The following is a 144,179-nucleotide window of genomic DNA, read 5'->3' on the forward strand; positions in this document are numbered from 1 at the left end:
TTGCTTGAAGAATTTTGCTAGTGAGATTGATCTTGAAGTTTGCTCCACACAACAGAAACCACAGGAATGAAATTAGAAATGCCTTTGATAAGGCCTAGTGCATCTCCTTGTAAGGCATTTCCAGAAAACCCTGTTAACTTAGCATCATAAGATATTTTAGTTAATGCATCATATATGTCACCTAACTAACAGCACAATGGCATATCCCTCAACTGTCCCAGTAAAACTGGAGTATCCCTTTTTTCACATGAGAGCATCGCACCCATTTTGGGTGCCACAATCTTATGCTGTGATCTCGCCTTGAAGAAAGTGATTTTGGGGGGCCACAACCACATGTAGCACCCCAAAACGTGGTTTTGAGCACCGTGCTCTCCTGAAAACATGTCTTTCGGGACCACAATCTTGTGCCGGTAACGTGAGTCAGCCCCAGAAAACACACTTTCTGGATTTCCGCTTTGTCATGTTGGAGGGTATGCAATGATTTTAAGACATCAACTTTGTTATGTATGTAGGAGCTATCATTGCCCAGCACCTCTGGTTTCACTCAGTGGTTTCACTGTCATATTAATTCTGTATGTCTTTTCCAAGATGGTGAGTACGTTTCTCATTTTCCCTTATTCTTCAAAGGTGTTCATTCATAGCTAAATATTTTACAAGTAGTTAGTTCTAACATTTGCTGCCAATATTTCTCTTCTAGTTTAGTAAGGTGCATGTTTCCTTCATCAGTTGTCTTCTTTTTAAATCCAAGATCTTTCCACTTTTGAAAATTTTCCAGATGTTCACTACTTCTCTCATGTCTTTCTAAACTAGCAGATATGCTTTTCCAATCACTTGTTCCTTTAACACAAAAATATGATGATATTACAGTAATGCATAAAGGAACAGCTTGCAACAAAAACAGAACACTGAGGGTTCATTCACACTTCCTCTTTTCCCTCTGCTTTTTGCTGTGGAAAATTGATCTTTAGCGTTCAGTTGAAGCAAACAACAATTCGGGTTTTCCCCAGATTGCCATTTGTTCTGATCTTTCACTAAAGAGTGTATTTTTCCTTGGAAAGAGGGGGGCGAAGGGCAAAGAGCTTGGACCTGTGCCTAGAAAGCATGGGCCAGGTGGAAAACTGTGTTTCCAGCCTGTGTTTTCTAGGTGCAAGTGGAAGTGCAGATGATCCCACTGGTGGTTAATTATTTCTTTGCTGGCAACTTTCCATGCATAATGATAGGTGCATAATTTTCTTTGATGGTTACTTTGGGGAAATTCAAAATTGTTGAATTTATTCCACCAAAATTTGCTGCACATGATCATCATAGGTGTTCACAAAATTAGACCGTGTACTAGGATAAAGTTCAAGTGAGAATTTGTAGACACTGTGGCATTTTCAGATTCATTTGGTTTCCTGATCCCGAAGAACTGCATTTGGTTTGTCTTTTCTGTCCTGCAAACTATTCCATAGACTGTGGGTTAGCAGAAAAATGGACTGGTCACCTGCATGCTGCCCAAGGGAAGTTGGACCCATTATTGTTCTATGCAGTCTGGCAACTTTTAGTCCTATATATACACAGGGACGACAAAACTTGAAGACCACTGCAACTGCATGAAAATCTTTGTAGAGGCTTATAGTCGATTTGCTATGGTATATGTCTGAAGGCTCCTTTGGAACTCACTGGAGCTGTTTTCAGTATTGATGTAATAACTGTTAAGTTGTATTTAGTTAAATTTGTTTGTTGATTTCTCAATTTTTTTTATAAAGCATTTATTAAATAAAACAAAGTGTTCAGCAAGCATATATGATAGCTGATGCCCAAATGACAGTGTGGTAGGGCAACAGCAAGCACCAAGGTGAGCTGATCACATGTGCCCCGACTTCCCTCACCCACAAACTGTTATCTCACAAGCAAGCGAATAAAATTTACATTCATTATTCATGGAGCGGTGGTAGATCTGCCTTGCACTTACTAGTTTTGCTGTCTTTTGAATTTGTACTACTCTTATAATCTTGTTGCCCTTAAAATTTTGTGAACCTACAGGAAACTTGGTGGCTTTCATTTCATGTTGGGGGATTCATTTTTTGAAGATTTTTTCTTTGGCTGCAATAGCAGGTACCAAGGATCAGTACTCCCAGTGTTCCCATGGGTGGCGGGGTGGGGGGGACAACAGTCACATACAGGAAATAAAATTCTAGGTAGGAGGGAGAATTCCATTTACATCGCAACAAGAAAGCAAGTGTTAATTCATACAGAGGGATTTCAAAGATGGAGACGTACACACTCAAGTCTAGAAAAGCACTGAACTTTCAGGTGGAGGGAAGAGAGTATAAACTCAATGGCAGAGTTCATGCTCTGAATGCAGAAGAGGGCCTAAGTGAAATCCCAGTATTTTCAGTCTAAAGGAGAGCTGCTGCCAGTCAGAGTGGACAGTACTGGGTTGGATAGATAACATAAGAGGCATATGTTCAGCAAACATGACCCTGTTGCCCAAGTGCAAATAGACTCTGGGATCATGCACCCAAACAGGTGCTGAATGCACACTTCACTGACCCAGGCTAGCAGCTGGGTCTGCTCCAGGGTAACCTAAGAGCCCTTGTGGTGTAGTGGTTAGAGAGTTGTACTGCAACTTAAGAGGACAGAGTTCAAATTCCCACTCAGCCATGATGCTGGGCCAGTCATCGTCTGTCAGCCAAACCTACCTCACAGAGAAGTTTTGAGGATAAAACAGGCAGGGGGAGAGCCATGTAAACCACTTTGAAGTCTCTGAAGTCCGCTTGTTCTGCTGCTTTCCCTGGGGGAAAACCTGCTGTCTATGTTTGCTCTCATTCATCATTAAGCAGAGGTGTTTTCCACCAGAGAAAGTGGTGGGACAAATGAATAACCACTTGGACTCTTGCCTAGAAAGCATGGAACAAGCAGAAAACCCATGCTTTCTAGGCATGGGACAAACAAAAGTGTGGACAACCCCTCATTCTGCTGGGCTCACAGTGGAAACAGGGAAGCAATGATGCAGGAAGAAAGGTGCCTGCCTGCTGGGCATCCTGATTTGAGACCACCCCAGCCCTCAGCCCATGCTTTTTTGGGGGGGGGGGGTTTACACATATCACTAAACATTTTGTGAATCTTCATACTTTTGTCAATTTACTGTATTTATCTTTCCCCATTAGAACTATAAAATGGTGATTTTCTTGAATCAAAATGAGAGCACCCCTAAACATTTTTTTTTAGGGGAAAAAACACCACCTTCAGCACATTGCAGTTCTTCTGGTAATACCCAGGCATGAAGGTTTCATGTCCCTGTAAGAAATGTTTGCCTTACCCAGAACTGGAGCTGTTAGAGGTGCCACAGCTGTGGCAACACCTACACTTTGGAACTCCCTACCTTTTAATATCAGGTGGGCGCCTTCACTGTACTCTTTTTGGTGCCTGCTAAAAAGATTCTTGTTTAGAAAAGCCTGCCCAGATGACGCTTAGAAAGTTCATGTGAGTTTTAATCTGTTCTTAGACTATTGTTATTTGAACTTTTCAAATATCTTAAATTATTGTTCTTGGGTGCGTTTTTTTGACATCTGTTTTGTAAACCGCTTTGAGGGGTCTTTTTCTTTATACTCAAGTGGTGTATAAATTTTGTGAAGTAAATAAATTATTGTAAGAAATACACAGCCCTGGGAAGGAGAAGACCAATTTCCTTTGCCACCAGCTGGGTTTCCCACCCTGAAAAGAAATAATACTAAATTCTACAGTTTTGTGTTTTTTAAAAGAAGAAAATATGATTGCGTGAATGAGGAATTGAGGAAATAAAAGCTCAGTTCTGCTTCTGGGAGGGAAATTAATGAGTCAAAAATAAGCAATGGAGTGTTTTGCAAAGCAATGTCTTGAAGTTATATCAGGCACCTGGTGTGGTCCTGTCATGATGGGATTTAGGATTTCTTTTTCATGACGAATAAGAGGAAAAATAGGCAACAACCGGGTGGGGGTTGAGAGAGGAGGGTAAGTTGAAGGCCAGATGTTCTTTGAAAACTGCATGACACGAAGTAATCATTTGACAAGAATGCAAAGGGCAGATCGATCAGTGTGGGAAATGGTTGTGCCCTCCCTTGCCTATGCAGACTCAAAATTCCCTGTTTGGGTAAGTGGCACGTCTGCATGATAGGCATAGTGAAATAAACCAAAAAACAGACCTGCAGAATCTGGGGGGAAATGAATGCAAGTTTTGAGGCCTCTCCTTAAAGACACATGTTCTTTCTAAGTAGCTGTTTCATTGGAACTCTAGCTAAAGGCTTAGTACAAATAGGCTCTAAGTTGTTCATATGCTCAGGCAACTTTAAGGATCTCCCTTTTCTATTTCAGTGTGTCTCTGCTCTGTTTCTGTTTGACTTAAGAATCAGGCCAAAGGCCAACCTAGTCTGGCATCCTGTTCTCATAGATGCTCCACTGAGAAACCTGCAAGCAGAACCTGAGCACAAAAGCCCTCTTTCAACTAGTGATTCCAAGCAATTGGTATTTAGATGCATACTTTCTCTTGACATTAGAGGTAGTATATGGTTATTGTGGCAAGTAGCCATTGATAGACATCTGACAAGACTTATATGCTTCCACTTTTGCCTTATTTGTTTTAATTTATTTCATGCATTTATATCCCACCATCTTCTCCAAGGAACATATCTTCTCAAGGTGACATATGTAGCTTCCCCTCCTCATTTAATCCCCACAACCCTGTAAGGTAGGTTAGGTTGAGAGGCAGTGACTGGTCTCCAATGCCAGTGAGCTTCAAGGCAGAGCAAGGATTCAAGCCTTAGACCCCCATTGAACACAAAGAGACTTCTGAGTAGACATGTACTATAATGTACTGTCCAACTTTTGGAGACCCAAAACTGGGATGTGTGTCTTCTAGGACATGCTCCTGGGTGAATCACATGATCCACACCTTGCTCTCGCCCTGAAAAAGTGCTTTTTTGAGCTGAGATCTTGTGCTGCGAAATCGCAGCCCCCCCAAAAAAGCGTGGTTTTTTCGGGCTGAGAGTCCAGTGTGAGAGTGTACAAGATCATGGCACCCCAAATGGCTGCCATAATTTTGCGTGAAATAACAGAATGACATGTGTTGTTTTCTGGGGCACTTGGCTGGTGTGCTATAAGATAACTGTATACAGTGGTACCTTGGGTTACATACGCTTCAGGTTACAGACTCCGCTAACCCAGAAATAGTGCTTCAGGTTAAGAACTTTGCTTCAGGATGAGAACAGAAATCGGGCTCCGGCGGCGCGGCAGCAGTAGGAGGCCCCATTAGCTAAAGTGGTGCTTCAGGTTAAGAACAGTTTCAGGTTAAGTACGGACCTCCGGAACGAATTAAGTACTTAACCCGAGGTACCACTGTAATTAATTCTAATATGAGTGCCTAGCTGAAGGCTCTGCATAGCAAAAGACATTCCTAAGCTTGTTTGCAGTTTTCCCTTTTGGGAAGGTGTCAGGGGCTCAGGAGCGGAGGCACAGGAGAGGGAGGAAATGGAGAGCGAGGGGGAGGAATCCGAGGGGAGCGTAGGCGGTGACAGTGATCAGAGGGATTCCATGAGCCTCTCCAGCGAATCGGAAGATTCACAGAAGGGAGCGCCGATGGCCAGGGCAAGGGGGGTGCCAAGGGGGAAACCCCAGAAGGAAGGGGCCAGCGGGGACTCCCAGAGCAGCAGTTGGAAATCAGGACCAGCTTCCCCACCAGAGCGCAGTGGGGGGGGGAGGAGTCCCAGGCATCGGGACCAGTGTTTTCACCACCAGCGAGAGGAGATGAGTCAGGATTGACCACGCCTCCATCGGAGAGCGAGGAAACGGTCAAGAGGAAAGTTACCGGCTGGGCGCGCGCGCCAAGTTCAAATGTACAGGCGAGCGGCACAGCAGGTAGCCCGGATAGGGAGCCAGGTCCTAAAGCCCGCCGGAAGGAGGGGCAAGACTCAGGGGGGTCAGCGTCAGAAGAGTCCAGAAAGGAGGAAACCCCAGGGGGCAGAAGGACCCAGAGGAGGAAAGAACAACGGAAGAGGTGGAGTAAGGCTAGAGTCTTAAACTGGTGTCTAGGAGGCGGAGACTCAGATGGAGCTTCGCCGGTCTAGGTTCTAAGACGTAGAGTTGCACGCTGCGGTTTGGAAATGGAAACTAATCTTCAATAAAGACTTTTATACGTTATTACTGACTAGCGTTGGTCCTCTGTGAGCTGGGACCTGGAGGCAACTCTGACAGAAGGGTTTTTATTTTTTATTTTAAAAAAATTAACACTTAACATACACTTATTGTGTAGTAGTATTCTAGGGAATGGGACGCAGGTGGCGCTGTGGGTTAAAGCCTCAGCGCCTAGGACTTGCCGATCGAAAGGTCGGCGGTTCGAATCCCTGCGGCGGGGTGCGCTCCCGCTGCTCGGTCCCAGCGCCTGCCAACCTAGCAGTTCGAAAGCACCTCTGGGTGCAAGTAGATAAATAGGGACCGCTTACCAGCGGGAAGGTAAACGGCGTTTCCGTGTGCGGCTCTGGCTCGCCAGATGCAGCTTTGTCACGCTGGCCACGTGACCCGGAAGTGTCTCCGGACAGCGCTGGCCCCTGGCCTCTTGAGTGAGATGGGCGCACAACCCCAGAGTCTGTCAAGACTGGCCCGTACGGGCAGGGGTACCTTTACCTTTACCTATTCTAGGGAATACCTGGTCTCAGATGAACCCACCGGAAAAAAGTTTCCGGATGCTAGGGAAAAAGGAAGCGCAAACCACAGAGATTCCAATGGCCATTAGAAAATGAGTCTGAAGCAGGAAAAGTGCACTAACGGGGAGGGGAAAACAGCAGCTATTTAGGACCCCAGGGATTTCTATTGCCTGGTGTCTAAACAACTCACTTATTAATTGTGGCTCTGAGTTCACTCACTAGCTAAAGATATTGGCAGTCAGGAGCAGTCAGCCTGGCATGTTTCAGAAATCACTTAGAAGGACACCTGCACATTTTGCCTCATAACTTTCTTTCTAGAAACTTCTTACTTTCCCTCTTTTTTAGAATCTGGGGCTCCCGTTTAGGGGTGCATCTCTGTGGACACAGCATTAGAGCCCCGCCCCCGAACTAGGGACTGTAAATTACTAGAATTCCACAGTTTCTTGAAGGCCAAACCATGAAATCATATTGGGTGTACACACATACCTGTCAACTGCCCTGGAAAAACAGGGACATTCTGTTTTTGCCCCAGTGAGAGCATGGCAGCCATTTTGGGTACCTTGCTATCTCATAAGATCTCCCCTGAAAAAAGCATTTTTTTCAAGTCTGTGATCTCACATGGCAAACAAAAATGCATGTTTTGGGGGGGATTGCTGTGTCCAAAAAAGCCCCCTTTTAGGCCCACTATCTCATGCAGGTTCCATTGACTCATGTGGGATTTTGGATCCAGAAGACAGTGTCCTAGATTTGGTCCGCAGCATGTTGGAGGGTGTGTATACAGTGTCACCCACCAAGTGGAAACAGTACTGGGGTCTCAGCAAACTTCCTGATTTTGCTGTCTATTAATTTATAGCTGGTGAGATGTGCTTGACCAGTGGCTCGAAAGTGACATATGCTTTCATTTCATATGGGCCATTTTGGTAGGTTAGAAAATGACTCAAATCACCACCTTCCCCCCTGAAAATCACCCTGAAGTGGAGAAGCAGCTCTAAGCCCTCTTACTTCCCCTTGTGGGCTGTTAGCTTCATATTGTTGTTTATGAGTGAAGCAGCTGGTGTTTCCCCATCAGACTTACTATCATTTTCCCTCGATAAGACTTAAAAAACATTACAGCTTTATTCCATGGATCTTGGGTATTCAATTACAAGCATGCATCATTAAACATTCCTCTGTTGAGAAGGTCGATGTTTTGGCAGGAAGGGGTGTTGATGTCTTTATGGACGGAAAAAATGGTTTTGTATTATATCAGTTACCTCACAAGATGCGATATTGGGATTTGGGGATGTGATCTTTTGGAAAATGTATTACAGGAGCCAGTTTCTCTCTTGCTAGTCTCGTGGAAGAGATGCTGAACGCAGATCATGTGCCAGGGAGGTGAAAATAAACTGAGGAATATCCTTTCTACATTAATCTATATTCACCATGAGTGTGTATCGGAGAGAGACACAAAGCTGAATATTAGAAAGAGTGTCTGTGTGACACTAGTGGCTAAACTAGGGATTATTTATTCATTTAGATCATTTGTACCCTACTCTTCAGCCAAAAAGCTTCCCAGAGTGGCTCACTTACAATCAATTAAAACAAGACAGTCCCTGTCTGCAGGCTTACAACCTTTTTTTTTAAAGAGACTCACAAGGGAAAGGTGACAGGGAGGGAAGAGGAAAAAATAAAATTCAGACCCACAGAATGCCCAGCTAGCACAGCTGAGGGCCAGGAGATGCCTGGTTTAGCTGGTCTCTCAGTAAACCCGCCAAGAACGAGCCTCCTGCTTCCTGTTTCTGCCACTGAGGCAGCCTGAGGGAACGGCTGCCCCCCAGGTGCCAGCTGAGGTGAGAGGAGGTCCGATGGCGCTCATCTGCCACAACAGAGCCAATGGAGGGAGCCCTGCTTCCCAGCTCTCCCACTGAAGCAGTTTGATGGAATGACTGTTCCTAGGTGGCAACTAAAGGTGTACACCTTTCCTCACTCCTCTTTTTATCTTTGCAACAAACCCTCAAGGGTTGTTTCTCATTCTAAGCATCCAGGCTGAGAGACAGTGACTGGCCAAGGTCAGCCAGTGAGCTAATGTGGCCAAGTGGAGATTTGAACCCAAGCCCCTAGTCCTTTACTCTCAGCATTACACCATACTGGCTCTTAGCTTAATTAACCTCACAGGGTTGTCTAGATGTCTGGGTAGACTTGTCTTATTTATTTATTTATTTTTAGCAGGCACTGAAAATAGTACAGTCATACCTTGGGTTACAGACGCTTCAGGTTGCGTTTTTTCAGGTTACAGATGCGCTGAAAACCGGAAGTACCAGAACAGGTTACTTCTAGGTTTTGGCGGTCGCCAGAAACACTGAATCGCAACCGACGTGTGTGCAGACGCGGTGTTGCAGGTTGCGAACACTGTGGGTGCAAACATGTTTCCTGCATGGATCACGTTTGCAACCCAAGCGTTCACTGTACAGTGAAGGCGCCTGCCTGCTGTCAATAGACAAGGAGTGCCACAATGTAGGTGCTGTCATGCTAAAGGATTAATTTCTTACAGATGCAGAATGGGTATTATGTAGTTCCAGTTCCAGTGAGTCAAGTGAGTATTTGTGGGGTAAGGTGACACAAACATTTGTGGACTAGAGTACATAGAATTAGGCGCACATGCTAACCAGGGCAGCAAAATAATGTTCAAAGGCTAGCATCTCAAAGGGTCCAGAGCCTCAGTCTTTTCTCTGGACGACATGCAGTATTCCCACCTCACATAAGAAGAATCCACAAAAGTTTGTCCTTAAGAGGTTTTCTAGGAGGATTTAAGGTGCTACTAGATTCATTGTTGTTTTCAAGGCGTAATGCATTGTAAAATAAATACATCTTCCAGGAGGATTGACCGCCCCCCTCCCCAAGTAAATATGTGAAAGAACATGCACCAAGTGAATCAAGCAAGAACAGTCGGGTCAACTGGATACGTGGGTGGTGCTGTGGTCGAAACCACTGAGCCTTTTGGGCTTGCTGATCAGAAAGTCGGTGGTTCAAATCCCCGCAACGGGGTGAGCTCCCATTGCTCGGTCCCTGCTCCTGCCAACCTAGCAGTTCGAAAGCACGTCAAAGTGCAAGTAGATAAATAGGTACCGCTCCAGTGAGAAGGTAAACGGCATTTTCATGCGCTGCTCTGGTTTCACCAGAAGCGGCTTAGTCATGCTGGCCAGCTGTATGCCGGCTCCCTCGACCAATAAAGCGAGATGAGCACTGCAACCCCAGAGTTGGCCACGACTGGACCTAATGGTCAGGGGTCCCTTTACCTTTACTACCACTACTACTACTACCACCCATCCTTCACCCTAAGATCCTAGAATGGGTTACAACATGAAAAGTTTTAAACAACCTGGAATCATAAAAATAAGGTGTCACTGGCTTTCTATATTGCTGTCTGTATATATTCTTCATTTCTTTGGATTTTCTTTTTCTGTGCATCTTGTGTTCAGATCCTTCTTGCAGGGTTCTCACAGGGAGATCTGTTTGGCCACTGTGATATCAGGATGCTGGGCTCTGTTACCCCAAATGGCTCTTTTTATGCTCTTATGTTCCGATTTATATAGAGCAATACGCAACTGTAGCTGCTCATCAGCTGCTCATCTGTGCAACAAACTTCCGTTTGTGCAAATGGGGCTTCCCCTTCCTCCCTCTCAGCAGCCCCTGCAGTCCTCCCCCCCCCACCAAAAAAACAACAACACTGCTTCAGGGGGTTGAAGACCATCTTGAACAGATTGGTGGGTTGAGGGAAAGGGGCTGGAGCAGGAGTGGAAGGGCAAGTCCTGTCTCATCCTGTCTCATCAGTTACACTGTTTCACAAACAATCTCAACAAAACTTTACAAAAACGAACTGCAGAGTATTTTTAAAGCCTTGTTCTGCTAATGGTTTGACTCTCTTCAGAAGGGACCTTTGGGATCAGCATTTCTCCTCACACATTTTAGCTGCTTGTTAACCTTAATTTCTTTCTCTCTCTCTTTCTGAGAATTGTTTTCTCTAAGCACCTAGTTTAAGGGGGTTGTTTGCATTAAGAAACCCTTTGCCGTCATCCTGAAGGAATGTATCAAATCTGGTGTCAATAAGCTTAATTGGTGTGAAAGCCTAATTAGGTTTTGGGGCACTGATGTGGATTTTGCCCCCTGCTGAGACTAAGATGAAAAATCAAGGGAGGAGGAAGAGAATCAGAAAAGGTGCAGAAGAAAGAAAGAATGAAAGAAAAGAAAAGAAAAGAAAAGAAAAGAAAAGAAAAGAAAAGAAAAGAAAAGAAAAGAAAAGAAAAGAAAAGAAAAGTTAACAGGAAAATCTTTTCTAGATAGATTGGCTTTCGGCTCTGGTTAGTTTCAAATATGTGAAACTAAAGAGGGCATGGAGGTGAGTTCTGTAACCTCTGATAGCAAAAGTACATCCTTAATATAAATTAACACTAGCAGCAAAGTTCACTCACACACTCCAAAAGGTTTTAGACCGTGTGAAGAGTAAGAATTACCACCAACTCACTCACTGAGCCTTATGCCATTCTCATGCTTAGTGGAGGGGGGGGGGTCATTTCTCCAGTTAGCCAGCGGAGGCAGCAACATTTCTCCCCCCCCCCCCCACCATTGCTTTGTCTTATTGAACACCTCCAGTAAAACCCGACAATCGTCAGGTCACTTATACACAGCCTACAATCCACAGGTTTGCTTGAATACATTCTTTCTGCGACACGGGGACATTCTGAATTCGTCACCAGGCTAAAACTCTTGTCTACTTAGTCTTAGAGAGACACAACAATAATCTGCTTTGGCTAAATACGGAGGGGTTGTAGCCCCACTCTAAATAATTCCAGTTCGACCCCCACCCACCCGTCCTCCCCTTCAGCATCACCTGGTTTCCAGAGCTTTCACTGGGCATTCCCCAAATCTGTCCAAGCTTTCGTCTTCATGCAACAAATAATCAGATTTGCAAAACCAATTAGGGCCAAGTGGGGCAGAGACTTTTACTGCTAGTGGCAGCTGTGGCGACAGACACAGGGCTTTTGTTTTTTACTCTCCCCCTTTTGCCATTGACAGTGGCAGCAAAAGAACTACAGTTGTACCTCAGGTTAAGTACTTAATTCGTTCCGGAGGTCCGTTCTTAACCTGAAACTGTTCTTAACCTGAAGCACCACTTTAGCTAATGCGGCCTCGCGCTGCTGGAGCCTGATTTCTGTTCTTATCCTGAAGCAAAGTTCTTAACCTGAAGCACTATTTCTGGGTTAGCGGAGTCTGTAACCTGAAACGCATGTAACCCAAGGTACCACTGTATTCCCTTTGGCTGCCTTGTGATGACCCCCTATTCCCAAGTGTTCATCTCATTCTGGGGGGAACCATGGCTGCCAGTGGAAGGGACTTCCCCCCTATAGTACCCCCTCCCCACAAACAGGCAGCAGCTGTGAAATGGCAAAAATGAACTACAAATGTTGCTACCACCAATAAGCCCTCTTGAACCTTTTGAGAAATGTTGCCCACTTCTCCCCAAAATTGCTGAAATCCCCTCCTCTGCTGGAACTATTTGCTGGCTCCTGAGTGCAGCAATGGACTGAGGAGGGAGGGGTGTTTTATCTCAGCCCAATGCAAAGTCAAATGCGAGTCAGAATGAGCCAGAGGGATCATGAAGAAAAGGAGCAGAGTTGGGAAAATCATCTCATCCATATTTGCAAGGATCTGAAAACCATATTGTGCATTGCCTGTAAAGTTCCATTCAAGGTTTCCCCAAAGTTCTTTCTCCCAAAGCAAATTCAAATGGGGTGAGAGGAGGGAGGACACTTGTGCAATTTATTCAAGATTATGTTATCCTGTGGGGTGGAGTGGGGAATAAGTTTCCCTCTTGCAATGTTTCCCTCTTTCCTTCCCCCTTTCATGGCCCCACTTCCAGAAAGCAGGCCACAGCAGGGCAAGATGAAATGAAAACTTCATGAAAGATCATATTGTGGTGCTACCTGGGGGTGGGGGAGGCAACCCCCTGCCTCCTTAAAATGCTTCTCAGGGGCTGCGGCAAGAGCTCCAGCACAGAGTGCTCAAATTACATATAATCTTCCCAGCTGTGAAAGGACAATTAGTGCCAAACCCTCAAGGGGGCTTTCAGCTCCCAACAGGTGCCTCTCCCATTGTGCTCAGATTTAACATCCACCTGCCAAAGGCACAGGAAGGGAATGTTTCACCTCCTGCCACCATCCTCCACCAAAGCAACGTCTGTTACAAGGTGGGCGCTGTCAGAGCAGCCCCTTTCCCTGCTTTGATTATTTCCCGGCATGATAAACAACACAGCCTCACATCTTGGCTTGCCTGGTTTCTGGTCAATTAACTTTAGCTATAACTGGAGCATTCATTCTATGGGATCAGGGTGTGTGGGTGTGGGTAGATAGGAAGGAAATGCACTGTATCTGTTGTCTCATGCTTCAAATGGGCCCATCTTTATAGTTCACGCATGTCAAGCAATTCAGGAGTACTGTATTATGTGCTGTAGAAAGAAGGGTTTGTAACTGTACCTTTTCTCCACAGGGGCAGACCTGTCCAATATATTTTGGCACCTGAAGTGGGAAACCCATTCTACTACACACCAGTGTGTTTGGAGTACTGTGTACTGCCTCACCTCAAAAACGATACAGTAGAGTTGGAAAAGGTTCAGAAAAGGACAACCCAAATAATCCAGAGGATGGAGTGACTCCCCTGTGAGGAAAGGTTGTAGCACATGGGACTTTTTAGTCCAGAAAAAAGGCAATTAAGACTTGTGTCACATGAAATGGGTCCCCCAAGATTGTAAGACTAAATGAGGGCATTTCCAGACTGTCACTATCTTCAGGTGGGATTTGTTTACAAAAGCATATGCATTGTCTCTTTCTTCAGGTTGCATTTTCTACAGATTGGTTACATTTGTCATGAGACATTGGTGTTATATGCAGTACAATGGTACCTTGGGTTAAGAACTTAATTCATTCTGGAGGTCCGTTCTTAACCTGAAACTGTTCTTAACCTGAGGTACCACTTTAGCTAATGGGGCCTCCCACAGCCACTGCACGATTTCTGTTCTCATCCTGAAGCAAAGTTCTTAACCCGAGGTACTATTTCTGGGTTAGCGGAGTCTGTAACCTGAAGCATATGTAATGTGAAGCGTATGTAACCGAGGTACCACTGTTGAGGGTTGGGAAGAAAAGAGAGAGAGGGGATGGGGTGGTAAAGCTTATGTTTTTTTACTTAGTGTATATGTGGGGGTTTTCAGTCAGCGTTACTTGGGTAGGTTCTCTTCCTGTTCACTTGTTATGTTTCCTTGGTGGTGAGAGGGGTTGGGGTGGCCTAAGGTGTTGTTGATTGTCTTTGGTTGGCTGCAGTGGGGATTTGTTTGTTCATGTGTGAGGGAGGAGTTGTTGGATTAAAGTAGCTATATTGAATCACATGCTGTTGATGGTTCATGCTGGTGGACCCTAGAAGTTCAGCGTGGCCATGGCGCTCGCCATCTTGCCTCACTGGAAGTCCCCCAAAAGATCAGAGTTTTGCAGTGGACTGGGAAGTGTGGGACGACACTTACTTTGATGCAACACCCTAACCTCTCCAAAAACGAATGGGAATGGGTGCTCACTAAATAGCCAATATGGTCAAATCTCCCTGCAAACAAATCAGAATGAATGCTCAATAAACAGTCACCTGGAAATGCCCTTAGTCACTTGATGCGCTGAGGTGGCTGTTGCTTTATTCTTAATGATTGTTAGGTGGGTGTGATTTTTGACAGGACTTTGGGATGCAAAGTGGGGCAGGTAAACCTCTGTTTTTCTGCCATGGTCTGACCAAAATTGGGCCCCCTAGTATGCTATTAGTCACAGAAGCTAAGCTCCCACTGGTGCTTCAGGAGCATGTTTTGTTACTGTGTTGAACAATCAAGCTGTCTTTGACTTAGGGCTTCCCAAACTCCTGAGCCTTAAATTCTTGAATGGATCCCAGGGGTCATGTGCCTCTTGGAACAGCAGACAGAGCTAAGGGCAGTTGGTGACTGCAGAATGAAGATTGTAAGCCTCTCTCAGCTGGTTTCCAGTGTGGGATACTCACCCATTTCCCCAGATGTTTAAGGAATCAATGCATTGTGCCTGTATTGCTCAGTGAGAGTGCATCACTCCATGCAAGGCATTTTAGGGTGGAATTGCCATATTTTGTTCGCTTGCTTCTTACAGAGCATATGATGCCCTCAGCCAACTGTGGTCATCCTGTATTTTTCTGTGGTTCTTCTGTCTTTTCTCAAGGCACAGAAAGTCCAGCTTTCTTTAGAAGAGCGGAAGAGCAGTGCAGTCTCCACGGATGTAGAGTCCTCTGCTGTTAGCCTTCCTCCCCCCCCCCCCTTAAAGGGCGGGATCTGGGCAGTAAGGTATTAATTTGGAAAGTTAACCTATCATTGCCCACCACAAAGCTGTCATCAAAACTGACTCACTGAGTCTCATGAAGATGCTGTACTAGTGTCCCGCAGGTAGGCTGCTCTTATTTATTTAATTTATAATCCACCTTTTTTCTCCAAGTTCCTCAAGGTGGTGTAAATTATTCTTCCCCTTTCCTTAGTTAATCCCCACAACAAGCCTGTGAGGTATGTTAGGCTGAGAGGCATTGACGGTCCCAAGGGGCTCCATGGCCAAGTGGTGATTAGAACCCTGGTCTTCTAGGTCCTAGTCCAATACTCTAACAAACAACCAGAAGGTTGTGACTAGGAAATTCTGGTGGGCTCAGTTTCTGGGCAATTCTGTATTATCACACAGAGATTTGTGAGTTTTTAAGCCATGCACTTTCCAGCATGGTTTGGTGAGTCTTAAAATGAAAATAAGAACTATTTTGGACACTATTATTACCTTGGCGTGAAAGTAAAATTATTCTAGAAAGGAATTTCTGTTCAGAAGAGAAGAAATAATAACTTTGCTAAGGTTTAAGAACAACTGCTGTTGCTGCTTCAGCTATCTAGTTTTTCTGTTGTTGTTGGCACCAACTTTCCCTCCTGTTTTCTGTAATTCCAGTCAGTTAAGACTCATTCGTTCGTTCCCTGCAGATTGTGAAGCCGCATTATTGATGGCTTTCAGTTCTCGAATGGCATAGACACCTCTATCAACTGGCCTGTTTTCAAGCAGATTGAGCTTTGCAGCTGGAAATTAGCATATGTAAATGCATAAATGATAACACAGCATTTGCACCTTTGCACCGGTGGGAAGCCGTTAAGATCCAGCTCTCTTGTGATTTCAGTGAAGCCAACTAACTGTAGAGATGATTCAATCTAGCAAACTCACTCCATGATAAAATGAGAAACAGGATCAACTGGGGCAGAGGAGATGTGAGGATTTTGCTGGACATATCCTCCCAGCAGCCCTGGCCAACAAGGCCAGTGGTCAGAGTGACCGAGGGAGATGCATTCCAGCAACATCTGGAACGCCACAGGTCCAGACATCCTTATCCTGAAAGCCTCCACGGACTTGCCTCCTTATCTCTCCACTCATATCCCGAAGCATCCCTTCCTGTGATCTTTGTTCATCTAGTTCCACCCCCCGCCAAAAGTATGAGGAGCCCTGCTCTTGCCAAATATTTCTCTGCATTTGCTGTCCTGCTTCCTCTGCCTTCCAGAAGCCTGCTGCAAGACCAGCTCTCATCCTTCCTTCAAGTCCTTCCTCAAAACCCACTTTTTTTCTATGAAGCCTTTGGGAAGATCATCTAGTCCAGGCTCCATATCCTGCTTGCTGCAGGGGAGTGGAAAGACCTTTCTTTATGGCAAGGACTGCATTCCCTTCTTGGTGGTAGTGGGGAATCTGTCAGAGACAGCATGTCGGCAGAGGCAGATTTTAGGGAGCAAAGACTGGGTCTCCTGCAATGGGCACCAGGCCAAGAGAGCACCAAAGAGGGTGCTGCAACAGTGACGAACAATAGAAGGCAAAGGGTGGGGCACAGAGTTTAGGCATTGTATAGGGTGCAGCCGAAAGTCCATCACTGATGCCGGTGGAGGTACTCAGCCTTTACTGTCTCTGGCCACATCCATAGGTAAAGGTAAAGGGACCCCGGACCATTAGGTCCAGTCGTAACCGACTCTGGGGTTGCGGCACTCATCTCGCTTTATTGACCGAGGGAGCCGGCATACAACTTCCGGGTCATGTGGCTGGCATGACTAAGCCACTTCTGGCGAACCAGAGCAGCACACGGAAACGCCGTTTACCTTCCCGCTGGAGCAGTACCTATTTATCTACTTGCACTTTGACCTGCTTTCGAACTGCTAGGTTGGCAGGAGCAGGGACTGAGCAATGGGAGCTCACCCCATCACGGGGATTCGAACCACCAACCTTCCGATTGGCAAGTCCTAGGCTCTGTGGTTTAACCCACAGTGCCACCCACATCCCACAGGCCACATCCATACCATATGTTTAAAGCACTGTGATATCACTTTAAATAGTCATGGCTCCCCCCAAAAGAATCCTGGGAGCAGTAGTTTGTTAAGGGTACCAAGATTTATTAGGAGACCCTCATTACCCTTCCAGAGCTACAGTTCTCAGAGTGGTTTAAAAACCAATCCCTCTTCACAGGAAACTCTGGGAACTGTCGCTCTGGGATAGGAGGTTCCTGAAAATTCTCAGCACCCATAACCAACTGCTGCTCCCAGGATTCTTGGGTATTTGGACCAGCCGCCCTGCTGTAAGTAAGTTGAAGAACATATAGCTCATGATGGATGGGTCAGTCAGTAGAACATGAGACTCTTAATCTCAGGGTCATGGGTTCAAGCACCACGTTGGGCAAAAGATTCCTGCATTGCAGGGGGTTGGACTAGATGACCCCCATGGTACCTTCCAACTCTACAGTCCCATGATTCTATGATATAGTTGTGACAATGGCATATACTTCCCTTGATTACTCCTCCTGCCTCCACTTCCCTCTGGAGTTCCCTCTGTGTCTTATGTCTAGATTCTTAAAGCAACTTCCTTTTAGCTGTGCCTTGTTGCCTGAGAGGTCGAGCCAAAGTGCCTGACATCATTTGTAATATCAGTGACATTGATGACTGACAGGTGGGTAGACCTGCCTGCCCATCAAATTTGGCCTGCTAGGAAGATCTTGATAAGGAACTGACTCAGTGGAATCAGAAAGGTTCCCTATCCTGATTGAGATGCAACACCTTGTGGCAGGGAGCTGTCAAACCTGTTCATGTGCAACAGGTGGCGCTATGTAATCATGGTTTTTTTTCAGGTGGAACTCTCCTGAACTCAGCTCGGCACCTCTCAGGTGGGTGCCATTGCCATTCTAAGAGAACAAGGGAGGCATTCATGGTAAGTTCTGGCACCTCTCGTTCTAGAAAAATAGCAGTGTATATTATAAAATTCATGAAATGCTAACAACAGCAACAACAATCAGTTAGTTTTTCAGAAATAAATTTTTTATTTGTAAGTATCGTAATAGCAACTGAAGGAGGATAAAGTGGAAATGCTGATTTAATACAGTGGTACCTTGGGTTACATACGCTTCAGGTTACATATGCTTCATGTTACAGACTCCGCTAACCTAGAAATATTACCTCGGGTTAAGAACTTTCAGGTTGAGAACAGAAATCGTGCTCCGGCGGTGCAGCGGCAGCGGGAGGCCCCATGAGCTAAAGTGGTGCTTCAGGTTAAGAACAGTTTCAGGTTATGAACTGACCTCCGGAACGAATTAAGTTCTTAATCTGAGGTACCACTGTATACCTTTTCTTCCCACTCACAAATATGACAAACTAAATCAGTATGTAGTGAGCCTTTTCTTTACTTTTTTAGTAAAAGTGGAATATGGAATAATGACTGAGTGTTTTAATGTAACTTTATATTTAACTATGATCTTTCAACAACATTGTTAAACGAAGTGGAAAAAAGTTAAGGTTTAAAATAGGTATGGAAACCAATACCAAATCCATAATATCACTATATCAGCTTTATACATGTCAATCAATGGGGGAAAGCTGAACAACAAAATTACGGGGGGGGGGGGGGGGAGTAAATGCCTCCTCGCCTGACCCCCCCCGCTAATTAGCAGCTATATGTAAGGGCTCCATCTAGTGGTAGTTTTTATTGTTACAACTCCATTTTCAAACATAGCCCTATTTTCTGCCTAAACCAGAAAGTCCCTATTGAGGTGACATCCCCACACATTCAGCCAAGCACCTTAACACATCATGTCTAGGCATGTTTTCTGGCTGCGGGCATACAACTATTCAGACTTTTGGCTGACCATATGGAAGTTAGGAGGAGGGATAGCAACCGTGACCTCATCTCCACCCTTCATGGGACGTAAGGAAATGGCTGTGGTATTAGCAATGGTTTTTTGAACCAAAACCCAGCAACAGGCTACAAATTTACGTGGGAGAATGGCTGGGGAAGGAGGTTGTTTAGCCCTTCAGTCCATTTCAGTCCAAGGAGGTTGTTTCCCCCTTCAGTCCATTTTTCCTGCTCAAAATCACCCCTCCCATTTGCTTTTCTCCCACAGGGAAAAAGGTACTGGTAGGAAACACTAGAACTTATGGGTATCCAATGAAGTTGGACTTTGGAAGCTTCTGAGCAGATAAAAGGAAGGACTTCTTTTCACAAAGTGCATAGGTAAACTATGGAATTCACTGCCACAGGACGGCTTCAAAGAAAGAAGTGGACACATTCATAGAGAATAAGGTAGTAACCATGATAACTATGCTGTGTCACCATGGTCAGCGGCAGCAATGCTTCTGAATACAGTGGTACCTCAGGTCACATACGCTTCAGGTTACATACGCTTCAGGTTACAGACTCCGCTAACCCAGAAATATTACCTCGGGTTAAGAACTTTGCTTCAGGATGAGAACGCAAATCGTGCGGTCGGTGGCGGTGCAGCAGCAGCAGGAGGCCCCATTAGCTAAAGTGGTGCTTCAGTTTCAGGTTAAGAACAGGCCTCCAGAACGAATTAAGTTCTTTACCTGAGGTATCACTGTAATACCATTTACTGGCAACCTCTGGAAGAGAGAATACAGTGGTACCTCGGGTTACAGACGTTTCAGGTTACAGACTCCGCTAACCCAGAAATAGTACCTGGCTTAAGAACTTTACCTCAGGATAAGAACAGAAATCGTGCTCCGGCGGTGCAGCAGCAGCAGGAGGCCCCATTAGTGCCTCCTGAGTGGTACCTCAGGTTAAGAACAGTTTCAGGTTAAGAACGGACCTCCAGAACGAATTAAGTTCGTAACCTGAGGTATCACTGTATGCTCTTGTGCTCTGGTCCTGCTTGTGAGTTTCCCACAGGCATCTGTTTGGCCACTGTGAGAACAGGATGCTGGACTAGATGGGTCACTGGCCTGATCCAGCAGGCTCTTTTATATTCTTACTAGTAATAATTCTAGTAAAGAATAAATGCCATAGACTTGTTCTCTGTTTTAAAACTCTGTATGTGAGAGTGAGTGAGAGAAACAGGCAGAGAGAGAGAGAGAGGGAGGGAGGGGGGGAGCATAGAAATCTATTGCACATGGTGATAGTTCCAACACACAAGTTCTTGGACTTGAGTGGGTGACCTTTGAGAGGCATGTGCTGGCTGGGCGGCCACTGCTAAGATTAGGTTTCTCATCTGTCAGAGCAGGCCTGGCCTCTTCGAAGGAAAGGAGCGTTTGTGTGTGACTTGCTGTAGCGTCGGAGGCGCAATTCCAAAAATCACACATCCAGTTATGAGACACTTTGGCTTTCAGGCCTGCCATGTAATGCTATTTCATAATCCTCCCTGGCCTGACTTGAACCAATGATGAGAGCAGGGGGAGCTGAGATGGCTTTGGTGAACTGGGTTGTCAGTCACCACCAGGCCTTCTCAGCGGACACCACCTTCTTTGCTGCTGTGCTGCGTCTTCTTCACACGAGCAGAGGCTGCTGATGGAGTGGCACACCCAGTAAATCTGGGTCTGCACCTGAGCAGTCTGTGAATTCAGCTCTGTACCAGAAATCCAGACTCCTTCAATGATTAGTATCTTGGCATTGCTCTGTTGTGTGATGAGTCCCAAGAGCAGGAATGGGGGAAAGAGGATGGAATGGAACGATATGGGGTTGTTGAGAAAAGGGAACAGAGGTTGGAGGTGGTAGGCACTCCCCTTTTCCAGAATTTGGCAGCTCTGGATGGGGAGGAAGGAATCCTACCTCTCCCATCCCCTCCAAAGGAGAAAAAAAAATCAGTGGCCTCCAGGGAAGGTATTGACTGGGAATGGAAGAACCAGAGTCAGAAGAAGGCACAGCCATGATTAGATACCACTTCCACCACTGGGAACAGACCCATCCTCCCAGATGCAGTGTGCATGCACACACACCACATTCCTGCAAGTCACAAGAGTCTCACAAGTAAGCTCACCACACCTTTAAAAACTTGGCAAGTGGGTGGCAACCCATTGGGACAGCTCCATTGCTTCCATGCATCCTGATCTCGACTTCTTTAAGCTCAGGGTGCTGTATCTAGCTTGGCTAGTTTATCCTTTCTCATCATTCACTTTGTGTGGACACATCAGCAAGAGGTAGAATCTTAATGGCAGTCTGGTGGGATATGAAATGGGATCAGATTGACAAGGACCATTACTCAGATATTTCATCCACCTCAAAATCAGCTGTTTTGTTTCAGGTATATTTTGGGGGCAGTATGAAACAAAGGATAGAGAATTGGAATGGCTACCATTTCCCCCCCCTAAGAAAGCCATTTTTGGGGGGGGGGGTTAATTTTAAAAAAGTGCTTTTTTACATTCAAAATGGTTGCTTCCATCCAAAACTGAATTTTCTGAGGGCTGCGATTGTATTAAACAGTGATCGAATAGCTACAGGAGATATGCACATTTTCACAGAAGGGGTGGGTTCTTCCTTTCGGGTATCATTTTCTTTGAGTGGCAAAGTGTTAAAAACACCTTCAAACAAAAGGCAGTGACTGAGCAGGCTTGTTGAAAACATATAGTCACAAGAGTTCCATGCAACCATTTTTCCAAACCTGAACCACTAAACGCTGTGTAGGCTTGTTTTTTCTTTCGTTATCATAAGAATGTCTTGAAAAACAAAATAGAAACCAAAGATGCCTTATTTGAGCATCCTGTCTAATTTAACACAGGGATGATAAGAGAAAAATGGGAGGAAAGATGACATGGGCTAAACGGGGGGTGGAAAATCTACATTTGTTTCAACTCCACTCATTTATGTCAGCTTACCCCAACCTCCTGAACCTATGTTCTCCAAATTCCAATACAGGACAGATAAAAGATAGTACAATGCATAGTTAAACTATGAAACTTGCTCCCACAGGAAGCAGTGATGGCCATCAACCTGGATAGCTTTAAAAGAAGATTTGACAAATTCATGGAGAATAAGGCTATCACTGACTACTAGTTATGATGGCTATGCTCAGTTGGAGGTATTAAATGTTTTGAAATCCAGTTGCTAGAAGCCACAGGAAAGCAGAGTGCTCGAATCCTGCTTCCGGCTTTCCCACAGGCATCTGGTTGGCCACTGGGCTAAATGGACCATTGATCCAGCAGGCTCTTCTTAAATGTTTTGAACTGCAGCTCAGCCCTCCTCAGTGCTGTCAATGGTCAGAAGGCTGATAGGAATTATTGTCCAAAATATTTGGAGACTTCCCAGGTCAGGAGGAATAGTTTGCAGGGGTTCTGGGAGGTGGCTCTGAGCACAAAGTGTAAAGGGTGGAGTCATTTCAAGAAGACATTTGGTCAGGCGAGGGTGATTAAAATGGAGGGACAAAGATCACATGCAGCTGTAGGGTCAATTTGGGTCACATATTGGATCTACCTTTCCAAACCAACATGCAGAATGAAATGTAGCTATCTTTCAAAGTTCTCATCTCTCCAAATTTTGCGATGCAGCTCTCCAGAGGAAAGAAAGCATACAAACAGAAGCACACTGGAAAAGCCCTGGAGTTGGAGGAGACCAAAAGCCCATCTAGGTCAGCATCCTGTTCTCAAAGAGGCTGATCAGGTGCTCATGGGTAGCCACTCAAAATACATGAAAATGCATCATTAAGAGAAATTGTAAATATATATTAGAAGAAATTGCATTAAAAATGAGTATACTAGGAGGTGTGCGCACAAAAATGGTGATGAATTCTTTTTTTTAAAAAAAAGGACTGGAGAAATGAGGAACAGAGAGAGACCAAAATGAATAGATTCATCTATCCTTATATGCAGGGATGTATGAATGGAGAGAAAAGCAGGGGCAAAACCATAAGGGGGTTTAAAGACCAGGACAGGGAGCTGAGTATGTCATAGCATCATAGAATTGTAGAGTTGTAAGGGACCCTGAGGATCACCTAGTCCAACGCAGGAATATGCAGTTCTTCCATATGTCATGTTATAGCAATACTATTTTAAAAATGATTCCTGTGTGTGGAATAAAAATCAAGCCTTCCCATTGTGATTAAGGTAAAAGTCTGTTCAAGACTCTGTTTATTAAGACAAGGCAGTTGTGTTGGAAAAGACCCCCCTGTAATCATCCATACTCTCTTCTGAGGTGATTGATAAGGTGCAATACTTGCATCAGGGGTGCCAATTTCAATAAAATAAAATATTGTGGGGGCCCAGGTAAGCCCCACTCCACATAACTGATCACATGAAGTAGGGCACACACACCATTTGAATGGGGATGCCAATCAACATTGTGGGGGCCCAGCCCCCTCTAATCTTTTATTGTGGGGGCTGAAGTCCCCATGGCCTCTAAGAGTTGGCTTCTATGGCTTGCATACGGAGCTTAACAGCTTTTATATGGATGACAAGTTGTCACAACTTGGTTGATAACAGACCCCATGAAACTAGCTTTGCAGAAAAAGGAATAGCTGCTCAAAACCTCAAACGTTCCATAATACCTTCACCCTTTCCCCTACCTTCATGATGACTTCCTCTCTCCCTCTCTTTCCACTCTTAAGAGAGATAGATGCCCTTCAGATAGAAACAGGTTCAGACCTTTTATAGTCCAAGGCCCTTGCAGACCCCAGGCCCATACATCCTGCTTTGATTTGTGAAAGATATCCCTTCATTTATTCTGTGTTTCTGATATAACCTTCTATGGAAAGCAGAACCTACTCCTGTAGGTTCCTTCTTCAATACACCTTCCCACACTTCATTCCTCATCCCCTCTGCTTTGACTAAGAGAAACAAGGTGTGTGCAGCCTGGAGACTGCTTTGCACATGACAGACTCGACCAGAAGACGCACCTCTTACACCATGACCACTTTGTGTAATGCAGTCTTAAAACCTCTGTCAGCTTGTATAAAACATTTCAGCATCCTGCACATTCTCCACAGATACACAATGTGACAGAAATCGGGTCCTCCCTTAAAGAGGGCACATACAGTGGTGCCCCGCAAGACGAACGCCTCGCAAGACGAAAAACCCGCTAGATGAAAGGGTTTTCCGTTTTGGAGGCACTTCGCAAAATGAATTTCCCTATGGGCTTGCTTCGCAAGAAGAAAGCCCATAGGGAAATCTCCAGGGACCTCTTTTAAATGCTAGCGGTGGGGAGCAAAGCCTTCCCGCCCCCTCCGGCCTTCAGAAGAGGTCCAGGAAGGCCGGCAGGGGCCGAAAGGCTTTGCTCCCCACTGCCAGCATTTTAAAAGCAGTCCGGGATAGCAGGGAAGCGCAGGGATAGAGCGGGAAGTCTCCGCTGTCCCGGGGGCTTTTAAAATGCTGGGGGACGGCAGCGAATCATTCGCTGCCGCCCGCCAGCATTTTAAGATCGCTCCGGGACAGCGGAGAAGTCTCCGCTGTCCCGGGAAGGCAGGTGGGGGGGGAAGCAAAGACTTTCGCCCCCCGCCGGCCTTCAGAAGAGGTCGGGAGACAGACTGTCCCCGGACCTGGTCTGAAGGCGGTTTCTATAGGAACGCATTAATTGATTTTTAATGCATTCCTATGGGAAGCCGTGCTTCGCAAGACGAAAAACTCGTAAGACGAAAAGACTTGCGGAACGAATTAATTTCGTCTTGCGAGGCACCACTGTATTGCGGTGAGAACTGGAAACCGACACCCTGTGCTGTGGGTGGGTATGATTGGTCAGCCACAACACCCGATTGGTAGGTCCCTCGTAGCTGAGTGCAAGCTGGCCAATGGGACGCAGTCCAGACAGTTTGAGGGACCTATTTATGCCCATGCACATGACCCAGAGCTTCCTCTTTCAGCGCATGCATTCGGAACACCTGCCCACCTCTCCCTACATTTAGGGCTTTGTGCTTGACCTTGCTATGCCATCGTGTGTTGTTGGGACAGGGGCATGGCAGGAATTTCCCCCACTTGGCTGATTGGCTGTTGCCATTTGGGTTTTGCCTGCCGCGTAGCAAATCGTCACAACTTGTAAGGTTGTGGATAGGCTCTGGTTCTGGTGATAGGAATGGGAGAACGCTCGCGCCATCCCTTAAAGGAATCCAAGGACTCGATGGTTTGGTCAGTCCCTGAGAGGGGGTTGTGCCTGGGACATTTGGGTGGCGGAGATAGCCTGTTCCTGGCTTTCCGCTTATCCAGGTGTTCACCCTTGGCTGACCTATTCTGGAACCCTGGGTCAGCACTACCTGCATGGCAGGGAGCTAGTCAAACCAGAGCCTATGCAACCAATCACTTTCTGTAATCAATAACGTTGTGGCCTAAATTCTGCCAAAAACCAAAAATTTTGAGTCAAGTGTGAATTTATTTAGGGGGGCAGGTTTCTGGGTCTGAACACGCAAATACCTCTGTGTGGGCCAAGGGCACTTTTTAGTGTAAAACACCACTGCATCCCAGTTCTTTGATGCGTATCCCCTGAAGATTGAGTGGGAAAGTGCATCCTTTGCATCCAGAAAGCTAAAAGCTCAATCAACCAGCATATTGAGGCAGTCGTGGGAGTAGCAATGCAGTAGCAAATTCAGAATTTCTCTCCATGATACTCTCAGCCACGCCCTCTCACAACTACACCCTCTTCCAAGATTATACAACCTTCTACTATCATATAATAATATAATTATACAATATTATTATACAATAATGCATTGCACTTGAGAGAGGCCCACCACCAGGCCTGTCTGCCACTGGCCAATTTGCAGGCATGCTTGGATCTATGCAGTGCTTTTTTTCTTTAAAAAATGTTTAGGGGTACTCTCGTTTTGACTCAAGAAAAACCAAATTGGTAAAAATAAATAGTGAATGGACCAAAGTACAAAGATTCACAAAATGTTTAGTGGTATGCGTACCCCTGTGTACCCCCCCACCCCCAGAAAAAAACGCACTGGATTTGTGTCTCCAGTCAGCAAGGCAAGCATCTACGCATCCCCACTGGCCGGGCAGTTCCTGCACCTGGAAAACCACACTTGGGAGGTGGCAGTGCCGGCCTGCAATGCCAGCCCCCTCCAAGTGTCCCTATTTTGCAGAGATGTCCCTGATTTAGAGAAGCCGGCCCAGTTTCTGATTTGATCCTGGAAAGTCGCACTTTTCCTTAGGATGTCCCTAATTTCATTGGAGAAATGTTGGAGGGTATGGAGTTACCATACCTGAGCTGTCTGTAGGCAATCATGTATAAGGAAGACTTTTTAAACGTTATATTATATTTTTATATATGTTGGAAGCTGCCCAGAGTGGCTGGGGAAACCCAGTGTGGTGTATAAACAATAAATTTACAGGTATCATTATAGAACAGGATATCCCTATTTTCATCAGAGAAGTGTTGGAGGGTATGCAATGCAGCTGCACCAGGATGGTAAGTGAACTTATCACATTTTTGCATTTTGGCACAACAAAGGCAGGACCAAAACAAACAAACAAACAAACAAACAAACAAACAAACACGGAGAATGAAATGTTTCAGATTTTCAGCAGGAAGTTATGGGACAGTCACCGATTAGAAGCACAGAAGTGTGACTGCCCTGAAACCTTTGCAGGCACAAACAGTATTGAAGCAGGATGACATATAACCACCATGATAGCATCATGAAAACAATTATGAATACCCAGTAAAATGGATGTGTTGAAGGTCCCCTAGTTACTGCATTCCAGGCATTTGGTCTTAGGTGTAAAGTATTCACCCCACCCCAGTTTCTAACGCTTTGTGCTGTCTCCCTGTGTAGAATGGCGTCCTGCCCCCTGCCCCCAAGATGAGTACGGTTTGCTTTGGCTGGTTGGTGAGAGGCTATCTGTGGAAAGCTACGGAGTGTAGCCAGTGGTCTATATTTGTCCTGAATCAATATTGCTGTGCAAGTAGGAATCCAGGATCAACAGGAATTCATGGAAAGTTTTGCTCTATCCCTTGCAGCTTACAGCTTGGTGCTCTCCAGAAAACACTTTTGTCTTTCTAATCTGCGGGTCCAGAATAAAGCAAAGTGGTGAAAAAGAAAAGACAAGAAAAAGAGGGAAAGTCTGAAATCATATGAGTATTTTTGGGAATGGAATTATTTCCTTGGCCCTGATGGTAATCTTTATTGAATGTTTTCCCATTTCTAGTCAAACCTAGGTGAAAGCCAGGACACAGCTGCTACCAAATGGCTCCAAAAATGTTGTGGATGATTTTCGAGCATAAAACTCTAAAGGTAGCAAGCAGTGCGGAGGCGCATACTACACTGAAGAGCAGAGACCAGCCAAATTTTTTTTTGCGCTCTCTTTCACAAAGACTGCCACCCATCCATAAATGTTGATAATTAGGACGCTTTGTCCATAAACACTTGCTATGTTAAGAGGAGACTGTTCACATTTCCTCATATCCCAAGCAACAAGACAACATTTCATGAATTTGAGATGATGCATTTGCCACTTTTTGGGACGCGGGTGGCGCTGTGGGTTAAACCACAGAGCCTAGGACTTGCCAATCAGAAGGTCGGTGATTCGAATCCCCGCAACGGGGTGTGCTCCCGTTGCTCGGTCCCTGCTCCTGCCAACCTAGCAGTTTGAAAGCACGTCAAAGTGCAAGTAGATAAATAGGTACTGCTCCGGCGGAAAAGTAAACAGCGTTTCCGTGCGCTGCTCTGGTTCACCAGAAGCAGCTTAGTCATGCTGGCCACATGACCCGGAAGCTGTACGCCAGCTCCCTCCGCCAATAAAGCGAGATAAGTGCCGCAACCTCAGAGTCCATCACGACTGGACCTAATGGTCAGGGGTCCCTTTACCTATTATTTGCCACTTTAGGAGTGTGAACATAGTGACCCGTTTTCCATAATAGATCCCCAATGCCTTAACCCAGGAAGAATATGTGAAAGCACCAAATTGGTTAAGGTTAAGGAATTGGAGGATGGGACAAATTCACTGAGGTTAAGGATATCAATGACTACTAACTCTGCCTCCACTGTTTGAGGTCGTAATGCTTTTGAATAGCAGTTCCTGGAAACCACAGGAAGGGAGAGGACTCTTGCGCTCGGGTCCTACTTCAGGGTTTTCCAGACCTAGTTGGGCTGTTGGCCTGATCCAGCCATGCTCTTCCATCCCCCAATTCTAACCAGTATATCAGAGACTATGAATTCAACAGAAGCACTCTTGTTGTAGGGCATTATAATAACTCAGTCAGTAGAGCATGAGACTCTTGATTTCAGGATTATGGGTTTGAGGCCCACATTGGGCAAAAGATTCCTGCATTGCAGTGGGTTGGACTAGATGACCCTCATGGTTTCTCCCAACTCTACAGTTCTATGATTCAATGAAATACAGTTCTTGTTTAAACTTGAAACATCATTTCTGACAGAAAATGTGCCTGTAAAAGTTTCAAGCTTTATTCCTCATTGCATTTTTGTTAATAAAAATACTCCCCCCCCCCCATTGTCCCTCATCATTAATCTACACTTAGTCCAGGGAATAAGTTGTCATAGGAACCCAGGTGCCACGAGTCCTTGCTGCGGATCTGACGTATAAAGAATCCTTGAAATCTCAGGTGTCGCAGGCAGGAAAAGAGCAAGGTTAAAAAACACCAGATTGCATCTTGTTGCTCAGCACCCAATTTAGAATCAACTGTAGAGCTGGAAGGCACCTCAAGGCCATCTATTCCAACCTGCACCCCCCCCCCCCCGCGCAATGCAGGAGTCACCACTAAAATTACTGATTCTATCACAGAAGGAATAGCTGGTTCCCATTGAAATCAAAAGCACAAGCCCATTGACTGCATGCTTTCTCCCATAAGACCCACAACTGGCAACCAACTCTTTGGATGGGGCTCTCCTCCAGGTTTCTTTTTTTGGTAAAGTTCTTTTATTTCATTTTATAATGTATATGAAACTGAGAGAACCATTATAATAACAGATGAAAATTAAAAAGATGAAAAACAAAACTATAAAACAGGCACTTGCAATGAGTACAGTGGCACCTCAGGTTACGTACGCTTCAGGTTACAGACTCCTCTAACCCAGAAATAGTGCTTCAGGTTAAGAACTTTGCTTCAGGATGAGAACAGAAATCGTGCTCCAGCAGTGCGGCAGCAGCGGGAGGCCCCATTAGCTAAAGTGGTGCTTCAGGTTAAGAACCGTTTCAGGTTAAGTACGGACCTCTGGAACGAATTAAGTACTTAACCTGAGGTACCACTGTACAGTTGACCTGCATTAAAACCACTCCATGTTTCATTAAAAATGAAACAAGATTTAATTTTGACTGACTGCTGTTGCTTTCCTCTTGCTGCATATTTTAGTACAGTGGTACCTCAGGTTAAGAACTTAATTCGTTCTGGACGTCTGTCCTTAACCTGAAACTGTTCTTAACCTGAGGTACCACTTTAGCTAATGGGGCCTCCCGCTGCTGCTGCGCCGCTGGAGCACGATTTCTGTTCTCATCCTGAAGCACAGTTCTTAACCCGAGGTACTATTTCTGGGTTAGCGGAGTCTGTAACCTGAAGCGTATGTAACCTGAGGTGTATGCAACCCGAGGTACCACTCTATTCTTAATCATTTCTATTATATTTTTTATTTCTTATTATTGCTTGGATTTTATTGTAGTTGTTTTTTAAATTAAATCTGGAAAGCTACTTTGTGAACACATTGTGTGGAAGGGCTGAGAAAAATTACCGTATTTTTCGCCCTATAAGACGCACTTTTTCCCCTCCAAATATGAAGGGGAAATGTGTGTGCGTCCTATGGGGCGAATGCAGGCTTTCCCTGAAGCCTGGAGAGCGAGGGGGGGTCGGTGCGCACCGACCCCTATCGCTCTCCAGGCTTCAGGAAGCTATCCACTAGCCGTGGGAGACCCAGCTCTCCGAAGGCTAGCGGAGACCTTGCCGGCACGCAGAAGCTTGGGGCGCGCTGAGCTCCGCACGCCCCAAGCTTCGGGATTAGCGCAGCGCTCCGCTAGCCCTGGGAGAGCCCCACGGCTCTCCCACAGCTAGCAGAGACCTTGCCGGCACCCAGAAGCTTGGGGCGCGCTGAGCTCCGCTCGCCCCAAGCTTTGGGATTAGCGTAGCACTCCGCTAGCCCTTGGAGAGCCGCGTGGCTCTCCCACGGCTAGCGGAGACCTTGCTGGCACCCGGAAGCTTGGGGAGAGCGGAGCTCAGCGCGCCCCAAGCTTCGGGATTAGCGCAGTGCTCCGCTAGCCGTGGGAGAGCCGCGCGGCTCTCCCACAGCTAGCGGAGACCTTGCCGGTACCCAGAAGCTTGGGGCGCGCTGAGCTCCGCTCTCCCCAAGCTTCGAGATTAGCGCAGTGCTCCGCTAGCCGTGGGAGAGCCGCACGGCTCTCCCACAGCTAGCGGAGACCTTGCCGGTACCCAGAAGCTTGGGGCGCGCTGAGCTCCGCTCGCCCCAAGCTTCGGGATTAGCGCAGTGCTCCGCTAGCCCTGGGAGAGCCGCGCAGCTCTCCCAGGGCTAGCGGAGACCTTGCCAGCACCCAGAAGCTTGGGGCGCACTGAACTCCGCTCTCCCCAAGCTTCGGGATTAGCGCAGCGCTCCGCTAGCCCTGGGAGAGCCGCGCAGCTCTCCCAGGGCTAGCGGAGACCTTGCCAGCACCCAGAAGCTTGGGGCGCGCTGAACTCCGCTCTCCCCAAGCTTTGGGATTAGCGCAGCGCTCCGCTAGCCGTGGGAGAGCCGCGCGGCTCTGCCACAGCTAGCGGAGACCTTGCCGGCACCCAGAAGCTTGGGGCGCGCTGAACTCCGCTCTCCCCAAGCTTCGGGATTAGCGCAGCGCTCCGCTAGCCGTGGGAGAGCCGCGCAGCTCTCCCACAGCTAGCGGAGACCTTGCCGGCACCCAGAAGCTTGGGGCGCGCTGAGCTCCGCTCGCCCCAAGCTTCGGGATTAGCGCAGCACTCCACTAGCCCTGGGAGAGCCGCGTGGCTCTCCCACAGCTAGCGGAGACCTTGCCGGCACCCAGAAGCTTGGGGCGCGCTGAGCTCCGCTCGCCCCAAGCTTCGGGATTAGCGCAGCGCTCCGCTAGCCCTGGGAAAGCCGCGCAGCTCTCCCACGGCTAGCGGAGACCTTGCCGGCACCCAGAAGCTTTGGGCGCACTGAGCTCAGCACGCCCCAAGCTTCGGGATTAGCACAGCGCACCTGGGGGGAAAATAAAAGTTTTTTCCTTTATTTCCCCCCCAAAAAACTAGGTGCGTCCTATGGGCCGGTGCGTCCTATGGGGCGAAAAATACGGTAATGTCTATCTCTCTATCATCTATCCATCTTTTCATCAGAAAAGATGACAAAATGCGGCAGCATTTAAGATTAAGGTGAAAAGGGGGCTGCGGAAAAACATTATTGTTTAATATGAAAGACTGGTGGAAATTATTGGAGATAACATTGATACATTTGATTAGAGAAAAACTATTGTTGAAATATATTAATAATAATAATAAGAGAACCTCTTTTGAATTATTTGTGTAAAAAGGAAAATGAATTAATCTGAGTCATTTAGGTTGGATGATTGGGAAAATATTGCCAAACAGAAAGTAGATCAGTTGCTTATCATTCCAGAGTGAATATTTTGAATAATTTCTTTTCTGTAACAGCCAGACGAAAAATCAGAAGTCCTTTCTATTTTTCCTCATTTCCTCGCTTTTCTCTCTTTTAGTTTTCCTTTGCTGTTTTCTCTTTATGTTTTCGTTTTTATTTCGATTAGTTATTTTTAATTTTTTTTGTATTATGAGAAAGTTATATGAAAATCTTATTTTGTAAAAAAGAAGTTACCGTATTTTTTGTCCCATAGGACGCTCCGTCCCATAGGACGCACCTACTTTTTTTGGGGGGGGGAAATAAAGGAATTCCCCCCTTTATTCCCCCCCCCAAAACCAGGTCGGGGAACAGTGGGATGGCGGTGCTGCACCTCCCCGCTGTCCCCCGAGCTTGTGGGGCTGGCCGATGTCTGCCCGGCGTGAGGGGCGCTTTTCTTCAGGGCGCCCCGCGCATCGGGCGGCAGGCTGCTATCCGCAGCATGGGAAGACCTGCGGGAACTCCCGCAGGGCTCCCCATGCTGCGGATGTCTGCCCGGCGCCATGGGCGCTCTGCTTCAGGGCGCCCCACGCGCCCCCGGTGCGCAAGGCTTGCGGACACCTGCGCGAAGCATGGGGCGTCCTCCGAAGGGCGCCCTGTGCTCCGCGCTGCAGGCTGCCGCCCGCAAGCCATGCGCGCCCGGGGGGGAGATCCCCCAGGTGCGCAAGGCTTGCCGACACCTGCGCTAAGCATGTGAAATCCTCCGGAGGGCGCCCCGTGCTCCGCGCTGCCGCCCGCAAGCCGTGCGCTCCCGGGGGGGGGGGATCCCACGGCTTGCCAACACCTGCGCTTCCAACAGAATATTAAAATTCAATAGTCTATTAAACATTAAAAACTTCCCTGAACAGGGCTGCCTTAAGATGTCTTTTGAATGTCAGGTAGTTGTTTTTCTCTTTGACATCTGGTGGGAGGGTGTTCCACAGGGCGGGTGCTACTACTGAGAAGGCTCTCTGCCTGGTTCCCTGTAACTTGGCTTCTCACAGCGAGGGAACAGCCAGAAGGCCCTCAGCACTGGGCCTCAGTGTACGGGCAGAGCCCAGGGGTCTGAACACTCACCCCCCCACACTTTCTGAACACAGCCCAGGAGGAAGGAGCGGAACCATTGTATAACAGTGGCCCCAGCTCCCAGCCCCTCTAGATGGTACAGAAGGATGTTATGGTCGATGGTGTGAAAAGCTGCTGAGAGATCGAGCAAAACTAGGAAACAGCATCTCCTCCCACTCTCTGGAAACCATTTGGATCCATTAAGTGGCAGGGGTGAACCATCCAAATTAGTCCCACCTCCCTGCAGTGGGGAAGGGTCACGGAGAAGTCCAGTTGCACCAGGAAGTGATCTAGCCATGGCACTTCTTTAGTTTCGCTTTTCTTAGTCTCAGATCTCCAACATCCATAGAGATGAACACCAGGTCCAAGGCATGTCTGTGGTTATGAGTTGGGCCAGACTTATTCAAGGACAGTCCCATGGAGGCCATGTTTTCCATGAAGTCCAAGTGGCCCCTTGTAAGGTCACGTTGGCATGGATGTTAAAATCCCCTAGGACAACCAAACTAGGATGTTCTCCAGGAGAACATGCGCCACGACCTGAAGCAGCTCGGGCAGGGAATCCGTGGTGTAGCGGGCCCCACCCGGGGCCAGGTGGTGAGTGGCAGGAACGGGGCACTCAGGCAGGAGAGTCCTCCGCCTCCGTAGCAGCAGCGGTGGCAACCGTCCTTATGAGGCCTGTCAGGCCCCACCCTGGGCCAGGTGGTGAGTGGCAGGAATGGGGGCACTCAGGCACTCAAATAGGGGAGTTCTGGGCAGCAGCAGCAGCAGCGGTGGCAACCGTCCTTATGAGGCCTTTCAGCCCCCCTTGGCTCAGGTGGTGAGTGGCAGGAACGGGAGCACTCAGGCACTCAGGCAGGGGAGTCCTCCTGGGCAGCAACAGCAGCAGCGGCAGCAACCTCTGAATGCAATGCTGAGCTGCTTTGCAGGACAAGCCCCTGTTCAGATGTGAGTGTTGTCAACTCTGCACTCCCCCCATAATCCAGGTAGCGATTATGTGTTAACAAACCATTTTCTCAAAGGCACAAAAGTTTTGATTTCCAACAGAAATAGGGCCTTGGGTAAGCACCTGGGATGCCAACTTGAATAAAATATTGTGGGTGCCCAGGAAAGCCCCTCTCCGCATAATAAATCACATGCTGCAGTGCACACACACCACTTGAATGGTAATGCCCATCAACCCTGGGGGAGGCCCGGCCCCCTCAAATATTTTATTATGGGGCACAAAGCCCCCACGACCCCTAGGAGTTGGCTCCTGTGCCTGGAACCCTTTGAAATCTTCCTACTGCTTGCTAGAGATTGAGGTAGCAGGTGTGACCCTTTTAATGATGTTAATAAGCATATGCCAGTATGTCTAATGGGGCTGTGTCCCAAGTGTTTTAAGTAGCCATCAATGCCACTACATCAGCAGCAGAAAAGGAAAGTGTAATGGACAGACCATTGGGTCATCCTCCTGGAGACCCTTAGCACATCATGGCAGGGAGGAGAAATGGCCAATAAGGAAAAAGTGATGATGATAAAAGGAGAATTTGGCGTTTTAAGTGGCAGATAAGGCCTGGCCAGGGAAGTAGCTAATGATGCTTAGGAGATTGTCAGGCAGGATATACTGATTTAATTTGCTTAGGTGGAGGAAAAGGACCTAGAAAGGGGCTAGAGGTATTTCACAGGCAGAGTGGGCAGCCATACAAGGAAGAAACAGGTTCAATAGAAGCAGTTCTATTGTGGGGAATTATAGGTAAAGTTCACGTTTAAACTTGAAGCAGCATTACTGACAAAATAAACTGAATGTTTTTGGCATATGTCTGTCTTGGGAGACAATGGAGGAGTGTACCTTTGGGGTTGAAGTCAAAACATTAGAGACTTTCAGCACCTACTGTGACTGTAGAGACTGATATAGAAGAGATGTTTTGTTGCAGCTGGGGCAGATGAAGGCATCCAGTTATGCTACTGCAGAAGCACCATGGCATTTTTCGCTCTCTGCTCCTCCCAGCGGTCATTCCTTCTCTGGTCAATGCTGTGGATACAGGACCTAACTGCCTGTTCTCTAGGCACTGTTCCCAGCCTTCATGTCACATTTGCAGACATCTTTGTAATGCAGACTTGGTCTGCCTATGGGCCTGGTGCCTGAAGTCAGCTCCCTGTAGAGCAGGGGTAGGCAAACCTAAGACCCAGGGGCTAGATGCGGCCCAATCGCCTTCTAAATCCAGCCCACCGATGGTCTGGGAATCAGCACGTTTTTACATGAGTAGAATGTGTCCTTTTATTTAAAATGCATCTCTGGGTTATTTGTGGGGCCTGCCTGGTGTTTTTACATGAGTAGAATGTGTGCTTTTATTTAAAATGCATCTCTGGGTTATTTGTGGGTCATAGGAATTCATTCCTTTTCTCCCCAAAATATAGTCCGGCCCACCAAGTGGTCTGAGGGACGGTGGACCGGCCCAGGCTGCAAAGGTTGCTGACCCCTGCTGTAGAGCATATCCTTAGGGATCCTGCCATCTTCCATTTTGTGGACATGACCATAGACATTGCTGAGGCAGGGTGTGAACATGCTGGCAATGTGGGCTTGGGAGGGTGCATCTTTGCTTGAGACTCTGTCCTGCCATGTGATGCCCAAAATCTTCCTGATGCAGTGCATGTAGAAGGCATTGAAGTATTGTGCCTTTAACATTGAAACCTCTAAGCTTTATCCTCCATTGCTTTAAAAACACATTAGCCTTTCCACTAACCTTCAGCTTTAATCTATCCCTAGTACATGGAATAAGTTGTCATAGGAACCCCTAAGTCAAAAGTCCTTGCTGCAGAGCTACATTATACTCTATGTCACATGAAAAATCCTTGGCGTCTCAGGTATCATAGGCAGGAAGTCACCAAGGTTAAAAAACACCTTTCTCGATCACATCCCGTTCCCCCCTTCACTAAGTGAGTTTGTCACTGTGGAAGCAGTATATATGGGTCTGGGATCTGCAAGGACCTGGCCTGTAAATGGCTTGAGCCTGTTCAGAATTTATATTCCTAGGGCCATGTCTCCCTGGAACAAAAGTTAGCATGTTGGAGGCTTTTGACCACCAATACTGCTTTTCCTGTGCCCCCCCCCCTTGCAAATCTACTTGTTGTGGTTTCATATTAACCAGGTTTTGACAACTTTGTCATCCCTATAAACACTGTTAAGCTCCATATGTTGGTAGAATAACTTATCGATTAGTTCCCAAGAAAGACATGGCGTTCTTTTCAAACGCAATTGTCTTGTCTTCATAAACGGAGTCTTGAAGGACTGACATTTGCCCTAATCACAGCATGAAGGCTTGGTTTTCTTTTGTGGCCACAGAAAGAATGCTTGGTTTCCCACCAAAATGAAAGCACAAATCTTTGCTGTGCCCTGAACTCCCATTAACTCCATGCCTTCTGCCACAGGCCTTCCAAGAGACAACCAGCTGTTTGGATGCGGCCTTCTTCCTCCAGGTTTCATTAAAGACAAACCTACTTTTAATCTAAACTGTCTGCTGTTGGTATTTTCTTCCTGTTTGCATATTTTGGCACTTTTAATAGTTTTAAAATGCCTCATTTTATTTTATTTATGTAGATAGTGCTATTCATCAGAAAAGATGACAAAATCGAGCAACATGGAAGTAAATAAGGTGAAAAGGGGGTTGCAGGACTTTTTCCTAGCATGAGGAGTGGCGCTGCCTTTCCAGGGGGTGCAGCTACCATGGGGGCTATGCCCAGAAGCCAAAGGCACAAATAGCTTTTCTTGGATTTTCAGTTGTATAGAGAACAAATAAGAGATATACAGTAAAGTCAGCATAAAGCACTGATCCTCCCCTGGAGCAAAACAGGAGAGCAGGAACATTAGCACCATATATAAGAGAACCACACATCTAAGAGAGGCAAGGTACAGGAATAAAAGCTGGACCTTGACAGAAGACAGGGAGAAAATCATGCAGATCAAATTACCAGTTTCCAACAAATGTTCCTGTCTGCAAATGCATTAGACATGGGCTGCCTCTGAAGACAGTTTGGAAACTTCATCTGGTGCAGAATTCAGTGGCCAGGTTGCCTATTAATGTAAGACAGTTTGAGCACATAACTTAAATCCTGATCTGACTTCATTGGCAGCCAATTAATTTCCAGGCCTAGTTCAAAGTGCTGGTTTTGACCTATAAAGACCAACATGGCTCAGGACTGCAATACCTCAAAGATTGCCTTTGCCCATACAGTATGTACTTACCTGCACCCCGCAATCATCCTTCTTCGTGTGCCTCCTCCACAAGAGGTCTGAAGGGTGGCAACATGAGAACAGGCCTTTTCTGCAGCAGCTGCCCATTTGTGGAGTGCTCTCCCCAATTGGGGCTGCTTGCCTGGTGCCTTCATTACATATATTTGGGTGTCAGGCAAACACTTTCCTCCGTAACTGGCCTTTGGTCTTTAACTATCTATGATCTTTTAGAAGTGAGTGTTTTTGATGTATTTCTTTTTCTTTTTGGTTTTAATGTATCTATAGTGGGGGGGGGGGTTGTCTGTCTGTCTGTTTAGCTTTACGTCACTTTGATTTTCCCTGGGCAAAAGAAGGCAATTAACAAATTCAATTAATCATCATCATCCCCATCTCCCACCATTACATACAAAAATATTATGACTGCTATTTACCCTGCAGCAAACCTAGGATATGGGTAATCTTTTCTAAAATCGCAGCGTTCCAATTGTTCTTACAGTGTGCTTGCAAGGAATAGACTGTACTAAAGTTTGCAATGCTATACTACTGTTTGCATAGAAGCAATCAGTAAAGAAAGTCAAAAGTTCCTTAGAATGTAAATCCTTGTTTGAGCCATTAAACAGGGATAATATGGACAATTATGGGGAGTGAGCAATAGGCACAAGTGCCTACAGGTGCAACTTTCTCTCTCACACAGACATACATCTCCTCACTGTCCTTCACATAGGCAGGCAAGCAGCACGATCACAGTTCACATTAAAGCAAGATAAAAGGCGTTGATGTGGTGGCCATGGAGCAAGGGTCGTGGTGGTGAGAGGCCAGGCCTCAGGAGCAGGAATGTGGTGTGAGGGTTCGGTGGAGAGGCCTAGAGATCTGCATTCCAATCCCAGGCCTGAAGTCTCTCACTCCTCTTTGTGTGTCATGTGGAAGCTTTGGAGAACACTTTTGTGTTACCATCCTGTAACGTGTTCCACATAAATGACTCAGGCCACATTCCCACAATACATTTAAAGCAGTATCAAACTAATTTAAACGAACTGAGCTGAATTCTTTTAAGGCTGCTGAGAGCTGTGCAGAGGCCTCCTATTCCCCTCACTGAGCTGCAATTTCTAGAGTTTCCTGTGACAGTTTAAACCACTCTGGGAACCGTTGCTCTGTGAGGGAATTAGGGATCTCCACACAGCTCTTAGCACCCTTGACAAACTGTAGTTCCCAGAATTCTTTTGAGGGAAGCCATGACTGTTTAAAGTAGCATACCCTCCAACATTCATCAGAGGAAAACAGGGACATTTTCATATGAGGAATGTTGGAGGGTATGCTACTTTAAACAGTCATTGCTTCCCTCAAAAGATTTCTGGGAGCTACAGTTTGTCAAGGGAAACAGGGACATTTTCATATGAGGAATGTTGGAGGGTATGCCCTCCACAGGCATCTCTGGGTGGGCTTGAAACACCAACCTTCTGGTTAACAGCCAGACACAATGACCTATGGCAGCACAGTGGATCATCTAGTCCAACCCTGTGCAATGCGGAAATTAACTTTAAAATCCCAGTGAGCTTCATGGCTAAATGGGGACTAGAACCCTGGTATGGTCTGACACTCTAGCCACTATACCGCACTGGTGTTAAAAAGCTTCATAGGGTTGCCAGCTTTTCTTTTCCTAGGAAAAGCTGTCACTGCCTTGGATACCCAATAGTCAGAAATTCATCTGATAAAACGTTTTTCTTAGCAAGCTTGATCCTTGCAAGCTTTATTCATGTTCCTGAGTTATACTGGCTGTCTGTTTTTTTAAGCCTGTTTGAAATATTTGGAACAAATAATTGATTTAAAAACACACACAACCCAACTCCTATATTTGTAGCAAGATTAACGTATGGTGCAATATGGCCTTGCAGTCACATTGCCGTAAATTTCAATACAGTGGTACCTCGGGTTAAGTACTTAATTCGTTCCGGAGGTCTGTTCTTAACCTGAAACAGTTCTTAACCTGAAGCACCACTTTAGCTAATGGGGCCTCCCGCTGCCGCTGCGCCGCTGGAGCACAATTTCTGTTCTCATCCTGAAGCAAAGTTCTTAACCTGAGATATTTCTGAGTTAGCAGAGTCTGTAACCTGAAGCATATGTAGCCTGAAGTGTATGTAACCTGAAGTGTATGTATGTACACTGATTTCAGCAGTGAAACTCCAAGCACATGAGCTCACATCTTTTAATGACCCATTTAAAAGGTGACAGTACAATGAATTCTGAATATTGTAATGTTTTGAGAGATGTTCCTTGAGAACAAAAACATTTACATTTCTCTTTTTTATTTTCATTTTTTAAAAATATATACATTTATTGATACTTATACAAAGATACTCAAAAGTTCATACCCTGTACAATGTATATTTTTATAATGCACCCCAATAAAAGAGGTGTTTCTAAAATCTAACCTAAAAACGAACGAAAGAGGAGGGAATGAAAAAGGAAAAAGCAGAAAGGGAGGAAGGAAGGAAAAGAAAACGAGAGAGAGAGAAAGTGGGGGGGGGAGGGAGAAAATGAAAAAATAATTTTTAAAACCTCCTGGTTCTCTGTCTTGCAGCTAAATGTAGTATTCACTCATTAACATCCAGCTATTCTATTATTCTAAGCTGTTTTTTAAATCTTCAAATCCAGATATTACAAGTTCATTTTCTCTTTCATGCAAAAAGTTCTTAAGAAGTTTCTAATCCTTCTTTAATGTCAGTAATGAATTTTCTCTAAACATGTTAACTTTGCCATCTTAGCTAAGTCCAATAATTTTATCGACCATTCCTCCATTGTACAGTCATACCTTGGGTTAAAGTTGCTTCAGGTTGAGCGTTTTCGGGTTGAGCTTCCGGGTTTCGCTGCATGCGTAGACGCTCAAAATGATGTCATGCGCATGTGCGGAAGCAGCAAATCACGACCAGCGCATGCGCAGACGCGGGTTACGTTCGCTTCAGGATGTGTGGAAGAGGTACCACTGTAGATATTTCTCAGTGTCATCCACTCCTTTCATCCACATTAAACAACAGGCTGTAAAATACAGTTTTAGATTTGATACACCCAATCCTCCCCTCTTTTGCATATTGCAACACTTTAACAAGTGTTTTTTCCCCCTTGCCATAAAAACATGTACGAGTCTTTTGGCCATTGTTTGAATGCTATGTCATTAGTTATAACAGGTATTGTTTGGAACTGAAACATAATTCTAGGCAATATATACATCTTTATCACAGAAATTCCACCCACTAAATAAAATTTAAATTTTTCCCACCTTAGCATGTCTTTTTAAATTTCTGTCCATGCCTTAAGATAATTATTTTGAAAAAACATAAACATACAATTCATATTTGTCATAGAGATACCTAAATACAGTGGTACCTCTGGTTACGTACTTAATTTGGTCCAGAGGTCCGTTCTCAACCTGAAACTGTTCTTAACCTGAAGCACCACTTTAGATAATGGGGCCTCCGGCTGCCGCCTCGCTGCCGCCACACAATTTCTGTTCTCATCCTGAAGGAAAGTTCTTAACCTGAGGTACTATTTCTGGGTTATCGGTGTCTGTAACCTGAAGCGTATGTAACCTGAAGCGTATGTAACACGAGGTACCACTGTACACTACTTTCTTTTCAGTTTGAAATACAGTTTTCTCTGTTAAGGCCTTTTGATCTTCTGTTGTCATATTCTTTTGAAAATGTCATTTTCATCTTCTGATAATTACCCTTAAAACCCTCTAGCATGCCAAATAAATTTAATTTATTCATAAGAGTCTCCACCCCCTGTAAAGGAATATCATGAAATCATCATCAAACTTTATTACAGTCGCAGACCATAAGATAAAAACATGTGAATAAAATAAAGCACATAAGACTTAAAGGAGAAAGGGATAAAAGCTAATAGTTAAAAGTGATTATAACTCGCATAAATTTAAAACAGATAGCAACAAAAGACAAGCAGTTAAAAGTGACTGTAAGGAAGGGAACGTGAAGCAGCACAGGTCTTGCATTATGGGTCTTCAGTTTAGGCATGGTTTGTGCCACAAACCATCCTTCAACAGATGCCCCTCATGGCACTGCAAAATCTAGCAACTGAGAATGTGACACCTTGGAGTAGTAGGGAGATACAGACTTGTTCTGTACGTGCTGGGAATTTGTGTAGTATAGGCAGGATGAACCTAGCTTGTGTGTCTGTACAGTATTGACAGTGAAAAAGTGCATGTTCAATTGTTTCCCGTTGCCCAGAGCCACATGGGCATTTCCTCTCCTCATACAGTGTCTTCCTAAAATGGCCTTCTGGATAGCTGAAGGGAGGACCTGGCAATGGGCCATAGTGAAAGCCCTTCACTGTTTTGGAATATATGGCATTTGGGAGATGAGGTATCTCCTGGATTCACTAATTAGGATTTTCAGGGACCTGGCTAAATCTGCTTGGCGTTCTGTCTCTTCCACGCACTGTTTAATTATTCTTTTAGTTTGTTCATAGCCCATGTCAAGTAGAATTTGTGGGGTGAGGCCTAGAGTTGTTATGTTTATCACTGCCTGTTGCCATGTCGTTTGGAAATCATCCTTAATAGTTAGGGGAGCAAGGCCATGTGGGAAGGAGGATAGTCTCAGCCAGTAATTAAGTGCGGTAAGCCACACTCTGGCCTCAATTCTTGTGAATCCGGTTTCAAGGTAGCATTGGAGATGTGTTTAGGCACTTGTAGGGCTGATCTCAAAAATTTAGATTCTACCAGTCCTAGTGGTGCACAATTGGTGGAGGAGCCTAGGTGGGCACCATTCCCTGATGAGATCATCAGGGAATGCCTGTAACTTATAATCTTCCTCTTTTATCTTTATCCTCTTAATTCTCTAAGCAAAACTTCCAAAACCAAGATGAAAAGCAATGGGGACAATGGACACCCTTGCCTGGTCCCCTTCTATATCCCACAGGGTTTTGTTAGTTCTCCATTAACAATTATATGAGCTGTCTGTGGTTATTTTATCCTTTTAAAAATATTATACCCAAAATTCATTTCTTGTGAAACTCTCAAGAAAAATACCCAGTTCATATTTGTCAAAACCTTTTTTCTGCATCAAGAGAAATCAGTGCAGCACGCTTCTCATTGTCACAGTTCAAATATTCCGAGATATTTAACACATTTCTGACATTGTCACTTAACTGTTTTTTTTAGGTAACAATCCACTGTGGCCATAATGAATAAAGTATTGTAGAATTTTTTTAAATCTTTCTGACAAAACCATTGTAAATACCTTATAGTCGTTATTCAAAAATGAGATCAGATGGCATTTTTTTTTTTACTAAGGTAAAATATTGGCCCTCTTTAGGTATAAGAGTAATGTTGGCCTCCTTCCAGTTATCTGATATCTTACTGCTCTGCAGAATATTATTCATTGTTCATTGTAAGGGTTATGAATGTTCATCTTTCAAAATATGCGGGGTGGGGGGGAGAGATAGTAAGCAGTTGCTAAATAAATGCTTACATTTCTGGCATTGGGAAGATGTGGTTTCTTGTTTACAAGGATATGCATACTTTGAACTGAATATTCTAAAAAAATTTTCTTTGGCTCTGCCAATTAAAATACAGAAGCAGTTTGCTCATTCTCACTATCTTAGTTTGATCTTTGTGCACTCACTGTAAAATTAATGTGAATATTTTCATCCACCAGCTGTTGAAGGCAATGGGAGCTTGAGTAACAGTGGTGGTCTTCACTGGATTTGAAGAGAGCATTTGGACAGTTCTTGCTTCTTATCAAGATGAGAGGGAAGGACCCATTAAGTGTTTCCTGCTTTTCTGCATGCACCTTATAACATCCCCCCCCCAACAGAGGTTATTGATTCCTGCCCCCAGCCCACCTTTCCTATGCATGACCAGCAGGTCACATATTCTTATTGGTTATTTGCTCCCAGTCTAGGACCCCTTCCTAGTTACTATTCCCCCAAACAGCAATGAGTTGGCAGCTACTAACTGTGAGGACAATGGAACACAGCTGTAAGAGTGACACATCTTGAAGAAGAAAATCTTTTTGTGGGGTACCCTTATGAAAGGTTTAGAATCAATGTGCTGCATCAAAATAGATCTTAAGCTCTGTGGAACAATTTCACTTCCCATTTTATACTAGGCATCCTTTGGATGTGTTAGGTCAAAACATGACAACTGGAGATCTGAGTAGGTTATACTGTTTCAGTCTGGCCCACTTTGGAATTGGTTTGACAAGCAGTTCAGAATTTGATTCCAAAATACTTAATTGGAAGCAAGCTCTACAAAGAGCCTTGCTGGATCAGTCAAAAGATGCAACCAGTCCACTTCCAAAATGGGCCAGAAGATTCCTCTGGAAAACTCATCAGCAGGCCTTGAAGGCCATATCACTTTTTTGCTGTTGCTGCCCAGCGACTGATATAAAGCGACAGTTTCTTATCCTAGGAGTTCCATATAGCTATCATGTCTAGGAATATAGGAAGCTGCCTTATACTGAGCTAGACCTTTGCTCCCTCTAACTCAGTATTGTCTACACTGACTGGCAGCAGCTTTCCAGAGTTTCAAGCAGGGGACATTCAGTACCCTACCAGGAGATGCTGGAGACTGAACCTGAATACACAGTAGTGCTCTAACACTGAGCTTTGGCCCTTCCCATTAATGTTCTAAGCCTCTTTTAAAACCACCTAAGTTAGTGGCTATCATGAATGTTGAGATATCATTAGTAGCCTAAAATTAATGCATCAAATCTAGAGAAGGCAGAATTATGTGCATAGGAAGATTAGAAATGGTTGATAATTTCCCCCTGTATATGGATGAAATTGGGATTTCTTTCTTTGTTAAATTTATATCCTGCATGCCCTCCAAAGGAGATCAGGGTAACAAGCACATCAATAATAATAATAATAATAATAATAATAATAATAATAATAATAATAAACCTATTAAAAACAGTTTTAAAGCATCCTAAAAGTTAGGTTGAGAGTATGATAAAGCAAACATAAATACAGATTATGAAACAATGCATATATGTAAACTATACCATACAAATTTTGCTGCCATGTTATTCTGGCACACGAGACAGAAAATCTCACAAGTTCCATTCCTCTCCTCTGGTTGAAATAAATACAACAGTAACTGAAGGCTCGCCCACATTTCAGCTTGCACTGTGCCTGCTTAACCCATGCTTCCTAGGCACTGGTCTGAGTGGTTTCCTCCTTGTGTAGCTCCTTCCCAATGGAAAACCCACTATTTCAAGATAAATTGGGCACTCTGGGGAAAACACAGATTTCTGTTTGCTCCGATTGAGCGTTCAAGGGTGGTTTTTCCTGGGAAAGCAGCGGGGCATTAATTTCACTCCAGGGACGTGTGATAAAGCTGTGGAGTTTTAGCTCATAAATTTGGTAAACAGGAAATCTTTCGCAACTTGCATCACTGGTTGGATCCCATAAAGACTAATGGGCAGTTTAGATTTTTCTCTTTCTCAAGGTGTGCTTTGAAGATAAAGGTGATAGGGAGATCATTAGGTTCCAGCCAGTGGGCAAAAGTGCAGCAAAACCCAAAACAGAAGGAAAGGCTGGTGGGGGGCTTGGTTACTCAGTATTGCCTATTTTGGTTTATTATATAAAACAAGAGACAATTGTGTCTTTGTAGCTACATCTGAGATCTATCTCCATTTGTCAGCTTGACAATGGTTGTATGCCTGTGTTTTTAAATGTGGCCTGAACGGTACCAATTCTACCCAATAGAAAGTTTGAGGCAAATCAGAGGAGTCTTTGAGGAGACAGAAATGATCTCACCTTCTGAGCATTTCCCTCTTCTTGCATTGAATGTTTTCTGGCCTGTCATATCTTCTAAATGGTTTAGCCTAAAAATGTCAGATTTGTTCTAATCTGTTAGGCTTGGCAAGGGCCGGCGTCTTTTGACTAATATGTGTGGGTGAGAGAGCAGCCATGTGGAAAGGTGTGTGGGCCTGTAGGGTGCATGTGTGTGTGGGGCTACTATTTGATTCATTGCACTATCAAAGCCATCTCTAGTTGCAGTCAAGGGTGGCAGCAGCTGGGTGTATTTATTTGTTTTTTAAACACCTTTATTAGGACCGACCAAAGTGTTACAAAGTTGTGAGCAAGCTTCTGAGGTCCCAAAACTCTTCATCAGGCTGGATGCTGAGTAAGGCCACATTCATATCATACATTTAAAGCACTCTGATACCACTTTAAACTGTCATGGCTCTCCTCAAAGAATGCTGGGAAATGTAGTTTGTTAAGGGTACTAAGAGTCCTGTGTTCCCCTCACAGAGCTACAGAGTGGTTTAGCAAACTGTAGCGCTGAAGGAGGAAAACAGCTCTCCTAGTAAACTCTCATTTCCCAGAATCGTTTGGGGGAAGCCATGGCTGTTGAAAGTTAAAGTAGGAGTCTCAAAGCGGCTAACATTTTCTTTTCCCTTCCTCCCCCACAACAAACACTCTGTGAGGTGAGTGGGGCTGAGAGACTTCAAAGAAGTGTGACTAGCCCAAGGTCACCCAGCAGCTGTCAGTTATCAATTTTTATTTTATTTTTTAAAGTGCAATATGCCAACCTTTTGGAGATACAACACTATGTCTCTTCCCATATTGTTCAGTGTCCAGCCTCATCAAGAGTTCTGGAGTACAGTGGTGCCTCAGGTTAAGAACTTAATTTGTTCTGGAGGTCCGTTCTTAACCTGAAACTTTTCTTAACCTGAGGTACCACTTTAGCTAATGGGGCCTCCTGCTGCCACCACACAATTTCTGTTCTCATCCTGAAGCAAAGTTCTTAACATTTTTCTTAACATCCTGAAGCAAAGAGCTCAACATTTTTCAGAGGATCTAGGAATCTTAGTAAACAACAAGCTGAACATGTCATCTGGCTCCTACTTGGTTCACACACATGCACTGCATTTTTCAATAGTGTCCCATGAGTGAACATAATAATAATAATATTTTAAAAATTATATCCTATCCATCTTGCTGGGTTTCCCCAGCCACTCTGGGCGGCTTATAACATACAGTCGTACCTTGGATCCCGAATGCCTTGGTACTTAGACGTTTTCGCTCCCTAACGCCGCAAACCTGGAAGTGAGTGTTCTGGTTTGCGAATGTTCTTTGGAACCCGAACGTCCGATGGGACTTCTGCAGCTTCCAATTGGCTGTAGGAGCTTCCTGCAGCCAATCGGAAGCCGCGCTTTGGTTTCCGAACATTTTGGAAGTCGAACAGACTTCCAGAACGGATTCCATTCAACTTCCAAGCTACGACTGTATATAAAAATACAACAAAGCATCAAACATTAAAAAACAAAATATCCTATATGAGCAACAAACAAACCAATAAATCAATAGAAACCAACAACAACAATAACGATAATAAACAGTTTACAGTTACAGTGGTACCTCAGGTTACATACGCTTCAGGTTACATACGCTTCAGGTTACAGACTCTGCTAACCCAGAAATAGAGCTTCAGGTTAAGAACAGAAATCGTGCTCCAGCAGCGCAGCAGCAGCAGGAGGCCCCATTAGCTAAAGTGGTGCTTCAGGTTAAGAACAGTTTCAGGTTAAGTACGGACCTCCAGAACAAATTAAGTACTTAACCCGAGGTACCACTGTATACACAAATTAAAATAACTGCCAACCCCAACTAAACATTTAACCAACATCAACCCGACAAAAACAAAACAGAGGAACCAAAATTAGTACCATTTAAAGCATTTCAAAACATTTTAACCAGTTGCCCAAACCCAGGAGTGCATGCATGAGAAAGTAATGTTGGGGATTTCTAGATTGAGTAACAAATGGCGTGACTTCAAGCTTGGATGATGTTGCGTCCTGATGGCACATGCTCTGGCAATCCTCTGATACATACTTGGTGCATATATCGTATCTTTCCGCTACTATAATATGCACTTCTGATGTTATTTCCTTATTCTTTGAGAACATTACAAGTAGAGGCATAACATATCAATGCCAGTTAATGCTGCAAAGGGGGCAGAAGGAGTTAGAACAGATGGCCTTTGGATTACTTCTCAGTTGTTGCTGCCCGTTATTAAATAATAACATGTATTTTACTTAAAAGAAATCAAATCCTTGGAGAGGGGAGAATTAAATCCTGACAACCAACCCCCATTCTGCTTTTTGCATGAAAAATGCTGGCAACTGGTCCAGACGTGGGTTTTTACTTTCTAAAGCAGTCGGTCCACTGAGCTAGTGCAGAGTGCACGGTAACCTCTCTGCAAGTGCGAGACATTGAGCTCATTGACTTTCCCCCCTCTTCTCTCTGTGGAATACATCAAGTCAGTTCTCATTATTCAGTACTGTTATTTCTCATTTTTGTGGTGAAGATCATTGGGAAGAGAACATCCTGTTTTCAGATGCCTAACATCCCCTGGTTTGGGGAGCTGGGGAGAGAGGGCAAATGTTCTTCCTCCTCCTTCGTATTTCTACTTCTATAAAGCTCTTTTGGACTGGGGGTCTGGCAGGCAGAATATTTCCCAGCTTCATACACGTATTTGATTTGGCAGGGATAGTCCCAGTGGAATTGCGTATTGTATTAGAAGCAGTCCCCTTCCCCCCTCCCAGAAATTAAAACAACAACATGTGATTTATTAATCTTGGTATTTTATTTAGCAGATAAATGCTGGTATGACTTCTCTCTCCATGATTTATAGCATTTGGATCCTGCTTGCTTGTTGCTGAAATCAAAATTAATATGACTGAATGATAAATCAAATTTGGGATCACGTGGGTTCTAGAGAAGACTTCATCTCAGTGGCCCTTCCATAGAATGTGGATCTAAAACATTATTTTAATGTACCGTATTTTTCGCCCCATAGGACGCACCGGCCCATAGGACGCACCTAGTTTTTTGGGGGGGAAATAAAGGAAAAAACTTTTATTTCCCCCCCAGGTGCGCTGTGCTAATCCCGAAGCTTGGGGCGTGCTGAGCTCAGTGCGCCCCAAGCTTCTGGGTGCCGGCAAGGCCTCCGCTAGCCGTGGGAGAGCTGCGCGGCTTTCCCAGGGCTAGCGGAGCGCTGTGCTAATCCCGAAGCATGGGGCGAGCGGAGCTCAGCGCGCCCCAAGCTTCTGGGTGCCGGCAAGGTCTCCGCTAGCCGTGGGAGAGCCGCGCGGCTCTCCCACGGCTAGCGGAGCGCTGCGCTAATCCCGAAGTTTGGGGAGAGCAGAGTTCAGTGCGCCCCAAGCTTCTGGGTGCCGGCAAGGTCTCCGCTAGCCGTGGGAGAGCTGTGCGGCTCTCCAAGGGCTAGCGGAGTACTACGCTAATCCCAAAGCTTGGGGCGAGCGGAGCTCAGCGCGCCCCAAGCTTCTGGGTGCCGGCAAGGTCTCTGCTAGCTGTGGGAGAGCCGTGGGGCTCTCCCAGGGCTAGCGGAGCGCTGCGCTAATCCCGAAGCTTGGGGCGTGCGGAGCTCAGCGCGCCCCAAGCTTCTGGGTGCTGGCAAGGTCTCCGCTAGCCCTGGGAGAGCTGCGCGGCTCTCCCAGGGCTAGCGGAGTGCTGCGCTAATCCCGAAACTTGGGGCGAGTGGAGCTCAGCGCGCCCCAAGCTTCTGGGTGCCGGCAAGGTCTCTGCTAGCTGTGGGAGAGCCGTGGGGCTCTCCCAGGGCTAGCGGAGGGCTGCGCTAATCCCGAAGCTTGGGGCGTGCGGAGCTCAGCGCGCCCCAAGCTTCTGCGTGCCGGCAAGGTCTCCGCTAGCCTTCGGAGAGCTGGGTCTCCCATGGCTAGTGGATAGCTTCCTGAAGCCTGGAGAGCGAGAGGGGTCGGTGCGCACCGACCCCCCTCGCTCTCCAGGCTTCAGGGAAAGCCTGCATTCGCCCCATAGGACGCACACACATTTCCCCTTCATTTTTGGAGGGGGAAAAGTGCGTCTTATAGGGCGAAAAATACGGTAGTTACTTATTGGTTAGGGCTAAACCTAGAGACATGAGTACGTTTCCACCTTAGTGGCCAATAACAAATTGCTGGTGATGGTGTAGTTGCTGATAGAGAGGAATCAGTGCCAGAGCAAAAGGGTTAATCCCCCTCCCCTATGCTATAAACCTGATCCAAACTGGGGGGCTCTAAAGCTGCTTTTTGAAAAAGGAAAATATGTCATAATTTCCTCAATCACTTTTAGTTAGGCCCAAACCTGAGACCCCTGGAGATCATGCCTTGCTTCCTATGGACACTTCTGAGTCAATTCTGTTTTCTAGCTCTTTCTGTTTTTAAGAGGTCTGATTCTCATATCTTGACTTGATTTTTTGATAAATTTCATGTTTAAATTTTATTAATTTTACTTTTGCACTTATTTTTACGTTATAGCTTCCAAGTTTGCTTGCGTCTACATTTTAACAAGTGCTCAAAATCAACATTATGACTTTTTAAAAACAACAACAACAACGTCCTGAGACCTCTCAGGGGATCTGCTAAGCCAGGGTATCATTTCATAACATTGCTGGGTAAATGGTGAAGAAAGTTCAGCCTTAATAATCACCCTCCGTGTCAATGTGCTATGCTTGTTATGAAGGAATGTGGCACTCCTATAACCATCTCACCTACCATGAAGCAATAGTCCTTGGCCATGACTGAGGAAGAAGAGACCATTGCTTAGGCATGAGGGGCATTAACTGGCCCCAAGTCACCTGGTGAGCTTAATGGGGATTTTCACTGTGGTCTCTGAAGTCCTGGTGTGGCATTCTAACCACTACCCCACACTAGCAGGAGAAGTAGGCAGAAAGCAGGCGGTGGGGCAATCCAAGGATGAAGCTGGAAGTCCTTGGGAACTGAAGAGAATCGCAAGGGAGAAGTGGGGGCAGGGCTGCTAACTTGAATAAAATACTGTGGGGGTGGACAATCAATCATAAGACATGGTGCATGCACACCATTTGAATGACAATGTTCATCAACTGCGGGGGCTCAAATTTTATTTTTTTGAGGGAGGCAGAAGGGACCTCAGCCCCTAGATGTTGATTTCTATGAGTGTGGGTCAGAGTTGACCTGAGGGTCAAGCTACTAGTCAGGATCAGAGCTAGTTTGCATGCCAGGAACAAGAGAGGAAAACTGTCATTGACCTGACAACATCCTTAGCCATCTTCAGGCCTCTTGTGCAATTTCCTACAGGGATGCACAGTGGCAAAGCATTTGCTCTGCATGCAGAAGGTATCTGGTACAGTCCCTGGCATCTTGATGTAGGGCTAGGAGGGAATGCTGCTTGAAACCCTGAAAAGTTGCTCCCAGGCAGTCTAGGCAACACTGGGCCAATGGCCTGATCTGATCCAATAAAAGGCAGCTCCCTATGCATGGGGAAGGCCTGTAGCTCAGCTGCATAGAATCTTCTTTGCATGCAAACACTCCCAAGTTCAATTCTTGGCACCTGACCCCTGCCTGAAATCCTGAAGATTTATTGCCACCCATTGAAGACAATACTGGGCTAGATGGACCAATGGCCTGACTCTACAAGGCAGTCTGCTATATTCCTGCAAAAACTGACCAATGGGATCAGAGGCAAGATTCTCCTAAGAACAACCCTCCACCACAACTCTGTACAGCACTGTAGGCCCATTCAGGCCCACCCCCGTGTCCTCACAAATGCCCGTTATACATCTCATGAACCACCTCTGTGTGAAGCAGAGAAGACTCACAGGAGGCTTCTACTCACATTTGCTTGAATGCTAGTGAAATGTCTTCCACTGCTTTGTCAGGGCTCCTGATCATGTGCAGAATTCTACTCAGATTTAAGCAAACCTACAGGCATTTCCCACTCAACCTGTGGGTGGTTGGGGCCTGAGCATACAGGGCAGTGTGATTTGGGACATGGTTGCCTGCTTGTGTGCATACCCTTGCTCTCCATCCATGCGTACCGGGGCTGGCCCACTCATTTTGGCACCTGAGATCACCCACAAAATGGTACCCCCTCCCCACCAGGGAAGAAGGGGTGAGTGAAGATCTATATGAGGAGTAAGGGGGGGAGAGAATAAAGATCTAGATCGGCATTTGCTACCCCTGTGGGTCCTGCTACCTGAGGTGGTTGATTCACCTTGCCTTATGAGTGGGCCAGCCCTGACGGATACATAGTTCATGCATTCAGGCTCAAACGCCTGAACATGCTTTGTGTTCCAGGCTTTTCTTAGAAGGCAGAAGCACCAAAATCATGTGGCCAGGCAGCTCGAGACCCCACTGGGGCCTGACATTCACCAGCCAAGATCCTGCTCTTGACAGAGCAAGTGATGCTGTGGTATCTTTCAGTGCACTTTCCTGTTCTAGGGCAGATCTGCAGCCTTTTCTTAAAATAACATTTGCTTTTTTAGCAATGGGAGGCTGTGATTCAGACAATTTCAGCCATCAGGCAGACAGCCTATCATGCAATCCTGTTTGCGTGTATTGACTGCCTTTGGCTCAGGATAAAGCAAAGTGAAGGTTGAAGGTCAAAAACTGCTGACCAGCATTTGATCCACCCTCTCACGTGGATTCCCCTGCTCTGCCCCTTGCCCCAAAAGCTGAAAACTACATTCCTACTTTTAGACAATTTTTTGGCAGCTTTCTTATGCATAATATACATTGCTAAGCAAATGACTGAACTCCATAGATGACCTGGTTTGCTTACGAGTTGGAGGAAAGTCTGTCGTGTCAATCTGGATATGCACAAAGTGAACGCCAAGACCTTTGGCATGCTGTAAGTATGTGTTGATTGTGAATAGGCTTTTCCAGCCAGAAAGAAAAAAGAAAGAAAGATTCTGAAGGCCTTTCTCTAAGATTTTCCATAAGGTCACCTTGCAAATCATTCGAAGTCACAAATCATTGTTCTTTATTTTCAAACTGAACTATGAGCAGGGGAGGAAACTGGCAAAGTCCACTTGCATCTCTCTTAATGAGAAAAAACACACACTGCAGGATCAGGACAGCTTCACACAGAAGCATAGAATTGTAGAGTTGAAAGGAACACCAAGGGTCATCTAGTCCAACCCTTTGCAATGCAGGAATCACAGCTCTGACAGACGAGCATCCAATTTCTGTTTAAAAACATCCAATGAAGGAGAGTCCACCACCTTCCAAGGGAGACCATTCCACTGTTAAACAGCTGTTACTGTAAGAAAGTTCTTCCTAATGTTTAATCAGAAGCTCCTTTTTTGGAATTTGAATCCATTGGTTTGGATAGTTGCTGTGATCCTATGACTATTGCCATAGGCACTGCTGGTATAATATACACACTGCCCATTTGTGTGGTTATAGTGAAGGATATACAGTGGTACCTTGGGTTACATACGCTTTGGGTTACATACGCATCAGGTTACAGACTCCACTAACCCAGAAATAGTACCTCGGGTTAAGAACTTTGCTTCAGGATGAGAACAAAAATCGTGCAGCGGTGGTACAGCAGCAGCAGGAGGCCCCATTAGCTAAAGTGGTGCTTCAGGTTAAGAACAGTTTCAGGTTAAGAACAGATCTCCAGGAAGAATTAAGTTCTTAGCCCGAGGTACCACTGTACTGCACTAGCAATGCCACCAATGGTCTGGTTCAGAAACAAACAATACCAGTGGTTAGCACTAGCTAGCATTTGTGGCCTTAATCATGGTTACAACCTGTAAGTGGCAAATTCAGAAGTGCAGGGTCCTTTCATGATTGTCACAGCCATGCCTCCTCAAGCCTTCTAAGATTATTCATAGAATAATAGAATTGTAGAACTTGAAGGGACCCTGAGAGTCACCACCCCTGAATGCAAGAATGCTGTCCACAGCCATCCCTGGGTGGGCTTGAACCACCAACCTTTTGGTTGACAGCCAGACACACTGACCCATTGTGTCACCTGAGATCTGTATTCAACCTTCTAAGTTAACTCAATAATCTTGTAATATAATAATAATAATAATAATAATAATAATAATAATAATAGGTGCATTGCAATGAGTAGTTCAGATCTCCATGTGTTGCTTTTCAGCTAGAGCTACTATTCTCTGTGCAAATACAGTGGACGCTCGGGTTGCGAACGTGATCTGTGTGGGAAGCATGTTTGCAACCCGCAGCACCACGTGTGCGCACATGCGGGTCGTGATTTGGCGCCTCTGCACATGCACAAAGCTTGATGTAGCGCTTCTGCACATGCACAAGCGCCGAAACCCAGAAGTAACCAACTCTGGTACTTCCGGGTTTGGAACGGTGTGCAACCCAAAATCGCACAACCTGAAGCATCTGTAACCCGAGGTATGACTGTACATGGGCAAACAATTTGGAGTGCTGCAGTATCTTGCACAGCATACTCCTGAAATAGAAGCACCTTGTGTTTTCAGTGTCCCAAGGTGCTTAGCTTTGGAGCACACAAAACAACAACTTCCCAGCGCTCTTTCCATGTGCCTTCTCTAAAGGGACATTAGGAGCCAATCCTCCATGGTGGTGCCTTACTTCATTTTGCTCTGATTGGCCCCCATCAGCACCAAGGCTGAGAAGACTTATCAGTGGCTAAAACTTCCTTGATGACTGGGCAGTTCAAGGATTTTGGAAACATGGACCTTGCTGCAGAAATAGTAGTGGACCTTCAACCCTGGGGAACCCAAACCAGTACAACTCTACTAAGATCACAAAGTGAAACCACGATTTAAGATGCTAAGTGCTGTGTTAAGGGAACAGCCTTTGCAATCAGAGAGGTGGGAGAGGTGGTGACCTGAGTCATCTGATCTCTCTCTTTCCCTCTTTCTTGAGAGAATTGGAATCATAATCCTTTGGCCATTGTGTGGACATTTCCCCACGTGGCATACCACATGTTGCTTCAGGTGTGTAGTAAGTGTAGCTGCATTCACCATCTCCTTCATCACACAAAAGGGGCAGCACTCTTAACTGGCAAAGGTGTTAATCCAGGCATAGGCAAACTTGGCCCTCCAGATGTTTTGGGACTACAATTCCCATCATCCCTGACCACTGGTCCTGTTAGCTAGGGATCATGGGAGTTGTAGTCCCAAAACATATGGAGGGCCGAGTTTGCCTATGCCTGTGCCTGTGCTAACTGCATGGCTAGAACTGATGATGGGACTAAGGAAACCAACTGTCCATACAACAACATCTTCCTCTCTGTTGGGAATGCTTGTCTTCATCTGTAATCCTTTCAAAGAACATGAGTCACTTCCTTTCATGGTGAGATGCTCAAACTGTGTGGCAGCAGGGCATCCTCAGCTGCTCCTGGAAGTGCTGTGATTTCTGCATTGCAGGAGTTAGACTAGATGACCCTTGTGGTCCCTTCCAACTCAACAGTTCTATGATTCTATGAATAATGACTCCTGTCAGCCACCAACTACTGCCTGCTATCTCTCTGAATGACTCACAGTTCTCTCCTCACTGCCTAACCTGGTGGGGCAGGATAAATTATGTCACATATATTCATGGAGTGGAATGTATTCCTTTGATCAATCCCAATGCAGTGATCAGGGGTGCCAACTTGAATAAAATATTTGGGGTGCCCAGGTAAGGTTCGCTTCATATAATTGAGTACATGATGTTGTGCATGCACACTATTTGAATGGCAATCCCCTTAAGGGGTGTGTGTGTCATGCTTAAATATTTTATTGGGAGGGCCAAAGACCCCTTGGCCCCTAAGAGTTGGCTCCTATGGCAGTGATATGGCAGAATGAGTTGCCCTCAGAGGAGTGTGTTTGATGTACAGTGGTGCCCCGCAAGACGAATGCCTCGCTAAACGAAAAACCCGCAAGACGAAAGGGTTTTCCGATTTTTTAGCGGCTTCGCAAGACGAATTTCCCTATGGGCTTGCTTCGCAAGACGAAAGCCCATAGGGAAATCTCCGGGGACAGTGGGGAAGCGCAGCACGCCTTCTCCTCTGTTCCCGGACCTGTCCTAAGGCTTGCGGTGGGAGGTCCGGGAACAGAGGGGAAGGTGCGCAGCGCTTCTCCTCTGTTCCCGGGGCTTGCGGTGGGAGGAGGGTTTTTCCTCCCCACCGCCACATTCAGAACAGCATTCTGAATGTTGGCGGTGGGGTGGAAAGCCCTCCTCCCACCGCAAGCCTTCAGGACAGGTCCAGGAACAGAGGGGAAGGTGCGCAGCCTGCTGCCCCGCGCGAGGGGCGCTCTTAAGCAGAGCGCCCCTTGCGCGGGGCCGACATTCGCCGCTTGGAGAGCCCTGCGGGGAAGTCCTGCAGGGTTCCCCAAGCTGCGAATGTCTGCGCCGCGCGAGGGGCGCTCTTCTTAAGAGCGCCCCTCGCGCGGGGCAGCAGGCTGCTATCCGCAGCTTGGAGAGCCCTGCGGGGAAGTCCTGCAGGGTTCCCCAAGCTGCGAATGTCTGCGCCGCGCGAGGGGCGCTCTGCTTAAGAGCGCCCCTCGCGCGGGGCAGCAGGCTGCTATCCGCAGCTTGGAGAGCCCTGCAGGGAAGTCCTGCAGGGCTCCCCAAGCTGCGAATGTCTGCCCCTCACGCGGGGCAGCAGGCTGCTATCCGCAGCTTGGAGAGCCCTCTGGACCTCTTCTGAAGGCGGGTGGGGGGCAAAAGTCTTTGTCCCCCCTGCCTGCCTTCCCGGGGGATTTTAAAATGCTGGCGGGCGGCAGCGCTGCCGCCCGCCAGCATTTTAAGATCGCCCCGGACAGCGGAGAAGTCTCCGCTGTCCCGGGAAGGGGGGGGGAAGCAAAGACTTTCGCCCCCCCACGTCGGCCTTCAGAAGAGGTCGGGGGACAGACTGTCCCCAAACCTGGTCTGAAGGCGGTTTCCATAGGAACGCATTGATTGATTTTCAATGCATTCCTATGGGAAACCGTGCTTCGCAAGACGAAAAACTCGCAAGACGAAAAGACTTGCGGAACGAATTAATTTCGTCTTGCGAGGCACCACTGTATCTTGGTTTGAGTCACTGCTCTGATCAGGTCTCCATTTAATTTTGAGAAAGAACCTAGAACAGTAATTCATACAAAGACATTGGGGGGGAGGCATCCCATAAGAATAAGCCATTCCTACTCTTTCCCTTTCTAAAAGTGAATCTTTTTTGCAGGGCAACATTGGAACATGCCTCCTGTTTTAACCCAGACATCTGTTGAGCTCCTCAGGGTGAGAAAAATACTCAAAATAGTCTCCCATGATGTCAAATAGTTTCTTTAATAACATGAGGGCATTTACAGCTTTTCATAGTCTACATTATTAGGGTGTTCCCTTTATTTCCCTTTTACAAATATATTTGACCATAAATGTGCATTTATTGAAAAGAGGCACTTGACATCACCTGCAGCTTTGAAGTTTATTTGTTTTTGTAACTTTAATTTTTTTTCCTTGCCATGATGAACAAGATCTCCCACCTGCCCCTGCCCTTTGATCACCCAACTTTTTTTTTCACTGGCAGAGCATGGGACTCTAGATTTGAATACTGAGCCATTCTGCATTAAGGAACAGAAGACCCAATCCACTGAAGAATTCTCTTCCATAAGTTCCACTAAAATTAAAAGGAGCCCCCAGAAGATCAATTGTTCACTTCTTTTCCAGCACCGTCCAAAAAGAAACAATAAGGCAAAGTGGAAAGTTATTATTTTTACAAGGTTAGCTTTTCTGCCCTTTGGAAAGTCCCGTTTATCCACCCTCCCACGCTCAACCTTGGTACTCAGGTGATGCAGCATCTAAGCTACCCAATGCCTCCGGTGTTGCCAGCTGTTGGATATCTGGTTCTAAGAGATGTTGACTCTGTCATTAAGGGAGGTGGTTGCTGAACCAATCAGACAAGCTTCTTTGCAAAACAGCGACCTTGGCTGGTGGATTAAATGTCCTCAGCAGCATCTCAAAAATATTAGCTAGGTTGCTACAATTAGGCAATGGTAACTTCAAGGCCACTGGGTGGGCCTTTCCTCCATCCCTTTTCTAGCTGCTGGATAGGAGAGCAAACGCCAGTGCGTGTGTGAGAGAGAGAGAGATAGAGAGATAGAGAGAGCTGAGCTGGAAGCAAACCAAAGACAGAGACATACTTGCTTTATGCTCAGTCCAAAACTAAAGGAGAAGCAGGATCTTTAGGGCTGTTAATGTTGTGAGCTGTTCTAGCCTATGCTCATGTTGTTTATATGTGTAAATAAAACCATATAGCCTAAAGACACCACGTTCTCTGCCGACCATCATTCCAAGGAAACTGAACTCCGGACAAGTGCCTGGAACCCCTGGACTCTCTCACTGCTGGGAGATTGGGCTGGTGTGCAGCACTGGTGTTTTTCCTGCCGGAACAACTGTGAGTGAGTTGTGCCTGAGTCGAAATGGAGGGAGAAATAGCAACACTCCAGGATGAAATGAAGTTGCTATTCCAGCAGCAGCAGCAGCAAATGGAAGACCAGCAACAAATGCTGAGGCAACTTAAAAGCAGTCTTGAAGAGAAAATGGATGCCTCTTATCAGGGTATCAAAGACTTCATGAATAAACAGCTGCAAGAGGTGAAAAGTGACCTAGAAGCCCAGGCACAGGACTCCAAGGAGAGAATTGAGGAAGTAGATTACAAACTGAACAACCTGGACTATAAGGTGTTTAAGGCAATATCCAAAACCCAAAATGCTTTGGCTGACTTGGAAGTAGCCAACAGATATGAAAATGAAGATATTTATAAAGGATTACGGGCACTGGAAATGAAACTGCAAATTGTGAAGGAAGAGTGCCAACCCACCCGTGGAGCAAGTGACTTGGTGAGAAACCAGCAACCAGCAAGTGTGCGCAAGAAGACCCCCCCTAAGGGGCAGGCAGGTGTAGCTGATGAATTCAAGAAGCTCTCTCTGTATGATGGCAAGACTCCCTTGGAAGCTTATCTTTCAGAGTTTGAAACAATCTCCCAAGTAAATGGCTGGGATGAAAAACAAAGGGGGAAATTCCTAGCAGCCAGTCTTAGTGGGTCAGCTCAGGAAATCTTGCAGCATCTCCCATCAGAGAAAAGGCAGAGCTATCCTGATCTGGTGAAAGCCTTAAGTCGGCGATTTAGACCAGAGCACCGTGCTGAGCTAGCCAGGGCCCATTTCAGGAGTAACAGGAAGAAGAAACTAGTGATCCCTCCAGACTTTGCTGAGGACTTGAAGAATCTTGCAGAAATAGCATATCAGGAGGGCAAAAAGGAAATAGAGGATGCACTATCAAAGGAAGGGCAGAGTGATATGGAGGGCAGCGGGAATGTCAAGGTGCCGCGCCCAAAGAAACTGCAGAAAGCCATAGAATTCACCAAAGAGATAGAAGCATTTCTTGCTGAGAACAGAAAAGGTAGAGGAGAAGCTTTCTTGGAGGAATACTTCAGGGGTAAGTACACATCCTTTTCTATTGCAAATGGGAATGTGGGACAGCCTGACTGTGCAGCTAATGTTTTAGATTGGTTAGAGGAGTTCCTAAACTTGGTTGAAAAACCTGGGTAATTGGCAATGGCAAAGCGTTGAGGGATAATGTGCCATTGAGGTGCTGGCACTGTAACAAAATTGGCCGCAAAAAGAGAACTGCTATCTTGCCAAGGGAAGTCATGCGAGAGGTTCACAAGTGCCAAAAGATGATGAATGAACCGGTGTTGGAAAATGGGGTGCCAGCAAGCCGAACGGGCAAAGCTTGGAGGGAATAAGGGAAGTCTCGCAGTGTGTGCCAAAATCTGGGTAATTAGACTGTAATAATAGTAGCCTGGCAATTAGCTGTGAGGTTGGTGGTGTGAAATGCACAGAGATATTTCATATGGAATCAAGCATCACTGTTCTTTAATCTGACATGCCGGGCTTATTCAGAAAGGAAATGGCTCTTGTAAGTAGGGCTGCCTGGTCTCAGATAGAGACCACCAGTAGTAATATTAGTATATTAGTTATATAATATTATTATATTAGTATATAATATTAATAGTAATATTAATTAATATAAACAAATTAATACTATTAATTTAATTTCTTACCTTTCCACCCACCATAAAGTCCCAGGGTGTGTTACTACAACTTAAAAATTTCAATATTAAAAACACTTTAAAACGAATTGCAGTCACATGTATAGGGCAGCTCCTATATAGATGTAGATATGATGTTATCAATCAATTATAAAACTATTACAGACAACAGCAGCATTTCAGCAAATCTGCAGACTCTGAATAGCCTACATTTCATTCACCAAATGCCTGGGAGAAGAGAGAGGCTAGAATCATATCAAATTTGGGGCATTCTGCATTTCTGGTGGAGAGAATCCCACAATCAAGATGTCATTATAGAAATGGCCTGATTCCAAGCCAACACCCAGCATGCTGGATCTGCAAATGCTACTTGATCACATAGCGGCATTTCCAGAGAAATCCATCTGGCCAAGTTTTCAAAGAACCAAACAGGCGACAGAGTTTCTTAGCCTCTGAAAGAGACTTTTACTTTTAATGAAATTTTGTTTGTTTGTTTGTTTCTGAAGGGATAGAAGAGGAAGATGAAGACGAATACGAAGACGAAGACGAATATGAAGACGAATACGAAGACGAATACGAATACGAATATGAAGAGGAAGAGGAAGAGGAAGAGGAAGGAGAAGAAAAGCCAGATCCATACCTCCCCCCCTTCTCCACTGACAAGAAAGATCCACCAAAAGAGGAGGAGCTGGGGGCCTGTGCCAAGCCTTAGTTTGTTTCTCTTAGATGCTTTAATAATTTGCAATACAGTATAAATGTTTGTCAACACTTCTGCTTATCCGGTGCTTTCTATTCACTGGTCCAAGAGGTTTTCCTTTTGCCCTGCTATTTCCACTGAGAAAACCAACTGTTTAACACTGAATTGGAACAAATGCCAGACCCCAGAAAACCTAAAAGATGTTTGTTCCGATTTAGTGGTTTTCCTGGGGGAAATGGTGGGATAAACAGAAGAAAACATGGGACAAGTGGAAGTGTGGATGAGCCTTGAGTGGGGGGGTGGGGGTGCTGCACATTGGAAATGAAATTTCCGCTCTGCTGTTTCAACTGATGACGTTGAATTTTGTCATTTGCTTTCTTTATTTTATTTTATTTTTATTATCTGTCTTGTGGTGGTTGTTGCATATTGAGGCCCCGTAACCAGCCTGTTCCCTAAGGTATGATTGCAATATTTCAAAAAGTGAAAATCCAGACACAAAAGTTGCTGAGCTTCTTTTTAGTTCCCGGACATTTCAGCAATTTCCACCTGGATTCCCTCGCACTTGAGCCGGAACCTGCACTTAGTGCAGAATGCTGCAACATGATTGCTGACAGGAGTCCCTGTCAACACAACAAGGAGGGTGGTGATAAAATAGCGAAATGCAGTGTAACCATTATACAGTTAGAAATCTAAACAACCATGAAAATAACAGGAGTGATCTTTTTCTTAATGAACATAAAAGGTAAAGGTAAAGGTACCCCTGCCCGTACGGGCCAGTCTTGACAGACTCTGGGGTTGTGCGCCCATCTCACTTAAGAGGCCGAGGGCCAGCGCTGTCCGGAGACACTTCCGGGTCACGTGGCCAGCGTGACATCGCTGCTCTGGCGAGCCAGAGCCGCACACGGAAACGCCGTTTACCTTCCCGCTGGTAAGCGGTCCCTATTTATCTACTTGCACCCAGAGGTGCTTTCAAACTGCTAGGTTGGCAGGCGCTGGGACCGAGCAGCGGGAGCGCACCCCGCCGCAGGGATTCGAACCGCCGACCTTTCGATCGGCAAGTCCTAGGCGCTGAGGCTTTAACCCACAGCGCCACCTGTGTCCCTCTTAATGAACATACATATATTTGAATCTTGATAGAAGAAGAATCCACCCATAAATCAACAGTTGGTAAACATTCGGACATAGTTCCAGTATCACATTTCCTCCCCCAGGGGGGCTTAATCACTGAGCTAACAAAATTAAATAAAACAAGATTCCAGTCAACATCTATTTCCATATAAGGTAAATATAATGTGAAGAGAACGCATACATGCAACAATACCTTGTGTAGTAAAATGTAGGCAGTGAGCAATTATTTGTTTAGAACAAGGGTAAATCTATAAAGGTAAAAAATGACAAAATAACTCATCTATATGCCTTGTTAGCATATAACACTCAGTGCTCAGAGATCTGCACTGGTTGCCAATCTGCTACAGTGCCAAGATACACACATACAGGTTTCTATGCTGCCCTTCCACAGTTTAAAACCATGCTCAAGGCAGCTTACTACTTGAAAAAAATGCATAATTAAAAGTATAACAAAACTAGTCATAAACAATAAAAAATACACAACCAAATTGAAACAATTTCCACATAAAGAATAACATCTAAAATAAAATACAAAAAACATAAATAACAGCATTAACAACCCCCTGCTAAATAATACCTGAGTGCAAGAGTCTGTTCAGTAGCCTCAGGTTCTGCATACTCCCAGACAACGTGGGAAAAGGCTTGCAAAGCAGGGAGCAGGTCTACTAGGACTCATAGCCATGCTGGTTCAAGGTGTTACTATTAGTATACAAAGCCCTTAACAATCATTTAGTAACTCAGCACCTTTGGAACTTGATACCCAGCAGGCTCAGTTGTTGTATTCTTTTTGACACCTGCTAAAAACATCCTTGTTTAGACAAGCCTATGTAAATGCTTAGAAATGCTGGTGTGAATTCATTTTAGTATTGTAACTTTTTATTGTGTGTTTCTTGTGTGTGTTTCTTGTGAGTGTTTCTTGTGTGTGTTTGTTAATTGTGTGTGTGTGTTTATTGTGTGTTTAGTGTGTGTGTGTATTTATTGTGTGTTTTAATGTGTTGTAATTTCCCCTCGATTCTATTGCTTTGTCTTTTTATAAGCTGCTTTGAAATTTTTGCAGTAAGTAGTGTATTGAGTTTTATGAAATAAATGTATCAAATAAACCATCTCCTAGGGGCAGAGCCGGGAAGCAGGACTCACTCCATCAGCTCCTCTCTGACAGGCCAGCTCCATCAGACCTCCTCTCCCCTAAACTGCCACCTGGGGGCAGCCTTTCCATCAGGCTGCCTCAGTGGGAGAGATAGAAAGCAGGAGGCTCGCTCTGTCAGCTTCGTTGGAGGTAGGTTTAAGGGAGTGCGGCCAGTTTGGTTGCACTGGGCGTGGAGCCAAGGGGGTGCCACAATTATGTTGTAGAATGGAAGGCAAGAGATGGAAGGGGCACCAAATTTTGGTGTCACACAGGGCACCGCTGAAATTTGAGACCTCAGGGTCTGCCACTGCTGGAGGCCCATCTGTACCCGGGACCTCTTGGCACTCAGCTGTGCCAGATGGGCATTGTAGGAACAACTGTTTAGAAATCAGTGCTTGGATTTGATTATGATGTTTCTCTTACTTCCCTGTCACTTTTCTCTTGTGTGTCATGTTTTATTTTAGATTGTAAACCTGTGGGTATTAAGTATCATGTTTTGATTGTATGTAAGCTGCTTTTAGAACCGCTTTGGATCCAAATAAATAAAACAAAACAAGTTTTGGTCTGCCATTTTGCCTTTTTTTTGGCAACACTGTTTCTCCTAGTATATTATTTTCACTAACATATGCACTTTACACATGCTTTGCCCCATTAAATGCATTTTTGCACATATGACTTTGCTGAAAAACTGCATCGCAAAATTCAGGGAAGTGCAAATTTCAAAGAATGGTTGTGTTTGGGTTTTTTTGTCTTGTTTCAGCAAGTGTAAAATAAGTAGGTTGTCCTTAAATTATGAACCGAATCCGATTTCTCCCCTATCCCTAGGAATGCGCGTGGATTGCTTAATTCCCCTCACTCACATCCCTCTCTTGATGTAAAAATGACTCCTTTCACCCCCCCACCCACCCCACCTCATGAGTGAATAACGCAGGCATGTGAACATATACTGTATACAGCCTCTGCCAAGTCATCTTTGATCACCACAGCGCAGTCAGAATCTATTGCAAAGTCATAACGAGGATCATGGGACACGACTGGCCCAGTGGACCAGAGGCTTTTCTGGCACATTTCAAGGCTAGGCCACACATTCCATGTGTCAGTGCTGGGGAGGGGAGAGTGAATGCTGCTGAAAAGGGGTTGACCCCCAGACAGTGTCAGTGGTTAACAACATACCATATTGAATTCTGAATTCTTATGCTTTTCCTGTCTGCATAACTAGGCAGTTTTTCAATATGTAAGGAGGGATTTTTTAAAAAAAGATTTCCCTGAAGTATGGATTCCCATAACAAGGCTGCAATTTCTTCCCGTTTGGCAAACTTGCACCTGTTTTGCCTTTGGCAGTAAAGACAGGGTAATGAGGTAGACTAATGATGCAAGCTCTGGTTCAAAACCATCTCTCAGTAGGATGCCTTTCCTGTGTTTGTGCTCCCCCTTCAACCACCCTTCCCCCTGCATACCCACCTTGGGCGAGGAGCTGGGTTGCTGCACTGACCCTTTTTTTGGGGGGGGGTGAACATTCAGAGTTCTTATTTGCGGCACAGTGTCCTTTATGTAATGTCTCAATATGACATAATCCAAAATAAATTAGATGGTGAAATATCATCATCATTCATGTATCGATGAGGGATTCCCACCCCTTAAGTATCTAAAACACATCACATAAATCTCGTTTCCCTTGCCCTGTTGTAACGTAGTTTGGTGAACAAGAGACCACATGAAAATAAGTTTATAAAATTATGCATGACAAGGAGAAAGTGTACAGTGGTACCTCGGGTTACATATGCTTCAGGTTACATACGCTTCAGGTTACAGACTCCGCTAACCCAGAAATATTATCTCGGGTTAAGAACTTTGCTTCAGGATGAGAACAGAAATTGTGCTCCGGCGGTGCAGTGGCAGCAGGAGGCCCCATTAGCTAAAGTGGTGCTTCAGGTTAAGAACAGTTTCAGGTTAAGAACAGACCGGAATGAATTAAGTACTTAACCCGAGGTACCACTGTATAGAGAAAAGTCCGCCTTCTCCCCCTTCTCTCATAGCACCTCAGCTTATGGACATCCAATGAAGATCAGTGTTGGAAGATTCAGGACAGGCAAAATGAAGCACTTATTCATTCAGTCCATGGTTAAACTATGGAACTCCCTCCCACAGGAGGCAGTGATGGCCACCAGCTTTGCTGGCTTTCAATGAGGATTGGACAAATTCATGAAGGAAGAGAAGGCTAAAAATGCATATCATAAAATAGAAATTGATATGCTGAACATTTCCAAGTGGATGCCAGCAAGGTTAAATAGAGGTGTCAAGAAAGCTATAGAAGGCAAGAAGCCTTAAAAAAATAAAAATGCAAGCCTTGCTCTATGAAGCTAAAAAAAACAAAAGTAGGTTTAATATAAAGCAAGCCAAAGGGGGGGGGGGGGATTTGGCAGACAAATTACCAAAGGAATAAAAACAACAAACCAACATTTCTGTATACAGTGGTACCTCAGGTTAAGAACTTAATTCATTCTGGAGGTCCATTCTTAACCTGAAACTGTTCTTAACCTGAAGCACCACTTTAGCTAATGGGGCCTCCTCCTCCTGCTGCTGCGCCACTGGAGCACAATTTCTGTTCTCATCCTGAAGCAAAGTTCTTAACCCGAGGTACTATTTTGTGAATCTTTGTACTTTTGGTGATTTTATTGAGTCAAAATGAGAGTACCCCTAAACAGTTTTTTTAAGGAAAAAAAGCACTGATTGTGTGTAAGCCTTTCTACAGAGCAGGATACAAATGCTCTAAATAAACAAGTAAATTAAAAAATGCAGTATAGGCTCTCTGCCACTGTAAACCATGACAACTAAATGGAACCTCAATATTCAGGGGCAGTATACCTTTGGCTATCCAGTTTCTAGGGGCATTGAATGTTGGAGGGTCACCTTTTTCTGTGTCCAGCTTTTAGGCTTCCTATTGGAAAGAAGAAAATGCTGGGCTGACTGAGCCTTTAGTCTGATTAAGCAGGACCGTCCTTATGGGCTGGGCTATGTGATACGGTATTATGGGCTATGGTGTTTCATCTTCAAAACAAAGTATATTCATAATGAATATCAACAGCAATGCTTACCTGTTTCAACCTTTTCATTTTCCAAATTTGTAACTGTTTTGTATCTGGAGGCCCTAAGGTAAAGATTACCTTAACTCTTTATTCTACTTAAAAACAAACCCTAAACTTAAATGTGGTATTACTTTAACAAGAAAAAAAGTGGTTTATGAAAATCAGGAGCTTAACTTAACTAGATGGGGACTGTTTTACCGCAGGGAGACATACGGGTTTCATTTCCCTCATATTTACAGCAGTAATATTAAGTTATAGGGTGGCACAAACTCACGCAACGCCCAAAGGCAGCAGGACTTTTGAGCTGGTCTCTACAGCGAGAGAAATTCACACACTGAAACTCACAGTGGCATAAAATTTTTAATACATTTGATTCATTTCTTTTTTTAAAAAAAAAAAGGGGGGAAAGACTGTAATCAGTAGAGTCTTGAAGCAATTAAAGCTTCTATGTTTCAAACATATAGCTGTTTAGGAAAAAAAACCCAGTTCAGACACTAGGCTCTGTGGAGGCTGGTGTGTACACACACAGCATGTGTCATGATGCTGGGTAATTATGTGCACTTTATTCTCTCCACCCACCTGGTCACTCTCTGTTCCAAAAGATATGGGGAAATTGCACATACAAGGCGAATCACACAGTCTTTCATGTGTGTGATTGTCTAGCTCCATGTCAACTCTCAGCTGGGGGAGTCCTAGACAGAGGAGGACCCAGGCAGTGGTGTAGAGTGGGTTGTCAGCACCCGGGGCAAGGCAAGTAATTTGCACCCCCTAACCCGTGGATTTGTGCCCCCTAACCCTAACCCCCAGATGTTGTGCCCGGTGCGGCCGGCCCTCCCTGCACCCCCCACGCTACGCCACTGGACCCAGGGCAAGGCTGGTCCAAGACATTTCACTGCTAGAGGCAAAGGACAAAATGATACAAACATGTCCCCATTCCATATATAATTGTGTATCCCACTTCAATCCTAGCAGCCGGGCACTGCCTTCCACTGAGGGAAAGTGGCAGGGTAGTTATAAAGAAAGAGAGCAAGGTACATGACACACATCTTTCTTCTTCAACAGGAGAATTTGGTTGGGGATCTCAGGAGAAAGAACTAAGGGGCACCACCACTTTCCAGCAAAGAGGCAGATGAAAGCCATGTGGCTGAACTGGAGCAACCAGCTCACACCTCCTCACATGCTGAATTCACAGGTAGACTGGGAGTGGGGGGTGGCGGTGGCGGGACAAAGACTATTTCCTCCCAAGGTAAGGGGAAGTGACCTAGCTATGTGAACTCATACTCAGAGTTGCATAGTGATTTCATGCTCTTTATTCAGCTCATAGTGGTGGTGAGGAAGAATGAAAGTCCCCTCAAAGTATCTGCTTATATACATTATTTACACAATGGGCTGCACGTGATTGGCTAATTCCGGAATTCTCCTGTAGGCCAATCAGGTTGTGGATTCACTTCTATCTGCAGCATGATTGGGTGGTTCCTGCTGACCAATCATACTGCTGCATTGTTCTAGGACCAATCAGACTGCTGCAGTTTGGATCCTATTCAACTCAGTACATAACACTATGCCGGGCAGGACACCTTACTCTACAGTATTAACCCCTTCGTGCATTAATTAGACTTAAGTATAGAACTGTAGAGTTGGAAGGAACCCCAAGGGTCATCAAGTCCAACCCCCTGAAATGCAATTCTATTACTCTAAGTATGTTGGTTATATTAGGCCGGTTATCCTACACTTTGCACATGTCACAATAAACTGGGTCTGGAAATGGGGGAAGGGGCAGCCTATCTCATTGCAGCTTCGCATATTGCCAGCAGGGGTTCTGGAGCAGACAAAAAGCTCAGCAGTGCTACATGAGAAGCCTTTCTCCATCTCCCTGACTGGGGTAGAGGTGTCAGGGTTCCCACACATGGGGGTGAAGAGGCAAGGTGCATTTGAGCTGAAGAATGTATCTGTGGAGGCTTGCACTCCATTCCTCCAGAGATCTGTGCCCCTCTATGCCTTTGGACTGTGTGAAATCATCCCTGTGCTGTTTATGAAACCCTCCCTGCTACGGTTGGGACTTTGGGCAAATGTCTAGCCTGATTCAGCAAGGACTCTGTGCCTTTGAAGACATGGCTATAAGGACGCGGGTGCCACTGTGGGTTAAACCACAGAGCCTAGGACTTGCCGATCAGAAGGTCGGCAGTTCGAATCCCTGAGACGGGGTGAACTCCCATTGCTCGGTCCCAGCTCCTGCCAACCTAGCAGTTCGAAAGCACGTCAAAGTGCAAGTAGATAAATAGGTACTGCTCCGGCAGGAAGGTAAACGGCATTTCCGTGCGCTGCTCTGGTTCGCCAGAAGCGGCTTAGTCATGCTGGCCACATGATCCGGAAGCTGTACGCCGGCTCCCTCGGCCAATAAAGCGAGATGAGTGCCACAACCCCAGAGGCGGCCACGACTGGACCTAATGGTCAGGCGTTCCTTTACCTTTACCTAGCACATGGCTGTATGAAGAAGCTCAGCATTCCCCCCAGTGAACAAACTGGAACATTTGTTGGGGAGAAAGAAAAAGCATCCTGAGCTGGTGAGCTGAGTGGGCTTCATGCAGCAAGTAAGGCCCACTCAGTGCACTAGCTCTGGTAGCCTAGGGATGCCCAATGCAGGTCTCACAGGAGCTGGTATGGCCCCATGAGATCTCACAAAAGCATCCTAGAGCAGCTTGCTGAGCAGAACTTGCCACCCACCCAGCAAAGCAGAGATCCTTAAAGCTCTTTATGCACAAGGCAACCCCAAGCAGACCTGGCACAAAAGTAGACCTGGCACACACACAAAGCACAAAAAGTGCTTTTCAACTCTCAACCTTGCTTGGATTTAACTTGTGGAACTTCAGTCAGCTGGTTGAAATTGCACAAGATAAATACATGCAAGATGTGATCATACTGTAATGCTAAGCCAAACCATGGTTTGGTGCCAGGAAGCATGAGGGTTCCTCGAGACAAGATCACAGCTGCTGCACCTTTCCCCTGGTCCTTCCGCTTCTGCTCTGCTATATGCTAAGCCATGGTGTTGTCAAAACCTGGGCTTGTGGTTTGTCTCTTCCAGGCAAACCATGAGCTATAAACCCAGGAACAAATCTTGGCTACTGACTGCAGTTTGACTGTAGCATTATGTGTGAACCAGTTCATAGCCAGGGCATTTAGAAAGTTATTGTTCCTCTGATGCCTCTGTGCCATGTTTGTGTTCCTGCCTGAGAATGCATGAAACTACACCTGCAGCAAGTGCAAGCTAGTAGCCTTGCTGAAAGGGAACGTACAAAAACTCGAAACCCACCCATCCACACTTCAAGTTATCAGAGAAGATGAGGAATTTCTTGATGGAGCACAGTGGACTGTCTTGCAACATTGACACAGGTGGGCTGCCCCTAAGGAGGAGGAAGATCGTCCAATGCAGGAAACAAAGCCCTGGAGGGACATGATACACAGAAGCACGACTGTCAAGAGCCATGCTACATCACTGGAGCTGCAAAATCAATTCCTATTCTCTGGCCTAGAACTGGTGTCTCAATTCAGACACCAGTACTGGGTCAGATGAGCAAGAACAGCAGCTGCAGACCTCAGAACAGACCAAAGTAGTTGTAGAAGGTGCAGTGTACAGAACAATTCCTGAAACACCCCAGAGGAGGAAGAGACATATGGTGGTGGTAGGTGAATCTCTGTTGAGGGGGATAGAGGCAGCAAAGTGCGAAAGTAACAATATGTCCTGGGAGGTGTGCTATCTTCCAGGTGCAAAGATTCACGATGTGACAGAAAACTTGCCAAGTCTTATAAAGCCCACTGACCAATACCCCCTTCCTTCTGATTCATGATACTGCTAGACACACCCTTTGATGTATAGCAAGGGATTGCAGTAGTACCTTGGTTGTCGAACTTAATCCATTCTGGGAGTCCGTTTGACTCCCAAAACTGTTCGAAAACCAAGGTGCAGCTTCCAATTGACTGCAGGAGCTTCCTGCACTCAAGTGGAAGCTGCATTGGACACTCAGCACTCTTCCTGTCATTGGTGACCCAATTTTTTGTTCTTTATAAAGGATAGCATTGGAAAATTCCTTTCTGCTTTTCAGCTCGAGACAGGCGTTGTCAAGTACAGTGGTACCTCGGGTTACAAACGCTGCGAGTTACAAACACTTTGGGTTACAAACTCCGCTAACCTGGAAGTAGGACCTTGGGTTAAGAACTTTGCCCCAGGATAAGAATGGAAATCGCGTGCTGGCGGTGAGGCAGCAGTGGGAGGCCCCATTAGTGAAAGTGCACCTCAGGTTAAGAACGGTTTTGGGTTAAGAACAGACCTCCAGAACGAATTAAGTTCGTAACCAGAGGTACCACTGTACAGCTTTAGCATACTGGTAATATTGGGGAACACATCAATTAGGTGTGGCTCACCAATAAGTTGGAGAATTTTTGCATATTGCATTTAGATGGCGTGTTTTTTTTCTTCTTTCCCAAGGTGCAATTATTATTTTAACTGATAACACTTGTTTACTAATTTGTGGTCAACATCATCTTTGTAATACAATATTATAGGTTTACTACTATTGTCGTCAATTTCAGAATTGTTCACCAATTCTGAGAGGAACTTGAATCTTTTTGCAATCTGCTCATATAGGTCAATCCTCTTGCATAGCTGGATTATGAGGCTCTACAATTTAAGAAGGATATTGGCAAACTGGAATGTGTGCGGAGGAGGGTGGGCAAGGGTCTGGAAACACGGAGAAGAGGGATGATAGAATAGCCATCTTAAAATATTTGGTGGGCTGTCACATGGACAGTAGAGCCAGCTTTGTTTTCTACTGCTCCAGAGGGTAGGACCCAAACCAGTGGCTTCAAGTTACAAGAATAGGAGATTCCTATTAAGCTTTAATAAGAACTTTCTGACAGTGGCACAGACTCCCTCAGAGGGTGGTGGACTCTCCTTTATTGGAGGTTTTGAAACAGAGCTCAGATGGCCATCTGATGGAGTTCCTTAGCTGTGATTCCTGCATTGCAGGAGCTTGGACTAGATTACCCTTTGGATCCTTTCAATTCTATAGTTCTATGATTCTAAGCCTTTGCATAAAGGTAAAGGTAAAGGGACCCCTGACCATTAGGTCCAGTCGTGACTGACTCTGGGGTTGCGGTGCTCATCTCGCTTTATTGGCTGAGGGAGCCGGCGTACAGCTTCCGGGTCATATGGCCAGCATGACTAAGCCGCTTCTGGAGAACCAGAGCAGCACACGGAAACCCCGTTTACCTTCCTGCCAGAGCGGTACCTATTTATCTACTTGCACTTTGACGTGCTTTCAAACTGCTAGGTTGGCAGGAGCAGGGACCGAGCAACAAGAGCTCACCCTGTGGCAGGGATTCGAACCGCCAACTTTCTGATCAGCAAGTCCTAGGCTTTGTGGTTTAACCCACAGCACCACCCGCATCCCTAAGCCTTTGCATAGTTCAATATTAAAAGGATTGGAAGAATGTTCTTTGACTTCCCCTCTTTCCCCACTTTTCCTTCCCCAATACCAGTTCATCTCTCAGCAGTTCGTTTCAATTATTTAGACATCCCCCCAAAAAAACTTCTAATAATGTGGGATTGTGACTGCAAGGCTGAATGCCACTGAGTCCTGTTGGTTTATTACACCTGTGTGACCGCTGTGCTTGACTTCATGCCACAAAGAGCCAAGTTCCTTTCCCGTAATTCCAAAATAGCTGTGAAACATACAAATTCCCAGGCTTGACCTCTTTGCACATTCCGTACAGTTTTGGCACTGGAATGTATTTGCCTCCAACCCCAGACGTACATTGCAATGTAACAGATCATGGGACAGGAAATCAATGCAAATGTGCTATGCACTAGCACATTTGGTTCCATTTCTTGGGGGACCATAAAGTGAAATTTAACATGTTAATCTGTGGGTTAATTTTTGTCTTCGGCTGGCAAACTGTAAATGCTTCCAGGCACAGCATGAAGAGTGCATTGCAGAATTCCCCAGGTTTTTTTTTTATGCAAGAGGCACATTTCTTTTCTAGAATAATATCGGGGGCACACTTCACTCCAACAGTCAGAAAAATGCAAGGTTAATTTCTCTGTCTTCTGCTAGAGCAGTGGAAAACAATCTTCTTTGCAACTGAGGTATGGAATAGATAATATTCACAGTAGGGCCAAGTGGGTTTTTCCCCTCCATAGACCAACCAGGCTATGTATCATTCAGCAACCTGCTCAAACTTTTGCACAGTCAGTCAGGGATGGGAATGTCCTTTACAGACAATGGAACTGCTTCAGGGATTTCCCTCTGCCTGTCAGCTGTATTTATAGAGAGGTAAGCTAGCATTCTGACCAAACTGCGGGAGGCAGTGGAAGACAGGAGTGCCTGGTGTGCTCTGGTCCATGGGGTCACGAAGAGTCGGACACGACTAAACGACTAAACAACAACAAAGCTAGCATTATACAGTACCTCATATAGAGAAGTATAGCATCATACCCTCCAACATTTCTCTAATGAAAAAAGGAACATCCTGTTCCACCTCAGGAAGCTTCTCCCACGTTTGATCTTGCCAAACAGAGAGACTGGATCTAGACACATCAGAGAAGCGATTCACTTAAACACATTATGAACTTTGTAAAGGGAAGTTCCGCTGGCAAAAATGGAACTCAATAGCGCCATCTGGTGTCATAGTGCTTTAACACATATAAAGTCCTTTATCTTTACAAATGTAGCCAAGTCCATAGACATCATATACACATCCTACCTTGGTCACCTTGAGCCAGTTACCTCCTCTCCACTGAACCTACCTCACAGGATTGTTGTAAAGAAAAAATTTGTGAGGGAAGGGATCGTGTACAACACCTTCCACAGATAAACAGAACGAAATTAAATTTTAGCTATAAGCTGGCTTGAGTCCCTGTCAGGGAAAAAGGCGGGATAATGGAAGCTCAGAATACACAGGAACATATCAAAGAGTAAATTCTATTGAACTCAGCAGGGCTTACATCTGAGTAAAAATGATCTGGGTTGCAGTGTAAGGCTGCCCGTCTTTACCCAATTATCTGAGAGTAAGCTCCATTGAATGCTGTGGGACTTACTTATGAGTAGACAGCGTAAGGCTCTATTTACAATAAAGGAATCAACACTGCGTTTCCTAAGAAATGGTTGGCTGTTGGAGCAATGCAACTGAAGAATTTGCACTGGATTGGTGACCTTTTCCTTCAAAATCATAGGGAGGACTTCATATCCCAGTATCATCATTTCCTTCATTTGGGGTTGGTATTTTATTTTCAGGATACACAGATCTTCGTTCTTGAACCTACACAAACAGGCACACAACGTTTAATTGTACTCCGAGATGGGGAGGGGAGGAAAAAGGAAAACTGGGACATTACGGGATCAGATCAGAAACTGGGGCAGCTTCTGTAGTTCTGGGACTGTCAGAGGGTATGCAGCATGAGGGACTAAGATGGGGAAATTGAGATTCAAATCCCTGATCAGCTATGAAACGCACCTTAGGCAGTTGCTATATCACAGCCTAAATTATCTCATAGGGTGGGTTTGAGGTTAAAATCCATGGATGGAGAGCTGTTTACATCCCCCCAACCAAGGTCCTTGGGAGGAAAGCAGGGATAGCGAAAGTTCATAGGTAGAGAATCTGCTTAAGAACATAAGAAGAGTCTGGCTGGATCAGACCAATATGGCCCATCTAGTCCAGGATCCTGTTCTCACAGTTGCCAACCAGATGCCCCTGTGGGATGCCTCAGGTGCCAAAATGTTTTGGGCCAGCCCTGCTTAAAAATAAAATGCAGTGGTGAGGAAAGTCGTGACAGAAATGAAATGAAATATTGACTATGCAGCCTGTAGCGGCTCAGGGGCACTTTCATTTATCCTGCCTTCATATATTCCAAAACAAACAAGCCCACCACCACCACTGAATATAAGTGGAGCTCTGGCCCAAACTGAGGACTGTGCATATGTTTAATTCTGCCACCCCCACCCTGCTCCTTCCATTGTGTTTTCCACTCTGTCCAAAACATGACAGCTTCGTACTCACAGATCTGTTTGAGACTCTCTGGCCTTTTCACTTGTTTTTAATCATGGGAAATAAATGAAAATCACATGTGAGCTGCTGCTTTGGTATTTGCAAAGGACAAAACTATGGCAGCAATTGCTTGCTTAGACACACAAAACCACCACAATTATATCTTTGTTTCTATTCTCTAAAACAACGTGTCCCCCCCCCCCTCTTTTTCTTCTGGAGAGACTAATGAGAGGTACTCACTTCTTTAGCTGTCTTCACTAACATTTTATCTTTCTCTCGGTCTCTCCCCCTGCAGCCGATGCTTATACTGGCAAATATATTATTTTTCCCTTTGTTGAATCCCTTCTGTTAGGTTGCTATGGACATAGACTTTTGCTCCCCCTGCTTAATCTCAAATATGTGTCTGTTTTGAATTTGATATGACAATTTATTTATTTGCTTCCTGCCCTCTTTTTCATCCTTGTGTGTGTGTGTTTGTTGTGTTGCGTTGTGCTGTGTTGTGTTGTGTGTTTGTGTGTGTGTGTGCATCATAGCAAGCATGAGCTCAGCTATTTTGCTGGCCTTGTTCTTTAATAGCATACCTGAATTCTTGGCAAAAAGGTCTCATTCGGGGAATGTTGAGCAGCTCCAGATTTTTTGGGGGGTAGCCAGAGGAAATATAAAATTAATTAGCAACATAATTTAGCCCTTTACCTGACTAGTAAAAAGGGCTTGAGTGTTTGTACTAGTAAGAGGCTGTTGGCTGGGATCCCTTTCCCCCTACTTTAAGAGGGCTGGGAGGTCAAAAGTCATATTGCTTACAGTAGTGATTATATTAACACCTTTAAATTGACACGAGTAAGAAGATGCAAAAGGGGGGGGGGGGACAGCCCTGGATGCCATCTCTGGGCAACAGCTTGATCAAAGGTTGGTGCAGAGATGGAGTGGGAAGTTTATAGTGGGTGTGTCCTTTTCACTGCCTGCCACTAATCCCCCACCCCCTCACATCTGCCCCCTCCATACATGCTTCTAGTGGTATAAATGTTAGTGTAATTTAAAGCATGGTCCCATATGCGGAAATGTTTTTCTTTCACAGATTTTTTTTTTTATTGTTTCAAAATATAGATAGCTATAACATCAGCCATGGAGGAAAAATTCATCAAAGTATATAACTAGGTTTAAAATAATAAAACAACAAAGCTCATTAAAGGTTTGGGTTCTTCCTAAGCATCAGCCCGAGGTGCTTAGCCAGAAACTGCCACAAGTGGTTTGAGGAGCAAAGTTATTTTATTCTTGGATGGCATGTGTGATCGAGGTATACAATGTGCCCTGAAAAGTGTCCGGACTCCTTAGTGCAGGGGTAGGCAACCTAAGGCCCGGGGGCCGGATGCGGTCCAATCGCCTTCTAAATCCATGGATGGTCTGGGAATCATCATGTTTTCACATGAGCAGAATGTGTCCTTTTATTTAAAATGCATCTCTAGGTTATTTGTGGGGCATAGGATTTGTTCATTATTTTTTCAAAATATAGTCCGGCCCACCACCTGTTCTGAGGGATGGTGGACCAGCCCATAGCTGAAAAAGGTTGCTGACCCCTGCCTTAGTGCTTTGAGTCTGTGGGTTAATTTTTCCACCTGCGCAAAAATGTCATTGTGCCAATAAGATAAGATTTGTTGTAGAGGTCTGGGTCAGCCCAATACATTTTGCCTCCTGAGGTCAACCAGACAATGTTCCCCACCAAGCATCCTGGGAATTGTAGTTTGTTAAGGGTGCTGGGGTAGAGCATGGGTAGGGAATATCAGACTCGGGGACCAAGTACAGCCCTCTGGGTCTTCTCATTGGGGCTCGGACTGCCCCTCTCCAGTCTTTGCACCCTCGCTGAGTGTTTTGGACTAACTGCAAATGTTCCTTTGTATGAAGAAAAGGTAATGTGGTGGCGGGAGAATACTCATCTCACCGCCTCTTCCTTTCCCTCTTTCCTCCCCCCACCCCACAAAAACACTCCTCCTCTTTCCATTCTGAAGAGTGGCCTTTGCACCATCGCTCATTGGTTGGAGACTGCAGCTGCTCTCTTGCAAAGCTAGGAGCCTGCCCATCACGAGGCAGCTGCACAAGTAGCACAACTCTGTGGGATACTGGTTTGATAGTAAAGGTAAAGGGACCCCTGACCATTAGGTCCAGTCGTGGCCGACTCTGGGGTTGCGGCACTCATCTCACTTTATTGGCCGAGGGAGCCGGCATACAGCTTCTGGGTCATGTGACCAGCATGACTAAGCCGCTTCTGGTGAACCAGAGCAGCGCATGGAAACACTGTTTACCTTCCCGCTGGAGTGGTACCTATTTATCTACTTGCACTTTGGCATGCTTTCGAACTGCTAGGTTGGCAGGAGCAGGGACCGAGCAACGGGAGCTCACCCCGTCATGGGGATTCAAACTGCCGACCTTCTGATCAGCAAGTTCTAGGCTCTGTGGTTTAACCTACAGCACCACCTGCATCCCTAGTGGTTTGATAGAGGTGCAGAAAAGAAGAGAAAGGAAGATGTCATGAAATGGGGGTAAGAAATGCTGTGGTGGAGCAACGGGGACAAAATTTTGTCCCCCTTGTTTCACCACATGGTTTCTCCCCACCCACCATGGGCATAGCCAGGATTTTATGCTCGGGGGGAGGGCACCCACCTGTCACCATCCTCTGTTTGGCTCTGTCAAACAGATTCAGAATGAAATGTCTCAACAACAGTTGTTTTAAGTTGCTTTCTTTTGACCCGAAGTGCTCAGAAAAATCTGTCAAAATCTTCAGTCGTTTTAAAACTAGGAAGTTAAATTAAGCCAGCAAACTACACTATACAGTCATACCTCATGTTACGACTGCTTCATGTTACATTCTTTCAGGCTGCATCCCGCGGTGACCCGGAAGTACCAGAAAGGGTTATTTCCGGGTTTCGCTACTCACGCATGCGCAGAAGCGCAAAATGATGTCACGCACATGCGCAGAAGTGACGAATCGCAACCTGTGCTTTCACAGATGCACCACTGCGGGTTGCGTTCTTTTCATGTTGCGAACAGGCCTCCGGAATGGATCCTGTTTGCAACCATAGGTACCACTGTATTTAAATAGAACAGTGGTTCACAACAAACATTAGCTACAAACCCACACTGATCTGAATTGTGAACTTGAATAAACTGAACTATTCATTGACTAATGCCTGAGAGAGCTTTCTATGGTATAAATAGCCTGTGGGAAACTTCCAGTCGTTTCTAGACCGGCAGGTCTGCACTCTCAGGAGAATATGGTGGGAAACTATGAGAAGCTTCCAGAACCAAACTACCTGCAATGTGAATGGTGGGGTTGCCATATTTCATATTTCTGCCTTTCGAAAATTCACACGGGATGTCAATTCTGCTTTTGAAATTCCAGTAATATCTGGTAAAATTAGCATATGGCAGCTGTAGCGATTGGTCAGTTCACAGAAGCCATGCCTAACACCTAGTCAGGTTGCTAGTTGCATCACTAGAATGTGCCACTCATCCAAGTGACTTCAGTGAGCATTTCAATTTCAAATATTCTGATTATTTCAAGTTTTAGTTATTTTTATTTTAAAACTTGATTGGTGGGGTGGAGCAGCTGCCCCCCTACCCCCTGGATATGTCCATGCTGCCCACCCCATTTTCTTCCACTTCGTTCCCCTTGCTTCACTTTCTGCCACCCAGAGTGCTTCTTCATCAAGCTCTGGAAACACCAGTGGGCCATCAGGCATCTTTCTTACATGCCATTCCAATCTCTGAGCGGTGAGAAAACCATCCCAGACACCAGCCCAGGGTTCAGTTTCCTTGGAATTGAGGCCAGCAGAGACTACAGAGTCTTTAGATTTTATTCACACATATATACAACCTGAGCATAAGATGGGGGAGGGGGAGGCTTACAGCATTAACACCTCAACAGACCTTGGTTGGTCGCCGTTGACGGGCCTGGTAGGAATTTTTCCACTTGGCAAATTGGCACCAGCCACTTGGTTTTCGCCTACCTCGTAACAAATCACCACAACTTTCTGGGTATTGGCAGTTAGGCATTGATATTGTTCTGTAGTTGGAAGAGGGGGGGTAGTGCCATCACCTGCCCCACATATTGAAGGGTAGTCCTTTAATGGATTCCGGGGGGCATGGCCCTGTCTGAAGCCTAAGGAAGTTAGGGCCCAAGGCACGCCCCCTAGTGGTGACCTGGGGGGGGGTTCCTAGTTGATGTGCTTCAGCAGGACTCCCCCTACTGGTGGTTAACCCTTCCTGGACTTCAAGCAAATGGGCTGGAGTCGGATATAGTTGGTTAGGACCAATGCCTAAGCCAATACCACTCTTCACCTGTAACCAATAAAGTTGTGGACTTTTTTTTAGCCCATTAACCTTAATAATTGTGTCATGTGTCATTATTTCCACCTGGGGGTCTGGGAACTCACCACACATAAAGCCCACCCAATAGCCCAGAGGGCACCATCACTTAGTTCTAGCTCTTGCAACCCAGCTCATTCTTTTGGGATACTGAGGAGGACCTTGAAGTGGCCTGCTAATGTCATTATCTTACAAAGAAAATTTTCCGACCAGTTCAGCAACCTCCTTCTCTATTAGATTCTAACACTCACTGGGTACAGAACCCCAAGACTTGGGAGGACTCAGGAAGGTCCCAGACTAATCTCCCAAACACACAACAATACTTTTTCTAGAACTACTGCTGATATACATTGTGGAGCTGGAGCCTCATGAGTGGGTTGATCCATGCCCCTCGCTTTTTAAATAAAAAGCTCATATTCAACCCAAGTTGTTCTCCAATGATTCTCTGAAAAAGTGCTTTGTGGAGCAACGTATGGGGATGCCCACATCTAAAAGGGGGTAACAAAGTGATATGGCACAACATTTGAATGGAGGCATCAACATGACCCAACTCATCCATTTCTTGCATTTGGTGTTGCAAGTTTTCTATTGTTCCCTCCGCCGCCACCCACCCCCCAGTGGAAAATATGAAAGAACCACTGCTTCTCTTGGTATGATGCAAGTAGCCCTATAAAACCATCAAGTATGACCAAGCCCTGTGACTCTGTGCAATAGTCATTCCAGCAGTTGGGTAATAAATTGAGGGTGCCATTAAAGTACTCTGAAGGGTCAAGTGTATTTCCCTAAATTGGAACGGAAGGGATGGCAATTAGCTCTGTTTCCTTGGCGTTCATGGCCTAGAGTGATGCATTGTTTCCTTTCTTTTTAGATATTTCCCCTAATTAATCACTGCTTCAGGAAGGAATAATTCTTTGTTATGCTTTCTTGGCTGCAGGAGAAGTTCGCTGCGGTCCGTCTGTGCATCCAAACAGCACGTTGTAGACTGTCCTCCAGGCAGACACACCCTCCCTCTTGGTTCCCATTTTCCTATGTTGCATGGTAACTGAATGATCAACTCTATTCCCCAACTGGTGGGATTTCAGATGTGAGTCTCCAGCCCTGAGCACTCCTTGTTCATCAAATCCTTCAGGGCCCACTTGTTGCTAGTGCACAGAGATAGGCGTATCTTCAGTTTTCCATGATTCTCACCACACAGTTGGGTGGACAGACATCCTGAAGGCATATTCACTAGAGAAACATCCAAAGCTTCTCTGATAGCTCTGCGCATAATGTAACCCACACTCTCAAAGGCTCGTTAAATTTCATCCTTGTCATTTCTACCCATTTCTTACATTTGTTCACATAATTTTGACTCTCTGTGCTGACCTCTGAATTGTTTCCGGTCCTTACCTATTTAGTATCATCGGCAATTGTTTTAAATAAAAAAAGTTCATCACCTCTTATTTCACGTCATCATCACCACCACCACCACCAACATTATACTTATACCCCGCCCATCTGGCTGGGTTTCTCCAGCCACTCTGAGCGGCTCCCAACAGAACATTTAAAACACGATAAAACATCAAACATTAAAAGCTTCCCTAAACAGATGTCTTCTAAAAGTCAGATAGTTGTTTATTTCCTTGACATCTGATGGGGGGGGGGTGTTCCACAGGGCAGGTGCCACTACCAAGAAGGCCCTCTGCCTGGTTCCCTGCAACCTCACTTCTCATAGTGAGGGAACCGCCAGAAGGCCCTCGGAGCTGGACCTCAGTGTCTGGGCTGAACAATGGGGGTGCAGATGCTCCTACAGGTATACTGGGCTGAGGTCGTTTAGGGCTTTAAAGGTCAGCACCAGCACTTTGAATTGAATTAGTTCAATACTTTGAATTAATGCACCGTGCCCCCGCCATCCCATAGGCACTGAAGTTCCCCGCTTGCTTACAAGACAACATAATATGTTTTAAATCTACAATGCTAAAGTCAAAATAATCTCAGTATACATTTTAAAATTAACATTTCTACCTGAGATTGTTTTAGAGGAAAACTAACTAAAGAAGGCTTGGCAATTCAGAGGCAGTGTATGAGATTCTAGTGCCTTCAGATGTCTTCTAAATGTTGTGTAGTTCTTCATCTCCTTGACATCTGATGGGAAGGCATTACACAAGGTGGGCACCACTACCAAGAAATCCCTCTGCCTGGTTCCCCATAACTTCACTTTCCACAATGAGGGAACTGCCAGAAGGCCCTCAGAGCTGGACCCCAGTATCCAGATGAACGATGGGGGTGGAGACGCTCCTTCAGGTATACAGGGCTTCAAAGGTCAGCACCAGCACTTTGAATTGTGCTTGAAAACATACTGGGAGCAAATGTAGATGCTTTAGGTCCCAGCGGCCTCTCCCAGTCACCAGTCTAGCTGCCACATTCTAGATTAGTTGTAGTTTTTGAATCACCTTCAAATATAGCTTCATGTAGAGGGCATTGCAGTAGTTCACGCGGGAGATAACCAGTGCATGTAACAGTGTGCAGGCAGGTGGAGTCTCAGCCTGCGTACCAGATGGAGCTGGTAGACAGCTGTCTTGGACACAGTATTAACCTTTGTCTCCATAGACAGCTGTGAGTCCAAAATGACCCCCAGGCTGCAGCCCAGGAGAGGGCCTTTTTGATAGCAGTACCTAAGTTGTGGGACTCCCTCCCTATAGAAGTGCATCTGGTGCATTGTACACATTGCTATTTTTTTTATATAAAAAAAAATTAGAAAAAGAGGTGCTGGACCTCACCACAAACACTTCCCCTTTTCTATTGGAGAGGGGCAGGAACTGAGCTCATATATTGGGGTATATGTTTTTAGGACCTGCCTTATTGTTATGGTTGTAAGTTGTTTCAAATTGTTGTTAATATTGTGTTTTAATGCTGTAATTCACCCATACCCTCCAACATTTGTCTGATGAAAATAGGGACATTCTATTCTACATCAGGAAGCTTCTTCTGCTACATCTGTCATCTTGAGCCAATTGCAACCTCTCCACCAAACCTACCTCACAGGATTGTTGTAAAGAGAAAATGTGTGAGGGAAGGGACCCAACACCTTCCACTGATAAAAGAATGAGATAAAATTTCAAAGATAGGCTGCCCAGTCTTTCTTTACCCAGCTACCTGGGCATAAGCTCCATTGAACTAAATAATTTAAAGTGGATTGCTGACTTTTTCCTTCAAAATTATAAGGGCTTCATATGGCAGCATCACCATTTCCTTCATTTGGTACAGGTACTGTGTATTCCGGCGTACAAGATGACTTTTTATCACCGGGAAATCACCCCAAAAGTCGGGGGTCGTCTTATACGCCGGGTATATGTGTTGGGAAGGAGGAGAGGGAGGCGGTGAGCAGAGGCATCCCTTCTGCCATTGCTCCTCCTCCCTCCCCACAGAAGGGGATGCGGAAAGTCCTTCTGAGCGCTGCACTCACCCGCCTGCCCACCAAACGCCTTGCCTCGGGCTGCTGCAGCGGCGGCAGGGACAGCAGAGGGGTGCGTGCTCTGCCCCTGGAGGTGCTCAAACTCTATAACTCTAAAACTCTAAAACTGAACAGCAAAAGTTGGGGGTCATCTTATATGCCCACTCGCCTCATACGCCGGAATCTATGGTATTTTATTTTCAGGATAAACAGGACTCCATTCTTGCACCTACACACACTTAGACAGACAAACCCCCACCCCCACTCCCACTTGTAATTGTTCTCTGAGATATGGAAGGAGGGGAGGAAAAAGGAAAACTAGGATATTCCAGAAACTGGAATCAGAAACTGGGATGGCTTCTGTAATTCTGGGACTGTCCCTGGAAAATTGGAACTTGGAGAGTATACCCACCCTGTCTCCTTTATGTGAAGTGCAGGAAATGAAAAAATATAGCAGCAGCAAAAACAACAACAAATAAGTATCATACCCAGCAGATATGATGTTTTATGCACACAGAAGAGAAGCCATGATGGATCAAAATGGATGACTAGGCCATGGCTGCGTTCCTGTAGAAGCTGCTTGGAACTTTGTGTACATATTTGCTGCTTTTGATAAGGGTCACGGAGACCTTGGCGTTAAGATTAGAGTAGAAATGAAAGCAGCCATGGCGTCAAAACAAAAGTGAGAACATAACATGTTTTGGCAAACAAATGTTGGAAGTGCGTCAATGTTCCCTGTGTAGAGTATCGCTGGTACAGCAGGGGTCCCCAGTTGCTAATTTTTCTCCCTGCCAGAAGGATTGTGGTTAATTCATAGTCCACATTATGTAGGTCTAGCCATATGATAGAAAATGAAAATGTGAACCCTCCCAGTCCTGTTTCTGATTGATATAAAAATTTGTATAAAAAGGCATACTTAGTTTTTTCTAGGTGGTTCTTCTTCCTTGACTTTTTTTTGGGGAGGAGTGGGGAGTGCTTGGGGTTTTTGTGGGAGGCATAGGGGAGTGGTAGGTGAGGCTGAGGGGCAGTGACTAGTCACCCAGGGCCACCCAGTTCATTGTTGTGTGGGATTTGAACCCTCATTTCCCAGGTTCGAGTCTGAAGCTCTGACCACTACAGCACACTGGCTCCCACAACCAAAACTGAAAAACCTCACTACTCCTATATTGGTGTCCATTTCTTCAGTGATGAAGCTCTAGCAGCAGGGAACTGAATCCGAGTGGCAGACCAGATTTTGACTTCCCATCAGACAGCTTTAATACAGGGGTCAGCAAACTTACCGTGCCTTGGGCCGGTGTCTCCAGCGCTGCTCATGTGGCAGGCCGGAGGGCAGGGGAGCGCGTGGCCATACGCTTACGTACACGCTATTTCTGGTGCACTTCCGGGTCGGAGGAGCACTGGAAATAGCTTGTGCGAATGTGCACAGGCCTCCTCTGACCCAGATGTGCACCGGAAATAATGCTTGCACATATGCAAATAACACTTGCAAATGTGCACAAGCTATTTCCGGTGTTCCTCTGACCCAGAAGTGGGCAGCCATGCAGCACAGCGTCAGTAAGAGCGGGCGGCGGCAGTGGGCAGCGGGGGTTGCCTCAGGCCGGATAAATGAGTCCCTCGGGCCTTATCCGGCCTGCAGGCCTTAGTTTGGGGACCCCTGGCTTTAATAGGTGAATGGCTCCACCCACTTGTCAATTAGCTGACATCAACATTCTTTCAAACGAAAATGTTGTGAGCATACTTAGAGTACATTCCTAATTATTCCTTTCTTCCGTTGAAGGCACTGCTTGATCTTAAGACCTGCAAAAGGAGGTCTTTGGGTTGTTGTTGTTGTTGTTGCTATTGCAGCCAGACTTGAATACAAAGGAGCAGTCTTCTGTTTCAGGTGCAGTTTGAAATGCAAAGCAAGGCTGACCCTACCATGAGACAAAGGGAGGCAGCTGCTTCAGGTGGCAAATGATGAAGGGCAATGAGTAGGCAGAACTGTGTGTATCCATGCCATGGCTGCCCTGCACCCACTAAGCCAGTCTCCTGCCTTCAGGTGCAATGATGTTGAAGTAGAAATCAACTTCCAGCCTGGTCAGTTTTTGTAGATGGGATGAGGGAGATGCCATTGTGTCCTTTGCCTCAGGCAGCATGTCTTGGGCTAGTACTGCCACAAAGGAAGAATCAGAAGTGCATGTTAAGTATGTTCAGAAGCCCTCTTTGCAGCCAATACAGCAATTTTTGAATTTGACAGCTTTTCCTGTTGTTCTGCAATGTGATAGAAAAAGGCACCCCGCTTTAAAATCACCTTTTGGCTGCAGAGGAAGAATCAAGGACACACTCCAGGTACATACCCAGTTCTTCGTTTAGCCATGTCTTCAACTTTTCTGTGCCTGACCATCATATATGATGTCATACATGATGTCAGGCTCAGGCAGAGTGGGCATGGGTTTCCCAAAGTTAGGCCAGATGTTTCTTATCCCTGCTAGAATGTCAGTCTGACTCCAAAACTACATGTTAGATTTCTAAGCATCTGGCCACTTCTCCACTGCAAAGCAGCATCAAAAGGAGGCAGTTTACAGGGTGAAAAATAGTAGGTTAGAGGAGGGAAGATTCCTGCTCACCACCCTCCATTGGAGTCTGAGTTTCAAGTTGTTGGATTTTTAAAAATCCTTTATTGCTGTTACTAACAAATCAAAATTGTCACAGTAGAGTATTACAGGACATTGCCAACATTGGTGACGACATGCTTGAGCTGGTCAACAATCCTGTCTACCTGGGCTCCACCATAACCAGCAACATCTCCATTGACACTAAGCTGGACAAGCATATTGACAATGGCCCACCTCTCCAAAAGGGTATGGGAGAATGTGATGCTAATGACCAATACCAAGATGAAGGTCTACCAGGCTTGTTTGCTGAGCACGCTGCTTTAAGGAAGTGAGTCATCAGCAACTTGTGCCCACCAGGAGCACCACCTATATGCCTTCTATGTGTGCTGCATCAGGAATAATTTGGGAGTCACATGGCAGGACAGAGTCTCGAACAAAGATGTATTCTTCCAAGCCCACGTTCCCGGCATGTTCACACTTCTTTCTCAGCGATGTCTACACTGGTTTGGTCATGTCTGCCAAATGGAAGATGGCAAGATCCCCAAGGATATTCTCTACGGGCCTGTTGGCAGACCAACTTCTTATAAAGATGTTTGCAAACATGACACCCCACAGTGTGTGAATCCCTTGCGGACAACCACAGTGCCTGGAGAAAATCAGGGCGTGTATCCACAGTCATGACTAGAGGAGAACTCATGCTGGAAGGGACGCAGAGGGAAGAAACATCGTGATGTGTCTGTAATAGCAAACCTGGATGCCTTCATTTGCCCCAGCTGCAACAAAACATGTCTGCCCCATACTCTCCCGCATTCTGAATCTTCCATCCTCTTGGAAATACACACTTTGTGTGATTTTTTTTCCGGAATAGCCAAAATCCAGAAGTTCTTATACTATCTAGACATATGTAAACTTTTCAAGGTTTTCCATTGCTGGGCTACTGAAATCCTAGCTGCGGTTGACATCCATGTCACAAGCTCATCACAGAAGTACACAAAATTATTCATGGCATGGAGAAACTCATGGACATCCTGAAGCCAACTGTTGGAAGATTCAGTACATATAAAAGAAATAATTCCTTCACGCATTGCACAGTTAAACAGTAGAATTTACTTCCACAGGAGGCAGTAATGACCACTAACAGAGGATTAGACAAATTAATGGAGGATAAGGCTATCAATGGCTATTCGCCCTGGTGACTGCTTTCTACCTAAAAAGTTAAAGGTGGTATTCTTTTGAATACCAGTTGCAGGAGGAGAGAAGAATGCACTTGTGCTTGAGTCCTGCTTCGGGGCTTTCCACAGGCATCTGGTTGGCCACTGTGACAACAGGATGCTGGACTAGATGGGTCTCTGATGGGTCTGATTCAACAGTCTATTCTTATGTTCGTAATAAAAGATAAGGCTATTGGTCATGAGAGCATTACCTTCAGTTTAAGAGGCAAGGTGTTTCAGAATATCAGCTGCTGGAGGATCATGAGTAGGAGAGAAGGCTGTTGTCTTCATGTCCAGCTTCTGGGATGGAAAGCTATCTGATTTTCCACTGTGAAAACCAAATAGCCCTTTGGTCTGAACCAGTGCAACTCTTCTTACATTTTGCCTGGTTCCTTGAGGGGGGGGGAGTCTGTGAACAGGGAAATGGTTGACCCCTTCTCTTCTCACCCAGTATTTCCCCCCCTGCAAATCCTCCTCTCCTTTGCAGCAATATTTATCATCTATCTTTCTATCATCTATCTATCATCTATCTATCTATATCATCTATCTATATCATCTATCTATCTATCTATCTATCTATCTATCTATCTATCTATCATCTATCTATCTATCTATCATCTATCTATCTATCTATCTATCTATCTATCTATCTATCTATCTATCTATCTAATCTATCATCTATCATCTATCTATCATCTATCTATCTATCTATCTATCTATCTATCTATCATCTATCTATCTATCTATCATCTATCTATCATCTATCTATCTATCTATCTATCTATCTATCTATCTATCTATCTATCTATCATCTATCATCTATCTATCTATCTATCTATCTATCTATCTATCTATCTATCATCTATCTATCTATCTATCATCTATCTAATCTATCATCTATCTATCTATCTATCTATCTATCTATCTATCATTTATCTATCTATCTATCTATCTATCTATCTATCTATCTATCTATCATCTATCTATCTATCTATCTATCTATCTATCTATCTATATCTATCTATCTATCTATCTATCTATCTATCTATCATCTATCTATCTATCATCTATCTATCTATCTATCTATCTATCTATCTATCTATCATCTATCTATCATCTATCTATCTATCTATCTATCTATCTATCTATCTATCTATCATCTATCCATCCATCCATCCATCCATCCATCCATCCATCCATCCATCTATATCATCTTTCTATCTAGGCCAAATATCTGGAGTTGATCAGTGATGTACAGTTCCAGCCTCAGTGGTGTCAGAAGAGCTGATGGAGGATCTCACTTCAAAGCAAACACCTGACTTTCCACAGATGTTTTGGACTACAGCTCCCATCAACCCCAGCCAGGTGAATTAAAGCCTGCTGGTTGGAAATCCCAGTGACCAGCCTCACACCAGCACATGTATGACTGGCCAGATGTACAATTCCCAAGGAGAGATGGTCTTTCAACTTTTCATTTTGTTACAGAACCTTGTAAGAGTTTGGCTTCACCTTTGTTTTTTATTTGGTCTGAAGTAAATCAGACTTTCAAATACAAGCTTTCAGCTTTGGGGGGGGGGAGGGGAGAGGGAGGAAGAGGGGATTGTTCTCTCCCTTGCCAAAGCAATGATGATAATTTTTTTAATATTAAAAAAATGCTGACAGTTCCCCGCCCCACACTTATGCACAAAAGTAGCTGGTTGTTTCAACTTGATCCATGAAGAAAAGAAAGAGCCATTATTGTCATTGTAATCCAAATAAAGTGGGGAGGGAAAATACTTATGTGACCATCAAAGTTTCCTAGCATTAGATGAAGAGCAATTTGGGGCAAATTCTCTAGCAGAACATGAATGGCTGGGTGGTCCAGATTTATGTTCTGATATTCTGCTGTCTTTCTTTTTCGTGAGTCAAATTGCTTCATTTCCAACTGATTCAGTTTCTTTAATCTATAAAAGGGTGATAGGAACAATAAAATGAATGTGATAATTCCTACTTTGTCTAAATGATCTCAGCAGTAAACTTACAAGACACTTATTTTCCATGCAGCTCTAAATATAATTATCTCCAGCCCTTCAGATGCCATCTGTTGAGTTCAATGATTTAGGAAACATCAAGGGGGAAATCTCAATTAAAGTTTCTGTTCAAAGAAAAGGGCAGATGCCAGGAGTGGTCAACATGCCCCCTTTGGATGCTGTTGGATTTACAGTTTCCATCACTCCTGAGCTCCTGACTAGGGGTCATGTTGCCTGGGGCTGATTGGAGTTGGAGACCAGCAACATCTGGATGGCACCAGGTTGGCTATCCCTAGCAAATATCAAGGAAAATGAATTGGTACTACCTGCCTAGAGTGAGAATGGCAGATGTAGTTGCAGCAAGAACATATGTTAGACTGGGAAGAGCATCTACCCCGTGGTACCTCCCAGGAGTCACACTAGTTAGGAAGCAGCCTGCACCCAAAAGACATAAAACTACAGCACTCACAGTCACTCACTATAGGAAGCAGGGATGGCCACCAACTTGGATGGCTTTAAAAGAGGACTGGGCAAATTCATGGTGGTAAAGGCTGTCCTTGGCTACTAGCCATGATGGCTTTGCTTTGCCTCCTCAGTCAGAAGTAGTACATATTTTTTAATGTTTTAAACTTTGTTGTACTGTGAACAGTGGTTTTTATTTATATCTTTTATATGTTTTTACTTTGTTGTACTGTGAACAGTGGTTTTTATTTATATCTTTTTTATTTTTGTTTGGGGTGGGACAAATGTTGAGTTGGGGTGGGGATTAGTTTTATTTTAGTATAATTGTTTTTTGCTGTGTTTTTACTTCTACTATCTTGTTAGGCTATTGTATAGTTTGCATTTTGCTTTTTAAGGGGAAAGGGTCAGGGCTGCCTGGGAGTGGGCCTCAGCCAACAGAATGGCTAGGGCAGGTTCCACAGGGCGGAAGCACCGGGACACCTGATCTCAGTGATCATGGGCAGGAGGAGGAGCTACGCTAAGACCAGACCATGTCATTATGGAGGAGACAGGCTTAGTTGTTGTCTGAGGACCATCCCTGCCTCCGGGTCTGGTCCTGACCGGAAGGATACTGGAATCAGCAAGGGAGACCCACATGATCTCAAGGTGCTGCTGTGCAATGCCAGGTCAATGATTCACAAGACAGCTATCATCCATGACTTGATTGTGGATGGAGGACTTGACCTGGCATGTGTTACAGAGACTTGGTTGGATGAAGCAGATCGGCCTGTCCTTGTCCACCAGGTTTCTCTTACACACAGCAACCCAGGTCATGTGGGCGGGGGGGGGGGGGTTTGCAGTGATTTTTAGGAAGTCACTAGCTTGCATCAGGCATGCTACTGGGAAGACCCAGTTCTCTGAGTGCAAGTTCTGGAAGTTTCTCAGATTCAGAATGAGGTAGACTCCACCGTGGGAGCAGGGCCAGGGCGACAGAGTTCTGGAGTCCTGTCTAGTCATGTTACATGGTATCAATTTCAATCTGTTACCTCCGAGGATGTGGACAGGCTGCTTGGATGAGTGAAACCAACCACCTGTCTCCTTGATCCTTGTCCATCCTGGCTGATAAAAGCAAGCTGGGAAGGGCTGGGTGATGGGCTCTGTGGGGTGGTGAATGCTTCCCTCTCTGAGGGAGCCTTCCCAGGCCCACTGAAAGAGGCAGTCATTAAACTGCTTCTTAAAAAAAAACATATTTAGACCCGGCCAATCTTTAGACCCGGCCAATATGGCCAACAATCGCCCAGTCTCAAATCTTCCATTCTTGGGCAAGGTGATTGAACAGGTGGTTGCTGAACAACTCCAAGCATGCCTGGAGGATGCAGACCATTTGGATCCCTTTCAATCGGGATTCAGGCCTCACCACGGGACTGAACCTGCCTTGGTCACACTGGTCAATGATGTCCTGTGGGCTAGGGACAAAGGTGAGAGCTGTTTCCTAGTTCTATTGGATCTCTCAGCAGCTTTTGATACCGTCGACCATAACATCCTTCTGGACTGTCTAGAGGGGCTGGGAGCTGGGGGCACTGTTATACAGTGGTTCCGCTCCTTCCTCCTGAGCCATGTTCAGAAAGTGGTGGTGGGGGATGAGTGTTCAGGCCTCTGGGCTCTCACTTGTGGGGTGCCTTGGGGTTCCATCCTCTCCCCCATGCTTTTTAACATCTACATGAAGCTGCTGGGAGAGATCATCAGGGGGTTTGGGTTGGGTGTTCATCAATATGTGGATGATACCCAGCTCTACTTCTCCTTTAAATCAGAAACAGTGAAGGTGGTGAAGGTCCTGTCTGAGTGTCTGGAGGCGGTTGAGGGATGGATGGCGGCTAACAGATTGAATCCTGACAAGACAGAAGTACTGTTTTTGGGGGAAAGGCGGCGGGCAGGTGTGGAGAACTCCCTGGTCCTGCATGGGGTAACTGTGCCCCTGAAGGACCAGGTGTGCAGCCTGGGAGTCATTTTGGATTCACAGCTGTCCATGGAGGCGCAGGTTTATTCTGTGCCCAGGGCAGCTGTCTACCAGCTCCATCTGATATGCAGGCTGAGACCCTACCTGCCCGCAGACTGTCTTGACAGAGTGGTGCATGCTCTAGTTATCTCCCGCTTGGACTACTGCAATGCACTCTATGTGGGGCTACCTTTGAAGTTGACTCGAAAACTGCAATTGATCCAGAATGCGGCAGCTAGACTGGTGACTGGGAGAGGCTGCCAAGACCACCGGTCTTGAAAAGATCTTCATTGGCTTCCAGTACGTTTTCGAGCACAATTCAAAGTGTTGGTGCTGACCATTAAAGCCCTAGACTGCCTCTGTCCTGTATACCTGAAGGAGCATCTCCACCCCCATCATCCAGCCTAGACACTGAGGTCCAGCGCCAAGGGCCTTCTGGCAGTTCCCTCACTGAAAGAAGTGCAGGCAGAGGGCCTTCTCAGTAGTGGCGCCTGCCCTGTGGAACACCCTCCCAGCAGATGTCAAGGCAATAAGCAACTATTTTACTTTTAAAAGACAACTGAAGGCGGCCCTGTTTATGGAGGTTTTTAATGTTTGATGCTGTATTGTTTTTAATATTCGGTTGGAAGCTGCCCAGAGTGGCTGGGGAAACCCAGCTAGATGGGTGGGGTATGTATAAATAAATATAATAATAATAATAATAATAATAATAATAATAATAATAATATAGCATCCTCCTGATTACCAGTTGCTGGAAACCACAGGAGAGGAGAGTGCTCTCATGCTTGAATCCTGCTTGTAGGCTTCCCATGGTGGCATCTGTTTGGCCACTGTGAGAACAGGATGCTGGGCTGGATGGGCCATTGGCCTGATCCAGCACAGCTCTTCTTATGTTCTTACTAAAAACATGTGGTTACCAAATATATGCCTGGTAGCCTGTTTTGAGGCTTCACAGGAATAGTTCCCGCTTCTTAGTGAGAACCATTGTGTGGTACATTGGCCTTGGGACTTAGACCACATAGAATTGGCATCTGGTGCCCACTCAGCCATGAAACTCACTGGGTGACCTTCTGGAAGAAAGATGGGATATAGATGTAATGTAATACATAAAATGTTGTGAATGTCTGGAAACTCAGATATATGCCTATACTTACCAGCGTTCATCGACACCTAAGTAGAGGAGCATTTCTTTGCTTTTAGATACTTGTGAAATTCATCTGAGATTCACCTGCATTGAGATGTGCCAGCATTCCTTCTAAAATACATTCTCTTGAATGCTCTTCTGTCTCTTAGATGCCTGAGGAATGATTCTCTCTGTGCATGCTTTGAAGGAGTCCCTTCATTATTAATTAATTCCTGTGCCCAGAGGCTGTCCTGGCTTTGAAAACCAGATTCTGGAAACTGAACCCTGGCTCAAGTTAAAATGCTGCCGCTCAGATTCCCAGAAGAGAGCTGCCACTCCCTGCATCAGCAGCAACAACCACCTCCCCAACTTGGAATCTTCCAGACTGTGATTGGATGGATGGTCTACCCTCAATGCTCCACCCTTCATGATAATGGAAACAACGTCTCCATCATTTCCCCCAGCTGCTTTCCTTACACACACCCTTTTAAAGCTTTAACATTTTACAATCCCAGAGTACATAAACTTTAACATAGCATTTCAGAAGTTAACATAATGAAGTATATGCAACCAATGGTCACATTTAGAAGGCAAGAGAGAACAGAAAAGGAGGTTTGGACCATCATATGGATGATGAGCACATTGTTACTGATAGCAACCCAGAAACTTTGCACCCCAGTTTAAGGGAATCTCCATCATTTCTATAGTATAGCTCTTGTGTCTTCAGGCACAAAATTCTTGCAATTGTTGCTTTGGCTAAGATGCTGAGATCTGTTGGGGTTATGGCCTGCACCCAATTAAATAAATCTTAAGTCATAAAGTTGTATGAAATTTTAGCTGATTAATTCATTTTAAAAATGATTGATAGTTTTCTAATGGATTAAAACAATTGTTCTGAAGCAAAAAGAGTAATACATGTACAGTGGGACCTCGGGTTACATACGCTTCAGGTTGCAGACTCTGCTAACCCAGATATAGTGCTTCAGGTTAAGAACTTTGCTTCAGGATGAGAACAGAAATCGTGCTCCAGCGGCGCAGCGGCAGCAGGAGACCCCATTAGCTAAAGTGGTGCTTCAGGTTAAGTACAGTTTCAGGTTAAAAACGGACCTTCAGAACGAATTAAGTTATTAACCCGAGGTACCACTGTATGTGCTGTCTTAGACACAGCAAGAAAGAAGTGGAAATATCCCTTTTAGGATGGTGCTTGTCATTTACTGATGGTGATGATGGTTCTGCCCCCCCCCCCATACCAGTTGTCCCGTTAATAGGGAGCACTTCTAGTTGATTAAATGTTTGTAATCCAAGTAATCTAGCAAGTTAACCAATCAATAGTGCAATCCTATGCATGTTTATTCATAAATAAGTCCCTGTGAATTTAATGAGACTCCCAATTACGTGTACTGTATTTAGATTTGCAGCCTTGATTCACAGCCCTGGAGGAAGCTGCAACATTGTCCAGACTTTAAGCTCATCACGTTTTCAGTAAATGGATAGTGGAACCAGGCTGGTTAGCCCCGCCCTCTGCAACTGTGCATCCTCTGGACCATTCCCCTTACACACTCAAACATGTGTCAATGGCTTTCGCATGCATGCAGTGGCAACCCTTTCCCTGGGTGCACGAACAGAGAGATGTTGGGGGCTTAGACTCAAGGGATGTCTGCTGGGGGGGCGGATTTCCTATTCATGCATTCAATGTTATTCAGTGTTCCCAGTGCATTGAGCTCCAGGCAGCTAATGTGGGAGCTTCACCCAGGAAAGGGTGCTGCATACTACTTTGCTCCTGCCCTCTTAGAGCTGTGCCAAAAGAAACCTGCACAAACAAAAATCCCAAGTTTATTCCCTGTCACTCACCTAATTTTACAATTTAGCCATTTAAAATAGTACAGGTTTGAAGCTGTGCTAGGAATAAAATACCACTGCTGCTACTGCAACTGATACTACCACTGCTAATCATCACCACCACCCTACGTTGACCTTAAGATAAAATCCTGTGCTATTGAAGCCCCTGGATGGAGGGACATGCATCTATTTTAAGTGACCACTGGATAAAAAAGAATTAAAATCTGATTCACACTGAACCATGATAGATTCTGTGTGTCTGTATATCTTATATGAGCTGGTACTGGACATGTTCTCTTCTCCAAATCTGAGATTGGCCCAAGCAGTGGGCAGAAGTAGCTCTGACAGCCTGACATTCCGTTCCACATGCAACTTGGCTTGCTCTGATGCTGGAATGCTAGGCTTGGCTGTGATGTAAACTTCACTCCCCAGGTTTTGACTCTTTTATGCAAAATGCCCCATTTTCATATTTTTCTTCCAATCCATGTGTCTTCGACTATATATGTGCCAGCTTTCTGGCAGTCTTGGACGTATCTTGGCTATTTTGGGGTACGGTCTGAGACTCCTGTTTACAAGAAGAGGGTTAGGAAACTCTTTCTAGACTTTCTAGACTTGTGTAATAATCACGGGTGGCTATTTGGGGAGGGGGAGGGGGCTATGTGCGTATCACATGCCAGATTCCTAGCTAGTGTAGGAGTAGATTAGCCATTTGGGATTGCACGTCGAGTCTCCTGTTTTGAAAGCAGAGAGAAGCACATGTCTCCATTCCCAGATTTTTCTAGTAATTCTTTCCAGAGGGGTTGCTGTCATTCAGCCAAAACAGCAAAGGGTCTGGTGACACCTTAATGACTAACAAACTTCTTATGGTATAAGTTTTAGTTTGCTAATATTTAAGATGTTGGAGGGGGGCATTTTTTGTTATTCCAGTATTAATTCAGTATCTCTTGGGCTGGGTCTGTGTCGAATTTCAGGACTTCAGTTCACTGGAATGCATACAACTGTTGATATCCCACCAGGGAGAGAGGGATGTAGACTGGCATGCCTGTGTGCAGAAAAACAGAATATTTTTTAAATACTTGGTTGGCATCCTTCTGTCTCAGGAGATGATGGAGGGGTGCACCTTCTGGGGTGAAATCAAATTGTTGGAAGGTTACATCACCTGCTGTGGCTGTAGAGACTGAATCTGGGGATTGCATGTTTTGTTGCAGCTGGGGAAGATGAAGGCGTCCAGTTGTGCTGCTGCAGATGCACGTTGCTGCTCATGCACCATGGCGTTTCTTCACTCTTTCCTCCTCCCAGTGGTCATTCCTCCTCTAGAGACTGCTGTAGATACACAATCTGACTGCCTGTCTCCAGGCACTGGGCTCATCTGCAAGGGATTCCCACATGGTGGTGTTAATGTTGCCAGCCTTCATGTCCCATTTTCAGACATCTTTGTAATACAATAGGCCTGGTGCCTGAAGCCAGCTCATCATAGTTCACATCCTTAGGGATCCTGCCATCTTCCATTTGGTGGACATGACCAAGACAGTGTGGACGTCGCTGAGGCAGAAGTGTGAACATGCTGGGAGTGTGGGCTTGGGAGGGCATATCCTTGTTTGAGACTCTGTCCTACTATGTGATGCCTAAAGCAGCACATGTGGAAGGCATTGAGATGTCACCTCTTGTGGTTGTAAGTTGCCCATTACTCGCTTACATAAAGCAGTGTGCTCAGCACACAAGCCTGGTAGATCTTCATCTTGGTATTGGATGTTAACATCACATTCTCCCATAGCCTTTTGAAGAGAACCATTGCCATAGCTGCCTTGCCAATACACTTTTCCAGCTCAGCGTTGATGGAGAGGTTGCTGGTTATGGTGCAGCCCAGGCAAACAAAATCATTTACCACCTCAAGCATGGAGTGCTGGTGATGTCCTGACCCAGGATATTGGTCTTTGTCATGCTGGTAGTGAGGTCAAACTTTCTGCAGGCTTGGCCAAAATGGTTGATAAGCCTCTGCAGAGCTTCCTCAGAGTGCACTGTCATAATCTACAAACATATCTCAGATAAAGTCCCACCACACATTTTTCTTGGCATGGACACATGCCAGATTGAACAGACTCCTGCCACTCCTCGAATGAAAGTACACACCGTCTTCAGTTGAGCTGAGCATGCCAAAGAGAGTTGGGGCAAGAAAATAACCCTTTTCCACACTGCTGTTTATAGGGAAGGCGTCCAAGGATGAGTCGGCGTATTGGACAGTGCCACACATGTTCTCATGGAAGGCCACAATCATCTTGTGAAGCTTAGGTAGGCATCCTATCTCATTGAGCAGCATGAAGAGTCCTTTTCGGCTGATGAAGTCAAAGGCCTTCATCTGGTTTATGAAAGCAATGTACAAGGGGAGCCTCTGCTCTCAGCATTTCTCCTGCAAATGGTGCAGGGAGAAAATCATGTTGACTGCTGACCTCTGAACTCTAAAGCAGTGTCTCTCCAGGGTTTCAGGCAGGAGGTATTTCCAGCCCTAACTGCAATTCCTGGGTGCATAGTGTGTGCACTACCATCGAGTTATGTAGTCCTTCCCCAACCCAATAGCTCCCGAAACCTTTAATATATATTTTTAAAGCACCCATTATGGGAATTACTCAGCTATTACATGTAAGGGTGTTGCTCAAATGCAGGCAATCCCAATCTGCGCGGGGGATTGTGTTCTGCATCATCACACGCAATGGTGGAGCATGTATAAACCCACCCCATTATACCCTGTTATGCCCCCTTTTCCTGCCACTTCCAGGTTTGCAGTGGTGCATGTGTGCACAGTTGTGCATGCTTTGAATGTGCGCAAAATGGCTGTTGCCAGTAATTAAAGATATAGTGGTCCGAGGTTTCATATTAGCCTAATCTATAGGTGGCTAACTTTTGACTCTGCATATGATTCTGAACTACTCCCCTTAGCCCTGACCACTGAGCATGCTTGCTGGGACTGATGTGAGTTGGATTCCCCACCATTTAAACCTTTTCACCTTTCTAAGCAAGATCACCAGAGATAGCATGTTTGTGAAGACTGTCTATATAAATGCCTTGGTGTTAATGGCTCATTTCCCCCTCCTTCTGCACAGCAGGCTGGTTGGAAACAACCAGTCACACATTGGATGAAGCCCCATATTTATGTGCTAAATCCTTGCCCTTGATTCTTTTTCAGCTTTGAAGTACTGTGTTGGGTCAAATTCCACACACAGTGTATAAAATCAAAACTCATTAAAATTGAAAAAGAACTTGCTTCAATATGTAAGAGATCAATTCCCAGCCCCACCCCTAATATTAAAATGATATCCAGTGAAGAGTTATGAACTGACTGGAGGGAGAATTGGCTTCAGTATGGCTTGGATGTTCTTCAGTGCTTCAGTCTGGACTGACGGTTATCAGCAATTCCTCCTTGAAAAAGAAACTGGGGGTGTATGTAACTGCAGTCACAAATGGTGGCATCAGATTCTTTTAATTTCTAAATGCATTATGCAAATATGCAGAAAAGGAATAAAGCAATAGTAGCCCTAATATTATAGCCGGAATATTTATTTACCGATAGATGAGGTGGGATTGGGGGCTCAGTCTAGAAGCTGCCCCGAGTCCCTTCCAATTCTTTGGATCCTGTATGTGTGGGGGTTGAATGTATAATAATAATAATAATAATAATAATAATAATAATTTATTTGTATCCCGCCCATCTGGCTGGGTTTCCCCAGCCACTCTGGGCGGCTTCCAACAAAGATGAAAAATACACATATTCACATATTAAAAACTTCCCTGAACAGGGCTACCTTCAGATGTCTTCTGAATGTCAGGTAGTTGTTTATCGCTTTGACATCTGATGGGAGGGCGTTCCACAGGGCAGGCGCCACTAGCGAGAAGGCCCTCTGCCTGGTTCCCTGTAATTTGGCCTCTTGCAGTGAGGGAACCGCCAGAAGGCCCTCGGAGCTGGACCTCAGTGTCCAGGCAGAACGATGGGGGAGGAGACGCTCGTTCATATATACTGGACCGAGGCCGTTTAGGGCTTTAAAGGTCAGTACCAACACTTTGAATTGTGCTCGGAAACGTACTGGGAGCCAATGTAGGTCTTTCAAAACCGGCGTTATATGGTCTCGGCGACTGCTCCCAGTCACCAGTCTAGCTGCTGCATTCTGGATTAGTTGTAGTTTCCGGGTCACCTTCAAAGGTAGCCCCACGTAGAGTGCATTGCAGTAGTCCAAGCGGGAGATAACCAGAGCATGCACCACTCTGGTGAGACAGTCTGTAGGCAGATAGGGTCTCAGCCTACATACCAGATGGAGCTGGTAAACAGCTGCCCTGGATACAGATTTGACCTGTGCCTCCATGGACAGCTGTGAGTCCAAAATGACTCCCAGGCTGCACACCTGGTCCTTCAGGGGCACAGTTACCCCATTCAGGACCAGGGAATCCTCCACACCTGCCCGCCTCCTGTCCACCAAAATCAGTACTTCTGTCTTGTCAGGATTCAACCTCAATCTGTTAGCCACCATCCATCCTCCAACCGCCTCCAGACACTCACACAAGACCTTCACCGCCTTCACTGGTTCTGATTTAAAAGAAAGGTAGAGCTGGGTGTCATCCGCATACTGATGAACACCCAGCCCAAACCTCTTGATGATCTCTCCCAGTGGCTGCATGTAAATGTTGAAAAGCATGGGGGAGAGGACAGAACCCTGAGGCACCCTACAAGTGAGAACCCAGGGGTCTGAACACTCATCCCCCACCACCACTTTCAGAACACGGCCCAGGAGGAAGGAGTGGAACCACTGTATGACAGTGCCCCCAGCTCCCAGCCCCTCAAGACGGTCCAGAAGGATGTTATGGTCGGTGGTATCAAACGTCGCTGAGAGATCCAGCAGAACTAGGAAACAGCTCTCACCTTTGTTCCTAGCCTGCCAAAGATCATCAACCAGTGTGACCAAGGCAGTTTCAGTCCCATGATGAGGCCTGAATCCTGACCGGAAGGGATCCAAATGGTCCGCTTCTTCCAGGCGTGCCTGGAGTTGTTCAGCAACCACTCGCTCAATCACCTTGCCCAAGAATGGAAGATTTGAGACTGGGCAATAATTGACCATCGTAGCCTCATCTAAAGATGGTTTTTTAAGAAGCGGTTTAATAACCGCCTCTTTCAGCGGGTCTGGGAAGGCTCCCTCATGGAGGGAAGCATTCACCACCCCATGAAGCCCATCGCCCAGTCCTTCCCGGCTAGCTTTTATAAGCCAGGATGGGCAAGGATCCAGGAGACAGGTGGATGGCTTCACTCGTCCAAGCAGCCTGTCCACATCCTCAGAGGTAACAGATTGGAATTGATCCCACACAACTTGACTAGACAGGACTCTAGCAGTCTCTCGCCCTGGCCCTGCTCCCACGGTGGAGTATGAGAGAGCAAGCTTGCCAATCCAGTCCCTCTGTCTAAACAATGATTTTGGCTAACTTCTTAAGCACCACAATTAGCATAACTAAATACAGTCATACCTTGGAAGTCGAACGGAATCTGTTCCGGAAGCCTATTCAACTTCCAAAACATTCAGAAACCAAAGCATGGCTTCTGAATGGCTGCAGGAAGCCCCATAGGACATTCGGCTTTCAAAAATAGTTCGCAAACTGGGATAGTCACTTCCAGGTTTGTGGCATTCGGGAGCCAAAATGTTTGAGAACTAAGCTGTTCAAAAACTAAGGTACAATTCTACTAGCATAGAACAAATGCTTGGGCCTCTCCTTACCCCACACTCACCTAGCTGTTAGGTAGGAGAACAGCGGCCAGCATGATGAGGGTGAGCTGAGCTGGAAACAAGCTGGAAGCTGGATACACAGAGACCTGGTTGCTTTGCACTGCATCCAAACTGTGACTTAGGGGGCTGGTGCTGTGAGCCCTTCCATCCTATGCTCAGGTTGTGTACATAAAACCACACTTCCTAAAGATACTGCAGTCTCCATTGACCTTCCTTCCAAGGAAACTGAACCCTGGAACCTACTGCTCACTGATTGGGGTGGCAGCCTGGATTGTTCGGTTGGTTAGAGCATGGTGCTGATTGTTGTGACGTGGGGTTTGTGATTTCAGCTCTCTTGACATAATCTGCTGGAGACAGTTCTCTAGTAACACTTCTTTATTAAAGCAAACAAGACTGAGACTTGAGGAGGGGAGAGCTACATTTATAGGGACAGGGAACAAGCTATAAAGGATACATTTTGGAGGGAACAATCTCAGGCAATCACAGTCCTGCCTTTTGGAGGAAACCAATAAGACAGAGGATCCAAATACAGCAGCTTAAATGAACCAATAGTAGCTGTACCCTCTGGAACCAAAAGGCAGTTACTTTACCCTAATGCAATACAGACAATAATAATACAGATATAAAATCCTTTGACTCAATACACAACACCCCTCCCCCCCTAGTGAGCACAGCAGACGTAATCTCTCAGGTACTGTGGGGTCCTACAACTTCTACTTGATCTCCTGACAACAGGTGTTGCCGGTTCTGGATTGGGTGTCACCTGTGGTAGGGGGGCTGCTATAGGGGTTTCGTCAGGAACAGATGGAGTCCCAGACATCTCAGGGTTCCCTACCTGTACCTCGTCATCCTGAGGACCAGCAGACCCTGGTTCATTTGCTGAGGCCCCTGGTGACTGCACCTTTGGGCCATTTTCACCCTGGTCTTGGAGCTCTGCGTCGTTAGCCAGGGATGAATTATCAGACTCCTCTCTGCTGAGTGCCTGGCGCCTCAGCTGATCTATGTGTCTCTTCCAAACTTGCCCATTTTCCAAGGTCACATAATAGGACACAGGTCCACTAGTCCGGGTGACCACACCAGCCACCCACCGCGAACCTCGTGAATAGTTCCTCACCCAGACCAGATCTTCAGGGGCGAGATACCTTGTTGTGTCAGTCTCAGCTTGGGGGGTTGCTCTTGAATTACGGTTTGGCATTTTATCCGGGTGGACATAATCCAGCACCGTTACCAGTTTTCTACCCAAGAGCAGCTCAGCTGGCGACTTGCCCGTCGCAGTACACGGCGTTGCATGCTGCAAAAATAACATTCGCGCGATGCGAGCTGACCAGTTACCCTCCATTAAGCGCGCAATGGATTCTTTGGCTGTTCTTACCATGCACTCCGCCTGCCCATTGGAGGATGGGTGAAAGGGCGCGGATGTGACCCCTCTTATGAAGTTATCAGCCAAGAATGCCCTGAATTCTTGGGATACAAAAGCTGCCCCATTATCTGATACAATGGTCTCAGGTAACCCGTGGGTTGCAAACAGCTGCCTCAACACCTTGATTACGGCAGCTGATGCCATGCTAGGGACCATCGCCACTTCTAACCATTTGGAATATGCATTGACGATAACCAAAAAGACCTTCCCCTGGAATGGCCCAGCAAAATCTAAGTGCAGCCGGCTCCAGGGAGATCTGGACTGCTCCCACCAGTGAACTGGTGCTCTGGCCACTTCTGGCCGCACCTCTTGGCATGCCTTGCATGTTCATACCCATTGTTCTATGTTCTGGTCCATTCCAGGCCACTACACATAACATCGGGCTAGCGACTTCATCCTGACCATTCCCGGGTGTCCCATGTGAAGCGTCTCAAGAACCCTGTTTCTCAGTGGTGCTGGGATGATCACCCTATCTCCCCACAGGAGACAACCCTTATGCATGGACAACTCGTGCTGCCTTGTCGCATAAGGCCTGAATTTGTCTTCATGCGGACCACCTGGCCACCCCCTCCCCACCCAAGTGAGCACACGGGAGAGAACAGCATCTTTCCTCGTTTTCTCAGCAATATCAGTAGCCGTCACAGGAGCCCCCGGAAGTGTTTCCAGCATCATTATGTGCTCCGCTGGAGCAGGATCTTCATTGCTCCCGCCAGGAACGGGCAATCGACTCAGCGCATCAGCGTGGCACAACCGCTTCCCCGGCACATGGGTCAAGGTGTACTGGAACCCGTTCAGGAATATAGACCAACGCAACATTCTGGGGGAGAGAATTTGTGGTGTTTGTTTGTTCGGGTTGAACAACCCTAACAGTGGTTTGTGGTCCGTTTCAATGGAGAAATGGCGACCGTACACATAATCATGGAACTTTTTGATTCCTGCCACAATTGCAAGCGCCTCTTTGTCAATTTGAGCATAGTTGCGCTCCGTGGCTGACAACGTACGGGAATAGAAAGAGATGGGCTTTTCCGACCCATCCGGTTCCCAATGACTCAGCACCGCCCCCAGACCGTATTGAGAGGCATCACATGCCAGGACCAGCGGCTTCGACTCATCATAATGAGCAAGGACGCTCCTGCTACTCAGCATTCCTCGCAAGGAGTCAAAAGCCTTCTGCTGCTCCTGCCCCCATCGCCACACATTCTTTTTCTGCAACAGTCTATGTAATGGTTCAGCTACCGAAGCTTTCTGGGGCAAGAACGAATGATAAAAGTTAATAAGTCCCAGGAATGACTGCAACTCCGTCTTGTTCTGTGGTCGTGGTGCCTCGATGATGGCCTTAACCTTAGCATCTGTGGGGTGGATGCCTGATGCATCAATTTTAAACCCCAAGAAATCCACAGTTGGCACCCCAAAACTGCATTTTTCCTTTTTTAGTTGCAATCCCACCTCCTTGAACTTGAGCAACACTGCACGGACACGCGCAACCAGTTCCTGTGGGTATTTTCCAGCAATCAAAACGTCATCAAAAAATGGCAAGACCCCCGGCAGACCTCTTAACAGGTGTTCCATGAGCCCTTGAAAAATCCCTGGGGCCACACAAACTCCAAATTGTAATCTGTTAACTCTGAACGCCCCTTTATGTGTGACAATAGTCTGTGCTTCCGCTGATTGTGGGGTTACTGGCAGCTGTTGGTAAGCTTGTGCCAGGTCAAGTTTGGCGAACACCTTGCCCCCAGCCAGTTTAGCCAACAGATGTGATACGACTGGAATGGGGTATGAGTTTCCCCTGAGTGCCTTATTGATAGTACATTTGTAATCAGCACAGATCCTGACTTCCCCATTTGCTTTAAGGGGCGTGACGATTGGAGTCTCCCACTTAGCGGAGTCCACGGGTGAGAGAACTCCCTGCTTGACCAATTTATCCAGCTCTGCTTCGATCTTGGGTTGCAGTGCAAATGGCACTCGCCTTGGTTTGAGTCGGATTGGGGCCACCCCAGGGTCCAATTCGAAGTCAACTGGGGGCCCTTTATAACAACCCAGTTTTCCATTAAAGAGACCAGCAAATTCTTTGCATAATGCCTCGCTCATCTCAGGGCAGGTTTGGATTGAATTAAGCCCTGATATACTCAGTCCCAGGGCGGGGAACCAGTCAGTGCCCAGGAGACTGGGGCGACTGCCCTTCGCAATCACCAGTTTGAGTACCGCCTGTTTGTCCCGGAACTGTACTCTCACGGCACACATTCCCATGACATGGATGCGGCCCGCTGAGTATGACTGCAAAGTTGCCGGGAAGGGCTCCAGAGTGGGCAACTTACCCTTGGGGAAGAATGTCCTCGCGGTCTGGTCCAACACGATAGTGAATCCAGATCCGGAGTCCACCTCCATGTCGCACAGCTGACCCTCAATCTTCACCTTGACGTGTGCCTTGCCTTGCGCTGGAAACTGCACGACCCTCCCGTTGATCTCTGTTACGTAGTGGCAGTCCTGTAGAACGTGGGTTGCTGTGGGCGGTCTGCGATGCTCCAGTCTAGGTGCTCCTGTCGCTCCCAACGCCGCCGATCTACAGACCCTGGCGATGTGACCTGTCTTCCCGCACGTCCGGCACATAGCATCCCGGAAATGACAACTCTTCCGCTCATGGTTTCTGCCACAACCCGGGCACCTGCCTCGGTGATCTTTGTGCACTGTGCAGGCCTGACGCACTGACTCGACCCCACGGACTGGGCTCTGGCTCGAAGTAGCCTCTAGCTCGTCCATGGCATGCGCAACTTCTATCTGTGGCTTAGGGGCCCTGAGACTGGCATCAAGCTCCTCTCTTTCATAATTCTCCGTGGCGCTGGCCTCCTTCAAGGCTGAAGCAAGGGTAACCTCTTCTTTAGCCATGATGCGTCTTCTGGCTTTCTTGCTGCTCAGACCACCGATAAAACGATCCAGGAGAGTCTCTTCCAGATCTTGGAAGTCGCAGTGCTGAGCGAGCTTCCGCAGTTCAGCTAGAAATGCAGATACAGACTCCCCAGCACGCTGCTGCCTCTTATGAAACTCCATCCGCCGGGCCATCTTGGTCTCAGTAGGCACCAAATGGCTTGTTAGGCAGGCAAGAATATCTTTGAGAGATGTCTCACTTAGCTTCGCTGGAGCAAGCAATGCCTTGGCCAGTGTGAAGATCTCAGGCCCACAGTAGCTCAGGAATGTGGCCCTTCTTTTGCTGGCATCGGTGATCCCTTGAGCCACCGCGAAGAACTCGAAGCGTTCGACGTAGTCTTCCCACGTGTGGGGCTCTGATGGCTGGAAGGGCTCCAATACCCTTGGACTCTCCATTGTCCTGTGGGCAGGGTCGTCTTCTCAGCTGGCCAGTGAGTCTTGTTTTAGCTACAATCTGGACTCTGAGGCAGGGCTGCGTTAACCGCTCCTCAGCATTCCGGATCCCACCTTCGTCGCCAGTTGTTGTGACGTGGGGTTTGTGATTTCAGCTCTCTTGACATAATCTGCTGGAGACAGTTCTCTAGTAACACTTCTTTATTAAAGCAAACAAGACTGAGACTTGAGGAGGGGAGAGCTACATTTATAGGGACAGGGAACAAGCTATAAAGGATACATTTTGGAGGGAACAATCTCAGGCAATCACAGTCCTGCCTTTTGGAGGAAACCAATAAGACAGAGGATCCAAATACAGCAGCTTAAATGAACCAATAGTAGCTGTACCCTCTGGAACCAAAAGGCAGTTACTTTACCCTAATGCAATACAGACAATAATAATACAGATATAAAATCATTTGACTCAATACACAACACTGATAACATCAAGGTTGCAGGTTCAATCCCCATATAGGACATAGTCCTGCATTGCAGGGGTTGGATTAGATGATCCTCAGGGTCCCTTCCAACTCTATGATTCTATGTAATGAGGCTTCCCCCCCCCAGCCAGAACTCACAGGAACTCAGTTGGGCACCATTGCCATTATAAGAGAACAAATGAGGTGTTCATGGTGAGTTCCAGCACCTCTTTCTCGAGAAAAATAGCACTCCATGTAACAATATTCTTGATGGCCCACTGGTGTTTCCAGAGGTAGAGGAAGAAGATGAAGAAGTCACCTTTGTGAATTTGTGTAAGCCACCTTGAGTCTTGGTCTGGGAAAAAGATGGGATATAATTAAATATAAATGTACTACTACTACTACTACAATCATACCTCAGGTTGAAGTAGCTTCGGAATAAGTATTTTCAGGTTGTGTGCTGCGGCGACCCAGAAGTAATGGAGTGTGTTACTTCTGGGTTTCGCTGCTCGTGCATGTGCAGTCAAAATGATGCGACGCGCATGCACAGAAGCGGCAAATCGCGACCCGTGCATGCATAGACGCGCGGGCGCGGGTTGCGTTCACTTCTGGATGCAAACGGGGCTCCGGAACGGATCCTGTTCGCATCCAGAGGTACCACTGTACTACTAATACAGTTGGGAGGAGCCGAATGAAGCAGATACAAATATTGATTATCCATGACAGGGCCACTTTGAATTGCTCTAGCCAAATATTGCTTATTATCTTCTGTTCTTCTCTTTGCTTTTCCCATCCAGATATGAGGTTGGAACTACAACCCAGGGCAAAGAGCAAATTAATATTTGAGTTGGTCTGCTACCTATTTCCACCCATTCCTTTCCAGATGCTGTAGCACTTGCGTAGCTTGTGTTGGATATTTTATGCTGTTCTTAGCATCATGAAACCATGCTGCTGGAATGCACTTGAGAGATATCTAATTCAGCCCACAGGCAGTAAGGCAAGATCTTCAATGAAATTCCCATGGCACTGAACAACACCTTTCCCTCCCCCCATGGTCCCAAGGAATAAACTACTTTCTGGAAACAACCACAAAGACAGGAGTGGAGCAATTGTAATCTGGTGCCCCCCAGCGCCCACTTTCCTGAGCTGCTCCAGAAAGATAATGTGGCCAAAGGTACCAAAAGCTAGGGAGAGATGAAAGAGAACAAACTTTGTCACACTCCCTCCATCTCTCTCCTATGTCCTCAATATAGGCACCAACTCCTAGAGGCCCAGGTCTCTTCAGCCCCCCTCCATTAAAATATTTGAGGGGGCCAGGTTCCCCAACCCAGTTGTTGGGCATTGCTACCTCCCCCCCCCACATTTGTACTTTATTTCCCAGCAAGCCCTGTAAAAGAACTTGTAAAAGGGTTGCTGGATGACAAGAGAGCTGGGATTGGCCAAAAACCTCCAACATAGTTTCTTACAACTCTTGTGATTAGAGTAGAGGCAGAGGCATAGAGAATGCAAACTGCTTGCTCTGCGGGGAGGGTTCACAGAGCTCCTGGTTGCCTATAATTTTAAAAATTAAACTAGGACTCCACTTAATTAAATGCCTCCTACATTTGCAATTTCAACCACTTCAGACATACATTGTCCAGAGCTTTGCCATTTACTTTCAACTCTCCTTTCTGCTGTCCCTTTTATCCTCCCCACCCTCCCTCCAACATCACTGTCCTTGTCTGTGCCCCCTGTGCAATATTTATTCAAGATGGCAGCACTGGTCATCAACCAGGGCAACCAAGGTGGTTTCAGGCCTATGTTTCAGCCCTGAAACTAGACTGGAATGGGTCCAGATAACTGGTTTCCCACCAAGTATGCCTGAAGATGGGCTGCCATCTTTCTCTTCTCCCCTCCCTCCATATTGATATTTAATGCAAATTTATAAAAGAAGTAGAAAAGACTCAAGTGGGAAAGAGGGGAGGGGAAGAAGATGTCTTTAGACAACCTCCTGGTTTAGAATAGGCAGTGCTTTTTTTAGTGGGTACTCAAGTGTATGGAGTACTGGCACCTCTTTTTTGTTGTTAAAAATTGTGGCACTTACTGTAACAACTTCATGGTGAGTACCAGCACCTATTTTTCTACAAAGAAAGCACTGAGAGTCTTGATGAGGGAAAACTTTAGTTCAGTTCAGTTTGCAATTAAAAGTGCACCTAACTAATTCACACCATCTGGAACAATAACCAATGTGAAAAGCACCTATCTTTTGGAATCTGTGCTTTTCCAGATTTTGCAATGCGGTTCCCCAGCCAAGTAACGTATACAAAAATGCATATGCCATGGTATCAAGCGTGCATGAAAATACATTAGTGAAAATAACATGCACAAATGCTTAATGATAGGGGGTGCTGCATGCAAAGAGAGTACAGTGGTACCTCGGGTTACGTACTTAATTCGTTCTGGAGGTCCGTTCTTAACCTGAAACTGTTCTTAACCTGAAGCACCACTTTAGCTAATGGGACCTCCCACTGCCACCGCGCGATTTCTGTTCTCATCCTGAAGCAAAGTTCTTAACCCGAGGTAATATTTCTGGGTTAGCGAAGTCTGTAACCTGAAGCGTATGTAACCCAAGGTACCACTGTATACATGAGGCAAATAATTTAGGCAAATGCATTAAAAAGTGTACACTGTGTTGTGGGGGTGGGGATGCACTAAGGGGCTGGTGAATTTTCATGAGGACTGATGTGGAAATGTGGAGGACAGGACTAAAGAATGGAAAAAATGTAGAGCAGTGAAAAAGCAAAATTGTTAGGTTTGCCCAACCCTGGTTCACTCCATTCATTTAAGGCACATAAATCCCACAAAGGAATCCTGGGAACTTTAGTTCCTCCTCAACAAGATCCAGTTTCTAGCATCCTTAAACTACAATTCCCAGCACCCTTGAACTACAGTTCCCAGGCTATTTTGGTATGGGTCTTCCCTCTATGCCGCAGTTGGTATGAAAAGTGACAGCAGGAAAGGCCTGTTGTCTATGAGCTTCCCAAAGGCCTCTGATTGGCCACTTCGGGAAAGAGACCTCAATTAGATGGTCTCTGGGTCTGATGCAGGAGAGTTCCTCTTATGTTCTTTAAAACAGCAGGATAAGATCAGTCTTAAACAGGGGTCAGCAAATTTTTTTCAGCCACTGTCCCTCAGACCTTGCGGGGGGACAGACTATATTTTGAAGGGGGGAAATGAACAAATTCCTATGCCCCACAAATAACCCAGAGATGCATTTTAAATAAAAGGACACATTCTACCCATGTAAAAAAACATTGATCCCTGGACCGTCCACAGGCTGGATTGAGAAGGCGATTGGGCCGCATCCAGCCCCCAGGCCTTACGTTGTCTACACATGGTCTTAAGGTCAGCAGCTAGGCGCATTGCTGACTGCATTAAAAAAAAACAAAAAACCTATCCTCTATCCTTTTTTCCTTTATTTTAAATTTGTGAATCTATCACAGCAAAACAGGGTAGGGAAAAATGTGTGAGAAAGAGCGGGAGGCTCTACAGAACGAGTCATAAAAATGTGGTATGCTGTGAGCTGTGAAAAATGAATCAGTTAAATATTAAAGCTTCCTGTGTGCCAGAAAGCCCTTGCCCACAGAGGAGGCTGGCTACTGCATCTCTGCGTGATTCACTGCTGCAATCTCACCTTCAAGTGAGGTCAGGTCGTTCTGCCATGCCTCGTTGGGTTTGATTAGAAGTTTATTTCCCACCCTCAGAAAAGGCCTGCAGCCACATCTCTGCATAAATCACTGCACTGGGCTTGTTGCATCCTAATCAGCGTTGTGTGCAGAACTCATCTGAAAATGAATTGTTTTTTAAATCCTTTGCACTGTAAAAGGAAATCCTTCCAGGAGCAAAGACTGCCTCCAACCTTAATCTAGACTTTAAAGCACACATTGCAGTCAATTCTCATTGACTGACATTTAAAAGCAGGCCAAATGCATACAGCACTGTCCACCAACCTGACACCGTCCAGATGTTTTGGACTACAAAAGCTCCAGCCAGCATAACCATATGATGCTGGGGCTTATGGGAGTTGCAGTCCAAAATATCCAGGGAGGGCACAAGGTTGTCAAAGGCTGGTAAAGAGAATGCCAGGCCTCTTGTGGGCGAGAAGCAATTTGGCTGTGTTGGGAGAACCCAATGGGATGTCTGTGCCACCTTCCTACTCTGCTCATTCTGCTCATGAACGTCTCAGAAGAGGCTTCTAGCTGGCCACTATTGAGGAGAGTTTACTGGCCCAGATCAACCATGATCCTGCATGGCAGTCTGTTTGTTCCAAAGCAGGGAGGCAAAACACGCAAGGCTGATGATGCCTGCTCCCTTCCATCTGGCCCTTGAGGAAAAAGAATCACCAGCAGCAGCACCTGTGCTATAGTGGCAAAACTTGTTTTTATCACCATGGATACAGAAAAGTATTGGCTACTCCTTTTCCAAAATAATTAAAGGGGGGGGGGTGAATCAAGGATCTTTTCTGCAGTTGCTGGGACACCCATGGACCATCGATGTTAGCTATTATTTGGCTCCATCAAGTGGAAAACACTAATAAGATTAAAGTCAAGACATGGAAATTATGCTGTTTTCACAAGTCTCAAAACACTTGTAGTGACACCTTTGAGATTCTTTGATCCAGTTTCAAACATGAGGTTCTCCACCCGAAAAAAATATTGTTAGAACAGGAAGAAAATGAAGTGAGACCTGTTTTAACCTTGGTGAAGGCCTGGTTTTGACACAGAAGCAGCCTTGATCACAAAGGCCAGTGCAACCATTGGGCAGAGAGAGGCAACTACTTCAGGTGGCAGTTGCTGTGGGGTGGCAGCAGCGCCACCTCCTTGGCTATTCCCCTTCACTGCACAGCCGTAGTGGGAATGCCCCACACCCCTTAAACTGGCTAGTAGCCCTCAGGGCTGAGGGAATGCTGCTATCCAGTTGACACTATTTAAGTTTGAGTCAGCACTCAGTCCAGTCACCTTCTGAACATGGAATCATAGAATTGTAGAGTTGGAAGGAACCGTAAGAGTCATTTGGTCCAGCCCTCTGCAATGCAGGAATGGGAGACACCATCTCATCCTTTGCCTCAAGCAGCAAAATGTCTTGGGCCTGCTTTGTTAGTCATGCTGACTCTGTTAGTCATGCACCCTTTGTTGTGAGAGTGACAATGGAAGGGTGGCCCTGCTGAGTGAAAATCTATAGGTATCTGGGAATCTTATTCCAGAGCAATTTAGGGTGGGCAACCCATCGCACAAATGCCATAAAACAGGCAAAGTGCATCTCATCAGCAGTTGCCCGTTTTCATTATCAGAAAGGTAATCAATTTATTCCTGCGGCAAATCAGATATTTCAAACAAAAGTGCAATCCCAGATATTCTATGGAATCCCGCTATGGGTCCAAGCATATAACAATGATTTAAAAAAGATTCACTCTAGCTTTCTGAGACGTATTCTTGGACTCCCAGCTATGATCAAATATGAAACAATGTGTGCAGAAATAGGCATACACACAATGGAATATTGGGCATGGTCCACCTCAATAAAGTATTGGTTACGCTGCCACTTTCGCTGCCCTCCATCAAGTCTGCTCGCTGATTTGCTCAAAGACTCCTATAAATCAAGATGGTATCAGCACCTCGAAAAAAAGATTGAATCTTTAGGCATCGAGCTGGAGCCCCTGTACAATTCTAGTGAGCAATATATCTCCCATAATATCCTAACTAGACTAAAGGATGTCGAGAGACAAAATATTATGGCAGCTGTAAACAAAATTTGCTCCCCCATATTCTATGAATTAAATATCTTAGATAGCAGAGCCAATTACGTCACTAAACTAATAATCCCAGCCCAACGTAGGGCTTTTATGCTGGCCCGTTTGAATGTTTTTCCCTCAGCATTTGTCAGGGGAAGATATCAAAACATTCCTAGAAACAAGAGACTCTGCAGATGCTCTATGAATGTCCCGGACACTGTAGAGCATATTCTCCTTCATTGCCCATTGTACAGTACGCTCCGTCAACGCGTGCTGTCCCCTCTTTTGGGTGGTCTGGAACCGCAGCAAGGTGAATGTGTGGGTTTCTACCTATCCGACGTTGACCAAAGGGTAACGGCGGGGGTAGCCGAGTTTTTGGTAGCAGTCCTCCAAGGAGCAGGATAACAAGGAAAACCACTGACTCTATATGTATATATATATATGCATTTAGCAAACTGCTGCCTTTTTATATATATTTCAAGGCTTTTATATGTTATTTTCTCTTTTAAGGTTTTATTTCCACAATGCCTAATAAAGGTTTGATAAAGTAGGATTGGCACAGATTACTGAAGCCAGGCTATCCTATTCTAGGAATGACCATAACTGTGGTGATTGGGTTGCCAGACCTCAAGGGTTGACCTGAAGTCTACAGGTATGCCTGGTCTCCTCCAGGTGGCAGGGTGAGAGCTTGAATCTCCAAGTGGGTGAGTGAAAGAAGAGGAGGAGGAGGACTGTGAATGCAGCTCAGGTTCTCAGGTTTCGGTCCTGAAATCTCAAGGTCTGGGATGTTCCCGACCTCACAACCCTAGTGATGAACGAGATGCAACTCAAAGTAGGTACTACTACTGATGTTACCTGGGCCTCCAGTGGCAGCATGAGGCAAAGTGTGAGTGCCGCCATGGACTGTTACAAGAGGAAGAAGCAGGGAGAAAGTAAAATAAAAACAGTGCAAGGGACCCTTTTCACTAGTCACGTCTGGTGGTCATGCCCTCTCCCTGGATCCTCCATCCCCCCCTCCTCCCTCTCGCCCAGCAGTCAGCTACTCAGTATTCCATAACCATTGCACATGCTTGCTCTCATTGGACTGTTGGGGGGATTCTGCCTGCCTTATGGGGTCTTTGAAGCAGCTACTCAGTATTCCATAACCATTGCACATGCTTGCTCTCATTGGACTGTTGGGGGGATTCTGCCTGCCTTATGGGGTCTTTGAAGCCCACAGTTGTTTCCCTCTTGTACTGCATAAGCATGGACACTTAGCATGTAACATCAGAAATAGAATGAATGGCAAATTCCACAATGCTCCATATGAGCATATTTTCTAAGTTAAGATTTAGGTTGTTAGGTAAGACTCATTCCCATTCTCCTGAAAAACATAACCTGTCTGAGATGGGGTAGGGGGTGGGGGGAAAGAACCAATGGATCATTTTTCCAGTAGCGATAGCATGAATAGCTTCCACCATTCAAGCCCAGCTAGTGAATGATGCAGATCCTTTAGATGTCTTTCTTTGAAAAGAAAAAAAAAGAATAAAGACCATCCTATTCAACTGGGATTACTTCTGGAGATTAGTAAATAAGATCTCGGTGTCCCCTGGGCTACCCCTACCATGTCAGTCTTAATGTGTATACAGAAATAATCACCCAATAGAAATAGGTGTTGCTGTTTTTAGGGGTGGGGTCAGTCTGCATGAGGCCCTGAGTCCCTTCCAATGTGACCTTACCTAGCCACTCAAATGTCCATCAGCATCCCAAAACAATGAGCTGGGTTGCAAGAGCTACAACTAAATGATGGGCCCTCCAGGCTAGTGGGTGTGCCTTTTCCCCACCCCCTTACCTAGCTGCTAGATAGAAGAACAAGAGCCAAACTCATGTGTAAGAGCAGAGCTGGAAGCAGGCTGGAAGTTGAAGACAGAGAGACATGCTTGCTCTGTGCTGGAATCAAAACTGTGACTAATGGAGAAGCAAGATCTGTTGGGGCGTTAATGCTGTGAGACCCTCTGTCCTATGCTGAGGTTGTATATATGTGCAAATAAAAACATATACAGTGGTACCTCTGGATACGAACGGGATCTGTTCTGGAGCCCCGTTCGCATCCTGAAGTGAACACAACCTGCGTCTGCACGTGTGCGGATCGCGTTTAGCCGCTTCCGCGTATGGGCGTGACGTCATTTTGAGTGTCTGCGCATGCGCGAGCGGCGAAACCTGGAAGTTACACTCTCCATTACTTCTGGGTCGCCGTGGAGTGCAACCCGAAAATATTCATCCTGAAGCTACTTCAACCCAAGGTATGACTGTATCCTAAAGACACCACCACTAACCTTTATTCCAAGAAAATTGAACCTGGAAAAGTGCATTTTGTTTACATTCACTGCACAAGTCTGGCTGCTTTCTTTGTGATACCTGCTAGCCTTAATGTCAAGCAAAGGCGTCTATGAAGCCTGCTGGTGGTGTCTATTATTTATTTGATATAGTTATGCAGAAGCTGTTTTCAATGGAGCCCAGCAAGGAAAGTACGCAGCTGCATTGAGGCAGCACCGAGTGTTGAAATTTTGCAACCCCTAACAATTTTGCACCCAGGGCAACCATCCTGTCCCCCCCCCCCCAATCCTATGGCACTGAATCTGTATATACACAGATATCAGGATACCAAAGAATACAATCCTGGGTTGTATTCTGACTGTGTGAGAGATCTGCAACTATATGTTTTGTTATTGTATTGCAATCTTCAAAACAAATTTCCCTATTCAAATTTTTAGCGCCAGGGTTAGAGTGTTTGACTAGGATCTGGGAGACCAGAGTTCAAAATCGCCACTCAGCCTTAAAACTCACTGGGTGCAGCCTTGGGCCATTCACTGCCTCTCAGCCTAACCTACTTCATAGGGTTATTGTTGGGTTGAATGAGGAAGGGGAGAACTATGCATGCCACCATGAACTCCTTGGAGTAAAAGTAGGATATAAATGCAATAAATATATAGAGAAATAAAACTTGTTTGTTTTTTTTAAAAAGGAAATGTCTGTTCAAAGTGTTAGGTTTTTAACAGACACCCAAAGTCAGTTTCCCGAAAAATGGGGGTGGGGGGGGGGAGTGGGAGCATTCCAGAGAGTAGGGGCAAAAACAGGCAAGGCCTATTTCCACATTGTTGTTGCTGTTGGACAACAATTTCCAGGCAATGACACAACCAGGAAGGCCTCTTCCAACAATCTTAATCATTTAATGCAATGGTTCCCAAAGTGGCAGTAGGATTACCTTTGGGGAGGGGGGTGTTGCTAAGAGGCAAATGGGCATCAGGTGCTGGCACTGGGTGTGTAAATGACTTTTAGACTTTGGAAAGCTGGTGTCACTGGATCAAGCTCATCCCTCTTGTTGAAATAATTAAACTGAATGGTTTTAATTGGGGTTTTAATGGTTACTCTTTGAATTTTGATACATTTGGTTGAATGGGTCTATATTGGGTGTGGGGGAATGATCCTTCACATAATCTGATTCCAGATTGTTGAGGCTTTTAATGTTAATATAACAAGGCTTTGAACATGGCTTAGTTGCTAAGCGGTTATATCAAAAGGAGTAGCAAGGCCTTCCTGGAGGAGGATGTTGTGGCTTCCTCATTGCTTCCGCAAGGAGAGGAACGCACACAAACTCTGTTTTGAATAAGTGATAAAGATGCTAACATCCTGAAGTACAGCTTTCAATTCTTGGAGCTTCTTCTTCTTCTTTTCTAAAGGAGAGTTTTGATGGGGAAAAGTTGATATATTTTTGGCAAACCTTATAGGACTTTCTCCTCTACTCCAATCAGAAAAAAGCACCATCCCCAGGGTTTATAATTAAGCAATAATTAATCAGGCACACAAATACTTTAGGAACTGATGCAAGATTCAAATATCATCTGACATTCCTTTCAGCTGTCTCCAAAATACACCCCAACCCTCTCCCCAATCTTGGAAAACAAGGATATGAAGCCCTGCCAGGCAAACTGAGGGAGGGTGGTTCTATCTCTCTCTTTTGTTTCTTGGTCCAAAAGAACAATGGCGATTAATTGGATGATTGTGGTTGTGATGGAGGACCAAGAGAAAGCTTGAGTGTGACCCCAGGACTATTTTGTGGCCACCCAACCTCCCATAATAGCCTTGAATATTCAGGAGGAGCAGAGTAGAGCTCAAGAAACATTTGAACATTTGAACTCTAACTTGTGAGTAGAGCTCAAGAAACATTTGAACTCTAACTTGTGCATTCAGATTCAGGGCTGAACTAGAAATATATTCTTGCCTTGAATATAGATAGGAGAAGATCACAAGGTCAGCCCTTGGGCCCAGTTCAGAAGCTGCAGCTGGTGCAGAATGTGGCAGCTGGATTGCTGGGGGGGCAGCTATGGACAACAGCATGTAACACAATTGTTAGGGCACCTGCATTGGCTGTCTAAGCCAGGTTCAAGGTCCTTGTATACAAAGCCATTAACAATTTAGGTTTAGGGTACCTCAGGGGCCACCTAAACCATTACATCCCAGCTAGATCACAGAGCCAATAACTTGTACATTTAGCTCAATATCGCTTATACATCTGTGACTGTCAGTGGCTATCCAGTGGCATAAGCAAACACCGGCCTTAAAGCAGAGATGCTTGCAATTGAATCAGGGGTCTTCAAAAGCTACCATAGAGCTACTGTTTCTCCAAAGTTTAGACTGCTTTATACATGTTTGAATTGGAAGGAAGGGGAGACACTGTTTATTGGTGGCTGGAAAATTACACTGGACACTTGGGTTGCAAACATGATCCATGAGGGATGCACGTTCGCAACCCGCAACATTCACAACCTGTGTCTGTGCATGCGATTCGGCGCTTCTGCGCATGCTCAAAGCGCGATTTAGCGCTTCTGTGCATGCACGACTGCCGAAACCTGGAAGTAACCTGTTCTGGTACTTCCGGGTTTCGGCGGTCCACAACCTGAAATCTTTAAAAACACTTCTGAAAAGCTGCAACAGGTTTCTCGTCGAGACGTCAGCATGTCACAACTGAATACAGCTACTATGTACAATGTTTGTATTGTATATGCTCCTGCCCACTGTGAAATGTGTAAGCTCTTGAGCAATCAGATCTCCTTATCTTTCATATATTTCTGCCTAGGATGTCTGACTTGCAGATTTGGCAGGCGTAGCTTTCAACGTTTCAGTCTAAAGCTGAACCAAATGTTTCATTTCTAATCCCAGATCAATCCTAATGGAAAGATCTGTGTGCATGTCATAACTTACAGAGCGCACAGTACAACAGGAAGCCTGGACTGTATCCATTGCAATCTTATCACACAGCAGTGACTAAGTTAAGTTGAAACTTGACTCCATATCATTGGCATATCACTGGATAGAATGTCCATCCTGCCCAACATTCAGGAATTCTCAGATATGGAAGGTTTTGTTTTTATCCTGGCTCTTGAGATGAATCATTATTCCATCTATTGAATATTATTGGTATCAGACACACGGCTTCCAAGCCAAGTTCAGCTACTGCGGTTTTGTTTAGACTAGGAGTAGATGAGTGTCTACAGGAGCAGTCAGCCAACTTGAGGGGGGTGGGGACGGCATTACTCCCTTTTCTCAGTCAGAACTGCTAAAGGACAGTTCTGCTTACTGCAAGGGACTTAGGACAAAACTTGTAGGCACAGAGACAGATTATGGGGGCTGAAGGCTCTTTGTTTTTCTTACAACAAAATGGACATATAGACAATGCTGTCTTCTGCCAGGGCTGGCCCTACCATTAGGCAGACTGAAGCAACTGCCTCATGTGGGAGATGCTGGGTGTGACTGCAGCAGCCCTCCCATCATTTCCACTGAGCCCCCTAAGGTAACCCACTGTGCACCTCCTAAACTTACCTGCAGCCCTCTGGGAGAGTGTGGGGTGCTGCTTCACAGCCCATCTAGTCTGGAACCCTCTTTGCACAGTGGCCAACTAGATGCATCTTTTGGGGAAACCACAAGCAGGATTTGAGTGCAAGAGCCCCCTCCCCTCCTGCATCTTCCAGCAACTGGTGGAAGATGCATTGCTGCCTCCATCTTGTCACCTCTTATTTGCTTTTTTCTAATCTCACAAGTCCAAAACGCAGTAACCTATCCTCACAGGAGAGTCCCCTCATCCCCTTGATTGTTTTGGTTGCTCTCTTCTGAACTTTTCAATCGATCTCTGATGCTTAGAACGGCATCAAGACCCATTGAACCTTCAGGAAATAATACTCCTTTAGCACCTCTCAGCGGCTTACATATTCATTGTTTGTATTGGTTGAATGCAGTGTTTGCCAACATGGTGCCCTCCAGGTGTTTTGCACTACTGCAGCTTCTGCTGAGCTGACAAGCTGGTTGGAGTTGGAATCCAAAACATCTTGAGGGCACCAGGTTGGCAAAAGTTCTCAAATGAATTGTATTCCTTAAGAGTAGCTGTTTTGTTTATTTTCTATGACTGGAAGTATTAAATACCTATAGGAACTACATGTACATATTTATGCACATGTTTGCTTTGTTAAGATAAATAAAACAGCAGTTTGCTAAAAAGCAACAGATAAAAACGTACAACGTATGAATATGTTTGGGATTTTGAAAAATGTTTTTCCCTTGTGCCTTCAGCCCATAGATGGAGCATGACTAACAAAAAAGCTCCCCCCCCCCTTACTGATGTCAGCCTTACCTGTTATTGAAAAGGCTGATGTAGTAGAGCTTCCTCAGATGACCTTGAAAACCTTCTCCAGGAAAGCAGGCAATCAAGAAAACTTATTATGCACCTATTTGAATGTGAGAGTGACAGGTGTTTCCATTTTCATTCCCTGGAGGACTGTATGGCCCAGGTATTCATGGAGAAGAGGGTTATTAATGCATATTAGCCATGATAGTTTTGCTCTGCCTCCATGGTTGGAGGCAGCAAAGCTTCTCAATAACAGTTGCTGGAAACCTCAGGAGAGGAGACTGCTCTTGTGCTCAGGTGCTGCTTGAGGCTTTCCTTTTGGAGCATCTAGCTGACCACTGTGAGGACAGGATGTTGGAAAAGATAGGCACCCTTTGGCCTGATCCAACAAGGCTCATCTTAGGTTCTTATGTATTAAAAGTGTGGTGGGGGAGCAGTTCTGCAATTCTTTTCCTCTTACATAAAAGGTGCAAGTTGTGGAGGAATGGTACAAATGTCATGCAGCGTTTTCTCCACAGGAGCGTCAGAGACCAGATCTGGAAGGGCCACCTGTTGTGGCTGCTAGCAGAAGCTGAGAAGGTTCATCAGCAGGTGTCAGGAGGAACTCCAGCCAGGCCAGAGCCGCTTACGCTCCTTTTTCAGTGGCTTCACTGGGTAGAATTCAGCTCAAATATCAAATTATAATCAAATCACTTTCCCACAAGTGGTCTCTCCTGCCAGAAGATTTTTATGTTACATGCAAAGTTTTCCACATAAAATATTGGAAACAAATGTTATTACAGGGTTTTTTTTCCCCTTCAGAGTCCCCCCCCCCTTTTTACACAGGAAGGGGATGGGGGGAAAAGAGGCAAAGGCGGTAAAGGGATTTGTTTTCTACATGTATTTTGTCTCCATTAAATATCATCTCAGTCCTCTAATAAAAGAGGCTTTACTTTTTGGGACATAATAGATCACTCCATGTCCTATTAAATGCTTAAAACACAAACAGAATGGAATGGGTTTATGTTGAATGAGTGGCATTCAGTACTTTCCATTGTCGTTGACCAAAATGAAAGAAGCTTCAGTCAAGAAAAGCATCACTTTTATTACAGGAGTAGACAACGTATTGCCCACCAGATGTTCTTGGACTCCAATTTCCATCAGCTCCAGCCAACATGGCCTATGGAGAAGGATGATGGAAGTTGTAGTCCAAAACATTGGATGTCACCGTATTAGTGACCTCTGCTTCATTAGGAACAGGAACAAAAAGGTGATTGTGCTAATGACAAAAATTACAGCCTTTTGCAGATTCTAGCTCGTCTAAGATGCTTTACAAAGCACCATACTAGAGCCTTCATCTGGGTACCAAACACAACAGCTGCAATGGTAGTTGTGACTTCCAAACATTTGTGACGTGTGCCACCATGATGAATGCTTGTGTGTATTTGCTTCCTCCTGAACTGTGCTGTTCTTTCTGGGATATATCCAATGCTAGTCCTACTGAGAGAGAGAGGCACACATCAAAATTAATAGATACCATTAGCTTAGGCACATTAATCTCAATGAATAGAAGTTGGTTATATACAGTGCTTCCCCCCTCATTTTCTTACTCATATTGAAATACTGTCCCTCAATGAGGCTAAGCTTAGATTCACAAAATGTTTAGGGGTATGTGTCTCCCTGCGTCCCCCCAGAAAAAAAATCACTGGTTATATACAACCCATTGTTCCTAGATCTTGTAGTTACGATACATGGCCAATGCAAGAATGGTGACTACATGACTTCAGAAAGAAAAGGGTAGAGGTTCTCAGCTTTCGCTATGTAGAACTCAGCAGGGAAAAGGGTGACAAATGGTCAACGTTGTTCAGAGTTGTAGTCCAACAACAGCCGCAGGGTAGGTAGCCTGTTGGCAAACCCTGTATTATTTGCCAGCTAATGACATTTTGCTATGCAAGATATGTGCATCAGATTAACTGCTGACAAGTATGCATATGTGCCCATGCTTTCATTGCAAGATCCTGAGAAATGAAAACCAACATCCAAAGAGGTTCTCAACATGCCTTCAGAGCAAATTTAAGTCAATGAGGACAAATGCCAGCAAACTTTACTTATAAATCCATTTGAGTAATGCACTAAAAAACTCACTAGCATGTCTGCACTGCAAGTGTAGTCCTATTTCACTGTCATGGCTTCACTCCAACATACCTCAGAACTACAGTTCCATGTAGGGCAGCGTTCCCCAACCTACTGCACTCTCTAAGCATTCTGGCTAGGAATTATGGGAGTTGTAGTCCAAAACACATGGTCGGGGAATCCAGTTAGGGGAGACTAATGTAGAGGCTAGCTGGATGTTGCTGTCTGAGAGTTTCCAACACTCTCTTGAAGCTCCAGTTCCCACATTCCTAATAACAAACAAAGGCAACAGCGATAAAAATAATCTGAATTTTTTGTGGAGTAATATGGCCAAGAAACTCCTGAACATAGTTGAATATTCATATAATTGCTGCGCATGATTCCAAGTAGGGATAGTATGTAAAAAATAAAATTAAAAAGTAGCTAAATATTTCTTGGGAACCCCCAGGCTACTCATTCTGTACTATTGTCTCCTGGCTTCCAATATACTATATCTGCAGTAATTAGATCTACACAGAGTAGCACACTATGTCAGAAGAATATCTTTGGCAGACACAGTATCTCTTGAAGATATCAGATATGCACAGCACTTAAAACCATTACAGTGTCTCTGCTGAGACATCAGACGTCTCCAGTTTCACCAAGTTGCCAAGAAATGCTATTAAAATTTGGCACTACAGAACCATGTCCTGCATTCATGACATTTTATTAACATAACAGGTCTCACACTGACCTACACTATTGATTTAATGCCAGCTGCTGGAGTGGAACTGACCCATGTCTGTATCAACTGAGATCGGAATTGGGCCTAGTGTATCTAACTTAATTTACAGGATTTTTGCACTTAAAGTTTCAGCTGTCTTTTTGAAGTAGTGTCACTGGAAGCTTTAAACGATTTGTAAATCGAAAGAGCCTTTTCCAGATGAATTGCAGCTGATTGCTTGAGGCACTTTTTCTTTCTCAGTAAAACAATAAAAAATGCAAACTTTTAAAAAGGTTCTTATTGGCAGAGAGGGCTCAGTCAGTGGGATCAAATTTTAACTGATAAAAGGTATATCAGCAGGGCTGAAATTCAAGGGTAGAGTTCTGTCTTTTTTTGAAGCCACTTTGGTCCTAAGAATGTCCCTCTTGTAAGACAGTGAAAAAGAGGTATTGATGACAACACGTTCTTTTCCACCAGAGGGAGGTTTTGTTTATTAAACTGTCAGTTCTCACACTCCTTTAACTTTCTCAAACATTAGATGATATTTTTATCATATGTGAATCATAGCTGTCAACCTTCCCTTTTTTGGGGGAAATTCCCTTATTCTAGCGCCATTTTCCGCTGCTTCCCACTGCTATCCCAGATTGTTAGATATCCTGTAGACTGTCCCCGGGACAGGTGAGGCTGCTGATCCCTTGTTTTTGAGGCTGCTGATCCCTTATTTTCAAATCTGAAAGTTGACAACTATGATGTGAATTGATTTAAATTTCTTAAATGAAAGGCAGTAGAATAAGTAGCTTATTTAATTAACTGATAGCTTTCGTCCTTACAAAAAACAGGCATTTTTTTATCTGAATTTGTTTAAAATATATTTTTTATTTAGTGTTCAAAATTATACAGGTAAAAAGGTACATTAGCAAATTGCAGTAACATATCCAAATCATCCCTCCCTTCCAAGTAGAATGGGGCAGCATTTTTAATAGCACATGGGTGTTCAGAGGATGCCACACTGTGGGATTATCTGATGAGAAAGTAATGAAGGAGTACCAAGTTTCTACAATGTCATCTGCATCCTGTTCACTCATCAGGGCATTCAGGTGTTTAGCAAGCTTTTCCATTCATGCTATTGTTCATCCTTTTTGTTTCCACAGGGATAGATGCAGATTGTCCAGATCTGTACCCTTGAAAGTTGTTACTTTCTAATCTAGGCCCAACACAGATTTTAAAAGGAGACACATCCCAGAGTGAATTTATGTGCAAGTATTCCAACGTCAAATGTTGGGTTAAAGAAGTATTTTGATGGCATTCAGTGTCCAGTTTCAATGTCAGTGTTGAAGGTGGGGCAGTTATGTGACAAATGGAAATTTGGCTGCAGATAACAAAGACAAAGAACAGAGCTAGTTAGTAATAGCTGCAAATATTAGCCAGAATTCACATGTGCGCACACAGGCAAACAGAGATTTTACAAAGATAAGTGGCTGTTTGTAAAGTGAAAAGTCTGCACACTTGGCAAGAGAATAAGATGCTCGGGGGTGGCGTGGGGGTGGGCATGGGGTTACTTTTCCTGTAGAACCACTCCACAGTACTGCTACAAAAGTTGGGTGCCTCCCCTTCTCTCTGCCAAGTGTGACAAGAGCTAATGGGGTCCAGGTGCTCACCCAGGATCTGTGTTCCTTTGGAGAATTGAGAAATGGCAGAGACTGTCGTAGCATTAAGGACTATGTTTTATTCACCTATTAACACAGCAGTGCAGCCAACCTTCAGTCAACCTGCCCAGAATGGATCCCAATCTCTCTTCCTACTGCTTCTTCCCAGAGACCCCCTTGCTACCAGGCTCCCTTTTCTTGCCACTTCAAACAAGTTGTTTCCTTGCAACCTTCCAAACACCAAGTCTCTGTTCACACCTCAGGGCAGGAGAGAGGGCAGTTCTCTTGCATTGCCAATGACCCTCAATGGTCTTGTATTGTTTCTTAATGGCCCTAGCTTTGCATAAGCTAGCTCAGGAATTCCTCTGCAATTTGTATTTCTCCCTTCACATCCCAAATCATCAAAATCCTACCATTTATTAATTTCTAGGAATTGGGGGAGTCCCCCCAATCTATAACACCACTTTAAATATTCATTTGACCTGCTGAAGTGAAAATATATTATTATTTCTATTAGTAGTAATTGCAAAGAGCTTGTTTTAAAGCACTTGTACTGAAAGTTACAGACCAGAAATAATGCAGCTTGATCTCCAGCAATTAGCAGGTAATATTGAAGTTTGTTTCCATGCCACAGAGTTTAATTGCTCCAGAGCAAATAATAGTTTGTGGTATGGCTGTAGGGGAAGTTCAAAAGTTGGAAACTCTAGAAGTGAATGATTCATATGGAACTAATTACCTACAATCCTTCAGTGAACTCCATTTATTTACTGATGAATTCACTTAATCTATTGCTTGATTTTCCTGATCACCTATGACAGCCTTTCCCAACCTGGTGCACTCCAGATGTTTTAGACTGCAGTTCCCACCAGCAGATGCTTTGCCACTGGGAATCAGTCCTTCTTCTGAATTTAATACACTGTGCTCTAATGTCTTGAGACCAACCTCCCCTCTGGATGGTGTCTTCCAGTCAGCAGGGCTTTCTGCGGCTGATGGGAGCTGTGGTCTGAAACTTTTGGAGGGCACTAATTTTGGGGAAGGTGGACTTATGAACAGAGGAGTAATGGTCCAGGATCATACTGAATCAAAATCTGTTATTATTTCTGCTGCAGGATTCCAGTCTCCAGCATCCCAGAGCTGCCCAACCAGCATGAAAAGGGAGCTTTCTAGCCATAGAAAAGCCTTCAGACTGGATCCAAACAGATTGAAAGGAGGTGAGTCATCCACAGAGGATTGGCACCCAGGTTCACTCTGAAGAAGGCCCACAGGAAGAACATTGAAGAAGGGGTGGTCTGTATGCTCCAAAGCTAATCCTTTAGGGACACTGGAAACACCAGCTACACCATTTTCAATATAATGATGTGCAAGTTCTGTTACGTTCAATGGAACTCCAAGGAAATCTCACCATGTCACCACAAAATAAGATATTGGAGCACACCAAATCATTTGTCCACATATGAGCAAACAACAACAACAAATCAACAGTGGATCTAGGTGGATATTTGCACTGATTGTTGCAATGCACCCCTAATTATTATTACTGTATATTTACAACAAAGGTCCGTTAAAGTTAAAGCCATGGTTTTCCTAGTAGTGATGTACGCAAGTGAGAGCTGCACCATAAAGAAGGCTGATTGCCGAAGAATTGATGCTTTTGAATTATGGTCTGGAGGAGACTCTTGAGAGTCCCATGGACTGCAAGAAGATCAAACCTATCCATTCTGAAAGAAATCAGCCCTGAGTGCTCACTGGAAGGACAGATCGTGAAGCTGAGGCTCCAATACTTTGGCCACCTCAAAAGAAGAGAAGACTCCCTGGAAAAGACCCTGATGCTGGGAAAGATTGAGGGCACAAGGAGAAGGGGACGACAGAGGACGAGATGGTTGGACAGTGTTCTCAAAGCTACGAACATGAGTTTGACCAAGCTGCGGGAGGCGGTGGAGGACGGGGTGCCTGGCGTGCTCTCATCCATGGGGTCACGAAGAGTCGGACACGACTAAATGACTAAACAACAACCATTTATAAGATTATTGTATAATCTTGGAAGGCTGTATAATCTTAGATGGGGGTGTAGCACTTCTGAATTTACAACTACACTAATGCTTATGGACACAGAAGATCCACAAGACATGGGTCATGTTACTAACATTTTACCAATTGTTTACTAAAATTCTTGTGCTGCTGCCCCACTTTGCATTTAGAAGTGGATTTCCACAAGCCTTACCTTGAGGCACTGGGAAGAAGAAAGATGGGATGGCAGTTAAGTGGCTCCATGCTTCTGGACGAACCAGCCACACATTCATCAAGGGACCAGCTGGATCAGAACCAAATGGTAGCATCAAACACCAGCTTAGCTGTACCCTGCTAGAAACATTGGAAATGACAATATATGGAGCAACCCAATCATTTTGTGGAATACCAATTGTACAATTGTAGAGTTTTGATTTTTTTAAAAACCTTTGTATACTACTTTGGTTGTGAAGCAGTTTATAAATCTGCAAATAAATAATAATGACAATATAGGAACCTAGGAAGCTGCCTGATTGAACCTGGGATCTTCTGCATGTGCTGAACTGGGGCCATTCCTCAATATGTAGCTGGCGAATATATAACACACAGGAGACACAATTTTTATAAAACTTTTCTATGCAAATAATAATAATATGAAAGCAGAGGCACCAGCTTTCAAAGAAGAATGGAGGGCTGGTGGTGTGAGGTGTGTGACTTCGCATGCACAATGTCCTGATATTGTGCACGTGACTTCAGGACTTGGGAGAAGTAGGAGGCAGGGCCTACATGGCAGCAGCGCAGTGGCAGCACTGCTTTCATGGCCGTGGCTCTTCCTTCTCCTCCAGCCGCCACCACTGGCATGGGGCTGTTTCCTGTCTCCTTCCTTTCTGTGGCAGAAGGAGGAGTAGGAGCCGGCTTGGGGCTTTGCTTGGCTCTGTGCTTGGGCTCCTCTGCCACTTTTGGACATTGTGGGGGCTTGGCCCCATCCCAAAAGTATTCAGGGGCCCCACAAGGGTTCAGTCCCTAGGAGATGTTGCCCCTGTATGAAATAGATTTATTGCAGCTGTTAGGTACCCAGGGGAGGTTTTGAACCAGGGGCTCTGTTGCCTTCCACGCTGCCTTATCATAGTAGGAAGAGCTGCTGGATGGCTGTTGTTGTACTGCTTGTGAGCTTTTGAATACCAATTGCTGGAAACTGCAGGAGGGGAGAGCAGATCTTGTGCTTGGGTTCTGCCTGCTGGTTTCCCACAGGCATTTGGCCAGCCACTGGAGAAAATACTCTCCCCTCCTGCAGTTTCCAGCAGCTGAGACTCAAGAAGCATTGCTGTGGAGGCAGAGCATAGCCATCATGGCTAGTAACCATTGTTAGCATTATCCTCCTCCATGAAATTGTCTACTCCTCTTCTAAAGCCATCCAAGCTTGTAGCCATCACTGGCTATGAGAAGGAGCTCCATAGTTTAACTATGTGCTGTGTGAAGAAGGACTTCCTCTTGTCTGCCCTGAATCTTTCAAGAATCTTCCAACTTCAGCCTCAACACGAGCTCATCTGCCTTCTAACCTTCATTTTCTAGCTCACAATCCCTGCCTGAGTGGATGTTAACTGCACAAACAAGGCAGGTGATTGCATCCAAACTTTATCATAATCTAACCATATAACTGAATAATCTGTAAAATATGTTTGGTGGCTAATACTCAGCATCTGGTATAGCATCTCTCTTCTCCTGCCCGCCAAAAGACCTGTTGCAAATCAGTGAGATGGTTGCAGTAAATTAAAACATTGTTTAAGTTACCTATACTTCTGTGAGTTCTGTTACAATAACAGGGAAGCAGCCCAACCTGGGAGCTGAAACATCTGTTCTAAGGACTCTTAGTAGTGCACATATTTTTTTGAAGAATACTCCCCACCCCCAGCTCGAATAAATGTTTTTCTTATTCTTAAATGTTTGCTAAAGCAAGTGTTTCTTCTTGCCCACCCTAAACCGTCTTTTGTTCGACTGGTTCTTTTCCAAGTATGACATTATCAACATCCATCTGGTTCATATTAGGCACAGACACTTTGCAAAGCTAAAACAACAACACAGAGAGAAAGGGTTAGTCAACCCCACAACATGATTAGCGTGTTTAGCAAAACCGCAAATCAAGATAGCACTGATGAGAGAAGCTGATAGCAAGAACCAAAGTGTTCCACCAGTAGTTGGAGTTAACAGTTCTGGGGAAACAGACATGGAGACCTCCAAGCTACTTTATCTCATTCCTAAAGAGTTGGCCAGGGTGCTAAGTAAAATCCCTTGGTTGCATGCTTCAGGCTCCCATTCACATCTTTTACAGAGTTTGCAACAGCACTTATTAAGTGAGTGCTGAAGCATGGAGAAAAAGCACAGATCAGGAATTGTTGTAGCTGGCAAAAAAGGGTGGAGCTAAGCATAAGGGAAGAGACTGTGGGATCCACCTGTGGCACTAGCTATTCCACCTGCCATACCCCACACTGCTGCCTGGGACCTTTAAAAGGAGGACTTGCTGTTTAAGTATTGTTCTTCCTCTCTCTTAGAGCAATCTCTTAACATTTTTGTTGTTTGTTGCCTTTTTGGCAGGAAAATGAATGTATTTTAATACTTTTGAAATGTTAAGATTTAATTTGATTTTTATCGTATTGTATCTGCATTGGTATGTTTGCATTTGCATTTGTGCTGTTTGTGCACTGCCTTGGGATGTCTTTTTTTGGGCAAAGGGCAGCATATACATAAATAGTAACATAGTACATAGCATAAGCACTCCTTGCCACTGAAAGCACCTACGTCTTGGTGACGGAATCTAAAAGTGCTCCCAAGTCGTGCACCTGCTTCTTCATGCATGTGCCACTTTTGAAAATGATGCAAGATCAAGAATTCTGAACACTTCCCACAGAATGAACTGAGAAAACTGTTGGTGGGTTTCAGCCACAGCGCAAGCAGCACAGGTCCCCTTCACGCTGCCAGCGAAAGCACTGACGAGCTTTCAAAAGAGGCCAGATCCATGCACTGGGAAAGAACTTTTATGGCCTGGAATCTCTGCTGCCTTTAGAAGGAAGAACAGGGTGATGAAGTGGGAATAAGCAGAACAGCTCTGTGTCCTGTTTTGCTCCCTAATGGATATAAAATGTGGGTATTTTAGATGAAAGCATGTTGCTTGGAAAAAGTTCAGCTCGGTTTCAAAAACCAAAAAAAGGTTCGTGGAAGAGTGGAGGGTTTTTTGTGTTTTTGTTTTTAAACTTCTTAGGAAAAATATGTTTACATGTTGTTATTATTTTTGAACAGAATCTATTTAATTGCAATGAAAGCATCTTGTTGATCCATTTAAAGTGGACGAGATTGACATCTGAATGCTGATCTCCTGGTTAGCTACATTGAAATTTATTGATCAGGACAGCATGGATACATCTTGCAGGGCAAAGTTATTGCAGGGATAGAAAAACACCTCCCCCCAATCCTTGTTTGAAAAACCAACTCTGAATTACTCTCAGAGAGTACCGTAATTAAAAAATGGGAAAGTGGTCAGTTTTCAAAGAGGTGTCTCTTAGATTGTAATGTCAACACATACGCTATTGATGGCACATGATTATGATGCTTCCACCTACTACTATCCTGAGTTCAATGTCCTGGTATTAATTTACAACTTAGGCCCAGGGTACCTCAAAGACTATCTGAGCTCTTATCTTAATCACTGAGATAATCTGCAAGCAGAGTGGAATAGAGTGTTTGCAGGCTTTTTCAATGTGTTTCAATTATGCACAATTTCACCAATGCACACAGTGCATCAGAATGTAACCCCTGTGCAAATGGGGGCTGCATGTATATATAACTTATCAAACACATTCACAAACCTTCACCTACCACAATAACAGTATAGTTACTCATTTATAAGAATTCCAATAGCTATTACCAATAATTGGTTATCATGTGACATGTGACAACTCAGAATCGTTAAACACATGACAAGGGGGGGGGGGCTCTTACTGTCAGAAAGCTCTTCCTCATGTTTAGTCAGAATCTCCTTTCTTGTAACTTGAATATATTTGTTTGGGTCCTACTTGGGTCCTAACAGGAACTGTTAGACAGTGGAATGGACTCCCTCAGAAAGAAGGTGGTGGACACTCCTTCACTAAAGGTTTTTAAGCTGAGATTCAGTGGTCATTTGTCATGGATGCTTGTTGAGATTCCTGCTTTGCAGGGGGTTGGACTACATGACCCTCACAGTCCCTTCCAGTTCTATTATTCTATAATTTATGCAGCTCATAGTTACATTGTAGAACTCACTTCCACAGGAGGCAGTGGTGGCCACCAACCCAGATGGTTTTAAAAGAGAATGGCCAAATTCATCAAGGAGAGGACTATCAATGGCTACTAACCATGGTTGGAGGCAATAATGCAGTTGCTGGAAACCGTAAGAAGGGAGAGGAGAGACCCTGCTTGCAGGTTTCCCATAAGGTACATCTGGTTGGCCACAGGATGCTGGACCAACGTGGCCAGGGGCTCTTAGAACATCTGTAGCAGAAGAAAACAAGCTTACTCCATCTTCCATGCAACAGCCCTTCAGATATTTGAAGACAGCTATCTTACCTCCTCTCAGTCTCCTCTTCTCCAGGCTAAATATACCCAACACCCTCAACTGTTTCCAATTTGTTAATATCTTTCTTAAATTGTGGTTCCCAGAACTGGACACAGGATTCCAGATGTGGTCTGACCAAGACGTACCCAAAGTGGGTGGGGGACAATGTTCCTAGTGGTATTACCTAGGACAGCTCTAAGAGGCAATGAGTGGGGAGGAGCATTAAAGCTGTAAATGACTGTCAGAATTTGAAAAGCTGGTATCACCAGATCAGGTTCATCAGGTTTGTGGAATTAATTAAACTAAGGAGTTTTAATTAGATTTTTGAATAAATGTGCAATTAATTGTTATGGTTTTGTATTTTATTGTGCTTTTATCTTTCTTAGAGTATTGTGCCAACCACTATTCTGAATAATGCAGGGGGAACTGGGGGTTACTTTCAGGAACCAAGTGGGCTTCATTCAGCCCAATTTCCCCACCACATCAAATGCATGTGAAACATATCTACTAATGAGTTATATAGCTCCTAAAATACAGACAGGGACATCTACTCCCCTGAAGCTAGGAGGGCTGTGGAGCTGCAAACATGTTGCATTATCCTTGAGATTTTATCAGGAGCAGGATCTGAAATAACTTGCCCACCTCTACCCTCCCCGTACACACAATTTAATCAAAATATATTTCAATGTGATTGAAGGGAGAAGCACTGAGTCAGTGGTACCATATCTGTCCATTGGGGACCTGGCCTGTCTCCATTACACTTCAAAACAGAGGGGAGTCTAAAAACTTGACGTATGAACCAGCAAGTGGCCCTTTCATGATGCTGCGGATTCTGTAATGGACCTGGATTTCATTACAACAATTCCAGGAGCATGAAAGGGGTCAGAGAAGGCCTGTTTCACATGCATGTCATTTTTTTCATTGCTTCACTTCCCATCTCTCTCTCTCTCCCCTCTCTCCCCCCCCCCCGTTTTCTTGGAAGCCGCATGGCCATGAGTATCCCCACCCATCCCCCGGTAGCCAAAAGGGCAAAGCATCAACTTTCCCAACCAACACCCTCACATTCCTTGGTATGCAAGTATAAAAATACTTCAAAGACAGACAAATGGGGAAGAGAGAGAGAGAGGCAGAATAATTCTGGCATTCTTTCTCTGTAAACCACACTGGTGTATCTGTAACATCAATCGGGCTATTTGGTGGAATGTTATATTTCACAAATTTTCAAAATTCCTGACTTTATTTTTAAAGGAAGCTGTTATGGAAACTTTTTGCTGTTCTAAAGGCCAGCTACGTAGTGTGAGGCCGAACACCGTTCTCTGCTTTTCACACAGTTCTATAATTGTCACCATATTTGTTTCTAATTCATTGAAAGAAGAAAAATAAAAGGAGTAGAAAAAGAAGAACACTCTTATGTAGGGGAAAATGGGTTGATTTTTTTAAAAAAAGATTTTTTTTTTTGCGGAAGGTACTTTTCTCTCCTTGAACTTTCAGTTCAGCCTTTTTGACTTCATTAATCTTTCTGCCAGTCACTTTGCCACCTTTGTTCAAAGATGGGGTTTTATTTTATGTTTTAGTTTGGAGAAGAGGTAAGAGATGAGATGATAGAAGTTTATAAAAGTACACATAGAATGGAGAAAATGGATAGAGAATATATTTTCCCATCTTTCCTAACACTAGAACTCAGGGACATCCAATGATGCTGAATGTTGGAAGAGTCAGGACAGAGAAAAGAAGTTTTTGCTTCATGCAGCAGGTAGTTAAACTGTGAATCTTGCTCCTGCAGGAGGCAGTGATGGCCAACAACCTAAATGGCTTTAATCTGCAAGCACTTTCTGCAGCTGGAAATTCAGCAGGTGCCTTCTGTGCCAGCTTCTATTTACTAAAAAATATACTAGGTTATAAATACATATTTGTATTTAGATAATAATATTTATATAACTATACAGTGGTACCTCAGTTTTCAAACGTCTCTGTTGGCAAATGTTTCCATTTTCGAATGCCGATGCTTCAGTTTTTGAACACTTTCCAGAAGTCGGACATGCCACGCAGCTTCCATATTGAGTTTTCCATATGGAGCTTTTGGTTTTTGAACATTTCAGAACTTGAACGGTCTTCCAGATTGGATTACGTTCGAAAAGCAAGGTACCACTGTATACTGGATATTCATATGTAGAATTGTAGTTGTTTGCATAGTGATCTAATATACCATACCTTTTATGTATCTTGCGGGTGCCCTGTGTTGTGCACTTGTGGCCACCACAGAACTTTGGGGGAACCTGGCTCTTTCATTTTTGTTGTTCTGGGCCCCCTTCCTCCCCCCCCCCACTTGGCGCTGGTGCCAGAGAGGTAGAGACCCTGATCATAATCTAAGACAGCAACCAGGACCTGGTGCAAGATGTAAAGTGTTGCTGAACCTGCTTGGAACAGTGTCCATAGCACTATCAAATTCAGCTATTAGAAGCTCAGCTGGAGTGTATACCATGGATCAGAAAAGGTACAATGAAGGCCAAGAGACTGGCTGCCAAGCAGAATCAATTCGGCTGCCAAGCAGATGTAACTTCCAACATGCCATCTTCAAGGTCCACACTCCCATGCAGGTCATATGGCCTGTGTGAGATCAAGCCCCCCCAAAGGGTTTTTTGGGGGGCCACAATGGTGCATTTTGGGGTGCTGTGGAAAATCACTGTCCCAAAAAGGCACATTTTCAGGGCAGTGATCTTGCGCAGTGCCCCAAAACAGGCATTTTTGGGCACCATGCCCACAAAAAATGCAGCCTAAAATCGTGTGAGATCACAGCAGCTATTTTGGACGCTGTCCTCTTGCAAAAAAAAGGGGGGGTGTCCTGTTATGCAAAGATGCTATTAGAGGCAAAAAAGCTTCCTTCAAAAAACTTGATTAAATGACTAAAAATGTATTGATTAAATGAAGAGAAAACAGGGGACAAAACTATTGACAAATGAAGTGCAAGTGGGCAGCAAGGGATGCTAAAAAGAATTTGAGGGTGCATCATTAAAAAATTAAATTAAAGGCCCACAACAGCAAAAATATTTTGCTATATTAGTAGTGGGAGGCTGGCTGGAGAGGCAGCTGAAACTTTTTATGATGAGGGAGTCAGAGGTGTGCTGAAGGAGGATAAGGTGATTGCAGAAAAGCTGAATGAATTATTTGCATCTGTCCTCACCATGCCTGAAAAAACAGGGACTTATTATGCACATGTACTACTCAGTGGAAGAGGCCAGGTTGATCTCTCCCTTTTTCTAAGTTTTGAAATAGGGCTCTGGTTAGGATTGAGGCTGCAAACATGTGTGTGTGTGTGTGTGTGTGTGTGTGTGTGTGTGTGTGTGTCTGCATGTACGCGTGCATGTACACAAGTCCACATTAGGGAACAAGTAGGAGAGAGAATGTTCCAGGACACTCGCTCACCCCCAAAGTTCCTATTTGGCATGGAGGGAAACTACCTTAGGGGTCAAATTAAATCATGTGTTACAGCAACGAAACTGCAATTCCCAGAGGCCAGTGCAATAATGCAGAAACATTATGGACCTAGAAAGAACCGCTAGGGGGTGAAAAAAAATGAACTTTCCCCAGTGTTTGCCAATGCTTAGAAAGGCCAAGCCAAATACAAATTGAGCTGGGGAATGTGCCCATCACTAATTATTAGCAAGTGTACAAATTTGGGGAAATCTCTGGAGGACCATAAATCATAGATGTAACTAGTTTTAACACCCATAATCCTTGTGAGAGCTCTGCCCTAACACTTTACTAAGGAGCAGCAAAAGCACCACTGCTTTCCTTTGCTAATATTCCCAATATTGCTTCCATTGTCCTTTCTGGACCTTTCATGACTCTCAACAAGCCCCACAGTGGCTTGAACCTAAACAAACTTTATAATTTAACTTTGCCAGTTATCGCTGCCAGGGTGGAGCATTATAATATTTTCTCACACACATTGACACATTTAGCAGAGGGGTTGTATAAATTGCTTAACATGGACCAAAGTGGAAGAGTGGGTGGTGGCTTGCAATACACCCCTACCCACAAAACACTGATGCATTTAGAAACTTATTTCCCCTTGTCAGGTTCCTTGCAACAAGTGAACACAAATCCCATCTCCACCTGCTCACTCTGCATCAGCAAGGAGCATTTGCAGTCTAGGGAAGAATGGAAATGTCTCCTTCCATCCCATAAACCACCCTCTCCCCCTTATTTATTCATTACATCAGGCTGGACTTCACCCTCCATCCTTCCTTTGAAAATCTGCCAGGCTTCAAATGGCTCTCATTAACTTTTAAAACCTATGCTCTGTTTAAGAGGAGTTATTACTTTTTTCCTGGCAGTAGTTTAAATTACAAGGCTCACATGAAGGCACCAGAGCCTAATAGCTACTCAAGACAGGGTGGGAAAACAAATGCTCAACATGACACGTAAAATCAATTCATTGTGTGCAGGAGTGACAGTCTGTGCCCTTTTGGAGCCGAATGGAAAAAGTTGCTGTTGAAAGGAAGCACACCAAAGTTTCCAAAACAAGGCGAAAGGTGGTCAGTCTAGCCTTTGACTTTTTCCACCTCCACTCCTCTCTTCCGAACAAAAGCAGCCTCTCTTTACTAGCTGGAGCAGAGGATGCTATTACATGCTTCCGTTTAACCATGGCTGCTTCCCTGTTTCACAAAGGCATTTGCACTGTTCGTGCAGCACTGGCAGATCCCAAGTGCCCAAGACTCAATGTTTTCATTGGAATTCTGCCTGGCTTTTGCCCAGACCACTGGTTAGTCTGGTTGAATAGTGTCAACATCACAGAAAGGGCTGTAGCTCAGAGGTGGAGCATCTGCTCTGCAAGCAGAAGTCCCTAGGTTCAATCCCCAACAGCATCTCCATGAAGGGTTGGGAAACACTCATACCCGAAACTCTGAGTTAAATGGACCAATGACCTGATTCAATATAAGGCAGCTTCCTACATTACTAAGGGTGGAGGCAGTTTTGATACTGAGGGCCTCATTTCCTGGTTGACAACCATGCAAGGACCATGTGCCAGCAGTGGGCAGTGCCCCTCCCAATGCCTCCTTCCCTTAACAATAAGGCTTTTAAAAAGTGGTGTGTGATCTTAGAGGACATTTCCACCCACTGGTCAGCAATTATCTGGGTCTTCTTTCTCCACCACCTTGTTGAAGATGGGGACAACACTTGCCATGCTTCCAGTCTGCAGGGACTTAACTCCGAGAATTCTCAAAGATTATAGACAGAGGCTCTAAGATTTACAACCTTTGGTACAGCTCATCAGGCCCTGGAGATCTGAATTCATTCAAAGTAGCTAGGTGTTCTCTTACCACCTCTTTTCCTATATTGGGCTTGCATCATTTATATTGGGCTTGCACCTCTTTTCCTATATTGGGCTTGCATCATTTATTCTGCATGTTCCAATTAAACAGTTTCTTCTGTTTGTTTGGATTCAGCAGTAAACCACAGTGGTGCCCCGCAAGACGAACGCCTCACAAGACGAAAAACCCGCTAGACGAAAGGGTTTTCCGTTTTTGGAGGTGCTTCGCTAAACGAATTTCTCTATGGGGTTGCTTCGCAAGACGAAAAAATCTTGCGAGTTCCCGCGTTTTTTTTCTGCTTTTTTCCGTCCTTTCCCTAAGCGCTAAGCCGCTTATCAGCTGTTCCGCTGATAAGCCGCTTCTCAGCTGATCGCTAAAAGCTGCTAGACCGCTAATAGCGCTAATCCGCTAAGCTGTCAATGGGCTTGCTTCGCAAGACGAAAAAACCGCTAGACGAAGAAAATCGCGGAACGGATTAATTTCGTCTTGCGAGGCACCACTGCACTGGTTTCCCCAGGACAAGGAAAAGCTGCAGGACAAGGAAAACCTTCTTGGACCTGTGCCTAGACGTCATGGGACAAGCCAAAGTATGGATGGGCCATAAATCAGGGTCAAGTTGAAGGGAAGAGGCACCAAATGACCAAGGGAGGAGCCAGTGTGAAGCCTTTTTTTATTCCAGGTTAGAGAGCCAGTCATTATTTAGATGTTTGCAGTTTGTTTTAAAGGAGTTTATGAGAGGAAAATAGTTGCAAAGAAAGGGCTTAATATCTGTGACCACATCTTGAAAGAAGGAGAAAAGGTGTTGTTGGCCAGCGTCTGTTTCCCAGATCTCTTTGTTCCAGTGGAAGAATCTCTGCCTTCACCCAAATGCACCCATGGCAGGATTTTCCTTTCCCAAGTGCATATTCCTGGTGTCAATTGGTTCTAGGCACAAACATCACAGAAATGGTATTCTTTTTAAGAACATGGCTAAGTTGAATATGAGAACAAGGTACACTGGGAGATGATTAATGGTAGTAATATACTCAAGGTGTGCTGGGAATTAGGTTGTTTCCATTACAGAATGTTAGGGAATGTTTTAAGACACTCTCCTTTAGCAGAAGTGAATTCTTTCTTTCCTTTTTTGGTCACACCAACAGGGCAGTAGGCACAAGAATTCTGTGAATGCTGCACTTCTTCAGGAATGTTCTAGAACTCTTTCCTAAAGGTTCTGCTGTCATGCTCCTGGATTCAGTGGCTGAGAGTGTCCCCCCCCCCCGCTCCAGATGGTTTGCCACATATGACCCTTTGGGGTAATTTCCAGATTTGATTATTGCAGTGTGCTCTACATGGAGCTACCATTGAAGACAGATGTTCTTCAGTTGTTCAAAAATACAGCACCTAGATTGATAGTTAAAGTTTCATTGAGATCTCATATAACTGCTGTTTTCAAACGGCTGCATTTCTGGGTGCAAATCAAGGTTTGAACATTAGCATTTAAATCCCTAAATGACTTGGTTCCCAAATATCTGAAAGCCTGTCTCCTTCCTTACTGATCCCCTCTGGTGCTAAGCATGGCGGTAGTCAGGGGGCAGCTGCCCCCACGTCAAGTAAATAAATAAAAATACTTAACTAAACATAGAAATTGTAGAAAAAGGTTTTGACAGATTTTTCTGAGTACTTGGGGTCAAATGAAAGTAATTTAAAACAACTGTTGTTGAGACATTTCATCCGAATCTGCTGGAGAGAGACAGAGGATGATGACAGGTGGGTGTCCTGCCCACCAAACATAAATCCTGGCAACACCCATGCTGCTGAAATCAGCAGAGAGGATCCTCTTGGTAATTCCTCCACTCACAGAGGCTCAGGGTGTTTGTGTGAAGGCCCAAGAGAGGGCCTTCTCTGTGGTAGCCTGCAAGTTGTGGAACTTCCAACAGAGGTACATCAGGCACCACTACCAAGAAGGCCCTCTGCTTGGTTCCCCATAACTTCACTTCTCACATTGAGGAAACTGCCAGAAGACCCTTGGAGCTGGATCTCCGTGTCCAGGCTGAATGATAGTGGTGGAGATGCTCCTTCAGATACACAGGGTTGAGGAAGGACAGAGAAGGAAGTACTGGAGGTGGTGTCACTTGGTATATCAAAGGCAGCATTTAGTCCAGAAAGCTTGAAATCCCCAAAATACTGGGATGTGCTATCAACCCCCTGACCAAAGTATTCAGGGAAATCTTGAGATGAAGAATGAAATTAAGGAAGCATCCAAAAGAGATGTTGTAGTAATCTATGACTTCAGTGACCCGCATATAGACTGGCTACATATGTGTTCCATTCATGACAAAGAGGTAAAACTTATGCATGGCCTGAATGCCTGTCACCTAGAACACTTGGTGTGGGGACCAACCAGAGGAGTGGTGGTGGCCCTGGACCTAATCTCGAGTGGTGCCCAAGACCAGGTGCAAGGTGTGGGTGTTGTTGGGAGCAGTTGGGAGTAGTGACCATAGTGCTATTCAATTAAATATACATGTAAACGGACAATTAGCAACAAAATCCAACATGGTCACATTTGATTTTAAAAGAGGAAACTTCCCCCAAATGAGGAGACTGATAAAAAGGAAGATGAAAGGCAAAGAAGGTTAAAGCACTCTTAAACACTTGTATACCACAGATCAGGAAACCCTGAGTACCAAGAGGACACCATGGTTACCAAGCAGAGACAAAAGAGCTATTAGAGGCAAGAAGGCTTGATGATTTTTTTTTTTTAACAAGGGAAGTCTTGCATACCTGTCAACTGCCCTAGAAAAACCGAGATACCCCATTTTTTCCCATGAGAGTATGGCAGTCATTTTAGATGCCTTGCTCTCTCGCAATTTCATGCTGGGATTTTGCCCCCGCCCCCCAAAAGGTGTTTTTTCAGGTCTGCAATTTTGCATGGCACCCCAAAACACATGTTTTAGACAAGCTTCATTTCACAACACAGTAATTTGGTTTTCCTAGCAAATCAGAAGTTAAACTAACTCTTTTCTAGCCCCGGGAAGAGTACGGGGAGCGTTTGCATGACACACCTACACACTGCAGCTGACACACTAACAGTTTGGAAAGCTCTGCTGTAGAGAGGAAGTTTGACCCTTGGATGGCAAATAAATGCTAAAGGAGGATAGCAAGATTGCAGAGAGGCTGAATGAATTCCACCTTCATGACAGAAGACATAGGGTAGATTCCAGCTCCTGAATTAAGTTTTGCAGGAGGCAAGTCTGGGGGACTAAGACAGATGGTGATGACAAGAGCTGAAGTTCTAGGCCTAATGGAATAAATAAAAACAGACAAATTGCCAGGTCCAGATGGCACCCATCTAAGCATTCTAAAAAAACCTCAAATGTGAAATTGCTGATCTTCTAACAAAAATATGTAATATTGGAGGACTGGAAAGGAACCAATGTGATGCCAATGTTTAAAAATTGATCGGGGAGGGGATCCTGGAAATTATGGGCCAGTTAGCCATCCCAGAAACTTGATGGGAAATATTGTTAAGATAAAATAACAAAGCACTCAGAAGAACAACCCCCAAGCAGAGCCAGCATGGCTTCTGAAAGGACAAGCTGTGTCTCATAAAAAGATTAGAGTTCTTTGAGAGCGTCAACAAACATATCAATACAGGTGATCCAGTTGACATAGTAACTTGGACTTTCCAAAAGCTTTTGACAAAGTACCTCACCAAAGACTCCTATATAAGCTTAGCAGTCAGGGAATAAGAGGAGAGGCCCTCTTATGGATCAGGAATTGGTTAAGTTGCAGGAACCAAAGAGTAGGAATAAATGGACAATTCTCTGAATCACAGAATCATAAAACAGGAATCACAGAATCATAAAAAAGGTAAAGTTGGAAAGGACCCAAAGAATCAGCTAGTCTAGCCCCCACAATGCAGGAATTATAGCTAAAGCATCCATAACAGGTGGCCATCCAACCTCTGTTAAAAAACCTCCTGTGAAGGAGAGGCCTTCATCTTCCGAGGGAGTCCATCTCACTGCCGAACAGCTCTTACCATAAGAAAGCTCATCCTGAATCTCCTTCTTTGCCATTTGAATCCATTGGTTCAGGTCCTCCGCTCTGGAGCAGAAGAAAACAAGCTTGCTCCATGTTGTATGTGACAGCCCTTCAGATATCTGAAGATGTCTGTCATGTCTCCTCTTCTCCAGGCTCAACATACCCAACTCCCTCAACTGTGCCTAATAGTTTTGTTGCTTTGTTTCATTACTTATGCTGTCACTTGCCTTGTGCTCTTGGTTGGAGGAGGGGTGGGAAATAAAAACAGTGAATGAATGAATGAATGAATGAATGAATGAATGAAGGCTTTCTAAGGAATACACTATCAGCATTTCCCTTCCTAATTCTAATTAGAACTGAAGCGTATGGTTCACATTTTTAAAAAGTTCATATTGTCTCACCACAACATTTGGTGCTAAGCCTTTGGTCTTACTAGCCTGTTCTTAATTATAGCTATTCTCCCAGTTTTCCTAAGAGGGATTTCCATGATATAAGAACGAACATTCACATTCTAGATCAGCATCTACGTGGAGCACAGGGACCCCATGCGGCGTACAGCCAGGAATACAAGCCACACAGATTCAATGTAGAACAGCTGGAATCCAAGCACATTTAGCAGAATACATTGAAAATTATTCCATTTCATATTAATAAAATAGATAGTAAGGAAAATAAGTGCCTACTGGTTGTCAGTTTCCCCAGCAGTTCTGCATTCATTGGACAGAATGCTGGAAGGTGGAAAAAGGTTCACCAAAGTGAGAAAGAGGGTAGAGGACACAATGCAAGCATTTACTTTCCTTCTCTACAAGCAAAGGGACTTGGGATGGGGGCGGGGGGCTAAACTTTAAATAAAATTTCCCACGGGGTCAGACCTGCTCAGACATACCTGTCCATCTTGATTTCCCTCTGCTCCTTGTTTTGCAAAAGGGAACTTCATTTCACCACATTTTCACATCACTGTTTGATTTTTTTTTTAATTCACTGCCACTTTTCTTCTACTATACACGTCTTTGTATGCAATTGCTTGCAAATATGTGTCTGGCTGGTAAGCTGTATGCAATTTAGCCTACTTATTATGCACATCTTTGCAAGAAATTTCCCTTGATCCAACTCTACAATTCCATGATAGAAAGGATTTCTGTTTCATATATGTATGCAATTTTGTACCCATCTTTTGCACTGCAAAATTTGAAGAAGTGTGAATATTGGGGGTCAGCTGTGTTTTCATTTGCATATTGTTTCAGGAAGTGTGGATTAGGTAGGTTCATGTTCAAATGAAAACCTAAACCAAATTTCACAGTCACCTCTAGTTTCATTGCTATAGCTTTATTTAATATTTCTTTATGACAAATCTGTGCAGAAATACATTCTACTGACACACAAATCTAGATCTTAAAAACAGGTTCTAGAAACTTGTTAAGGTTTCTAGAACAACATTCTCTGCAAATGTTGGTTTTGTGTGGGTAGCTTTAATTTTTTTTTTTTTGCATCATTTTCTGTGTCCTCTTCCTCTCTCTCTCCTCCCACTACAAAGCCCAGAATCCAAAATTAAAAGGCCAAGCACTTCCTCTGGTAGTACTGGCAACTTTCCACCAGTAGTTAAAATGGTTTATAGCCTGAATATGAATGGGACAAAACCCTTTAAAACAAATTAAGTATAAATAGCTCCACACTTTTATTCAAGCTTCCTCCCTTACGGAATTCTTCCTAAAGTAAGCAATAAAGCCATTAACTTTCTGTTGTTGTGGTTTTATTGTCGTCTCCTATTTATAGGTCTGACGAGCAACTGGGTCATGATTTCTACTTTTTGGAATTATATCACATGAAACTATATGCTAGGCATGAGCAAACACTTATTCAGCGAGAAGAGCTGTTAAGAGCCAGCTGCTGGTACAGTGGTTAGAGTCTTAGACTACAACCTAGGAGACCCAGGTTCAGATCCCCAATTAGCTATGAAGCTCACTTTGTGTGACTTTGGGGCTGGTCACTCACTCTCAGCCTAGATTGCATCACAGGGTTGTTGTGAGGATAAAATGAGGAGGAGGAGAACTATGTATTATTCCACCTTGACCTCCTTTGAGGAAAGGTGGGATATAAATGCAATAAATGAATCACTTTCTGTGCCCCACCCCCACCCCAACCCCCACCAGCCCAACCAGAGACAGCTGCTTGGGTCCTTCCCACTTTTAGAGCATTAGACTCTCCATATGCACCATGCTCCTATCCATCTGAAGTACAGGAACTAAATAAATTATAAAAATTATGGAAACCAAGACCCCTCTGCCATGAGATCACTTGTACACCAACTTGTTTCTATCTAGAAATTGGTACTTTAGGAAAGTGCTTTATTTACTAGTAACATCTGTCTGGACTCCAACAGTAAGCATTGTGAGAACCAGTCAGATGTAGCACTGGGGTAGCTAACATGGTGCCCTCCAGGCATTGTTGGACTACAATTCCCATGTGCCCCGGCCTGCATGGCCAATGGACAGAGCTGATGGGAGTTGTATTTCAGCAACATTTAGAAGGCGCCACATGGGCTATGCCTGATGGGTAGTAAGTAGAGTTCTGTGCTTGGAAATAGCTGGATAATTAGCTCTCTCTCAGCCTTCCTTGCAGAGTTTAATGCAAGGATAAAAATCACGTTCAGCATCCTGAACCCCTCAGAGGGACAAAGATGTGGTGGTAAATAACTCTGGAATGCTTAAAAAGGACCAGAGCAAAGAATATTGCTCTTGATCTCTTGAGCCACTGAAAGCATGACTTCGGGATCCCCCTTGCCAAGAAAGGGAGTTGTGATGCCATAACATTTGGTGAAATGAGTCACCCAGCCATATGTTTGGCAAGCACTATGAGAAGTATAATTAAAATCATTCCAGTTAAGCAAAATTAAAAAGCCTAAATCCTTTTTTAACATACTTAGTAGTCATTTTAGGATTTGATTACCTCAAATGACAGAAAGACAATTAGACAGGACCGGGGCCTTGGAATGACAGCCATTTCATAAGGAGAGCTGGAGCCAGGTGGCTCTATGTGTAGAAACAACTATCCTATTGTTGATGAGACAGTAAGCTTTAATTAAGCAATGAAATGTGCCAGGTGGACCCTTCCCTCAGTAAGCCTGGTACATATAGGGGTGAAGCTCAAGAGCCACTTGAGAAAGGCTTGGCAGAAACCACACGGCTTGGGGAGTTGCGATGATACCACTGCTAAGTGGAATTTATATCATCCATAAAGAGAGAGAAAATTAGCTGCTCAGACCAATGTTGTCATCACTTCTGCATTTGCAGTTCAGTGAAGACATGCCTACTACCTCTCTGCCAGACAGCGAAAGAAAGGTCTGTTTTCGCTTTGCATTCTGATGCCATGAGGGTATAATCATGTTTGGCTCCAGGGTAAGCTTAGCGCAGACTCACCACAGTCCAACTCCTTTCTAGGGGAAAGATCACTAGGGCAGGACTCCCCTCAGCTGTCACCTAGGGCAACCATTCCCTCAGGCTGCGTCAAGGGAAGAAACAGGAAGCAGAAGGCACAATTCATCACCTTTGATGGAGACCCAGCTCCACCTGCCCACTCCTGCCCCTCAGCTGTACCAGTGGGCATTATAGGAACACCTGTTTAGAAATTAGTGCCTGAGTTGTTGTTGTTGTTTTCCTCTTCTCTCCCTGTTCCTTTCCCCTTGTGTGTTGTTGTTGTTAGATTGAAAGTCTGTGGGTAGGGACTGTATTGTTTTGATTGTATGTAAGCTGCTCCTGGTGCCTTTTTGACTGTGTGTGTGTGTGTGTGTGTGTGTAAAAATGCTCTAAATAAATAAACAACAAGTTCACATCTTAGTGGGCATCTGCAAGCCAATCAACACTTGCCTCAAAGCAGTGTCAGAAAATACCCATGGACAGGATCATGCAAAGGTAAGTGAGGAACAAAGGAAGCCATCTTACATCAAGTGAGGCAAATGAGGCTCTCTAGGGTTTTGGCTGGGGGTTGAACATGGGACCTTTCCTTTCTACACATTTCAATATTTTATTTTACATATAGAAAGGAGAAAAATGACAAACTAAAGAGCCCCTCCCCACTCCTTTTACCCAACCTGAAAGTATATTTCAGATCTAAATAATAATAGTAATGTTTGTTTATGTAAGCACTGAAATGGAGAGAGTCCAAAAGTTGCTAATACAAAGGAGGATGTTAACACATTACATTACAGAATGCGGCTAGTACAGTCTTACAGAGTCATTGTTTGTTTGCTGGATAAATGGCTACCAGCCCGCCATGAAAGTGTCTCAGTTTTTTTGCCCTCTGGCCATGCAAATCTTTTGTGTCGGTTTTTCAGACAGTACCATCTCCCAAATTACATCACACCGCTTTTGCACATTTCCAATTTCTGATATTAATATTCTTACTGCCATTATTAAGTAACCAATCAAATGTTTGCTTGAACCTGGGACCTTTTTACTGAGTCAAAGCGTTGGTCCATCTAATCCAACATTGATGCCCTTGGATTGGGGGTTTGTTTGTTAAAACATTTATTTATTTAGAACATTTATGTGCCTCCCTTCATCATATTTGGGGTCACTCTTTGGGGTGTGGCAGAGGCAAGGGCTCTGGGCAATCAGCTGCAGGTGACTTGCTCAGAGCTGGAAGGATGGAGCAGTTGTGGGATGGGGGTGGCGCAACCTAACCTGGCTTCCAAATGAAGCTGTATCCAATCTGTCTGTGGTGAGAGATTGGATACAACTCCAAAACACATGCCCAATGGGATTGGTGGGTGAAGTTATGGGTTTGGGGGAGTCAGTCATCCCGTTCTTGGTGTCCTGTATCCAGGGAGGGTTAGAATCTAACAAGAGGAATTTGCCGAACTGGTTGGACACATTTCTTTGTGAGGCAATGGCCTTAGCTGGCCACATAAATGTCCTCATCAGCATCCCGAAAAACTGAGCTGTGCTGTAAGAGCTATAACTAAGTGATAGTGACCTCCAGGGTAATGGGTGGACCTTTCTCTCCCCCCCCCCTCTAGCTGCTAGGTAGGAGAGCAATAGTGTGGGTAAGCTCAGCTGGAAGCAGGCTGGGGACACAGGGATCTCCTTGCTCTGTGCTGGATCCAAAGCTGTGACTAATGGAGAAGCAGGATCTTTGGGAATCTTAATGCTGTGAGCCCCTCCTTCTTAGGCTTAGGTTGTATATATGTGTAAACAAAACTATATATCCTAAAGATACCACAGTCTCTGCTGACCTTCATTCCAAGAAAACAGAACCCTGGATAAGCACCTGGAACCCCTGGGGTCTCTCACCACTCAGAGACTGGGGTGGTGTGCAATAGTATATTTGCTGGAACTGCTAGTGCTGCTTGCTTAGAAAATGCTGGGCATACAAGTCATTCTATCCCTGTGCCACATGCTCACACATCCACCCCCATTAAAATCAGTTTTGCAATTAGTTTCTGTGACTTTTGCTGCACTGCTAATTGAGCAGAATAGAAACTTATGCTGAGCCCCCCCCCCCCCCGCAATGCATCATCGCTCCCTAGCCCCTTCAGTTATCCTGAAATTTTGCAGTTGCTTTCCTAGGAGCAGCTATATGATGAGTGCCATTTTCACATGAAAATCCCTGCCCACAAAACCACAGGGAAGGAAGTGGATTCTGTTTAGTTCTGTTTAGTTCTTCCCTCAAGTTTGAAGGCACTTAGCAGAAAACAAACAAACAACACCTTGTTTGTCGTTCTAACCGATTTGGGGGCTGTAAAGTATAGGCTGCCCTTGCCTATACCCTGTAAAGTATAGGCTGCCCTTGCAGGAAAAACCACAGCAGTTATGCTTCTGAAATTTGGTGGTGTTCATTATCTCAGGCATGATTACACTTGCGGATTTCATCCAAATGTGCCAATAATAATAATAATTGTAGGATATAAATGACTCTTTTTAAAAAATCAAAGATGCACAGTTAAACACCCCTCCCCAACAGCTTTTTTGGGGGGAGGGGATTCAGCAAGATTTATTAACTCATAAGGGGATAATATTTCTGCAAATTACATCCAGTTCTGTCAAAAAGAAAACAAGTTATAGCTTTTTTAAAAAGAAGAAGAAGAATTTTCCATAATAGTGCAATATAAGGCACAAGTTTCCCCAAATTTGGATTCAGATTCAGACTTGAGCTAAATCTGGCTTTCCCTCCCAAAAGTGCCAAATCCAGGGTCAAACTGAATTTTCTGTTCACACCCTAGCAGCTAGTAATAACAAAGGGTTGTTGTAGGTGGCGACTTTCAGCTGAACTGATTGACTGGAAGCCTAGGTGGGCTATGATAATTCCTTTCCTTAAATGCCCACAGAGCTCTGATCATTAAAAGAAAAGGGCAAGGATTGTTATGGGAAGCAATTATATAGAGTCATTTTTTCCAAAAGGTACAATGTACTTGAGTTCTCAGATTGTTACACTGTGAGATGATTAATAACACTTGGAAGCAGATGTCAGAAGCATTGTCGCACGGTGGAAATACGTTTTTTCCCCCCATTTTTTCCATTTTGCTCCATTGAGAATATATTAAAGGGGGAATTAAAAGCTCAAGATATGTTGAAATAACATTATGGTTATGAGTGGCTGGAACTAACAAAGCCAGAAGACCTTATGTCAAAGCCTTGGTGGGTGTTTCTACCGTTAGCTGAGGACATAAGCTCAAACCTTACATTTTCAAGGAGAAGATGCAACACACACACACACAAAGTATTTGTTGCTTTGATCTTTGTGAAATGTTTAATACACCTGCACTCGGCACTGAGCTAATTCGCAGCCACTCTGGGCTTGTATATTGGGGTTTCTTTAATCATAAGTGTTCAGTACCCCTGAAAGCCCCACCGGAATCGTTCTGATAAATGTGTGTTTATATATAAATATATTTATGAAGGGATGTGGTATTCACACATACACGCGCAAAAAGCCTATTAAAATATTTCTCCTACATCTGCTCTTAATAATTGTGAGGGCTATTTTTAAGAAAAGGGACATTAAAAATAAAATTAGTATTTTTTCCGTTTTCAAATATTTTTGGGAAATTTCCGGAGGAGTAGCCATGTTACTCTCTTGCAGCAAAAACAAGACATAGTCCCAAGGCACCTTCAAGCTAATGTTGTTTTGTTTGTGTGGACTTTTCAAGCACACTTTGTTAGATGCATGAAATGAAATGCAAGGAAGGAGGTGAATGACAATGAGATGCAAAAGTTAAAGTTAGTGATAATTAGAGCTTCAGTGTGTGTTGAATAGACACATCTTCAGGGCCGTCTTAAGCATATCCGGCGCGGTGGTGCAAAGATCCCTGTGGCGCCCCCCCCCCTTTCCCAGAGTTGGCAACCTTTTTAAGGGAGGGAACCTCAGAGTTGTTGACCTTTTTTGGGGAGCTGACACCATGCTTACACATTACAGTCGTACCTCGGGTTACATACACTTTAGGTTACATACGCTTCAGGTTACAGACTCCGCTAATTCAGAAATAGTACCTTGGGTTAAGAACTTTGCTTCAGGATGAGAACAGAAATTGCATGGCAGCAGGAGGCCCCATTAGCTAAAGTGGTGCTTCAGGTTAAGAGCAGTTTCAGGTTAAGAACAGACCTCCGGAACGAATTAAGTACTTAACCAGAGTTATCACTGTATCTCTAACAAGCCCTTAGAACAAAATAAAATGAAAAGGCAGAAGAAAATCTAATGAAGTCCTCAATTCCAAAGCAAGACTCATTCAAGACTCAGCAGTTCTTCTAATGCATCCTCATGATTCAAATCACCACATATCAAAAAGTTAAAGCAATCACCAGTTTGTTGTTCTTTAAATAAATTACAGTAATAAAGACACAGAGAATAAAGTTCCCGGCCAATGAGATGGCCAGTTGCAGAGTAATTAAACGGCCTACGGCCATGTCCCCCTGGCAGCAGATTGGCTGGGGATGTCCCCAGCACTGATGACGCGGCCGGCAGTGCCATGAGAGGGAAGTCAAGTGCCTCCCTTTACACCAGAAGGCTGTTGAGGCTCGGCTGACTGGCTGTAACTCTATACACCCAGTAAAAGGTGAACAGTCTTAGAGTGAAAAACAACTCCAGATAAGACACAAGGCAACTCTGCACATACAATAAAGAGAAAGAGCTTTGGCTGGATGAGGAATGGTGGAGTGAAGGGCAGCAGAAGATGGTTGAGGAGAGGATTAAACAGCCAATATGACCTATCCCCCCCCCCAATATACTGTAGTTTGTGTTGTAAAGGAGAGCTCCCAGGACTCTGTGCTGTAATGCTTCACTGAATGAAGTCTGATCAGTTGGGAACTTGGTGTAAGCCTCCATATTGAACCCCCAAAGGGAATTCTTACCACCCCCCACACAAACACACTAGCTCCAAATCACAGTTTGTAATCTTGGCTAGCAGCAAAATTGCAAATGATTAGTTCTATGTACTACTCAACTGTAACCGTCAGCAGGACATTGCTCAACTGCCTTCCAAAAACCAAACGTCACTGCCAGTTCCTGAAAGGTTGTCAGGTTATTTCAGAGAAGAAGCCAGGACAAGAACATTGCTTAACAGAGGATCAGCTTTACTGTAAACATAAAAATACAAAATGAAAGCACAAAACACATAACAAAGCAAAAGCAAAACAACTCAATAATTGGACAATTTGAGTGTGACAGAATGAAATTACCATACCCTGCTAACACGAGTCAAGAAAGCATAGATTATTTTAGCCCTGCAAGGCCCAGTATTGC

The 144,179-nt window shown here is 45.0% G+C and overlaps 1 protein-coding gene across 2 annotated transcripts; it reads left to right on the top strand.

The window, feature by feature from the left end:
• The first annotated feature begins 15,033 nt into the window (after positions 1-15,033).
• Positions 15,034-60,025, top strand: LOC310836698 (uncharacterized protein). 2 transcript variants are annotated; one of them, XM_083722409.1, is made up of 4 exons: positions 15,034-15,132; positions 55,726-55,781; positions 56,071-57,980; positions 59,103-60,025. In XM_083722409.1, exons 3-4 carry the CDS (start codon positions 56,963-56,965, stop codon positions 59,306-59,308), a joined length of 1,224 nt encoding a protein of 407 aa, XP_083578535.1. In that variant the 5' UTR covers positions 15,034-15,132; positions 55,726-55,781; positions 56,071-56,962; the 3' UTR covers positions 59,309-60,025. The 2 variants fall into 2 exon arrangements, with proteins under 2 accessions (XP_083578535.1, XP_083578536.1); XM_083722410.1 differs by lacking the exon at positions 15,034-15,132 and having other exon boundaries at positions 55,575-57,980.
• The last annotated feature ends 84,154 nt before the right edge of the window (positions 60,026-144,179 follow it).

This window comes from Podarcis gaigeae (genome assembly GCF_964106915.1).
Source record: "Podarcis gaigeae genome assembly, chromosome: Z".
NCBI classification, from domain to species: Eukaryota; Metazoa; Chordata; class Lepidosauria; order Squamata; family Lacertidae; genus Podarcis; species Podarcis gaigeae.

Bases quoted from the DNA above. Each gene is read 5' to 3' on its own strand.
- LOC310836698 (XM_083722409.1), top strand. From the start codon at position 56,963: ATGGAGGGAGAAATAGCAACACTCCAGGATGAAATGAAGTTGCTATTC. The intron at 57,981-59,102 runs GTAAGTACACAT...TTGTTTCTGAAG, and splicing joins CTTGGAGGAATACTTCAGGG to GGATAGAAGAGGAAGATGAA.